Source organism: Cavia porcellus, unplaced genomic scaffold, assembly GCF_034190915.1.
Source record: "Cavia porcellus strain 051 isolate PalLab524CR breed Dunkin Hartley unplaced genomic scaffold, mCavPor4.1 scaffold_5, whole genome shotgun sequence".
Classification (NCBI taxonomy): Eukaryota; Metazoa; Chordata; class Mammalia; order Rodentia; family Caviidae; genus Cavia; species Cavia porcellus.
This window is the reverse complement of record NW_026947488.1, coordinates 27,807,036-27,937,085: the sequence shown is the minus strand read 5'-3', so window position 1 is coordinate 27,937,085 and position 130,050 is coordinate 27,807,036. Positions and strand designations below refer to the sequence as shown.

Below are 130,050 nucleotides of genomic sequence, written 5' to 3'. Positions count from 1 at the left end.
CCCAGGCCTGTGCCACATACTGGCTTCCAGAGCTCCAGGCAGGACAGAGCAGGTGCCCACAGTAGCACTAGGTGGATGCCTCACCCGCCTGGCTGTCCCCTTCTCTGCTCACTCCCACCCTGGGGTGCTGTACCAGCTTCCCCATCACAATGGACTCAAATCCCAGCCTCAGAGTGTTTCTGGGAATCTAGCCAAGACATGCATTTGCTCCGCACAAGTACGGCTGAAGGCATCTCTCATCGCTCGGCCACTTCCCTGTGACCTATGGCAAGTCTCTGCCTCCACCTCACATGGCAAACCAAGGAACTGAAGCTCCTCGGCAACTCCCCTCCACACTAAGCAGGCCCGCCCCATTGCCCGTTGCCACCTGCTTTCCCCTCTCTCATCATCCCTCCTCGGGTCCCCCCACACAAAGAGAAGAAGAGGGGCTGCTCCTCTAGGAAGAGGAGAAATCCTGCACCCATCCCAGTGACCCAGTTGAGGCTGTTTACCCCAAAGCCCCTCTAACCCAGGCAGAAGAACAGCACCTCATGGTAGAGCTGAAGCTGAATCCACAGAAATGAGGGGACCCGATAACTCTTAAACCATCTTCCAACCCAAAAGATCCATGAATTTATGATGCTGAGATTTTTTTCTTTTTTAAAACAGGGTCTCACTATGTAGCCCAGGCTGGAATTGAACTCGTAGCAAGTCTCCTGCCTCAGCCTCCTGAGTGCTGGGATTATAGGCATGTACCAGCACACCCTGAAACTCTGAGAGTTTTGAATAAGAATATCTCTTATTGCACTCATGCCTAGAATCCTAGCCACTCAAGAGGCTAAGGCAGGAGTATGTAAATTCTAGATTAGCAGGGAAAATTTAGCAAGACCTTGTCTCAAATTTTAAAAAAACAAAAAGTTTAAATGGGATAGGGATGTAGTATAGCGCTCCCTACATTCAGTCCTGAGTACCAAAAATTATAATAATATCTTGGCCAGTGCGTGCTACAGAATCCCATTGACATAGCCATTTGCTTCTGACCTTAAAGTGAGAACTTTAGAACCAGCAACACTAACCCTACATTTCCTGTGCACCTGCTGTCTTCCAGAACCCGACCTCACACCATTACCCCTGTCTCAGGTATCTCCAGGTAAAAAACAACTGGGAATGGTGGTATGTTATCTGTAATCCCAGCACTCAGAAAACTGAGGCAGGAGGATTGCCATGAGACTGAGACCAACCTGGACTACATAGCAAGATCCTGGCTCATAAAACATAAACACAAATACATGTGAAGAAGAGAGCTTAACCCTGCCCTGACTATGTCCCCGAGCTATGCAAAAAAAGAGAATGAACCATGAGGAAACCCTGTGAGAAATCAACAAGCCAGCTAGGCAAGAGTCACAGCCAGCCACAGGCTGACTGCAATGGACAGCCATTACGAAGCGGTGGGTGCTGACACAGCCCGCTGTGTGTACTCACAGTGCGCCAGGACCACTCCGAGGACCTCTGCCCAGCAGAGTGGCCAGGCGTGCAGGCTGGGTCCTGGAGCCACATGGCACAGTAACACCAAACACCCTTTTGTTGGAGGCCACTCCCTCCCTGGGCCTCATTTCAAATCCCAGCATTGCTGTGGGTGTGTTGTGAGACCACATGCAGGGCCCTTGACCGCTCTGAGTCAACTTCCTCATCTACTGGCTTCTCTCCCAGCCAGGTAGAGTTCATCAGCCTTCCCCCAGGCTGAGCTTGATCCTGCCCTCCTCTGATGCTCACTGTGCTCCCCAGTGCCCTCAAGAGCACCTCCTCACCCTGCCATTCACCCTGACATTCAAAGTCCTGCTTTCCCCCTAGCACCACCCCGTGGCCCCCTCCTTGGCTCACCAGAAGGCTTTTCCTGTCTTCAGCGTGGCGAACTTAACTCATCCTGGAAAGCAGAGTTCACACACAGCTCCTCTGGAAATTCCTTTCCATTTCCCGGGGAATCCCTCCTTCCTCTGAGCTCCCACAATGCTTCTAAAGTCTCTACTATAGCCTTGTAGCAGTGCACTTACTGTCCTGTGTGTCTGTCTGTCTGTCTGCCTGCTCCTCTCCCTAAGCTCTACCCATGGACTGCTTGTTGTCCGCCATGCCCCAGCCTCACTGTCCTTTCTGTTTCACAAATTCGGCAGGCTTAGAACTGCAAGGCCTTTGCGTGTGTTGCTGCCCCTGTGGACCTCGCTGTCCCAGACTGATTGGTCAGTAACTTGTTTCCTTCACTTTCTTTAGGTCTCAGTTCAAAGGCCTCTCAGCGAGGCCTTCCCTGGTGAGCCTGCCTGAAACAGACCCTGGCAACAGTCATGTGCCCCCTTTGCACCAAATTTCTACATTTTGTAGCACTTTCCTGCTGCTCAGTGCTGTCGCTGACGGCCTCCCTACGAGAATGCAAAGGCATGAGGGCAGGAACCGCACTGCTCATGTGCCCTGACCCAGCAGACTAAATGCCTGGTAAATACTCGTCAGCTGCCTGTACTCAAAGGAAAGGCTGCAAGGATCATAGAGCTCAGGAAAGGCCAGGCGTGGGGCACTTGCCTTTAATCCCAGCACCTAGGAGGCTGAGGCAGGAGGATCACCATGAGTTTGAGGGAGACTCTGTCTCAAAAAAAAAAAAAAAAAAGAAAGAAAAATGAAAAGACCTAGAGCTCAGGAGTTCAAGACCATCCAGGGCAGCATAGTGAGACTCCAATCTTTAATAAAGAAAAAAATACTAAAGCTGGTGTGGTGGTGCATACCTGTCATCTCAGTGCTCTGGGAAGCTGAAGCAAGAGGATCACAAGTTCGAACCCAGCCTAGGCAGCTTAGCAACTTAGCAAGACCTTGTCTCGAAATAAAAAATAAAAAGGGTTGGGCATGCAGCTCAGCATGAAGGCCCTGGGTTCAATCCCCAGTACCATTGTGATGATGATGATGAAGTACTGTGGCTGAATGACTGTCTAAACTGCTGGCTGGAAGCAGGTGCCAGCGGCATTTGTTGGCATTTGTTGAAAGACTGAACAATGGGGTGAAGCCCTGCCCTAAGGAGGGGCCTGTGTCCTCAGACATTTCAGACCTGCTATTGAGAATCAGATCTTAAAGTGTGTGGTCAGAATGCCTGTGCTGGGATCCTGGGGAAGGTGTGGACATCCTGCACAACCTGTCCTCTCTCAACAGAAATCTCTCCAAGGAACACAGTGGGCTGGACTATCACTAGGCAGGACTGGCAGCTGGTGCACGCCTGTGTACTCAGGCTGCCTCTACTTACCTCCCTGGCCTGGCATAGCTTGGAAGGCCCAAAGGAAAGCTCCACAGAACCCAAGACATTCCTAAAACCCTCCAGAATTTTCCACACCAGAGGCCTGATTCTCCTTGGCATTAGAATTTGCTGTTTAGTGGGCACCAGATGGGGCACTAGCCTGCATCCAGGGCTCACAAAGCACGTTAGCTATGAGGCTCCTCTAAGTTCATGGGCTGCTGGGCCTCTGGCCTCAGAAGGGAGCAGACGCTTCTGGACACTCCGCAGAGCCCACCACTCTGGTAGGGAGCAGAGAGATCACTACCTCACGTTCCCAGACTCCGCCTCTGAACTTTACCTTTCTATTGAATTCAGGTGGGTTCAATGTGCGCCGAAAGCTCTTGCAGGGTATTCTCCCCATTTGAGAGAGATCCACACTGGGCCCAGAAAAGAGAAGGCCTTGGCCAGGTCTGCAGGCTTCCAGAGTAGAACTAGGTCTCAGTGGTCTGCATTTGAGCTTCTCCATCTGTCCAACTCCCATTCCAGCCAATCCAGATTCGAACAGAGCCACAAAGCCTTACCAGCCAAGCCACCCGCCACTGCTCCTCTCCCAGGTTGTTCACAGATGATGCCAAGTGTCCCCTGCACATCCTGAGTGACGGCTTCTTACTAGTCCTGATGCACCCCAAACTCTACCTTCCACTCCAGGAGTAAGTGCCCATCCTCACCATGCACTTGAGGGGTGGCAGCCCCATCTCTCATTGCCACAACACGGGAGACCACCAAGCTGGGCTAGCAAAAGCCATGTGTCACCTGTCACCTCAAGGATTACAATAATCCTTTTCACTTGGGCACATTTCAAAGCCACTTTACTGAGGAGAAAACGGAGGCATAGAATGGCAGAGGAACCTTCCCAGGATCACACAATGAATGAGCCTGCAGCAAAGGGCTATATTAACCCCATGCCCTAAGGAGAGGTGGCAATGAGCTCACCCACAGTCCAGCACACCTGGGTCAGGCAGCTTGACAAAGGTGTGCATTCCCTGGGCCTCAGTTCCTTCATCTGTAAAATAGGTCTGATTAGGGTTCCCTGCGGCACTGGGAGAATTCACCTGCACAGTTCCAAACTGTGATTGTACACACCCAAGTAGTGCATGCTGCCATCACCAGAGGCAGTGGCAGAGACCAATGTTTGTGTGAAACAGAAACATTCATAGACCTCTTCAGGAATAAGTCCACTCCTGGTTTTCCTGTGAAGTATAGCGGTTTTGGTCCAGCTTCCTCACTCAAGAGAGATACGATCCCAGAGACTTGACCCAGAGAATTCTGTCTCCTCTCTGGGAAATTCATCATTGTCCTTGTGCAGATGGCTCATGGACTTGCAGGAAACTGAAGAGCATGGGGCTCATCTGAGGGTCACCTCAGCCCAGGGGCCTTTACCCCAACAGGACACTGGCCTGGAGCAATCAGATCCTCTGGTTTTCCACATTTTTATAAGCTCCCCTAATTCTTAGTCTGAGCACTTTAGGCAAAGAACACCAGCTTGTGGCTTTTGGCCCCAGCTTTGGGCCCTGGCTCGGAGTTTTCACAGAGCTGGCATCCCTGCAGGGCTCCATGACTCAGAGTCATCAACAACATTCCCACTAGGATATGGCTGGAATGCCAGGGAAAAAGACCCACGCGGCCCTCAAGGACTGCCACACCCCACTTGGACACCTGAGCATCAAGATCTTGCAGCCTTGAGTTCCTGCCCCTCCTGTGTTAACCCCCCTTTGAAACTCAGCCTGGAGCTGCTTCTCTGTGGCCTAGTTGTCTGCAGAGACCAGTACCTGCAAGACCATCATCAGCACAGGCCACTGTCAGCCTCTCCCACATCTGCACTAAAGCTCATAGCTAAGGGCGCTTCTCTACCTCTGCTTGGCCACTTCCTAACACAGGGCCCTGGCCCAGGGACATCTAAGAGCCTCTATTGCCTCATCAATGACATGAGATTACTCATAGCACCTAGCCAGCACAGGGTGGCCTTGGGGGAAATAGGAGCTAAGTAAGCCATGACTCGCGGAACACAGGACCTGCCGCACAAAGTGGCCACTGTCTGTTGTTCTGATATTTAGCCAACACAAACCTTCATCACGACAGTCTGTCATGACCTCTTCTGCCAGCTGCAACCTCTCCCTGCTCAAAAATTCCAAAGGCCTTATCAGAGAGAGAAGGAAGGAGACAGAGGCAGGGAGAAAGGCTCAGGGAAGAATAGAAAACAGCAGGGAGCGAACAAAGCAAGTGGGAGAACAACAGGATGGAAAGAGAAAGGGACAGGTGGAGGGGGAGAGGCGGGAGGAGGCAGCAGGCAGGGAAGGGAGCAGCCACTCTGAGCCTTCGGGCTCCCAGCCCGGAGGGGTCTTCCTCGGCCCCACCTGGGACCACCCCCTTTTCTGGCTCCATCTCTGCACAACGTGTCAGTCCTACCAGTGGTCCCCATCCCTGGGACGAGCCCCCATGGTAAACAAGCTTCTGAGGTCAGTGGCCAGCATCCCAGACAAGGCATTGATTGCCCTTCCTCCTGTGGAAGATGAGATGCCGGACCCTCCTGACTCCCTGGGGGAGAATAGTGACCCAGGAAGAGCTGCTCCAGCTGGGCATGATGCCAGCAAGGAGCCTGCTGCCCTTCCTGTGTCCCCTGGCCACAACTCTGCTCAACCTGTTGCTGGAAGACCTACTATACATCATGCTACCTACGTCATCACTACTGGTCAGGCTGGGGACTTGCCTGCTGTTCTCTGCCATGCACCAAGTTCTGTTCTAGATTCTAGAATATGTCAGGGAACAAGACAGACCTGCTCATTTACTCTGTAGCTGTAGCTGTATCTGTAAACTTGCAATGTTGTTTCTTTTCTCAGTCCCTTCCAGCCTCAGTTTCCCAGTCTGTAAAATGGGTTTAATCACAAGCCCACAGAGTAGGACAACATAGACAACCTAGCACAAAGTTACGCCTCTTTGGTGCTCCCTTCTGGAACCTAACACCAAGTAGAGAGAAGATAGATCCCCGCCCCACGCCCTGCCAGCCTTCCGCTGGTGCAAGCTGAAGCCCACCTCATTTCTTCACTGTAGCCCCGACCATCGTGGGCCCAGATGGCACTATGTCGCCACCATGGAGTTCACAGAGGGCCCATCCTGATGAGGGCCCAGGTGAGCCGCCCTGGGCAGACCCTAGAGGCAACGGTGGATCCTGAGGGAGCAGGCAAAAAGAGCAGGAGACGGACTGCTCCAGAGAGGGTGGGAGAGGAGAAAGGGAGAGGAGGGAGAAGGGCCGAGTGAGCCCCAGAAGCGGGAAGGGGCGAGGCCAGCAGTGTCTGTCGCTCCTGCCCAGGGGTCCTCCCGTCCTCAGGAAATGACAGCGGTGGGGAGGGGCACCCACGTGGATCAGGAGGTGCAGCTCATAGGCATGCACAGTGGAACTGGTCACATGAGGGGGAGCGAGGAAACCGGGCTCTGGGTTCAAGCTCAGCACTGCCTCTTACCAGTGGGAGACCTTGAGTGAGTGGCATCATCACTCCGGGCCTCAGTTTTCCCATCAACCACCCGAGAATCTTCTCTTAGAATGCTGTTGTGAGGCTCAGAGGAAACTGAGGGTGATGCTGGCGCCACCCTGGCACGTGCTGGACATTAGCCATGGCCAGGTGTCAGCCAGGACAGTCATTCACTCTGAATTTCTTCTTTCATTTCTCTGGAGCTCGTGACCCCATGTGGCCCAGACCAGAGGCCCCCAAGTCCTTGACCACAGGACCATGCCCTCCCAAGATGCCCAGGGTAGCAGGGCCGACCTGGTCTTTGGCCTGTAAAGCTACAGTGACATCCTGTCCTGCTTCTGCATCAACGAGGACACCCACATGGACCCCAGAATGCCACAGTGAGTGCTTGAGAAAGGACAGTGGGCATGGACAGATTATTGCTCTGTTTTTCATACAAAAAAAAAATCAATTCCCAGGGAACAAAAGCACTTTTTTGGGTAGCCTCAGATAAGTCACTTCCCCTGGAAAATACCTATTTAACCTTCAAAGCCCAGCATAAAACCCTCTCGTGTAAGACTTCTTAACACTTATTCACTCAGTATGCTTCCAGCATTTATCACATGGCTTTGTGCGAGGGGCCCCACTACACACGGTCCCTGCGCTGCACGGCTCAGAGTGCAATGTGGGAACAGGAACCCAAAAGATAAATAATGGATAAACAATTTAGCTTACTTAAAAAAATCAGGGCATTGGCAAGGTGAGAGAGTAGTCTTCGATGCTGTAGTCAGTGAAAATGTCCCTGAGAAGTGACATTCAAGTCACTGCCTGAACAGTGGGAGGAGGCACAATCACAGGAGTCTGCAGGTCCCAGGGTCACTGAGGGGTTAAATTAGCAGGAAAGTCAGACACATCACTGCTCAGAACCCCAGAAACTTCCCATTGTACTCTGAATGAAAGCCAGTCTCCTCTCTGCAGCTTGGCCTCTCTCCCCTCAGCTCTGTTCCCTCACACACTGCATTCCAGACACAAGCCGAAATGGACCCTACATCAGGTGCTTTGCACATGCTGGTCTCTGCCTGGAGAATTTCCATCTCAGCACAAATATCATCTCCTCAGACAGTCTTTCTTGACCACTGCATGTAAAATTAAAGCAAACAATCTCTCTCTCTCTCTCTCTCTCTCTCTCTCTCTCTCTCTCTCTCTCTCACCCTCCTGCAAAACACTGATCTCATTCTAAACTTGTATGTATCTGTATGCACATACATGTGCAGGTTGGGAATCAATAACCCAAAAATCTGAAACTTTCATGATGTCCTACTTGGAAAATATACCATGAAATTTGTTTCATGTAAAAATATTGTTGAAAACATTATATATAGGACTTCCGGGAGAACGTGGCAGACAGATAACAGCAGCTACGGAGGCTCTCTGAAAGACCCGGCTCAGAAGTCAGGAATGGTGCGGAGTAAAGAGACATAAGCCGGTAGAGATATGCTCTGCTGACCCAGGAACGAACTGGGCTGAGAGAAACCAACTTGGAATGCAGTCCTTGTGCTAGAACAGGAACAGAAAAGCCTCAGTGTGGAGACTGGAGCCCGCGCCATTGGAAGCCGTGATCTGGGTTTCCCGCCACACGGCGGCTGCCTCTACATCGGCTTGGCAAGAAGAGAGACACGCGGAAGCTCTAAGAATGGGAATCTGCGAACGGAGTCGAAAACAGAACGGGCAGGGAGGCGCGCACTGACTTGTGGTGAGGTGAGTGAGAGAAACTGACTTTCTACCACAGTTCGACTCCAGCAGAGGACTTTCTGGGCCCGAGCAGTCCTGCGGGAGCGGTGCGCTGCGGCGACTTCAGCCACACATCCCCCTCTCAGGCGGGATTGGTGAGATGTGACGCTGCTGGCAGACCCAGTAGGCTGGCCCAACCCAGATCCCAGAGCCTGAGGGTGACCTGGAGGGGCAGGCCCCGCATAGGCTGCCTGGTCTGGAACTTCCTGGTGGGCTGCGGTGGGCGGGAACACCTAACTGGCACAATTCAATCAGACTGTGGCTGACAGGGAAGGAAGCTGGGCCTCCTATATACGCTTGCTTATACAAGGAAAAAAGAATATGGGGAGAGGCAGCAACAAGAAAGTCTCCTCGGCCCCCAATCCTGAGAAACAGGGAATAGCGGACACCGCACCAATAGACATAAAGCACCATCTAGAGAGCCTCATAGATCAGTTCAGGAATGAGGTTATCAATGACCTGAAGCTAGAAGTAAGCAGAATAGTTAGAGAAATGCTAAGCACCACCCAAGAAAAAACAGATGGTGGAATGGAAGAACAGAAAAAGAGGGGAGAATTGTTTGATGGAGAAAACAGAGAAAGCATAGAATACGTGAAGCAGGTTCAAAGGGACTACCAGGAAACTAAAAAATCTATCAAAAACTGGCATAACAGCTTGAAAGAAACTAAGGACAGACTATCTGAACTGGAGGGCAGATTTGTAATATGGAAGAATGAAATGAAAAACTTCTTAAAAATAACAAAGAGACAAACAGCAATAATACAAAGACAAGAAGATGATAAGAGGATCCATAACCTAAGAATTAAGAACATAAAAGAAGAAGTAGGGACACAATCAAATGAACTAAAAAAGCTACTCACAGAAATAATCCAGGAGAATTTTCCTAATTTAGCAAAAGGTAAAGATACTCAGATGTATGAGGCATACAGGACCCCAGCCACCTACAACCCAAACAGAGCAACACCCAGGCATATAATAATAAAAATTCCAGAAATTCAATACAAGAACAGAATATTAAAAGCTGTCAGAGACAAGAAACAGACCACTTACAAGGGAACACCCATCAGAATTACAGCAGATTTCTCTGCACAAACCATCAAATCACGAAGAGCATGGGGAGAAATAATTCAAGCTTTGAAAGATAATAATCTCCAGCCAAGATTGAGATATCCTGCACCACTGTCCCTGGAAATTGATGGAAAAACAAGGTGCTTCCAGGATAAAGAGGAACTGGGGGAATTTGCAACCACCAATTCAACTCTACAGAGAGTATTGCAGGATATTCTAAAAAAAGAAAAATACAAAGAATCCAGAAATAGTGGCGGGGAGGCCACAACGAATGGAGCAGAGAACAAAATGTAGAAGACAAACTGACAGCTCATGACAGAAAAAGAGCTCAACAGAAATGAGGCAGAGAAGATTGGATGATAGGAACAGCTACTTTGGAGAAAATGATGTCTTAATAGGTAATACTGATTTAGTATCATCTTGTTTTGAAGTCTCATCAAGCTTTCGTTCTTCTGTCTCCATTGGTCTAAACAGGTTGTATCTTACTGGATTTTATTATGTACGATAGTATAAGCAAAAGCTTTTAAAGACAAGCAGATTATACAGAAACCATTGTTCATTTTCTGTTAGTCGATTCTAAATACCCTGTAATGCTGTCATTCTTTTAAATGGTTTTACATTGTTTTGATATACTTAATGCTACAGTATATGAAGTTGTACTCAAGGATTTCAAGGAAAGAGACAATATGGTAACTACTTTTATGTCAGGATTATCTTGTGGTGAAACACTATTCTGCTTAACTGGTTATGTTTTGATCTACGCTGTTTGGCTGTTATGCCCTCTTTTATCTCAATCTCCACTCCATTATTTACTTTTTTATTTTTATCCTTTTAATTAAGGGAAAAATAAATAAAAATAGCAGGATATATTATAATAACCCACTTTGACTTTCCATTATCTTGATTTAAAGCCCTGTGCTACTCTCACCATCTTGTTTTTGACTGATGTCCCTCTATTCTGTTTTGCTGGATAGTACCAGGTTTGAAAGTTTAGGCAACAGCTGTGAAGATAATGAGATTCATTATGATGCCCATTCTCGTTGACTTTTATCTACTCTTGAAGACCTGCAATGTCTCCAATGTTTTGGTTTTGTCGGTTTTGTTCTTTACTGTTTTGTTCAATTTTATTATAACTGATGATATAGGCAATTCTCTTAGAGATAGCAGGAGGCATTATGGTAACCATTGTTGATCACCTTGTATTATGTTTTTACATTATCTGTTATGTCCACCCTTTTGATTTGACTGACTCTGTTCTGTTATGTCACATTTGGTTTTACTCTCTTCCAAAAAAGTAATAAGAATTGAGGGAGCAATAAAACCCAAAATGTGTAATAGTCATGGTACAAAAGAGAGGAAAAGAAAGTGCTCTAAATGATATAACTGCATGTATATGTAAGTGTATAAGATAGAAAATGATATCACTGAGTTTTATTGGATCATTGAACAGAACTGTTTGCAGTGTCACTGTTGGAATGTCCACTTTACAAGCTTTAATTTTGTGACTTGAACAATTATTTCTAAGATGACAATATGTAATCCATTAACTATTGATTTCCTACTGTTTATTTTTTTCTGTAAATCTGTATAACTTGTATCCTTTCTCTGTTTTTTTCTCCTTAAATAAAATTTAAAAACAAAAAAAAACATTATATATAGCAAGCAGCCCAGATAGGAAAAGTGATTTGCCCAATGTCACTCCTGCTTCCTCCTGTCATCCCCTCCATCCCACACAGGTGTGGCAGGTCTGACATGATTAGAAGCAGACCCTATAATTCCATTCTGCAAAAATTCTCACACCAGCAGTCAAGGGTATGTATGCAAGGGTGTTCTTTACAACTTCAGTTATTGCGTGGTATAATACAGCATTAACTTAGTGTCTATTCGTCAAAACTGGCAAAATGAGCCAGGTTATGTTCATGCAATATGAAATAATATGCAGCTGCAAGTTTAAGAATGGAGTTGTTCTCTTGTACTGGCATTGAGTGGAGCAAACAAGGTGCAGGATCATGTGATTAGAATGTGCTCATCTGTTCAAGTTTGTATGTGTGTAGGAAAAAAAGTCTGTCTCCAAAATGTCAGCAATGGTTACTCCTGAGAATAGGACTCAGGGGAAGAGAGATATCCGGGTGGACTTTTACATTTTACTCACATATTTCTCTAGTTTTCTATAGTGATTAGAGGTAAAAAAGGCTCTATGATAAAGGATATACTTAGCATGTGCAAGGCCCTGGATTCAATCCCTAGCACCACAGAAAGAAAGTGAGAGACAGACACAGACACAAAGAGACAGACACAGAAAGACACTGAGAGAGGTTCAATAGAGCACAGACAGATGGATAGAAATGTAATAAAGCAAGCATAGGAAACTGTTAATAGAATGATCTCCTTGTATACAAATGTTCTCTATAAATTTTGTTCTATTTGCTATATGTATAGAAATTTTCACAATAAAACATTAGGAGAGAAAAATCACTGAAACTATAAAAAGTTAACCTTTCCAGATAAAACACACTGAGATTGACCAGTGGTGCATTCAACGGGGATAATGATATCTGAATCCCATTGAGGCCCCAGCCTGCTCAGAACAGACCCAAGAGGTTCTCAAGTCAAGCACATCTTGCCCTTTTTCAGGCTGCTGATGACTTCCAGCTGTTGTCTCAGAGAGAACTGCAGCCCAGGCTTGAGTGAGCCTGTGCAGCTCCTCCTCCAGCACCCTGGCCAGGGGCTCAGACAGGTTCTGAATCTGGCTGGGCACAGCCAAACCAGCTGAGTCTCAAGAAGGTAATGTCAAATTGCCCCCCCCCCACCTTGCTAAAACCATAGCAGAGCTAGGAACCTAACCCAGACCCTGACTCCAAAATCTAAGCTCAGTGGCCTCCCCAAAGGCTTTTAGTCTGTGGCACCAGGTGGACAGACAATAGTAGTAATAATAAAAGCTGACAAACGCATAGTGTTAGTAAGTGCTAGGCTCTTTCCTAAGCATTTTATACATATTAACTCGTTTAATGCTCATATGATGGGACAGATACAGTTATTATCTGTATTTACATGTGTGGAAATTAAGGCACAGCAAAACAAAAAATTGTCTCAGGCTACACAGTTGCACAGTGGTGGAGCTTCCAAAATTCTATGCTCTTTCTTTCTGTATGTGCCCAGAAGGAGGCAATCTCACATCAAAGAAGTTTACGCAGGCTAAGTGTTATGGTTTGTGTCTGGATGTTCCCCAAAGCTTCATGTGGTAATGGGTGGGGATGGGCTTTTTGGAGGTGGCTGAATCTAAAGCTTATGATTGGTTCATTGTCTAGTGCTGGGATTGGTGGTGTGAGTGCTACACCAGCATACAATATAAGGAAGGAAAAAAGGTTTGCCTCTCCTCTCTTGTTACTTTTGCTGTCTACTACCCCCAAGAACAGTTGCCCCTCTGCCATGTGCCACCCTGCCTTGGGGTCAGCCAATTATGTACTGAAACCTTTACAAACTATGAGCTAAATAAACCTTTTCCCTATTATCTTTGGATGTTGGGTATTTTGCCGCAGCAAGGAGAAAAGTAACTAAAACACTAAGTGTTCTCCCCAAGATCACACAGCAAATGCTGTACAGCTAGAAGGAAATCCAGACAGCCTGCCTGAAATGGTCTTCTTGCCCTCCTCCAGTTGGGGGTAGGAGAAGGCGATCTACTCTGCGTCAATCTCATTCAAGCCCCTAATCAGTTCAGAGGGGGCTTGGCACTGACCATCTGCACCCAAGATCCTCCCAGTTTTCTGCCTTGACAATGCCACAGTTGTTCAGCTGGGCTGGCTGGTACTGTGGAGGCCCAATAGAACCTCCTCAGTTTCCTGGAGGAGTGAGATTTGAAGGTATGCTTCCCCAGGTGTCCTGGACCCACTTTAGGCCCTCTCAGGCCCACTGGCTGGGTCACAGGAGGCAGTAAGAAGTGTCACCCTGTGTTATCTGATAACATCAGTCAACCTGCATTTGTGCCCACTGCTCACACATTAAAATACTCCAACACCTGTTCCCCAAGTTCACCCCAAGGACCTTCTCAGCTCCTAACCTGACCTCTGGATTCTCGGTTGGGTGACTGTCCTCAGCACAGCTGCAGAGAAGGCCCAGCAAAAGACCCAGAAACGAGGGCTGTAGGCCTCCCCTCAGGTTCCCATATCCAGGAAAAGTGGCGGAGCAGCCCTGGACACATGGACCCTCAGAGCAGTTCTTGGGAAATGTAGTCCCACAAAAGTTTTGGCTTCCCTTTTGTGTCTCCTTGGAATTTGCAGACCTTGACATTTGGAAGGTGTCTCAGGTAAGGGAGCAAGAGGCAAGCTGGGTGGCATCCAGTGGGTAAAACCCGGTTATTGGATTTTGGATGGCACAATATCGTGGCCAAGATATCAGTCATCCCTGGCTGCATGAATTATAGATGCCTGTCAATACCTCCTCAAAACCAAAAGGCATTAGTATCTGCCTGTATGCCCCACTACCAGGGAAGTTGAGACAGGAAGATCACTTAGCTCTGTTCAACACAGCACAGGAAGACCCCTTCTCAAAAATAAACATAAGGGCTGGGGATTTAGCTCAGCAGGCATAGGTGCCTACCTTGCAAACATGCAGTAGTGAGTTCAATCCCCAGTACCAATTTTTAAAAAATCTATATTCATCTCAAGTGCCCATTTTTGGATTGGGTCTTTAAATTTGGAGGTGTCTGGTTTTTTTTTTTAATTCTTTTTATATTCTAGGTATTAGTCCTTCATCTTGGGGATAGCCGGTTAAAATTTTTTCCCACTCTGTAAGTTTTCTTTTCACTCTATTGGTAATTTATTTTGCTGTGAAAAAGCTTTTTAATAGAGTGAGATCCCAGTTGTTGATTCTTTGTAGTAGTTCCTGGCAATCAGGGCTTTGTTGATGAAATCTTTGCCTACACTTATGTCTTCAAGAGTTCTACCTGTTCTTTCTTCCAAAAAATTTAGTGTTTCTTTTTTAATATTTAAATCTTCAATCCTTTATTTTAGTTTAGTGCATGGTGAGAAACATGGGTCTAGTTTTAGTCCTGGGCATGAGGAAAGTCAGTTTTTCCAGCACCATTTATTGAAGAGGCTGTCATTCTTCCAGTGAATGTGTTTGGCCCTTTTGTCAAAGATAAGGTGGATGAGTGTGTATGGTGTTGTCTCACATCTTCTAATCTGTTCCATTGATCCTTAAGTATTGTTTTTTGTTGTTGTTGTTGATGATGATGATGATCTGGTTCTTGTTTGCCAGTATGATGCTGTTTTTATCACAGTAGCTTTATAGTATAATTTAAAATAGGGATTGTGATGTCTCCTGCCTTGTCTTTATTGCTTAAGATTATTTTTTGTTATTCTAGGACTCTTCTGATTTCAAATAAATTTTAGGAATATTTTATCTAGTTCTGTGAGATATACTAATGCTATTTTGATTGGAATTGCATTAAATCTATATAACAATTTTGGTAATATGGCCATTTTCACTATGTTGGTTCTTCCTACCCATGATCAAGGGATATCTTTTCACTTTCTGATATCCTCTTTGATCTCCTTTTTCAGAGTACTGTCAATTTCAATGCAGAGATCTTTTACTTCCTTTGTTAGATTGGTTCCCAAGTGTTTCATTTTTTATGGTATTGTAAAAGGTGTTATTTCCCTAATTTATCTCTCAGTGCATTTGTTGCTAGTGTACAGGAAAGCTATTGATTTTCAAGTGCTGACTGTATCCTGCTATGCTACTGAATTCAGTTATTAAATCCACAAGTCTTTTGGTGGAGTTTTTGGGGACTTCTATGTAGAGTATCATATCATTTGCAAATAATGATAGTTTAACTTCTTCTTTTCTTATCCTTACTCCTTTTATTTCTCTCTTGTCTAATTGTTCTAGCTAATGTTTCCAGAACTATATTGAATAGGAGTGGAGACAGTGGACATCCTTGTCTTGCTTCTGATTTTGGAATGAAAATGTGAACTGAAGTTTTGGGCCATTTGGCTGTTGGCTTGTGATAGATGATCTTTATCTCACTGAGACAAAGACTTCTATTCCAATTTTCTATAGGGTTTTTTGTTTTGTTTTCTGTAGTGTTTTTATCATGAATGGGTGCTGGACTTTGTCAAATGCTTTTTCTGCATCTATTTAGATGATCATATGATTTCTGTTTTTGGCTCTGTTAATATGGTGTATTACATTTATTGATTTGCATATGTTGAACCATTCCCACATCCCTGGGATGAATCCTACTTGGTCATAGTGTACAATCTTCTTGATGACTCACTGTATTCTGTTTACTAGTATCTTGTTGAGGATTTTTGCCTCTATATGCATTAGGGAGATTAGCCTTTAGTTCTCTTTCTTGGTTGGGTCCCTCTTTGGTTTTGATATTGAGATAATACTTGCTTCCAAAAATTACTTTGGGAGCACCGTTTCCCCCTTTCAATTACATTGGAGAGTTTCACCAGTAATGGCATTAGGTCATCTGTAAATTTCTTGTAGAATTCAGCAGTGAATCCATCAATACCTGAACTTTTCTTTGTTGGTAAGTTTTTAATTACATTTTCAGTTTCATCGACTGATATTGGGCTATTTAGAATTTTTATATCTTCTTGATTAAGTTTTGGAAATTCATATATATCTAGGAATCTGTCCATTTCTTCTGTGTTTTCCATCTTATTAGAATACAGTTTCTCAAAGTAGGTATTGATGATCTTCTAGATTTCTTTTTTTTTTTTTTTTTTTTTTTTTTTTTTTGTACTGAGGATTGAACTCATGACCTCATGCTTGCCAGGCAGGTGTTTATGTCACTGAGTTAAATCCCCAGCCCTGATCTCCTAGATTTCAACAGAAATCCAATATGATTTTACCTTTTGCATCTCTGGTTGCATGAATTTAAGTCTTTTCTTTCATCTTTTTGATAAAGTTGATGCGGTGGATAAACTTGTAACAGCCAGCTAAACTGAATCAGCATGGTTCTGGGTGTGGAAGGCCCACCTGAGGCCTGCTGTTAACAGCATAAAAAGAGAACTGGAGGGGAAGATGGTGTGCTATTGAGTCTCCTGGAGAAGCTTGTTGTGCCAAATTTCCTGATATGAACTCAGTTATTCTCATTGCCAGAGGAGCTCAGGACCTCACTGTTACTGAGGATGGCTGTGGTCCTTTTCAGGGAAGCTCCAGTCTTTACCATGAGCATCACTTCCTTGCTCCAGTGCAAATCCCTCAGCCTACTGGCACAGATCCTTAATCCCACTGGTGCAGACTTTCTAGCTTCCACCGCTGACCTTTGGGCCTTCCTTCTCAGTGCAGATCCTAGATACATACTTGCATGAGACATTGTCATGCTCTAGGTCTCCAGTTGGATTTGAGAAAGACACTGCCATGAGCTCTAGGTCTTCAGCTGAAGTTGTGCAGGGACCCAAGCCCTCAGCTAGATTCTTTGCTCAGCTAGATTCTATACACTAGGTTCTCTAGTGTATAGACATATCTCTTTCACTCTTTTGCATATAATCTTTTTTTTTTGTCTTTTTCATTTTTATCAGTACCAGGGATCGAACTCACAACCGCAGACTTGCAAGGCAGGTGCTTATGCCGCTGAGCTAAATCCCCAGCCCCCTTTTGCATATAATCTTACAAATTATGTGTCCTATATTGCTTCCATTGTAAATCCTGACTGCAACAATTGGCTTATTTGAGGAGAGATCAAGTTAGTGGAGTGATAATCATCAGAGAAAACAGCCTCTCTGAGAGCTGCCATTCAGTCACTGGATTATAGCATTGTGAGGAAGAGAAGAAGGAGGGATGTGGGTCCAATGGACTCAAGAATTCAATTCAATTCTGTGCAAATTGAAACCCACAGAGAAGGTGAAGAAAGAAACTTCAACAAAAAAGAAGGAGGTTCCTATCTAGGTAAGATAGGACTCACTGCACAAGAGGACCAGTTTGAACTACAGACACACAGTCACAGTGATGGTGAACTGATGGTGATGACTGGCAACCTTGGGGGCCTCTGCAGAGAGATGCAGCAGTGGAGGGGAGCAGTGATGTGAAGGTCTGCACTAGCTGGTAGTGAGTGCAAGTAACTTAGTCCTCCCATGCGAGACAGAAATTGGCTGGAAGCCATCTTGGAGATGGGCCAGCTGAGCTCAGAACCCAGAACTGCTGCCTGCTCTTACCTAGCAGCACCCAGGTGGGCTCAGACTTACGGAAATTTCTCAGGCAGCAATGAACCCAATGTGTCTGGTATTGGGACAGGCATGCTGAGATTATCCACTACCCTGCCAAAAAGCTACTACTGGCTTGATGGGATAGGTAGGCATGATTCAGGCTGCTGTCTCCACAGGTTGTCTACTAGTGAAAGCTGAGAGAATCCTAGAAGTGGATTTTTTCTTTTTGTTCTTCTCTCTCTCTCTCTCTCTCTCTCTCTCTCTCTCTCTCTTTCTCTTTCTCCATTTCTTTTATGAGTGTGAATGTGGTTCCTAGTCTCTCTGTGCATATGGTTCTGTTATGGTTCTTTCATCTTTCTTTTCCTTCAGTCTTCTGTACCAGTTTCCCAAATTGGTGTGATCCTCCTTTGTCCTCCAAACTTACGTCTAATATCTTCCTATTCTTCCACTTCTCTATTTTCTCTCCAATCCATTTTAAATTTTAATCCCTGAGGGGAAAATTGGCATATTAAGGACTTATATACTGCATACAATTTTCTGGTTTAGATTTTGTATATAATCACAAATCTAGTTCATATGATTAATAGTGGCAAATTAAGGGTTAGCTCATGCTGTGTTTGATGCTAGTGGTACCCCTATAGCTATAATTGACATAATTATTCAAACAGCTATCGGTCCTAGTATCCCATGACTGAGATTGACTAAGGGTCATGGAAGATATAGTGGCACAATGCCAAAGAACCCGGGACAAGGCCAAACAAGCAACAACTTCTCGTTCCTAAGAAACTAAAGAGGTAAGATCTTCCAATAGATTCAAAGCCCAAAAATCAGCTAACCTTCAAGACATCTTAGAGAAGTAGTTATCACCTTGGGATCTTAAATACTAGCAATATAGCAACTTACCATAGGCAATACACAAGCATCACCCCCAGAAATTAAAATTTAAAAAGAAAGAAAAAATGGGAATACACTTAAGCAAAATATAACCCCAGGCATCCCGTGTGCCACAAGCAAATCCAGAGGGCACTGAGGTAGAACCATCCAAAAGCTCCCCCCACCAAGCCACTCTGAAGTGGTAACAACAAAACAATTGAATGAGACTCTGGGAAAAAAATGAAATCAGAAATAATCTCTCAGATACTACAGAGATGATGTCCAAAATACAGACCATGCTCAGGGATGTTAAAGCAGAAACAAACAAACAAACAAAAAAAAAACCACAGATGAGCTTAAGAAAATTATGGAAGCTCAGTATAGGAAAGAAATGTAATCCACAAAACAGATTCAAGCAGATATCGAGGAGAATAAAAATTCTACTGAAAGTATTTGAAGCACATTAGGCCAATATGAGGACAGTATCTCAGATATTCAAAACAGGCTTGCAGTTAGCACCAGGAAAAGAAAGATTTCTCAAAAATAGCAAGGGATCATGAGAAATCAATCCAGCAACTGCTAGATGACACAAAGAAGGATAATTTAAGATTTATTGGCGTCAATAAAAAAGCAGAAAAAAAATAAAATAAAAAATAAAAAAGCAGAATATACCACAAATGACACTAAAAAATGTTCACCACCATCATGGCAGAAAACTTTCCTGGTAGAGAAAAATAATTTGACATACAGATAAATGAGGCACATGAAATTCCAATTAGTCATGATCAAAAAATATATGACCAGGCATATCATAGTCAAGATTTCAGAAATTCAGCACAAGAATAGAATCTTAAAAGCTGTTAGAAACAAATCACCTAAAAAGGAAAGCCCATCAGAATCACAGCTGACACCAAACCAGCACTCCAAAATGTCCTGAAGGACATTCTAGAAAGAGATAATAAGGGCTACAGCTCCATGAACCCCAACAGAAGGAATCCACCAGGAAAGAATTAAAGGGATGGAAAAACAAGGGAAGCCAACAACAGGACAATAACATGACAAGGATAAGTCAATACATATCAGTTATAACATCAGTGTTAATGGTCTCGACTCACCAATCAAAAGACACAGACTGACAGAGTAAATCAAGAAGCAAGATCCAACTATATGTTACATACAAGGAACACATTTAATTCAAAAAATTCATAGACTGAAAGTCAGAGGATGGAAAACAATACTTCAAGTGACAGGAACCCAGGAAAAAACAGAGGTAGCTATTCTATTTAGAGACAAAATGAGTTTTAAGCCAAAACTGATTATATCTTTGTATAGGAAATAATCCAAGAGTAAGAGATAACATAATAAATATATATGCAATAAATACTAGTGCAACCAGCTATATAAAACAATAACTAACAGACATAAAATCAAATAAGGTCTAATATGACTGTATTGGAAGACCTTAATACCCCCCAACTGTCACAAAAAGACAGATTAACTAGACAAAAAAAAACAATAGTGAAATATTAGAATTAGCTTTTGAACAACTGAGTTTAGTAGATGTCTATAGAGTGCCCCACTTCACATCAGAATACACATTCTTCTCAGCTACACATGGGACATCCTCCAATATAGACCATATACTGGCTCACAGAACATACTGAAGTAAATACAAAGCAGTTGAAACTATCCCATGCATATTATCAGACCACAGCACAATGAAGCTGGAAGCCTATGGCAAAAGAAATCACAAGAACTTCATAAACATATGGAAGCATCACAGAGGAAATTAGACATGATAACAACAATACAACATACCAGAACTTACCGAACACAATGAAAGCAGTCTTAAGAGGGCAATTTATAGCAACAAATACCCACATCAGGAAAATACAGTAAATGCATATAAACAAATTAATGGTGAATCACAAACATCTAGAAAAAGAAGATGAGGCTAGGCCAGAAACTTGTATGAGGGAGGAAATTATAAAGATCAGAACAGACATTAACTCATCAGACACTAAAAACCAATACAAAGAATCAATGAATCAAAAAGTTGGTTCTTTGAAAGAGTATATAAAATTGACAAAACCTTAGCCAACCTTATCAAAATAAAAGGAAAGAAAAGACTCAAATCCACATAGTTAGGAATGAAAAGGGTGAAATCACAACACACCCTGCAAAAATCCAGGAGATCATTGAAAGTACAAAAGAAATGGATAGATTCTGTTATGGTTTATGTCTAGGTGGCCACCCAAGTCTCATGTACTCATGGAAGCTGCTGAATCTAGGGTTTGTAATTGGTTCATTGTCTAGCGCTCAGATTGGCGGTATGAGTGCTATATCCACTCAGGAGTGGAGGCAACAAACAGTGTGGAAGAAGACATGGCTTCTCTCTCTTGCCAGTTCACACCCTGCTGTTTGTGGTGGCCATGGATGGCTGACCCCAAGCTATGCCACCCTGCCTTGCAGCCAGCTGAGTATGGACTAAAATCTCTAAGAAACCTCTAAGAACCTCTAAGAAATAAAACTTTCCTTTCCTAATTTGTCTCAGCAATGAGGGAAAAGTAACTAAGATGAAATTATCTTTCCTTCCCTAATTTTGGGCTTCAGGCATATTGTCTCAGCAACAAGAGAAATTAACTAAGACAGATCTCTAGATACATATGAATTACCAGAGCTGAATCAAGAAGATATAAAAATCCTAAATAAACAATATCAATCAAAGAAATGAAAGATTTAATTAAAAATCTATCAACAAAGCAAAGTCCAGGCCCTAATAGACTCACTGCTAAATTCTACAAGAAATTTAGAGAAGACTTAACACCACTACTTCTCAAACTCTTTAATGAAATTGAAAGGGAAGCAATACTCCCAAATTCATTCCTAGAAGCAAACAATACCCTGATACCAAAACCAGAGAATGACTGAACTAAGAAGAATTATAGGCCAATTTCCCTAGTGAGCATAAATGCAAAAATCTTTAATAAGATACTGGTAGACAGAATGCAGCAAATAATCAAGAAGGCTATACAACATGATCAACTAGGATTCATCTTAGGGATGCAGGGATGGTTCAACATACATACATAAATATAATACATCCACAAATATAATACACCATATTAACAGAACTAAAGACAAAAATCATACAATCATGTCAGTGGAAAATGCTTTTGACAAAGCCAGCACCCATTAATGATAAACATCCTATAGAAAATTAGAATAGATAGTCTTTATCTCAATCTGATACAAGCCATCTACGACAAAACAATAAACAACATCATAATAAATGGACAAAAATTGAAAGTTCTCACTCTAAAATCAGGAACAAGACAAGGATATCCACTGTCTCCACTCCTATTCAACATATTCCTAGAAACTTTAGCCAATGCAATTAGATGAGAGAAAGAAATAAAAGGAATAAAGACAGGAAAGGAAGAAGTTAAATTATCATTATTTGCAGATGACACGATACTATACGTAGAAGAACCCAAAGAGTCCACCAAAAGACTTCTAGACTTAATAAGGAAATTTAGTAATATAGCTGGTTATAAAGTCAATACTCAAAAATCAATAACCTTCTTATATACGGATAACAAACTCACCAAGAGAAAAATCAGGAAAACAATATCTTTTACAATAGCATCCAAAAAATGAATTACCTAGGAATCAATCTAATGAAAGAGGTAACATTGGAAACTATAATACTCTGAAAAAGGAGATTGATGAGGATACTAGAAAATAGAGAGATATCCCATGCTCTGGGGTTGCAAGAACCAGTATACTGAAAATGGCCATACTTCCAAAACTGTTATACAGGTTCAATGCAATTCCAATCAAAATTCCAATAGCATATATCACAGAATTCGAGAAAACAATTCTAAAATTTATCTGGAACCAGAAGAGACCTACAACAGCAAAGGCAATCCTGAGCAGCAAAGACAAGACAAGGAGCATCACAGTCCCTGACTTGAAAATATACTATAAAGCTACTGTGATAAAAAAAAAAAAAGTGAGGTATTGGCAAAAAAAAAAAACCAGACCGACTTCCGGGAGAACATGGCGGACAGATAGCAGCAGCTACAGAGGCTCTCTGAAAGACTCGGCTTAGTAATCAGGAATGGTGCGGAGTAAGGAGTCATAAGCAGGTGGAGATATGCTCTGCTGACCCAGGAACGAACTGGGCTGAGAGCAACCAACTTGGAATGCAGTCCTGGTGCTAGAACAGGAACAGAGGGGCCTCAGTGTGGAGGATGGAGCCCGCGCCATTGGAAACCGTGATTTGGGTTTCCCGCCGCGCAGCGGCTGCGTCTATATCGGCTCGTCAGGGAGAAAGACCTGAGAACGGGAATCGGCGAACGGAGTTGAAAACAGGATGGGGCGGGGGGGGGGGGGGAGCCGTGCATTGACATGTGGTGAGGTGAGTGAGAGAAACTGACACTCTTCCACAGTTTGACTCCAGCGGAGGACATTCTGGGACTGGGCAGACTTGCGGGAGCGGGGCGCTGCAGCAACTTCAGCCACGTATCCCCCTCTCAAGCAGGATTGGTGAGAAGTGCCTAGCCTATGTGATACTGCTGGCGGAGACCCAGTAGGCTAGCACAACCCAGATCCCAGAGCCTGAGGGTGGCCTGGAGAGGCGGGCCCTGCGTAGGCTGCCTGGTCTACAATTTCCTGGTGTGCTGCGGTGGGCAGGAACACCTAGCCGGCGCAATTCAATCAGGCTGTGGCTGACAGGGAGGGAAGCTGGGCCTCCTATATAAGCTTGCATATATAAGGAACAAAGAATACGGGAAGAGGCAGCAACAAGAAAGGCTCCTCGGCCCCCAATCCTGAGAAACAGGCAATAGCAGACACCGCACCAATAGACATAAAGCGCCATCTAGAGAGCCTCATAGATCAGTTCAGGAATGAAGTTATTAATGACCTGAAGCTAGAAGTAAGCAGAATAGTTAGAGAAATGCTAAGCACCACCCAAGAAAAAACAGATGGTGGAATGGAAGAACAGAAAAAGAGGGGAGAATTGTTTGATGGAGAAAACAGAGAAAGCATAGAATATGTGAAGCAGGTTCAAAGGGACTACCAGGAAACTAAAAACTCTATCGAAAACTGGCATAACAGCTTGAAAGAAACTAAGGACAGACTATCTGAACTGGAGGGCAGATTTGTAATATGGGAGAATGAAATGAAAAACTTCTTAAAAGTAACAAAGAAACAAACAGCAATAATACAAAGACTAGAAGATGATAAGAGGATCCATAACTTAAGAATTAAGAACATAAAAGAAGAAGTAGGGACACAAACAAATGAACTACAAAAGCTACTCACAGAAATAATCCAGGAGAATTTTCCTAATTTAGCAAAAGGTAAAGATACTCAGATGTATGAGGCATACAGGACCCCAGCCACCTACCACCCAAACAAAGCAACACCCAGGCATATAATAATTAAAATTCCAGAAATTCAATACAAGAACAGAATATTAAAAGCTGTCAGAGACAAGAAACAGACCACTTACAAGGGAACACCCATAAGAATTACAGCAGATTTCTCTGCACAAACCATCAAATCACGAAGAGCGTGGGGGGAAATAATTCAAGCTTAAAAGATAATAATCTCCAGCCAAGATTGAGATATCCTGCACAACTGTCCCTGGAAATTGATGGAAAAACAAGGTGCTTCCAGGATAAAGAGGAACTGGGGGAATTTGCAACCACCAATTCAACTCTACAGAGAGTATTGCAGGATATTCTAAAAAAGAAAAACACAAAGAATCCAGAAATAGTGGCGGGGAGGCCACAATTAATGGAGCAGAGAACAAAATGAAGAAGACAAACTGACAACTAATGACAGAAAAAGAGTTCAACAGAAATGAGGCAGAGAAGATTGGATGATAGGAACAGCTATTTTGGAGAAAATGATGTCTTAATAGGTAATACTGATTTAGTATCATCTTGTTTTGAAGTCTCATCAAGCTTTTGTTCTTCTGTCTCCATTGGTCTAAACAGGTTGTATCTTATTGGATTTTATTATGTATGATAGTATAAGCAAAAACTTTTAAAGACAAGGAGATTATACAGAAACCATTGTTCATTTTCTGTTAGTCGATTCTAAATACCCTGTAATGCTGTCATTCTCTTAAATGGTTTTACATTGTTTTGATATATTTGATGCTACAGTATACGAAGTTGTACTCAAGGATTTCAAGGAAAGAGACAATATGGTAACTACTTTTATGTCAGGATTATCTTGTGGTGAAACACTATTCTGCTTAAATGGTTATGTTTTGATCTGCGCTGTTTTGCTGTTATGCCCTCTTTTATCTCAATCTCCACTCCATTATTTACTTTTTTATTTTCATCCTTTTAATTAAGGGAAAAATAAATAAAAATAGCAGGATATATTATAGTAACCCACTTTGGCTTTCCATTACCTTGATTTAAAGCCCTGTATTACTCTCACCATCTTGTTTTTTCTTTTTTTTTTTTTTTTTTTTTTTTTTTTTTTTTTTTTTTGTCTTTTTTCCTTTTTATCGGTACCGGGGATCGAACTCACGACTGCCTGCTTTACAAGGCAGGTACTTATGCCACTGAGCTAAATCCCCAGCTCACCATTTTGTTTTTGACTGATGTCCCCCTATTCTGTTTTGCTTGATAGTACCAGGTTCGAAAGTTTAGGCAACAGCTGTGAAGATAGTGAGATTCATTATGACGCCCATTCTCGATGACTTTTATCTACTTTTGGAGACCTATAATGTCTCCAATGTTTTGGTTTTGTCGGTTTTGTTCTTTACTGTTTTGTTCAATTTTATTATAACTGATGATATAGGCAATTCTATTAGAGATAGCGGGAGGCATTATGGTAACCATTATTGATCACCTTGTATTATGCTTTTACATTATCTATTATGTCCACCCTTTTGATTTGATGACTCTGTTCTGTTATGTCACATTTGGTTCTACTCCCTTCCAAAAAAGTAATAAGAACTGTGGGAGCAACAAAATCCAAAATGTGTAATTGTCATTGTACAAAAGAGAGGAAAAGAAAGTGCTCTAAATGATATAACTGCATGTATATTTAAGTGTATAAGATAGAAAATGATATCACTGAGTTTTATTGGATCATTGAACAGAACTGTTTGCAGTCTCACTGTTGGAATGTCCACTTTACATGCTATAATTTTGTGACTTGAACAATTATTTTTAAGATGACAATATGTAATCCATTAACTAGTGATTTCCTACTGTTTATTTTTTTCCGTAAATCTGTATAACTTGTACCCTTTCTCTGTTTTTTTTTCCTCCTTAAATAAAATTTTAAAAAAAAAACCAGACCTAAAGATCAATGGAATAGATTAAAAGATGCAGAAATAACTGCAGACACACTAAACTATCTTATCTTTGGCAAAGGTACCAAACACATTCATTGAAGAGAGAGTGTCTTTAATAAATGGTATTGGAAAAACTGGCTTTCCACATGCCAAAAATTAAAACTTGATCCCTATCTTTCACCATGTACTAAGCTAAAATCAGAATAAAGATCTAAATATTAAAACAGAAACATTAAATCTGCTGGAAGATACAGCAGGTGAAACTCTTGAAGACATTGGTGTAGGCAAACTTTATGAATAAAATCCAGAATGTACTTTATCACAAAGAATCCAAAAATGGGATCTCATTCTACTGAAAAGCTTTTGCACAGCAAGAGAAACTACCAACAGAGTGAAGAAGCAACCCACTACATGGGAGAAAATGTTTCCCAGCTGTTCCTTCAATAAAGGATTATTATCAAGATCATCCCTGGTACCGATAAAAACGAAAAAGACAAAAAAAAAAAAGATCATACAAAGAATTCAAAAAAGTCAGTCCTCCCAGGTTTAAAGACTCAATACAAATACAGGCATCTGAGATGAACACACATTTCTCAGATGAAGAATTACAAACAGAAAATAAATATGTGAAAAATGTTTCAGTATCATTGGTCATTCAAGAAATGCAAATTAAAACAACACTGAAATTCTACCTCACCTCAGAAAGAATGGCTAGTATTAAGAAATCAACCAATAACAAATGCTGGAAGGGCTGTGGGGACAAAAGGAACCCTTTTCCATTGTTGGTGGGAGTGCAGACTGGTGCAACTACTCTGGAAATCAGTCCTCAAAAAACTAAGATTGGGGGCTGGGGATTTAGCTCAGCAGCATAAGCACCTGCCTTGCAAGCAGGCAGTCGTGAGTTTGATCCCTGGTATCGACAAAAAAAAAAAAAAAAAAAAAAAAAAAAAAAAAAAAACTAAGATTGGAGATCTCATTTGACCCAGCTCCCCTTCTGGGTATCTTCCCAAGAGAATTAAAAACATCATATCACAGCAATATATGTGCATCCATGTTTATAGCAGCACAGTTTATAATAGCTAGATCTTAGAAATAACCTAAATTCCCATCAACTGAGAAATGGATAAAATGGTACTTCTATATATGGAATACTATTTGGCCATGATAAAATGGACATGTTTATAAGTAAATGGATGTGCCTTGAGAACATAATTATCAGTGAAATAAATACATCACATATGTATAAATATCATATTGTTTCATTAGTATGATAAAGAAAAAATATGTATTTTGTCCCAGAGAGAATGACTTCAGTCAAGCAACAACTCAGGCCACACCTGCCTTTACTTTAACTAAACCCACCATGAGCCATTTTGAGTTGACAAGAAATTTTTGATGTGCTGTAAGGTTTGGGTTTTTTTGCATGTGGATATCCAGTTGCTCTGGTATAGTTATTGAGGGTACAATCCTTTTCCCATTTAACTGCTTTTGCATCTTTGCCAGAAATCAATCATCTGTTATGTGGCTTTCTATTTTGGGACCTTATATTGGTACTTTGTGGTTTGTCTATCTTGGTATCAGTGCCACTTTGTCATGGCTGGTGTACCTTTGTGATAAATCATGGGATTGGGGAGGGTTGGAGCCCTAATTTTGTTCCTTCTTCAAAGCTATCTAGACTATGCTGAGTCTTTTCTATTTTTACAGAAATGTAAGAATCATTATGTTAATCTATATGAAAAATGATGTTGGCAGTTTGATAAGGGATTGTGTTTTCTGATCTCTAGTATTTTCTTCTTTTCAGTTTTGGTTTTATTCCATCTTTTATTTTTAATTTCTCAAGGAAAGGTATGAGACTATTTCATCACTTCTTCTTTTCTAATAAATGTACTTGGTGTTAAAAAAAAAAAGTAAATAAGAAAACACTGGTTACACCAGTCAATCGCTGATGCTAAGACTAATAATGAAATGTTCTTGCTTAATATCCCCAGAGTTGAGGGTGGCAGACTGCAGCCCTTCCAGGGGGAGAACCAGCAGTGTCTCCTGAGATCCACACCATGTTGGAACTGAGGACGCTGTGAAAACAAATGACCATCCTGCCTCCCTGCTTAGCAATAGTGAACCTACTGCTACATGACCTAGAGGCAAATATCCCACTTCCCTGATCCTCCTTCTCCCCCCTCTCCCCCGCCCATTAGCAAATGGGAATCAGAAATCTGAGCATCTCCTGGGAGGTTGACCATAGCAAATAAGGGGGACTTCCTTCTACCATTTCTTTGAAGGCAAATATTTTTATTACTGTTTTGCTCTTTTCTGATTAGTGGTACTGCTCTATTCAATATTCTGTTTTGATAAGTTCTATAGTGTTCTATATTCCATCTCATTTTGATATACGTGATTGAAAGAACAACTATTATAAAGATAATAAAATATACTATGATACCTATTACTGTTATCCCGGTAACTTGCTGTGAAATTCTGTACCAATTTCACTGTACAATCTTAGTTGGCTTTATTCTGACTTGTTCTGTTGTATACTTTCAAAATTAAAAAAAAAATCTCCAGAGTTACACATTCCTTACAAATATTTAAGTACCTTGAGCATATGCCCTGCATAGAAGGCCTGCATAGAAGGCCTCATGCCCCTCATGATCCCATTTCATCACCAAAGCCACAGTGGAAAATAAGAAAAGAGAGGCTAAAAGCAAGTACCTTTTTCATCGTTACATAGTTGCTATACGATGGGGATAGTATTTAAATGTAGAAGTTTCTGTAAACTGTCATACCTGTGACAGCACTGGTCACCCTGCTGTGTTGTGACTGGCTTACTTATCTGCCTATGCTTCTGGAGACTAGAAGAAAGCTGGGAAGACAAAAAGGAAAGTGTGGGGTGAATGTGTATGGAAGAAACCAGTTTTGCAGAGCAAACTTCCGCCAAATAAAGAGAACATCTGGGAAATGCAGCATGTGCTACCATGCAAACTCATACACAATAGCAGCTTCCCGTGATGGGTCCTTTTCTTCTATGCCCTCCACATTTTATGAGAGCTCACAAGAAATCCTATATACGGGGTGCTCGAGTTGCCCTGGGATCCTGTAACTGACAGGTCCTGCTCCTTTTCCCAGCCAGCTTTGCCTCTCCCTGTCTCCTGTAACTGTTCTGAGTTCACAAAGAAGTCTAGGAGCCAGGGAGATGCATGGAAATACTTACATAAAAGATTCCCCAGTGCATTTCCGGGGACCCTCACACAGCTCTGCATTCAGAGCCTCAGGAAAGGAAGTTTCTGGGAACCGGGAAAAAGGCTTTTTAAGACTCAAAAGTCCAGGCCTCAAGAGAATGATGAAAAGACACAGAGGGACCCATACCTACAGGAAATCTTCCCGTCATGGGGAAGAAAAAAAGAAGCTGGAATGAGGGGAGGCTTAGGGGATACCTGAGGGAACCCCAGGAGCCCAGAGGTAATGGGAGACCCTGGATACAGTAAGGGGCCAAGAGAGGCAGCAAGACCTCCAGTCTGGGAGCTGGGCCTACCACGTGGTTGTGGAGCAGCTCCTCAGAGCTCCCAGCTCTCCAGGAGTGGTGGGCTGCACAGTGATGAGCACAGGCCCAAGAGCTGCACCATCCTGGAGAGGGGTTGCAAACTGAGCCTCCCCCAGTAGGACAGGGCGGCAAGCAGGAAAAGGCAGAGTACTCAAGGGCCCACAGTCAGACACGTGACAACACAGTTGCCAAGGCAGCGAGATGGTGAAGAACAGAGGCCCTCCTGGTACCTGGCACCCTGTTGCAGCCCACAGGAATTAGGGCTGGTCCCAGGAAAACTTTAGACTGACTTTAATAAAATCCCCACCAGAGGCAGGATGGAGGCTCATGGTAGTCTCAGTCTGGGAAGTAAAGGCTGAGTACCCCACTAGGCCAGCTAGCCCCAGCTGGAGGAGGTGGAGGAGACCTTCCATCAGCCCCAGGCACACAAGTACCCTGGTGGGTTTCAGTGGGGCTGGTTCAGGGCCTCTGTTCTGGTAAGAGGCTGGGGTCCAGAACAAACTCTGCTGTATGTCCTTTACTTGTCTCCCTGATTCCCCGACCCATTTACAAATATGGACCACAATCCATCCTTGAAAGCAAAAAGTCCCCAACTGGGGAGATCTTTGGCTTGATCTGGATCTTGCACTTGATCTTGCAGGAAAGGCAAACTTGATGGTGCATGGGAGAGTTCAATCCTTTCCTGGAGCCCAGATCTTCCTACCTGTGGGCAAGCACAGTGCTCACCTGACACCTGGTAGATACTGAGTATGAAACAAAGGGAAAACCTGAATGAGTGCTCTAGCTCATTTTAGTTACTGGCTTTTATCACTAATTGATTGGGTGGGGGGTGTTTGTATTTTGAGACAGCCTCCCTATGTAATTCAGGTTGTCCTTAAACTCACTAAGTAATCCAGGCTGGCTTAGAACTCTCAGTGATCCTCCTGCGTCAACCTCCCAAGAGCTGGGGTTACAGGGACATGCCACCACAGCTGGCTTTATCATTAATTTGAAAGGTCACCTAGCTAAGCAGTACACTCCCACCAGCTTTGCTGTAGATAATATCACTGAGGCTGGGATGGAACCATTGCCTAAGTGGTTTTTCAGGAACTTGGAGGGAGCTCAAATCTGTTGAAACCTCCAGCTCTTCACTTGTGCATGTGCAAGCGTCAGATGAGTGACCTTTGTGGTCAGGAGACACAAACTCCAACTTCAGAGCACTTAATGCTGCCATTTCCTGACCATTCTTCCTTGAAGAGCCACGAGGCTTGACTACATGCGCAGGGCACCTATCACCTCACTTTTCCTTACCTTCAATCAGCTTTCACCCCTGATTCTTTATCCCACAGATACCCCTAAATCCTATGGTAGAGAGGTAGATTTGAGACCTTACTGTCCTGTCTCCTCACATTTGGCTGCTAGTGAATAATGCTTTTTCTCTTTTGCAAAATGTATCATTCCAATGATCTAGCAGACTGCCCAGTGAGCAAATTCAGCCTGGTTCAGTAAGTACAAAAAGGTTAGATGGAGACATCTTCAGGGCCTCGAAGAAGCCTGGCCTTCTTCTCAGTTTAAGTGGCCATCAAGGCCACTCCCACCAGACAGAGACCCCTCCTTCCTCTCCCATGACTTTGGCAGACACATCCCCATGACAGTTTGAGGACAGCCACCTCTGTTCCCCTCTAGACCAGCAGAGTGGCACTGGGTTGCCAGACAGCAGGACTGTCCCAACTCATCAGGCAGGGAGGCTGTCACAGGTCCCACACTCCAAAGACCATCCTCCTCATCCTCTTCTCCCCATCCTGTGGCTTCTCTAGGCCCACCCTCACTCCCAGGCCCCTACCAGCTGAGAAGGAAACTGCCCCTTAGTATTCCCATATTCAAAGCTCCTCCCTACCCACCCTGTGCCTATTGCCCCGCTGGCCCCAAAGTAGGGCCCTCTAAGGATCTCTGCTCCCAGGGTTCAGGCTCTGAGCTCCCTAAGCAGGGTCAAGGCAAGCAGTCAGGACGGAGGAGCAGAGTACATTCTCCTGAATCTCTGCACTCAGGCTGTCCTCAGTCTAGAGGATTCAAATGTGAATTTTCAAATGTGAACACAGCCCTCCCATGACTTCCTGTCCCACTCAGGAGACAGCCCGTGGGCTTCCCTGTGGCTACCCCAGCCCAACCCTGCATGTCCTCTCCTGTTGTCTCTCCTCACTCCACTCAGCCACTCTGGTCTTCAAGATGCTCAAACCCCCAAGCTCTTTCCTGTGCAGGCCACTGCCTCTTCCTCCGGACCCTGTGCATGAAGTTCTTGCTCATCATTTATGTCAACTTCAAAATCACCTCTGTGGATGCCGAGTGTTCCCAGCACAAAACAATGATAAATGTCTGAGGTGAGGATATGCCAGTCGTTCTGATCTGGCCATTACACATAAATTGAAATACCACATTCTACCTCATAAATATGCACAATCATATGTCACTTAAAAATACTTTAAAGGCTATTTTTTTATTTTGTGTTATTTTATAATGACAGGAAGTCATGGGAGGGCTGTGTTCTATAGCCTGATATACATGATTACATGCATATTAATACTTCTCATGTTAAACATTGTAATTCATCTTTACCAAATGATACAAACAAAAATGACATATTATAAGTCTTTTTTTCTGTCCTTCAGGTAGAAAGTTTTTTTAAATTTGGTATTCAGTTGTTTTATATAGGGTGTGTTTGTTGTTTGTTTTAAGACAGTGTCTCACTATGTAGCTGAGGCTGGCCTCAAACTCACAAAATAATAATCCTCCTGCTTCAAGCCCCCTGAGTGTTGAGATTTCAGGTGTGTACCACCATGCCTGGTCTTTGTTTTATATGTCAGTATGCTGACATTCTGCTATTTTACTAAATGTATTTTCATAATATATTTTGGGGGGAAAAAAACAGCAAACACTTCCTTTCTGAAGTCCTCCACTATGCCTCTCTTAGTTACTTTTCTCGTTGCTGAGACAGAATACCTGCTTTCAAAGTTAAAGGGGGAAAGGTTTATTTAGCTCATAGTCTGTAGAAGTTTCAGTCCATAACTGTCTGGCTCCAAGGCAGAGTGGCCCTTGACAGCATCACAAAGGAGAAAGAGTTCATGCCTGGCAGAAGCCAGAAAATCCTTAGGGCAACTAGCACTGACACTCAGGGTGGGGCACCAACAAGAAACAATTCTATTAGAGTTAAGAGCCTTCCAAGTGATACTTCAGGCGTGGGGGTACCAGGGATCAAACTCGGATCCTGTGCTTGCCAGGCAGACGCTTGTGCCACTGAGCTATATCCCCAGCCCAAGTGATACTTTAAAGCAATTTGTCTCTTTTGAAATGCTACACTGAACTGCTTTTCTTTCCAAAGGAAATTTATAATTCATACATTTCACTAATTGATAAGTTTTCCAAAAGAAACTCAAATATCTGAGGTTGGCAAGACTAAACCAAACCTCACATGGATTAAGAATCTTGAAATTATTCATATTATTTGAAATGTATATGATAAATTCCCACTTCTAGGAACTTCTTAGAGAAATAATTGAATATGTAGACAAAAATTTAAGCGCAAGATTAGTTGGCATTATGGTGAAAATTTGGCCAACATAAATATCCAGTTATATAGGACTTATTTTCTATGATAAATTCTTAATAAGAAGGCCAGGCATGGTGGCATATCTCTGTAATGCCAGCACTCAGGAGGCTGAGGCAGGACGATTGCTGTGAGTTCAAGGCCAGCAAGAACTACAGTGAGAACCATCTCACTGATAGGATAACGAAGTCCTATTTCAAAAAAAAAAAAAATGCTTACTTTTTTTTTTTATCAGTACTCATGACCGACCGCCTGCTTACAAGGCAGGTGCTTATGCCACTGAGCTAAATCCCCAGCCCAACATGCTTACTTTTCACAAGTTTCCCACAAGAGCACAGGTGTAATGAAAAACAACCACTAAATAAAAGCCAACATGGAAAAGGAAAAAGACTCACATTAATATCATCACTGGCTACATGGATTCAACATGTCCGCCACTACCAGCTATCTGATCTATAAATGTGGTGGTATCAACAAAAGAACTATTGGAAAATGGGAGCGAAGGCTGCTGAGATGGGGAAAGGTTCCTTCAAGAATGCCTGGGTCTCAGAGCGTGAGCAAGGCCATTGCTATCTCCCTGTGGAAATCTGAGACCAGAAAATGTTAGGTGACTATCACTGATGCCTCTGGACTCAGAAAACTTTATCAAAAATATGACTACAGGCACATCTCAGGCTGCCTGTGCTGTCCTGATTGCTGCTGCTGGTGTTGGTGAATTCAAAGCTGGTATCTCCAAGAATGGGCAGACCTGTGAGCATGCCCCTCTGGCTTACACGCTGGGTGTTGGTGTTGACAAAATGGGTTCCACTGAGCCACCCTACAGCTGGAAGAGATACAAGAAAGTTGTTAAGGAAGTCAGCACCTACATTAAGAAAATCAGCTACAACCCTGACATGGTAGCTTTTGTGTCAATTTCTGGTTGGAATGGTGACATGCTGGAACCAAGTGCTAATGTGGCTTGATTCAAGGGATGGAAGGTCACTCATAAGGATGGCAATGCCAGTGGAACCACACTGCTTGAAGCTTTAGATTGTATTCTTCCACCCACTCGCCCTACTGACATGCCTTTGCGGCTGCCCCTCCAGGATGTCTGCAAAGTTAGTGGCATTGGTACTGTTCCCATGGGCCAAATGAAGACCAGTATTCTCAAACCTGGCATGGTGGTCACCTTTGAAGCTGGAAAATAGGCTCAAATTTTTGAAACCTGGTGATGCTGCCATTGTTGGCATGGTTCCAGGCAAGCCCACACATGTTGAGAGTTTCTCTGACTCTGTCTCAGAGTCATTTCACTGTTCCCAATAGGAGATAGACAGTTGCTGTGGTTGTCATCAAAGCAGTAGACAAGAAGGCTGCTGCAGCTGGCAAGGTCACCAAGTCTGCCAGAAAGCTTGGATGGCTAAAAGAATGTTATCCCTAACACATGCCATCCCGATCTTGATCAGTGGTGGAAGACAGGGCTCAGAGCTGTTTCTCCCAATCTGTCATTTAAGTTTAACAGTGAAAGACTGATTAATGATAATAACATGGGCCAGGGATATAGCTCAGCAGCACAAGCATCTGCCTGGCAAACGCAAGGTCCTGAGTTTGATTCCCAATACAAAAAAAAAATGATAACAATGCATTATAAAACCAGAAGGAAAAGAAAATGTTTTGTGGGCCATTTTGTGTGTGTATGTGTGGTAATTTTTAAGTTATTGGTTGTTTTTTCAAATCTGTTTTATTTCAAGGAGAAAAAGAAGACGAAGAAAACTATAAGTTTTTAAAATGAACACTTTTTTTTTCCGAACCAGGGACTGAACTCACAACCTGGCACTTACCAGGCAAGTGCTTATGCCACTGAGCTAAATCTCCAGCCCAAAATGAACATTTTTTTAATGAAAACAACTTGACCAAAAATCTTTCACAGAATTTTGAGTTCCATTAAAACAAAGTTTAATGAGAAAAATAAAATGCTTAATAAAAGCATTTTAAAAGTCATCAAAGCATGCTTTTCAAAAGCACTGGTAGGTTGCTGTGCTGGTCTATACTGTAATCCACTTACTTGAGAGGTTGAGGGAAGAGGACTGCAAGTTTGAGACCAGCCTAAACCACTTATCAAGACCCTATCTCACAATAAAAAATATTAAGTACTGGGGATATAGCTCAGTGCAAGGCCCTGGGTTCAATCCCTAGCATATCCCCTGACCAAAATCACATGGTATCATAAGAATGTGCTTACAAGATCAGGATACAAATGGTTTGGTTTGGTTTTTCTAGACAGGATCTCACTATATAGCCCAGGCTGGCCTCAAACTCAAAACAATTCTCCTGCTTCAGCCTCCCAAGTGCTAGAATTATAGGCATGCACCACTATTCCCAGCTAGCATACAAATGTATTTAGAATATCGTTCCAGATTTGAATATATGTAAAATACATTAACTCAAAATGTTGGCTGCATTTGTCAGACAGCTGAGTGGTAGGACTGCAGGTGATTTTTTTTTTTTTTATTTAAGAGGAAAAAGAGAAAAACACAAAACAAAACAAAGCAGTGTAAGGTTACACATAATACAGAACTACAAAAAAAAAAAAACATTACAGTAAGAAATCACCTGTTAATAGATTACATAATATCATCTTGGAAATAGTTGCTCAAATCACAGTATCAAAGAATACAAAGTAGACATTCAAACGGAGAGACTGCAAACAGCTGTGTTCAATGATCCAAAAACATTAATATAGTCAGCTATTTAACATCCCTAAACACACTTGTTGTTATATCCGTTAGAGCTCTTTTTTTTTCCCCTCCCTCTCTTTTTTATAACAAAATTTACACATTTTGGATTTTATTACTCCTTAGTTCTTATTACTTTTTTGGGGGGGAGAGAATAAAGTCAAATATGGCAAAACAAAGCTGTAAGTCAAAACCAAGGATAGACATAGCACATGATGTAGAACAGAGTACAAGGTCATCAACAATGGTTATCAACATTGTCTCTTGTTTCCTTAAAAGGAATTGTCCATCTCATTAGATATTATAAAGCCGGATAAAACAGTGGAGAACAAGACCAATAAAACTTAGGCATTGTGAACATTACAGGACTTCCAAAGGAGACAATAGTCAAACCAGAATGGGCATCTTTGTGAATCTTATTGCCTTCAAATTAGTTGCCTATACCTTCAAACTTGCTACTATCGCACAGAATGGAACAGAGTCTAATCAGTCAAAACAAGATCTTGGGAGTATTACAGGACTTCAAAACAAGTTAATAGGAGATCAAAAAGAGTTACTACTATATATCCTAATTTTTTAAGTTTTTCCCTTAATTAAAATAAACATAAGAAATAGCTAAATAATTTTTTTAAAGAATAGTAGTTACCATAGTGTCTGTCTTTTTCCTTAAAATATTTGGATAAAACTTCATATACTATAGCTTCAAATATTTCCATATCAAAAAGCCCAGAGTAAAGCCTTTCTAATTAATAAGTGAAAATTTTATAAGGCTTCAAGGCCACATAATGGGGAATCATGATTATCACATATTTTTATATATTTGAATCATTACTTACATTAGGGAAACTATTCGGTATTCATACATGCGAGATTGATTTATTTCACTTATGAGTATGGTCTCAAGCTGCGCCCATTTATTGATAAATATCTCAATGCGATCCTTCTTTATAGCTGAATAATACTCCATTGTATAGAAATACCACAACTTTTTTATCCATTCCTCAGTTGATGGACACTTGGGTTGTTTCCAAGATCTGGCGATTACAAATTGTGCTGCTATAAACATAGGTGCACATATATCCCTGTGGTATGATGCTTTCAGTTCTTCTGGGAATATGCCTAGAAGTGGAATAGCTGGAATAAATGGGATTTCCAATCCCAACTTTTTGAGAAACCTCCAGACAGACCTCCACAAAGGCTGTACCAGTCTACACTCCCACCAACAGTGCAGGAGAGTTCCTTTTTCCCCACAGCCTCTCCAGCATTTGTTGTTGTTGGTTTTCTTGATCCTGGCCATTCTTTCAGGAGTGAGATGGTATCTCAGTGTGGTTTTAATTTGCATTTCTCTAATGACCAATGATGATGAGCATTTTTTCATGTATTTATTTGCCATTTGCATTTCTTCATCTGAGAATTGCGTATTCATCTCAGATGCCCATTTTTGGATTGGATCTTTGAATTTTGAAGGTCTGAGTTTTTTTAATTCTTTATATGTTTTAGACAAGAGTCCCTATTTCTTAAAATATTCTCCAAACTTTTTGTGTTAAACATGGTGGATCTTTAACAGTAGAGAAAAAGCAGTTCTTATTCATTCAATAAATACACATCAAGCATTTACTCTGTGCCACATGAAGAGACAAAGCAAAAATGGCATCTACCCTCACGAAGCATGAGAGGGAGATGACATGAAACAATTCAACCAAAAAGAAGACACGTGACTACAAATTCCAGTAAGAGCTGAGAAAGAAAACTCCAGGGTACCTGGAGGAGAACACAGTAGGAAAGCACAGCTTGATTTGGAGGAAGTGGCCAGAGAAGGCTTCCATAAGAAAATATAGATGAGCTGAGACCTGCAGGATAATGTGAGAAAAATATGCATGAAAGGGTTTCAAACAGTGAAAATAGAATGTGCAAAGGTCCTGAGATATGAACAAATTGAGTACAGCTGAGAAACAAAAATGAAAGCCAGTGCAGTTATAGATTAGCAAATGGAGCTAGAGAGCCAGGCTGGGCTCAAACCACACCAGGCTCATAAGCTATGGCCAAAAAATATGCATGTTATTGTCTGTGCAGTGGTGAGCCATTGTCTTAAGGACAATGACATCAGGTGGATTATGTCATATGTTCTACAAGAAAAAAGATGGAGCCCAGCTGCAGAGCCAGACAACCCAAGCTTGGAGAGGGGAGAATGAGGGCCATCTGTTTTATTGTGAGATGTCAGGGATTCCCTCTGAGCTGTCTCCACTAATCACCAGGGGAACTTGAATTGCTACCCAGTACCATTGAAGAGGAGAGGAAAGGAGGGCTGACGGCAAAAGGAACCCTTGTGTCACACAGGCCGTCACCTTACATCCTCGGAGCTGCTGTTTTGTGTGATTCCCTCAAGGAGAAGCAGATGAGGAACGTGAGCCTATTTGTCAGACAGAAACTGAGACTTGGGGAGGTTGGTGCATTCATTCACTTATAACTGGCACTGCCAAATGGAACTTTTGAAATCTAAGGCCAGGCGTGGAGGCATAGGAGGGGGGGATCCTTGCAAGTTTGAGATCAGCTGGGCTACAAAGTGAGCTCAAGCCCAGCCTGCATAGTGAGACCCTGTCTCTTTTTTTAAAAAGCTTGACTTTTTCTTTTAAAGGTAAACCACATCTCCAAACTTTGTCCTGCTAAACACATAACTGACACCTCTTCCTTTCCTCAGTTCGAAAGAAGTAACAGAAGCTGCAGTTGTCAGCCCGAGGAGGCCAGGAGCCTGGTTTCTTTTCCACAAGAAAGAAGATGAGCTAGAGATGGCTAGAAATGATCTAACGAGTGTAAAGATTTGCACTGTCTCTCTGTGCTCTCCTTCCCCTCCATTCCTTACCATAAGAGACCTTCACCCATCTGTAATTGGGGAGGTGGTAATTTTAGGCAAATAGACCCCTCCATCTCCTTGGAGCTAGCTTTCCATAAATCCTTTTCCCTTTCACCCAAATGTATGACTTCTTTTGATTTGGTCAGCAGTGAGCAGACATAGCTGAGCACTGATCCTCAGTGGCTGGTAAAACATTCATTTGTTCTTTTGCTGAACCATGAAAATGGATGGATGAGAAGAACGGGCCATGCCTGGCTCTCAGGAATCTCAGAGACCAGTGGGACAAGAAGATGCAAGGGGGTACCTCAGGTTCACGCACATCTGGGCATCATTCCTTCTCAGGAAAAGAATTAAAAGTTCCATTTGATGGAGACATGTCCAACTTTGACTTACAAAGTAGAAATCACTGGCCTAACACTGGATATCAACATCTGTGTGTACCTGGATGGAAAAGAAGCAGAGTCAAACCAGAAACATCTGCAAGTCTTAGAACAGATACTTGGGCTTTGGAAACCTCTTCTGCTTTTCCAGCAAGGTTGGTTCATGCAGAGTTTTGGTACATGTCAAGAAAATTGTCTTTGCTGGGCATGGTGGCATGTAATCCCAGCACTCAGGAGGTTGAGGCAGGAGAATTACTGCAAGTTTGAAGCCACCCTGGGCTAGAAAGTGAGTTCAAGGCCAGCTGACCTGCATTGTGAAACCCTGACTCAAAAGGACAAAAAAAAGAAAAGAAACTTGTGTCCTTCCATGAAGTGAAACTTGAGAATGAGATGAAGACTATTCTCCATTTGCTTGACTTCTGATCAAAGAATGATAAAGGATCCATTTTGCTTTGTGTAAGAAAAGTAGCCCTCAGATCATACTTAATTGATGCAAAAAAGAAATGAATAGTTGTAAAAATCTAGATATGCTAAATTGATAGGTAAATCTGAGAGGGAAAAGTGGGAGGGAAAAAACCCTGAAAATATCTAATGGAATGGTAAATGAGGATGAAATGATAGTAAACTAAGAATACTCACCTATGCTGGCATGGGACTTAATTACTTGACATATTTCAACTTGTCTAATCCCCATGGAAACCTTATGATAGGTACCATATTATCCCCACTCTGTAGATGAAGAAACCAAGGCAGAAAATTTGGATAACATTACAAGGCCATACAGCAGTATAGAGTTAAATCAAAATTCATATCCAGGTCTGTCTGGCTCCAAAGTCTGTGAACAGAAAATCTGCTTTCGCCTAAACCGTTGGTTTCCACCTTTTATAAATCATAAGGTCAATCAAGAATTTCAGTAATCTGATTAAAGGGGTCAGATGATTGTGGTGACAAATGATTGTAAACCCAGCATTCCAGGCAGGTGAGGCAGGAAAATCACAAGTTCAAGCCCAGCCTGGTCAATTTAGCAAGACCCCCATTTCAAAGCTAAAAGTTAAAAAAGAGCTGGGATATAGCTCATGGCAAAGGCTCAGAGTTCCATTCCTAGTACTGCAAGAAAGAGACAGAGAAACAGAGACAGAGACAGAGACAGGGAGAAAAAATATTTCATTAAAGGTATTTCTGTAGAAGTGAATGTTAACACCAAATTTTACATGCAACTCCAGCGGGTCTAGGAAAATAAAGTCCCTATAAGAGACCCTGTGACCTGTGACAGCCAAAGATCTGACATTAATTGCACCACAGAAAAATGAATGCTGAATGCAACCTTTGTGTTCCAGGTGACCAAACATAGACAAGTACATAAAAAGACAAGAGGATGAACATGTCCCCAAGTGTGTGCATTGCGTTTGAGTGACTAAAGAAATACCGAGAAGAGGTCAAAATCTTGATATGTCTGACAACAGGACAAGTTGGGCTCAACCCAGTCTATTATGATCTCGCCACAAAGAGGCCATTAAGAATTGGCACCTACCTTATCACTGACAATTGTGATCCCAGCCAACCCCGGGCCAGCCTTGAGTGAGCAGGCCAAATCACTTAATGCTCAAGTTATAAGCGGGTCTTTGTTAGGCCTTTGCTCCAGCCTGATAAGCCAACTGGCATGACACACTCCACATACATCTTGGATTAGTGGGATGCAGTGACTGCACCACCTCCAAAAGTTGAAGAAGAGAAACACAATGAACCAGGAGGCCCAGTGGCTATCAGAGACTGCCTCCCGGATGTGCCCCTTCCCCACCCCTGGAGTTGAGTTCTTCCTTTGGGCACATCAAAGGATATATCCACCCTTGATGGCACATATTTCATCTCAAAGATGACTCAGGTTCCCTCAAATGTCCAAGAAAAATAAAACCTTGGACAGTTGGGTTTTGTCTTCTGTTGATCATCCTGTGTGAAACTCTAAGTTCTGCCCTCTGAAAAAAGGTCAGCTATCATTTGTTCCTCATATCTGACATTTCAGTAATGCCCAAATGGGCTCTTTGGCAAAGAGAACTTCAGTTGACATCAGAGTTTGAGACCCCCAGTGGAGCTGGAGAGCTCCCTGCACCCAACATGGGGAGCCTGCCCAAAGGCACAGCCCCAACAGGGCCGAAGCAGGCACTGGCCACCGCTTAGCAGAATCAGCACAAGCCGCAGACAGCGTGCACAGGAAAATGTCACAAAGCTCCTAGCTGTAGGAACCTAGTGGGCTTCTCTGGAAATAGAAGGAAACCTGAGGCCCTTCCTAGCACTTGGAAGCCATTAAATGAAATAGCAGGTGAGAGTGAGATAGCAGGTGGACATGAGATTGGAATTTCTTTTCTTTTTCTTCCTTTTTTGCTTCCTTCTTTCTTTCCCCTCACTGACAATGGGGTTTGATTTAGAGCCCCATAATGCCAGGCAAATGCTCTACCACTATACTATTCCTACAAATGAGGACCACAGCAGGCCACTGACACCATTCATGTTTCTTCCAAAGGCACTAGGGAAGAGAACTGGGGCTCAGTCAGTGATCTAACTCCCAGGGTGAACACCCCGAGGCCTCCATCCTTGGTCTGCTTCCTCACTCAGCTGTCTGTACATTCCAGGCCCCCTAGATCTGCTAGCACTGCTACATGCTTCATATCACTCATACTAGAGACACCTTACCACCCGGTCCTCAGGGACCCACACTTCTATCATGGATCCTCACCTGGGGTTGAGTGTCACTATGCCCTGGGTACCAGGCAAGCACCTAAAGGGCTTCCAGTCTTCCTCCTGCTATATTCACTCAGCACCTTCATAGTTCTAAGATACCAGGCATGTGAAGGTATAAAATAAGTATGGTAATGCACAACTGTGATCCCAGCTACTCGGAAGGCTAAGGCAGGAGAATCACAATTTCAAGGCCAGTGTGGGCAGCATAGATGCTGTCTCAAGATTTTAAAAATAATAAGGACTGGGAATATTTCTCAGCACTGCCTGGATTTGATCCTCAATACTATACACACACACACACACACACACACACACACACACACACACACACACACAAAGGTGTAAACTGAGAAGGGGATAAATGCGAAGCCTGCCTGCCCCTTCCAAGAAGCTCCAAATACTCCGAACACCTCTTGAGGTGACACCGTGTCACAACAATGAACAGGTGCTGACTTTGGAAGGCATCCTGCACTACGCCCCTCTTATCAGTATACCTGGATCATGTCACATTTCCTCTGATGACTTTCCCAAGAGACTCTGGTCTATAAAATGGATGCGACTCTGTCATCAGTACTTCAGAGACAACAGCAGGAAGAGCAGCAGCTCCTGAGAACTTTGACCATCAACACTGGGCAAGGTAAGAACTTACTGCAGCATATGTGTGAGGAAAAGGTGGAAGCTCTGAGGTGGGCACAGGCATAGGGCAGTTCAAGTAAGGACTTACAACCGGGGTTCCTGAGTTTACAGTCTCGTGATGCCCCTTGGCCAATGCCATGTATAGCATTCTACCCAGCTTTTATTTATTTGGAAGGGTAGTTTTGTCTGGGACAGAGTCACAGACATATAGTGTCACTATATAGTCCAGGCTGGCTTGAACTCATTTATGTAGCCCAGGCTGACTTCAAACTTGTGGTAATCCTCCTGCTTCAGCTTCCCACAGGTATGTGCAGCATACTTGGCTGAGGAGCTGTTTGCAAAAGCAAACAGAAGAAGATTACATAAAATGCTTTGAAGTAGCAATCAATAATGAAGTGACTACAGTCCAGGGTTGGACAACTGCTAGACATATATCCTTGCAGATTTTTCTTTTTTTGAAGGAGAGGTTAGTGGGGATTAAACCTAGGGTCTTTACATTGAGCTATATCCCTAGCCTGTTTTTATTTTCGGTTTTGAGTCACAAAGCTGCCCAAGCTGGGCTTGAACTCACAATCCTCCCACCTCAGCCCCCCAGAGTATGGATTTGCAGATGTGTGCCACCATGGCACACTTTGAAGTATCTTTATTGTAAAGTTGTAGCAGCCGTTGTAAGATTATGACAATTTCTTGTAAGATTATGACAATTTCTTGTTATCAGACATACATTTATGAGATTCCCTCTTTGATAACCTCTCACAGCTTTATGCACTTGAGTTTACAGCCTGACCAAAATGACGTCATGTTGATTCCGACAACTTTCACAAAGGCAAAAGCAAAGATCCCACAACCCCAATTTCATAAAACTTGATTGATTAGGAAAGCAAACAGGGCCCAGAATTTAGTTCAGTGGCACAGCACCTGCCTGGTAAACATGAGGTACTGAGTTTGATTCCCAGTACCCACTCTATCCCTTCCCAAAAAAGAAAAAAAGGCAAACAGGAACCAAGCATAGTGGTGTATGCCTTTAATCTCAGCACTTAGGTAGCTGAGGCAGGAGGATCACTGTAAGTTTGAGGCCAGCCTGGGCTATATAAGCAAGTTCAATGCCAGCCTGAACTACATGGTGAGATTCAGTCACAAAAAAAGAAAAGAAAAAACCAGTGAAGAACTCCAGAGAGAATTCCTTTCTTTCAAGAAAACATTACATACTCAAGCCTTCTCACTATTCTAACTGTAGAGGAGAACTAGGAGATTGTGATGAGAGGTGGGACACGATCTCCACGAGTCACCAGCACATCTCACAAACCAAGGGGTTTATTGAGCTTTTACCCCCCGCCCCACTAAGACCCGAGGTGGAAATAGAATAATATAAGTTAATGCCTCGAGTGTCTTGCAGAATCACATAGGGCTTAGAGCACTTGACCAATACCTAGTAAACTGGCTCACTAGACAGATATTAGTGGGATGCAGTGACTGCACCACCTCCAAAAGTTGAAGAAGAGAAACACAATGAACCAGGAGGCCCAGTGGCTATCAGAGACTGCCTCCCGGATGTGCCCCTTCCCCACCCCTGGAGTTGAGTCTCCCCTAGACTGACTCACACCAGTAAAAAAGTACACCTGAGATTGTTGCTGTAGAACTGTAAGCTTTCCAGATTCCCAGGTAGTGACTAAGACAGTGCAGAGGATACTTGATGAGGGAGATGGCAGGGGGATGTGGGACCAAAGAGATCAGGCCACTGGGCAGGTCATGGCCCGTATCTCAATGCTGCAACCAGTGCTTAGAGGACTTTCCTGCAAAGTCAGAATGAAAGTAGGAAAGAGCTCTTCCCTTATGACAATAGTTTCTATGTGGTGAAACATGGTTCTGTGAACACAGTATTGGGACTCGAGTGTCTGCCTGTAAATGGCGACCTCCTTTAACAGCTGGGAAGCTATTCCACCCAAGCATACATGCTGGCCCTTCAGCATGTATTCATGGTGAACGTGATCTGATGAAGACTTCCTTTCAGGTGTCAGCCATCACCATGTGGACATTCTGGGCCCTGGCCACCATGCTGGTCACACAAGCTGGAGCACTTGAACAGTTACCTTTGTCCCTAGTAAAGAGTCTTCCTGCACCGCTCTCTGTAGAACCTCCTCCTTTACCCGTGCAACTCAAACGGTTTTTCAGAAGTTCCCCAACCCAGAACAGCTCTCCACCCAGCAAACAGCCACCTGAGGCCCCAGGAGGCCAGTGTGCACCTGCCTCCCAGTACTTCCTGTCTGCTGAGAAACTCAACAAATGTAAGTAGAATGGCTTTGCCTGCACACCTGTGGTCCTGATACCCTCTGCACAGGGTTTTTATTCCTAAGCTCAATGGGCTGGTCCCATCTTTAGAACGAGTGGTTACCAGACACAAGGAGGCCCCAGCATGCCTCGGGAGCTTGAAGAGAGAAGGGATGCCTGGGCCCCAATCCTGGACTGAGAGTACAGGAACTTGGGAACTGAACATTTGACCAAAAAAAGTGACTCTGTTTGGGAAACTGGAAAAGGGAAGGATTCACTGACAATTAAAAACCAGCAGAAAAACCCTCACAGCTCACTCAGCAACAGATGTAGCCACAGCCTAGGACAGGCTGACAGAAAGGAACATAGAGCCTATTATGTGACCAGGGACAAGACCAACATGTCCCTTAGCCACTCCTCTGCCTCTTGAGGCACATGTGCTCGGCTCTTGGCACCATCCTTCCTTGTTACAAAATACTTCCAGTGTAGGAAAGGGATAAAAGAACACCTGGGTATATATCATGCAGTGATTTGGTGATGGTGGCTGTTAATTGCTCTTTCAGATGTTTAGAAAAATGTTAAAGGATAGAGAGAAACACTCACAACCCAACACAGATTAAGGAATAAACCTAACCATGGAGGCCCTGTCCACTCCCAGGCTGCATCATCCTTTTTCTTTGCCCCTTTGACCCACCCAGAGGAGAGAGAGACAGAGACAGAGACAGACAGACAGACAGAGGGAGAAGGAGAGACACAGAAAGAGACAGAGATATACAGATGTACCTATACACAAATACATAGATATATAAATACATAGATATACATATATAGTGGTGGTGGTGGTGTCATTGTTGTTTGGCAATACTGGAGATCAAATCTAGGGCTTGGGGCATATGAGGTGCATACTAGGCCCCTGAGCTATGCTCCCATTTCCAATATATAAATATTCCCCATTAATATAAAAGATTGTACTACATATTCTAAAGTTTCCAGAACAGGTGGCCTGATGTCCCTCAAGGGTATGTTTGCGAGGTAATTCATCCATGTTTTAGTAAGAAAGCTCTGCCCATCCATTTTTAAAACTCTGTTCTGCTGATGAATCCGCTATGGTTTATATGTCTATTTAATTGTGGATTCTTTCTAATTTTTTCCTACTGTAAGCAATGCTGCTCTGAATCCAATACATAGGCCAGTGAAGGTTTCCTGATGTGTGGGCAACACCTTGCCTCTGGTATAAGCCTGGGATTAAGATATAACCACCCCACCCCACACAAGCAGACTCTTTTGAATGTAGAGTTCCCAGCAAGAGAAGCAGCATTAAGGCTGCTGTACCCAGGACCCACTGAGCTGCTGTTAGGGAACCTCCTCCAACGGCTCTTCAGCTGGGCAATAAATGTAGTCCCTCTCTCTCCAATGCACTTCAGCCCAAGGCCAGCAAGGCTGACTATCATCCAGATTTCATACTTCTTTTCCTTCAATTTCTACTAAGGCCACCAAAAACAGCACAGTAAGATAGAACCCCGGTGCCTCAGCAGCTCTCTTAAACTGAGGACTGTCCTCGTCTGTTCTCACAAGCATCTGGGACTCTACCTCTCCCAGCTAGACATGGCCCATGGGGAAGGAAACACATGATTAGCACCCTTTCTGGCCTAAAGAGATCAATGAGTGGGAGAATGTGAGCTCATGGGGGTGGAGGACAGGACTCCTGGCAGTTTGTCCAGGTGACAGCGCTTACCAATGACCCACAAGGAGAAAATGAGGCCCAGCAAGGGAAAAGACTTGGGTAATGGGGGCTAGAGATTTAGCTTAGCGGCATAAGCGCCTGCCTTGCAAGCAGGCAATCGTGAGTTCGATCCCTGGTACCGATAAAAATGAGAAAGACAAAAAAAAGAAAAAAAAAAAGACTTGGGTAATATCACAAGGAAGGAGAAGGAAAGGGTCCAGAAGTATTAGATCTATGATCATCTCCCCAGCTGCCTCCTTCCATACAATCCTCCTCCCATTTACAATCCACCATCTCATTCGTCCTCCACCTGCAGTCCATGCAGCAGTTCCTGCTATTAGCTCCTGGACTGGTGCAAAGACTGGGCTCCAAGACCACAAAGACCCTGGCCTATGCCACTCAGCTGCTGAAGGATACAGGTTGACATTGTGTCCTGGACTGCAAAGCTTAAAACCCAATCTAGGTTCCTTCACATCATGCTCAAATCACTTTAGATGTTACATACTCCATACCCAGCTGGCCTCATGTAGGGGCAAAAGTGAGCACTTAACAATGGGACACAAGGCAGCCCTGGAAGTGGGCAATAGCGAGGATGGATCTTTCCAGAAGGCACAATACACAGTTCCTATGTGCCTCACAATTCAAAAGTACCAGCTCCCCAGCTGGCTGAGCTGAGTAGGCAGCAAACAGCAGGAACTTGTCTCTTGATCTTTTTCAGATCTGAATGTCACCATACCCCAGGAGATTGAGAAGCTGGTGAAGTGTGAGGAGGTTAACATAATCGGAGTGCTTGGGGCAATGTTAGACATGGTGGAAAACGCTGGCCTGATGGACCTGATAGACATCCCTTCACTTCTAGACATGGGAAAAGGCGGCATTGGTGGTATCCTAGGTTCAGACAGCAAGGATGCTGAATCTCCAAAGCTCCCATCCCTCCCCAGTGTTGGTAAAGCTGCTGATAAGTTGGGTCTGGGTGGCCTACTGTCCTCTGATACAAAAGAGCTCCTTGATAGCACTAATCCCCTTGATGGCTCATCCTTGAATGATGTGGCTGAAGGCGTTAAGAGCTTTAAAGATTCTACTGTGGACAAAATGAAGGATCTCCTGCCAGCAGAAGCCACTGACACACTCAAAAGTGTACTTGGAAACCTTGATCTAAAAGAATTATTGTTGGGGTAAGTGCTTTCCACATCAAAAAAAAAATCTGCTTATTGAAAGCAAACTCCAACAATCCCAATGAAACCATTAATCACCCTTTCACAAAGCAATATACTTGAGCCCTCTCAGGGGGAAATACCTGTTTGTTTGTTTCTTCAGTGTTGAAGATTGAACTCAGAACCTTCAAACAGAGCTACATCCCAAGTGCATTTGTTTGTTTGTTTGTTTGTTTGTTTGTTTTAGAGACAGGATCCCACTAAGTCACAAAGTTGACTAAGTTAGGTTCAAATTTTAGGTCCTCCTGCCTCCCAGAGTGCTAGGATTACATGTACCACCACACCCAGCAACCCAATAAGACTTCTTGAATTTAAACTGAGTATGGTGGTACATGCCTGTCATCCCAGCACTTAGGAGGCTGAGGCAGGAAGATGGCCATGGGTTTGAAGCCAGCCTGGGCAATTAGTGAGTTCAAGGCCAGCCTGAACTACTAAGTAAGACCCTGCCTAAAAGCAAAATTTAAAAAGATTTTTTTGTGTGCTTAAAGAGCTCAGTGGGTAAGGGAAATAAGGGATCAAAGGAATGGATGATGGGATGGCTTGGTAGATTTAACTAGCTGTTTCAAAGGTATTTCTCCCAGAGTCCAGGTGATTTCTTGAGCCAGAACTGACTCTTAATGTGCCACTTTGCAGATTAATTGTTGAAACTGTGGAAACAAAGGATATGACTTCAAATGTGACAGATGATGGGATTGATATCAAAGCCACATCTATTGCCACCATAGGTGGAGAAGGGTAAGTAAGCCTGTTTCCACAACAGTTCTCTGGATCACCCAGGACCAGAGCTATAAAATCCAGTGTCCAGGGCTGTGAATTTAGCTCAGCTGCATAAAGTGCCTGTCTGGCAAGCACAAAGTCATGAGTTCAATGCCCAGCACAAAAAAAAAAAAAAAAAATCAGTGTCCAAGGCCAGGGATATAGCTCAGCAGCACAGCATCTGGTTGGCAAGTACAAGGTCCTAAGTTCCAGTCCCAGTACCGAAAAAGAAAAAAAGAGCAGTGTCCAAGAGCTAGGTTAAGAGGATACAGAGCACAGCTGTATGGGGGAGGAGTAGGCTAACATACACAGCTGACCCTGATCCCCAGCCCAAACTTGAAGAAAGGCCCCAGACAGCGTAAGCAAAGACACTAATGAGAAATCTGCACAAGCTTACACTTAGGTAATGATGGCAGAAAACACACTCCATGACATCTACATGGCCTTATGTGAAATGTATACTCTGGCTCCATGGAGAATCAAGCCATTCTGTATTCTAGTGGGTTGGAGAAAGAGATGACTGAAATGACCTCAGAAAACTACAAATTTAAGCATCCCTGCATGCATTCATTCATCTGATGTGTAATTAAGAAGCTACTCTGGGACAGACACCACAGTGGGCCCAAAAGAAAGACTAAAGGTAGTCTCTGTCAAGAAGCATAAACATGTGAGGGAAGAACATGTTAACAATGTAACCCGTGGATACATAGGAAGACATCAGAAGGATGGAGCCTCTCCACTGGGGAGAGCTGGTTCTACAGACTAAGACATGCAGCACTGATACCTGTCACTGTCCTGGCACATACCAGGTACCACACTAGCTAGGATCTCATGAAAGCCTCTCCACAAACACACCCGAAAAGCAGTGCTGCTTCCAGACTGAAAATCACTGCAGACAGGCAAAGACAGTTACCTTTGCTCATAGTCACACAGCTAAAACACAGAAGTGACAGGGAGAGTTTGCATCCAGACAGGCTGCCTTCGGACTCAGTATCTGTGGCACTGCTTTATGCAGTGTCAGGAAGAGTCATCGGTCTTCTCTAAAACCTCCCACTTTAAGACAGGCCCTGCTTCCTGGTGGACTTTTTATTCTGTCACTCAAACAGAAAGCAACCGAAAAGTGAACCTGTTACAAATGGCCTTGTACTATCAATAGATGACCTCCTAAAGCTATCTAGGATAGTGATTTCTGTCAAATGTTTATTGACTGACAACCCTGAACCCAGCTCTGGGCTCTTATGGCCAAAAACTGGCCAGCCTCAGGGCATGAGGCCTAAAAGAGATAGGCTATTGTTTCTCTCTCCTGTTAACAAATATGTTCATTAACAAATATGTGAGGCTGATCCCCAAAATGTTTAATGTTTGACCTGTGCCTCACCTTGAAGCCAACTCCTTTCACCTGTATCTTGCTCTCCACAGTGTGGCTGGACCCATCATCACCCTAGTGGGATTTCAAGTACACTTGACGGTATCTCTAAAAATTGTTATTTCTACAAACAACAGCCAATGCATCAGCCTTGTTACTGAGGAAACAAAGACTGATGTCAACAAAGTGAGCCTTCGGATGTTAGAGACGTAAGACCATTTTTCTCATTTCCTGAATCAAGTGGTCTCTGTGCCAGAATGTCCCACATTACCACTCTCAGAGATAAGTAGGTCTAATGCAGTAGTTTCAGCACAGACCCAGAGAAGTGTCTCTGCTAGAAATGACCCACTGTAGCTCAGAATAGCCTTTTCTCATACACCCTGCATTCCGACTGCCAACTGTACTTCAGGTTTTTATTTTTATTTTGTGCATAAGCAGCACATTCGTCTGGGGTTTTTTTTTTAAGGCTGTAGAATAAACTCTTTCCCAGCCATACCTGCCAACTGGCTTACTATTCTCCTTGGAAGCAACTAGTGGATCCGGGCTCTTTCTGAACTCTAATTTTTCTACATAAAAAAGAAAAATAGCCACATGTTGGCTGGAGATATAGCTTGGTAATAGAGCACATGCCTGGTGTGTGCTAGCTCCACCACTAGAAAAAAAAAACTAGGAGTATATTTCATCAAGTATATGAATAACTTCATTCTTTCTGACTCCTCAGTGTTCCCTCATGAATATGCACTATATTTTTGTCAATCAATCCTTTGTTGATTATTAACTAACCACAATGAACAAACTGCAGACAAGTCTGTCCAATAGCATGCACAGTTATCCGAAGAATGAGCTCCTCCAGAGGGGTTGCTAGACAGACACCTGTGCTTTGGTCATTTTGTTAGGCATGTTGTATCACCCTTAAGGGGTAATAATGCAGATGAAAAGACTCAGGTATGCACATAGATTAAGCAGCAGAACATCATTGGGGCTGTTTCAGCAAGGGGTCAGTTTTGCCCAATGTTTAAAGAAATCTAGAAACACGAGAATCACGCTGCTCTGTACACGCATCTATCCTAGAATCACAAACACTGTGCCTCTTCCTATGGATCTGCCTTTGAAGGACATCGTCCCTAAAGTGTTGTCAGTAGAGCTACAGAAGAAGGTAAGTCTTGGGAAATAGGAGAGTGCTCTCTTGGAGGCCCCCATCCCCAGGGAAGCCCTTGCCTTAGAAGGACCTCGTGCTAGGAGAGGCTCAGGAATGTAGTAGCATCAGCCCTTCTGGAGTCCCCATGCTAAGGGACTAGCAGCCTCTCTGGCCCAACTTGCCCACAAGCAGGTCTGGTAATGTCTTAGGTCGGGGGAGAGACAGATAACCTTTGCCAAAAAGGAGGCCAAGAAAATAGGATAGAGAAGAGGGAAAAGACGGGGAGAAAAAGAAGATGGGCTAAGAAGAGGCAAACTGGATTTCCCTGGCAAAGCTAACAGCTAATAACTTCATAGGTCAACGACTCAAAGTCCTGTGAGATTGTTCTCAGTGATTTCAATGAGTGCAAAAACTGTGAGTACAAACAACCTCCTTGCCCTGCTCTGATCAGTAGAGAGACAGCTATCATTGTTTGAGACAGGCCAGTGGGTGGTGGCAGTGGAGAGGCAGGGTCCCGGCTCATCATTTTTCTCTAGATTTTATAACTTACTCCCCAAGAAAGGAAAAGGAAAAAGATTTCAGGAGTCCATGGAGCTCCCCAGCCCTAGTCCTAAATCCCCAGCCCACAAAGTGTATACCTGGCTAGTCTGAAAGGCAGTCCCAGCCTTCTCCACTGGGAGTCTAAGGGTCAAGAAATCCCTCAAAATTCCCATACAGATGCTGAGAGATGGGGGTGACAGGACATGGTGGGTTAGCAAATGTAAGACAGTTGAAGCAGGAAATCATTTGCCAAGTCCTAGAGCAGCAAATCTTTTTCTCTCCATGGATTTACTGGTACATGAGAAATGTGTCAAATCCTGTGGGCTTCCTTCCCACAGCACCCTTCCAGATCAGAAGCCAGCAAGGGTGGCTTTCCGCTTGGAACCCAGAGAATGGGAGCTATCCACACTGGTACCAGTTGAGAGGGAAGTGCCAGGCACAGAGTTAGGGCACAATGGCTATTAGAAATGGCTCTGCTCTCTCTATTTCTCTCTCTCCTCTCCCCTGCAGCCACTGGCTTATTCCAGTTCCAAATAAGTTCTTCAAGGACCTCCCCAGAAGGCCTTTCAATCCTCTACTGCGTAAGTGTCCTTTGTCCTTATGATAGTTTCTAAGCAAAGGGTGGTGGCATACCTGACCCCATAAAACCTATCAGAACAGGACAAATCAGCTATCACCCCTCTCACATCCCCACCCTGTAACCAGGGCACAATCTCCAAAGCTTTCACAGCAACATCTGAGGACCAACCCCCAGCCTCAGCTGTGTGTTTTGTTCCCTTCATGTCCAGTGTCCTGAGAGGCATTCCAACAAAGACAGCTATGACTTGACCCTTAGGATCTGTCCAGCCTAGGTCTAGACACTCAGCAGAAAACACACAACAAAATAGAAAGTGCCAACTCTTCCCAGCCACCCTCAGCACCTCCACGGAGAGCAAAATTGGAAAAAAGTACAGATAAGGGGCAACATTTTAGACAGCCAGCTTCACTTCTCTAAGTCTATCTGAAACAACTTAAGTACAGATACTGAAGCACACAAACACAAAAAAAATACATGATTTGTGATGAGGTTCAAAAAAACTAAAAGGAAGTAGCAAAGCTAAGGATAAAATCCATCCAAACCAGGCATGGTGATGCATACCTGTAATCTCAGGAATAAGATCCTGAGACAGGAGGATTACTGCAAGTTCGAGGCCAGCATGGGCTACAAAGTGAGCTCAAGCCCAACCTGAACTGCATAGGAAACCCTGCCTCCAAAAGACAAAAACTAAATAAAGATCAATCCAAATGTTTAAAGTTTGTAGGTATAGTATAAAAATGCTGGCTGGGGATTAGCTCAGCAGTTCAAGTGCTTGCCTGGTAAGCGTGAAGTCATGAGTTCAATCCTTGGTACCAAAAAAAAAAAAAAAAAAAAAAAGAAAAGTAAAGAAATGCTATGCAGGTATTGTTAACTTTACAAAGTATAATAAAAATGAACCATGCAAGAAAGACACATGGGAATATCAGTGATGTTAGGTAGTAATTGCTTCTGTTTCTTTGCACTTACCTAAATTTTCCAACTTTCCCACCATAAGATGTTTGCATTTTAAAAGCAGAGGAGAGAATGCATACAAAAAAAGAGACTGACTGATGGAAGCTAAACTATCTGGGAAATGATTTCTTGGCAAGTCGGGCTTTTAAGGGTGGGAAGGAAAGGAGTCAGGGCCTCTTAGGTTGGCAAAATGTGTAGGGAAAAAGAAGGACTGTGAAGGCAGACATGTCTTCCTGGAATCCACAAGTGGGGGAAGTTGCCTGGAAAATAAGTATCTTTGGTTTCTCTTAGAAAATGAGAGATCTGGCTGCTCCAAACTGCACTGCACCAGGACCATTATCAAGTCACCACAAACCTACCACTCCCCGCAGGGTGACCCAACACAGCCAGGAAGTCAACTATCACTCCCTGCCACGCTCACTCCAACCCAACACCCATCAGGCCAGCTCGCCGTTCACCTTTGCAGCCAGTCTTCCAAAGGCCCTGACTTTGTCTTTGTTCCCAAACTGACTAACTTTTCTGTTTCTCTCTCTCCAGGTTGAGGCCCTCCTTGACAAAGGACCAGTCCCTGTGCCTGGAGGTCATCTCCCTCCACATCCTAAAAGTGCCAATGTTTCCATAATTATGTCCAGCACGATGGTTAAGACAGTTGTCAAGCACAGTGCCAAGCTGAGCTCTGTCAAAGTAAGTGTTATCTATGCAGCCTCTGGCACAGCTCTGCTCATGTCAGCCAAGTCTGCCAGCTTCTGGGAGTGAGAAGGTGGGGATGCAAATGGATTCTGAATGTTCTTCCAGAGATCAATCTAATCAGTGCCCTAGACACACATTTTCCCTTAATAATCAGACGATTCCATCAATGGAAAAAGGAAAAAAAAATTCTTTAGTACATGGCAATTAAGCCAGGGTCTCATAGTCTCATAGTTACACTGAGCTATGCCCCCAGCCCTTTTAAAATTTTTGAGATAGGGTTTTGCTAAGTTACCCAGGATAGCCTCAAACTTGCTCCTGCATCAGCCCCCCCTTTCAGTCTTGTTCCTTTACTCCTGGCAACACTTTTTGAGTGCGATCTGTGTATCAGGTATATAGATGGGCATCATAATATAATTAATAACATTTTAACCTCACAACAGCCCTTGAATAGAGGTATTCTTATCCCCATTTTACAGACTGCCTAAAGGAGAGAATTCATTTATCAATGGACTCAGAAGGAACAATAGTACTGGGCTCATCTACACATTAAGTGTTCACTCACTCTTAGTCCTAAAAGGGGTGGAAGGAAGTAACAACATCAAGTGTAGTTGACTGGGCTGGGGATATAGTTCAGTGGAAGAGCACTTGCCTAGCACACATGGGCCCAGCATCACAAAAATAATAACAAGAACAACAAAGAATGCTTTCTATGTGCCAGGCCCAGTTTGGACCAATATGTAATATGTTATTAGAGTAACAAGGCCACAGAGAAAAATAGCCTTCACATTTGACAAGGCATACAGGAACAGAAAAGCAACATTTCACACTACATGCCCCTCATCCCTCCAAGGAAGTAAATGAGATAAAAGACATCAGGAAGTTGGCCTCATCTGTGTGCCTGTCACAGCATTGCCAGACCCAGCTAAGTAATCAACACATACTAGGGGATCAATCTGTCCTCTGCTGTGAATGACATGCAAGTTGCTCATGAGAGTGTAGCTGTAGTCCTTCTTCCTCTTCACACTCTGACAATTTCTATCCCACAGTCAAATAACATGGAAGCAATCATCACCATGGCAGTCTTCAACTTCCAGCAAGACAGTAGTAGCATTCAGATTGTTTACTGGACTACCATAAAAAGGAATGGTGAGAACATTGCTAATGGAGAATCGGTAAGTGCTGAGAAATGAATAGGAACTGAGCTGTGAGAAGGAACTTCAAGGAATAGGGTGGAATGGGATGAGCTGCTACCAAACTCTGAGTGCTTGGTTGTCACCAGAAGTGAGCAGCCACTCCAGGCACTCAGCCCCTGAGGGGAAAATGAAGCAAGCACTCTGGCCTAGAAGGATGAGGCCAAGCAGGCCTCACTCTGGCCCTGAACTGGGAGCCTGCTGGCCATCTCATGATTATGATGTTGCATGTTTGCTGAGTAGCCAGATCAAGGTATTATATTTAATGCATACTCACTTTATTCCAGGTCTTAGTCATCAAACTCAGTGGCAAGATTTCAAGTGGCAAAATGACAGTGAACGTTGAAGCTTCAAGGTACTGCCTATGACTATGTAATTTCATTGTCAATGTAATACAATATAAAAAAGCATTCCAACACACAAATACAATAACGCAGAAGACTTGGGAAATACTTGGCTAATTACAAGAAAATCAGCATCAAAATCATACTCAAAAAAATTATACTTAAGTTCTTTAAACTTCATCTCGTTTGCCCTTTTAGATAAGAAGTTCCTAATTTATAACCTACCTTCACTCAGAAGCACCTGGAATGATAAACTAACTCTACAATTGAGTTGTATTTTTAATATGGGTCTAATAGTCTCTGCACTTTGTTTCCTGACAGATCTGAGCACCGTGTGACGCCTCCTGAGTTAGTAAGTTGATGTGGTTTTCAACATATTTTCCTATAGTATATAAAACAGATCTCAGTGACACAGGGACTCTGAGAACTCAGGATGAAGATTAGATCACAGACAATCTCAAACACAGCTCTCCAAGCCCACTATAAATTGACACGCTTGGTCAGTGAATGGCCTGGAATCTGTACTTCTACAGCCTCCTGGATGTTCTGATATGGCAGCAGCCCTGGGGACCCAGTGGAAACGTGAGATGACCTAGATCTAATCTGACTCTGCCCACAGGGCTGCTCATAAACAGCCAGCATCCTATGGCCTCAGCTTCCTGTGAGGGGTTCCCACCCAGGCTCTACAGAGTGAGCACATTCTATGAGGCAAGCAAACAGATGATCAGGGAAGAGCCTGGGAGAAAGAGGAGAATGAGGGTAGATTCCAGAGTCCCGGGCCCAGAGCCACAGAGGTAAAACTGACAGAAGGTTCACCAATCAGCCCCCTCTTTCACACATCTGATCTTGACCTGTTATTCTTTAATCCAACAAATGTTTACTAAGCACTACTATGTGCTTGGCTCTATAAATGTCACCTAAAGTAGAGACAGGGTAACTAACTCCAATAATTAATGTACCAGTGTGTGGGCTCAAAGGATACATATAAACACACAGAAAGTAGGTAAAAGTTATTAAGAGACTGGGGGTTTCAATGGATATCCAGAGGCAGACAATCTTATGATTCTGGGTTTAGAACCTGGGTCCCCTATGTCAGCCCTGAGATAATGCATTAGCCAAGAAGTACACTATGGAGATCATCACAGTCCTGGTGTTCCCTTTGGCTCCACTTCACCAGGCAGCTATAGGATATATCAAGTCCTGCGCTCAGGGGTAGCAACTTAGAAGGGCTGATCCCTGACTTCATGTAACTATACACCTGGTAGGAGACATAGACATTTATGCAAAATGTTTCTTTCTAACTCATTATGAAGACAAAATGGAAAGAGCACTAACTGGAAGGCATAGAGTAGGTTTAATCAAAATTACGCCCAAATTCAGTTGTGAAAACAGGAGGACTTGACCACACACAGCAAGTGTAGGACTAGATGCACCAATAGGCAGCTCAGACTCCTGGACAAGCAGCAGAGGGTGATGCAGAGAGAAGGGAGGGAAAGCACCAGCAGGGAGGATCAGATCTGAGAAGGTGTCACATTCAGTGCAAAAGAGGCAGGAGCCCAATCCACCACTAAACATGGTGTCTGTGCTGATGGCACAGAGCTGCCTGCTATTCCTGCAGGCCTGTCTGGCACATACCAGGAACCAAGAAACCTCTGTTTAAGAAGCCACCTAAGGCAACAAGTTACTAAGGTCCTTGAAAACTCCTAACAGTTTAGTGGGCTGAGGGGTGGATTGAGATCCCCCCTAACATTGTCCAGAACAAAAGCTTTTATTAGGAAAAAACCTATAGGTACACAGGCTGTAAGACTGCTTTCCATGGCTACGATGCCTTACTGGGAGCTTTGATGAAAATGTCTCTCCCATCTCTTTGCAGAATGACTTAGTGAAAGAAGTGCTGCTTGAAGTTCAGAAGAAGTTCTCATCTCACTTAAATGGTATGTGGAGTTCATAACCCTAACACCCGGGAGAGCCAGGGTCACAGGAGAGGGCCCCAGGTGTGAACCATGCTGCACAGTGCACGCACAAGATCATCCATCAGCAGCTGGATCACAGCACTTCTTTTTAGATAGGGAGACAGCATCTTGAGATGGTAAAAATGACTTAAACCAACTTAAAATGACTTCTCTATGACTCTTAAAGAAATCTAGTCCACCAAAGTATCACACCTGTATCTTACACTCTGAATTACTACAAAGACAACAATATGCAATGTATTATTTATTATAACTGTCCTACTAACCTGTTTTGAAAATCTGTCACATTGTTACTTTTATCTTGTTTTCTCTTTAAAAGAAAAAAAATCTAGTCCACAGGATGTCTTTAGGACCAATACCACCATAGCATTTAAAAGAAACATAGGCTCAGGTCACCTCGTCACACAGATATTAGGGGTCTGACAACCCAGGAAGCTGAAGTCATAACTCTGGTGAACAGCAATGGTGATGGCACAGCCTGCTAGCTGGACCTATTTCTGGTTAATTCTAAAGGACATCAAAATAATCAGAAAGATCAGACAATGCAGGATCGACACTAGCATCAACATTAGGACATACCCGCCAGGTCTCCACATGGTTCTGGAGTCTCTTACTTTTGCTTCGCCCTTCTCACTCTCTCCCACCCAATAGATTGGGAGACACCATGTAGATCTTTACCCAAGTGACCCTCTTCTGAATGGGCCAACGAGAGATTTTCTCCTAGAACCACATACTGCCCAGAGTTCTCTCCAGCTGATTGTGACTAAAATAGACCGCCCAAGTTATTTATTGTTCTTTCAACTCCTGTCATAATATGGCCTTTGTTTCAGAATTGGCTAAAAACTGGAATATACCATCAGGAGTGTCCATATTTCCTGTAAATAACAACGTCACAGTAACGTCATCGGTAAGAAACTTTTATCTCACAATGCTAGGGATAGAATTCAGGACCTCACACATGCTAGACGACCACTCAACAAATATTTGCCTTTTGGGCCAAGGATTTAGCTCAGTAGCACAGCGCCTGCCTGGCAAGCATGAGGTCATGAGTTTGATCCCTGGTACCAAAAAAAAAAAAAAAAAAATTTTCTTTTTGCACTAAAATGTATTCTGCACTTTGATCCTCAAGGAGGCTTAATGCAGGGTCCAAACAATGATGCCATAATCAATCTTTTGGCGCCACTATTTCTGAATCCATTCTGTTCTGGATCTGCACGGAAGCCTCTACCTATCAGACTTTGCTATTTCCAGCCCACACTTGTTATGGTATCCCCATTCATGAAGCAAGTGCTGTGATCAGGGGACAGAGCATACTGGCTCCCTCAGACTGTGCCTGTGCTCAGCTTATGTGTCTCAGTGTGTAACTGGCTGTCTTCTATCTCCCCACAGAATGATCTTCTTGTAACAAACTGAACCCAGTAAAACTGAAGCCAGGCAATATTCCGAATGAAAGCAAAAATATTCTGTTAAACTTTCCTGTGAAATATTGAGCCAAGGACATTCTTATGATTAAGGAACCAAGTAGAATTAGTCTTCTTAAAATGTCAAGCATCCCTTTGAAATTTTCACCAACCACCTTGAACTAACAAGTGCCAGAAAGGCAAAAATTCGGGGATTTTTGGCATTGTTCTAATCAACTCCTTAATAAACCTGTTGCATGCAAAAAATGACTCTCTTGTCTTCAATTTTGACAGACAGAAATCTCTTTGTATGTTTATGATCAGTCAAAGAACTTACTTAGGAAAATAAAAACTAATAATATGAAGGATAAGGTAACAAAACCCCCTTATTAAGTGTACTAAAGGGTAATTCTAACAATGGTGAAGACTGCTCTTCCAGTGTTTCTGCCCCTTACCACTCTGTGGATAGTTTAGCTCTGGAATATCCCCCAAAGGCCCACGTGTTAAAGGCTTTCAATGTTAGCATGATGCTATTTAAGGGACTGTGGAGATTTTGAGAGATGGGGCCAAGTGGGTGGCTTTAGGTTCCTGGGGCACACCTGTAAACAGGAGGTTAAGATCCGAGGCTAAAGAGTGGACTTGCTTCACAGCAGGGGCAGCACCCCCAGAAAACGAAGGCCAAATCATACTGTTACCTTCAGTTCTCTTCCTACACCTAAAGTCTTGGTTTCTCCAAGGCCACGACCTCCCACCTTCTATCCCACTGTGGTTGAAAGCAATATAGTACATGCCGTTTTCCAGACTCCTGAAAATCATTCTCAATTCCCCCCTCTCACCAACACAACGAATCTTGTTGATTCAGCCTCTAAAGCATCTTTCCCAGCTGTGGTGGTGTACGCCAGTGAACCTAGTACTTGGGAGGCTAAGGCAGGAGAAGCACCATGGGTTTGAGGCCAACTTGGGCTACATAGTCCTTTGAGACAAGACCTTGTGTCAAAAAGTTTAAAAAAAAAAAAAAAAAGAGCATCTCTCCCATTAGTATTTCTCTCCTTCACCACCCTGGTCCAAGTCACCATCATCAACCACTATAGTAACCAGACTCCCCGCTTCTGCTCTTGCCACTTACAATTTATTCCCTATCTGTCTTGGTAAAACACATATTTTTCCTCCCTAAAAACCTCAAACCATTGGTGAGAACATGGACAAATCAGAACTGGTATATAACTTCTGGTCAAAATATAAAAATGGTCCAGTACTTACAGAAAACAGGTCAGCTATTCCTTATAACATGAACACAGAATAACATACGGTCAAGCGACTCCACTATTAAGTATACACCCAATTGGTCACTCTCCTTGTCAGTGGGACAAATAACTAATACCACAATGTAAAGGAAGAGGGGATTTTTGGCTCAGGGTTACAGTCCATGCCCTTGGCTCCAGGCAGAAATGGCATGGTAGGAGGGCCTGTGGTAAAGGAGGCCAGTGTGGGCTAAATAGTCAGTTCAAGGTCAGCCTGAACTATATAGTGAGACTCCTGTCTCAAAAAAAAAAAAAAATGAGCAGCAAATTCACAACTCAATAGTTTACTTACAGAGGAATAAATAAACAAATATGGTATATAAATGCAGAAATTTACAGCCATAAAAAAAAAAAAACGAATTACTGGCAAATGCCACATTGTAGATGAATCTTGAAATAGGTTAAGTGAAAAAGGTTAAACACAAAAGTCACATATTATGACTTATTTACATAAAATGGTTAGAATAAGCAACTTACATAAATACAAAGTATACTCAGTACTAGTATTTTCTGGGTATTGTCGGGGAGAAGAAAATAGGGAATGATTAACAGGTCAGGGTTCCTTTCTGGAGTGATGAAGATGTTCTACAAGAAGACATTGATGTCTGTTGCAATCCCTTGTAAATATCCTAAAAAAAAAAAAAAAAATCACTGAATTGTACACTTCAAAACAGTGTACAAGACTAGCTCTGCAGGTGTGATGGTGCATACCTGTAATCCCAGCACTTAGTAGGCTGAAGCAGGAGAATTATTGTGAGTTCAAAGCTATCTGGAGCTACATAGTGAAACTCAGTCTCAAAAAAAAAAAAAAAAGACTTGCTCTATAAAACTCTATTAGAGTTTCCCAGTATAAAAGGAAAGTAGGGACTAGCAAAAAAGAGAAAGAGAACTGAGTGATAGATAAATACTGTACTATTTGGATTATTTACCACATGTATGCTTTAAATTTTTAAATTAAAAACGATTTTTTGAAACAAGGTCTTTTATGCAGTTCACGCTGGCTTTGAACTCACTATGTAACCCAAACTGGCCTCCAACTCCAGCAATCCTCCTGCCTCCCAAGTGCTGGGATTACAGGTATATACTAGCATGCCCAGCTATAAATAAAAGTTTAAGTAATAGAGGTGATTTAAAATAAAGCCAAGTTTTTTTTTTTCTTTTTCTTCTTCTTCTTCCTGTCTTTGAAATAAAATGGATTTGCAAAATAAATAAATAAAGCCAGCCCAGGATATAGCTCAGCTGCACAGTGCCTGTATGGCAAACATGAAATTCCCGAATTTGACTTCCAGTACCAAAAAAATAAAATAAAATAAAATTTCAAGAGAGCTGATGTAGCTCAGTGATAGAAGCATGCACTTTGCATTTGCAAGGCCATGGATTCAATCCCTAGTACCATCAAATAATAATGATATGAGACAGAAATGGCAGATGTAAAAAAAATAATAATAATAATGATGATGATGATGATGATGATAAAACTTCAAGCTTATTATAAATGCCTTTTGAATAAAATAATGAAAAGCGGTAACAAGTGTCCTCAGTAGAAGATAAACCCTGAGAGTAGAAGCTAACCGTCCCAGGCCAAACTAGCACTAGAAGGAAAGGTTCCAGCTGAGGCTCCCAAGAGGTGTCATGCTCGCCAACTGAGAAGGTCTAAGGATATCCTTGATCAGACACACAACGACCACCTCAGCATATCTTAACACATGCAGTCTGCTTTAGAAGGACAATGAGTCAAGGATCACTTCCCTTAGGAACTTAAAATGTTCTGTGGGAAATATCATATTTATTTGGTGCTTAGAATTAAACCCAAGGCCTTGACATGAGCATGCTAAGCACTCTACCGAGTGCTCCACCAAAGGCCCAACACTGGAAACTCTTTACAATCATACTCTCATTAAACTCCATATGAGATAAAAATTTTATAATTATCCCCACATCATACATGTCAAAACCAAAGTATATAAAAATAAAGTTAACTACTCAATTTTACACAACACTTAAGCAATGCAGTGGAAACTTGAACCACAGTCCTTCTGGGGGCTATCTCAACTTGAGTTTTTTCTCATGACACCCACAGAACAAAATAACTGCAGTAGTGAATACACAGAGAACCACTGCTACAGCCTATTAATGAGTAATGACATTTTGTAAAACCCAGGTGCTCTTACAACTGAAGGCAAACACAACTGACAGACTAAGAGAAGTCCATGAGGAAATCCTGAGGCAAACACATGGGAAAAATTAAAGGACAAACAGCTGAATCAATAGCATCAATTAAATCATCAGAAGCTGGTTATAGTGGTACATGCCAGTAATTTCAGCTACCAGGAGGCTGAAACAAGATGATCCCAAGTTCAAGCCTCAATCTCAGCAAACTAACAGGACTTTGCCTCAAAATAAAAATTTTTAAAAGGATAGGGGATGTAGCTCAACATTAAAGCTCTTTCCTAGCATGCACAAGGCCCTGGAATTAATTTCTAGTACCTGGTAAAAGAGAGAGAATATCCCAGAAACACTAACCAAAGTAAAAGTGGACAAAGAGGCCATTAGGTTTAGGTAAATTTATTGACTGTAAAGGGATACAATTTTTCATTTAACATAAAGTTGCTTCGCCACTTCTATCTTGTCTCCAAAGTGTCATTACCTCTTTCACTAATGGCCAGCCCATGTCTCCTTCCTGTAGAGAAGGATTTCCCACATCCTATAGAGAAGTGACTACTTCCTATAGAGAAGAACCACTTAAGTCACTCAGGTCAGCAATGTGTTAAGGAGCCCTTCAGAGTGGTCTTGCACAGGGCATGTCCTTTGAGTGTCTGAGAGCTGGCAGAGGTGATCTGAAAGAAAACCAGTTAGAAAACAAAGTAACCAGGATTGCACAAGTACTTAATGCGCAGCATCTGGAAGAAAGGCCACCAAAAGGAATCTGATGGAGATACCATGGTGACAAACACTACATGGCTGACAAAAGAGATATCTGTAATTTCAGATATCAAATACAGGTCCATCCCAATGGCCACTTCTCCCTTTACATTAGGAAATGGTTTCCCTCCAACATCAGCTGTAAGATCAGGTACAGCCAGGCTCAGTGGCATACACTGAGGAGGCTGAGGCAAAAGGATCAAGAGTTCGAGGCCAACCTGAGCTACATGGTGAGCTCATCAGCCTGGACTACATAGCAAGATCCTATCTCAAAAACAAAACAAACAAGAAAATTTAAAAAAATAAATTCATAGCCATTGATTTCCTAATCCCAGAAGTGAGCCAGGATTCAAACTACACTACTGAAATCCTTTCTTAAGATATTTTATGACCAAAACATAATAAAGCTTTTGTTCTTACAGCGATACTCAACATGAAAGATCTCACTATAGCAGAATTGTTGGGCCGGAGATTTAGTCCAGTGGCCTAAGCACCTGCCTTGCAAGTGCCCAATTGTTTGATCCCGGGTACAAGAAAAAAAAAACAAAAAACTACTACTGTTAATGGATATAGGCAACATGAGATGATTTTACATCTCTTGCTGAAGAATTGAAGAATTTGTAGCCCTCATTGGAGATTATGAATGTTAGATATGTGGGAGATCCTCTGACTATGCCAGTTTATTTTTAAAGGATGACTGAGTGGAAAAGAACTCTATAATCATAAAAAATAAGGGAAAGTATTTCTGTCTTAGGAATTAAAACAACCATGGCAATACAGACTGGCAATAAATTATATGTATGTCAGTTATATGAGACAGACTTTCCTAGTTCCAGTTCAGCTGTCAGGCATAAAAAGGTCTAACAAGAGAAATATGAAAGAAAGTAGTATGGTAAAGGCTTCTACAGTTTTACTTTCAAAACTTCTGTAGTTTTACTATATAAAAAATAACTCATACTGGACAGAAGCCATATGAAAAGAAGAAATTATGAGATCCAAGGTTGTCAGAGAAAAAAAAAAAGAAAAGGAATTTGAAAAAGTCTTAAAACTTCTCAATTCCTCTTAGAGTCACATCTAGATGTGAGCAGCTGGTGGAAATGAAGAATAAGATAATTTCTTCTTTTGTACTGCATATGAAACATGAGGCAAAGCCATCAGAAAAATTAGGCATGGTGACATATACCTGTAGTTCCAGTGCTGTGGAGGCAGAGGCAGAAGGACTGCCACAAGTTCAAGGCCAGCCTGAGCTACATAGTAAGTTCAAGGCCAGCCTAAATTACAGAGCAATACCATGCCTCAAAAAAAAAAAAAAAAAAAAAACCAGCATCAGAAAAGGGATTGCATAAGTCAGTAGAGACTTAGGAGAGATGGGAAAAATCAATCTACTAGGAAACTATATTAGGTCCAGGACTTCAGTATCACGCTGAGTTCATTTGAGCTATTATGGTCATGAATCTGAAGTAAGTACAGTCAATTCATGTAGTAAGGGGCATCCATTTATCCCTTAACATGTCTTTCTCCTCTTCTTCCTCAGTAACAGAACTCACACTTTTTAGCTGAACACATGGTCATTCAGAATGAAGAACACAGTTCTCAGCTGCATTGCAGCCTGTTGTACATGTGACTAGAGCAGAAATGGCGTACAGAACTTCAGCAAAGCATCCTGAAAAGAAACCTGTTCTCCTCTCTTTTCCCCTTCCTTCTAGGTAAGACATAGACATGGTGGCTAAAACTTGAGCAGCCATTCAGGAAAAGTGACACTAAGAATGAAGGCCCAAAGCAAAGCAAAAGGAAGGGGGAGCCTGGGCCTCTGAGGGCACACCAGCCATCACAACCTCCAGTCCCGGGCATCCATATCCAGATTTTATGAGGACTCCTTCCTGATAAAACCACTGTATTTGTAACCTAACCTACTATCTTTTTCTTCAGTGATGTTCAGCTGCTTGGATGTAGGTGCAGAGTAAGCAGATTGTCAGTTTCCCCTGGGTTAGAGCTTAGGCAAATGTGGAAAGGGAAATAAAAAAGTGAAGTTCATGAAGGAGTGGTTCTAGTGCTGACCAGAGACTTAGTCAGAAAGGACATGTGAAGAGCAGAGATGAATGAAAGAGAAACAAGAAACAGACCCCTGGCTGGATCCAGAGTTCCTTCTTTACTTTGGTCCTTTCATTAAATCTTACTGGTTGGATTTATGTTACTTGGGAACAAAAAAGGATCGTGTGTAACTCAGAATTGTGCAAATTAACACTCCCAGTATACACTCAAAGGAACCAGGCATTGTGGTACACACCTATAATCCCAGCACTCAGGAGGCTAAAACAAGATGATCACTGTTAGAGGTCAGCTGGAGATTGTCAAAAAAAACCCTAAAAGGATACATTACCTTTACCAGCACATAATCCCCAGGCTGGGCTCGGACCTTAAGCCCAGGGTTAATGTCATCCTCCATCTCTGCATCAGGGAAGATCACTTTAAGATTTCCATCATTCCGGCCACATAAGTCAGTGACAGAGCGTTTACTGAGCTACAGAAACAAAAGAGAAAACTGTCATAGTCATAAATTCTAGGAGGGTGGAAACTGCCTTCTCTGTTTCAAGAACCTCAAGGATCCATACCCAGGGAGCACTTCTTAACCAAAGAATGACTGGAAGCTTAGTGTCTACTGCTGCTTCACAAACAAGGGCAGTGCATGGCACACAACAGAAACTCTAGAAGTCTGCTGGCCATATTTGAAGCAGTCAATTCATCGATGAGTCTTTGCAGAACTGCCTTCCTCAACAGTTAGCTCCAGGTATCTGTGGGTAATGTGCCTGCACGTGGCAAGTCGTCTTGCACATTTACCCTCTCTCACAGTAATCCCTCACAAACATCCTGAGGTTGAGTGGCCTGTGTTTCTTGCCCTGTTGAACACATTTGAAGCCAGAATCTCCACAATATGATAAGCAAACCACTAGAATGGGATTAACTTTTATAACTTAAGTCTTTCACTTACAGCCATATTGAAGTAACAGGGACTAAATTTACATTCCAGCCTTAAATTAGGAAATTGAAAAAAAATATAAGAAACAGTTTTCCGGGCTGGGGATTTAGCTTAGCGGCATAAGCGCCTGTCTGGCAAGTGTGAGGTCGTGAGTTCAATCCCCAATACCGCCAAAAAAAAAAGAAAAGAAACAGTTTTCCCATATTGAACAACAGATCACAAGGTTGTGATGTACAAGAGAAGGAAAACAAATTAAATGATACCTGACTCTCCTTTCAACCAGGCCATGTCACAAAAAGTAGAGAAGATCTCAACCAGAGCATAGAGATTCTCTCTCCACTGAGAATAGAAAGAATCAGCCAGACATGGTGGCCAATGCCTATAATCCCAGCACTAGAAGGCTGAAGCAGGAGGATCAAGAGTTTTAGGCCAGCCTAGGTTACACAAGGAGTTCAAGGTCAGCCAGCTATATAATGATACCCTGCCTTAAAAACAACAAAGTAGAAAGCAAAATAAAAAGAAGGGCACTAGATTTAATAAGCAAATTCAGTAACCTAGCTGGATACAAAGTTATAAAGTCAACACTCAAAAAGCCTTCCTTCTTATACAGGAAGAACAAATTCACTGAGAGAGAAATCAGGGAAATAACACTTTTCACAATAACATCCAAAAAATGAAGTATTTATGAATCAATCTAACAAAGAACATAAAAATTCTCTATATTGAAAACTATAGTACTCTGAAAAAGGAGATTGAAGAGGATATTAGGAAATGAAGAGATACCCTGTGCTCTTGGGTAGGAAAACCCAATACAGTGAAAATGGTCATACTTCCAAAACTGTTATACAGATTCAGTGCAATCCCAATCAAAATTCCAATAGCATATCTCACAGAATTAGAGAAAAATGTCCTAAAATTCATCTAGAACTAGAAGAGCAAAGGCGATCCTGGCAACAACGACAAGACAGAGGGCATCATAACCCTTGACTTGAAATTATTTTACTGTGATAAAAACAGCATGAGGGGTGAGGGGATTGCTCAGTGGCACAAGTGCCTGCTTGGCAAGCACAAGGTCATGAGTTCAAGCCTCAGTACCAAAATATAATTTATTTTATAAATTATAGACAGCATGATACTGGCAAAAAAAAAAAAAAACAGACCCAAAGATCGAAGGAATAGATTATAAGATGCAGAAACAACTCCAGACACTCTAAGCAATACTTTATCTTTCCCCACTCCCTGTACCAGGGATCAAACTCATGACCCTGTGTTTGCAACACAGGCACTTACACTGCTGAGCTAAATCCCCAACCCTAAGCATCACCATATCTTGGACAAAACTGCCAAACACATTCACTGCAAGAAAGATAGCCTCCATGTACTAAGCTAGCATCAGAATGGATCAAAGATCTTAATACTAAAACAGAAACATTAAATCTGCTGCAAGGTGCAAGCCCAGTCAGACAGACCAGGAGAAAACCAGGAAGCAGCAGCACTCTACCATGTATGAGCGGGCATGCAAGCAAGGAGAAAAGATATCCCCACCACTCCTGCATTAGCAAAAGGCTGATTAAGAAAAATGCAGGCTAAGATGATAGCAATTGAAGTAAAGAACGAACTGAATGACTGTAATGTTTGACTTTACAGACATAGAGCCAGTAGTCTGAGCATCTATTTAAAGGCTAACAATATGCAATATAGTAACTATTGTGGATTTCCTACTTTTTGTTTTTGCCAATGTTGTTCTTTTTTTTTTTTTTATTTAAGGAGAAAAAGAAAAAAACAGAAAGAGGGTACAAGTTATACAGAATTTCAAAAAAAATAATAGTAGAAAATCACTAGTTAATAGATTACATATTGTCATCTTAGAAATATTTGTTCAAGTTACAAAATTAAAGCATATGAAGTGGACATTCAAACAGTGAGATTGCAAACAGTTCTGTTCAGTGATCCAACAAAACTCAGTAATATGGTTATCTATCTTATACACTTAAATATACATGCAGTTATATCCTTTAGAGCACTTTCTTTTCCTCTCTTTTTTACAATAATTACACATTTTGGGTTTTATTACTCCCACAGTTCTTATTACTTTTTTTTTGAAGAAAATAAAACCAAATGTGACATAACAAAACAGAGTCAGTCAAATCAAAAGAATGGACATAATACATAACATAAAAACAGAATACAAGGTGATCTAAAATGGTTACCATAATGCCTCTTGCTATCTTAAAAAGAACTGCCTATATCATCAGTTATAATAAAATTGAACAAAAGAGTAAAGAACAAAACCAATAAAACCAAACACTGGAGACATTACAGGACTTCAAAAGAAGATAATAGTCAAACCAGAATGGACATCATAGTGAATCTTATTGTCTTTGAAGTTGTTGCCTATACTCTCAAACTTGGTACTATCGAGCAAAACAGAATAGATTAAATCAGTCAAAACAAGATGGTGAGAGCAATACAGGCTTTCAAATCAAGTTAATAGGAAATAAAAGTGGATTACTATAATATATCCTGCTATTTTTTATTTATTTTTCCCTTAATTAAAAAGATAAAAATAAATAATAAAAAAGGAGATTAAGATAAAAGAGGAAAAAACAGCACAGGTCAAAACATAACCATTTAAGCAAAATAGTGTTTCACCACAAGATATCCTGACATAAAAGTAGTTACCATAGTGTCTCTTTCCTTGAAAGGAGCTGGGGATTAATGGTTCAGCAGTGTGAGATAGCTATAAACTGTAAAACCAATTGGAGGAAGTTCAGCAGAAAAAGAGCTCTAGAAATACACATAGGGTCCCTTGGACTCTACTGAATACTAACATACATATGTATAGAGTAAAACACCATTGAAGGCAGGCAATAGAGCAACCAGGAAACTGTCGGCCAGAATCAAAGTTGACACCCTCAGTTATAAAGTATTTAACAAGGCAAACATCTTTCAGGGTTTTTCACCCACTCAGTATCAATGTCCAGCAGCTGCTGTTGCACTTCTTCCTGCCACCCAGCTGAGGCTGGCTGGACCACAAGGGGGACCCCAACCTATGCTGAGTTGATCAGGTTCTCTGACGCTGAGCTGAGAAACACAACTGCTAGAAACAGTATGTATGAAGAAGGACTACAGGGCTGCTATACTCTACTACCCAAATGATGAAGAAGAGAAAGCTGGCCTGAGTGAAGACAGACGTCTGTCTCATGCACTTCCCAGCTGGGTACAGTCTCTTCCAAACGCAGACTGTACTCTGCACATGCCTGGAGTCTTATGTAAAAATATTTTGCTTTCTTGTGCAAATTTCTGTTACTACCAGGGAGTCTCAACAAATACACTAGACAAGTGCTTGCTTTGATGCTGACATACCCTAAAGTAAGCAGCAGAACTGTCCTCCACCAGGATCTTTCTAACACAGACCAAAAAATAACTAAAAGCAACAAAATTGATTCTAAAAATATACATGATTCTGCTTCCACAAAGATGAAATAAATGTATTTTTCCCTAATGTTCCCACTAAGTACAACTAACAGCCACAAACATATTAAAAAAGGACTCTGAAAAATATCAGAGAACAACAGAAATTATTTAGTCTGAACATAAGGGGAAAAATATACTGGAGTACCTCTAGGATAAAATAAAAATCTGTATTTGTGTTGATATCTGTCATTACAATCATGGAAGAAGAGAAAGAAAGCAAGGCTGAAAAGCAATCAAGAATTAACATTTAAACACTTCTCAAATTTGGCAAAAGATAAAACTCCTAACCAAGTAAACCTAAACAAATCTATACCAACATATCAGTCAAACCTCTGAGCAGTAAACACCATGGAGATGTCTAGAAGACTGAGAGAAAGAACATTTCTCTAAACTGGGTGTGGTACCCCAGACTATGATCTCAGCACTCTGGGAAGCTGAGACAAGTCCAAGTCCAACCTAGGCAACTGAATGACTTAGTGAAACTCTGTCCCAGAATAAAAAATTAAAAAAATGGATGAGGATATAGCTCACGGTGGAGAGGGCTTGCCAAGCACACATGCGACCCTGGGTTCTATACCCATAGAATGAAAAAGAGAAGAGGACACAGGAGGAGAGGGGAGGAAGTGTAAATGGGCCAACGAGTATATTAAACGAGTATTTAAAAGACTTCACCACTGAAAACTACAAAAGCTTTAATTAAAAATCAAAGAAGAGGGGTTGGGGATTTAGCTCAGCGGCGTAAGCGCCTGCCTTGCAAGCAGGCAGTCGTGAGTTCGATACCTGGTACCAATAAAAAGGAAAAAGACAAAAAAAAAAATCAAAGAAGACATTAATAAAAGAGATGTATTCTAAAAAAAATAAAATAAAATATATACATAGTTAAACAGACTCACCCCCTCTACCAGTACCAGCTGGGTACAATCCACAGAGGTTTTATTAGCTTTCAAAGCTTCTTCTCGAAAGACAGTGATAAGTTCCTCCAAACGCCTTAATTTTACTTCTTCTGGAACATCATCCTTCAGCCTATGATATGCACGTGTCTTCTATTTAAAAACAAGGAAAAAAGGTCACCAAGGACTTGAAGAATCCATTCTTAGGACATAGATGGTAAGAAGGTTCATTCCACCTGTAAGTTATAGGCACACGTATAAAAACTCAAACCTAAACCAGGAGGGTTCTCTGGTTCTGGAACCAATTACATTTTTCAAGGATCAATTTCTAATTTCTTTTCTTTTTATTGTTGTTGCTTTGAGACAGGGTCTTGCTATGTAACCTTACTGGCCTCTAACGTGTGGTAATCCTCCTGCCTCAGCCTCCTAGATGTTGGGATTACAGGCATGTGCCACCATGCCCAGCTCATTCACAGTTTAATACATAAAAATCATAGACAAAATTACTTCTGATATTTGTCCTAAGGTCCCACTTTGGACGTACACTAAATGATTCAGGTACTAGGCAACTCATCAGCATGGTTTATGAAACATAAGACATACTAAATGTCTCAAAGACAAAACAAAAGAAAATGGGCTAGGGGTATAACTTAGTGGCAGAGCATGCGCCTAGCATGTGCAAGGCCTTAGATTCAACCCCCAGAACCAGGCAAAAACCCAAGTTCTGTATGTACTAATATGGACTATTCTCCGAAACACACTGTTAGGCTGCCTGAGTACATCTTTGAGATAGGGAAAAAACATACAAATTATAAATACATGAAATATAAATAAATGAAATTTTGCTGAAAATGACACAAAAAACCACTAAGTATTGCTACCTTCAAGAAAGGAACAGAAACACTACTGGGAAGAAGAAGAAACTATTTCTCATTTTATACCATTTTAAACTTTTGAATTTTATAGCATAAGCACATATTACCTAGTCAAAAAAAATTATCCTTGGAGTCATATAAATCAATCAAAACCACTGGATATGGATATATATATATATATATATATACCTTTATGTATGTGAACTCATGCTCAAAACAGCTAAAGAGAAGCACTGAGACAGACAAAATGATGGGATTTAAAACAAAGTCTTTAGCAGCCAGGCATGATGGTGAAAGTCTGTAACCCCACCACTCAAGAGGCTGAGGCAGGAGGATTGCTATCAGTTCAAGGCCAGCCTGGGCTACTTAGTAAGTTCAAGGCCAGCCTTCACCCCACAGTAAGAAAAATCTTTAAAGCACAGTGTAAGTATTTAAGCTATCCTGGCCTTTAATATCCACAGAGGAGAACAGGAAATTGGTAGAGAATCCTATAGGTTTTACTCTATTCTGCCTTGCTATTAACAGTAGCACTTACTATGTACAAAGCTCTAGTCTATGTTTTATACATACTTTCTTAATCTTCAAAACAAGCCTATAAAGCTGGTACTAATATCACCTGCATTTCACAGATGAGAAAATCAAAGATTTTGTTCAAGGTCACACAGTTATTAAGTGGCAGACACACAATCTGAATGCCTGTTCTCATACACTAGGATACTTAAGTTTGTATAAACTCCATCACTAACCTACAGATTAGGTCCCAAAATGAATATGCATATTCAATGTCTATAGAACATGCACCTACCATACAGTGATAACCAATTTCATTCCCACCCCTAGCATTACAAAGAATTTCTGAAGTTTGTTACAACCATGAAAATGAAGCAAAATGGATTCTAAAAACTCTTCTGAAGCATCATCTCTCAATTTTGCAAAAGACATGAATATACACATTGGCCCACTTATACTACCTACAAAATACTGAACCATGAGCTTTAGAACAAATAAATTAGCTGGATTGATGGCAGCACAGGGGTGAACCTGAAGTCACAGATTGGGTCATTCACCAGTCAGCCTTCCTGAGCCCTATGTCACAAGGGCCCTCAGCTTCCATTCCAAACACAAGGCACGCTGGCTCCAAAGTGACTAAGGGATGAGCAACCATGCAAACCCATCTCTACCACCAAGAAAAAGGCAGACCGGGATCATCTCTCTATAGGAAACACGCATTCTCCTTTTCCTGTCTCATTTTCTGTTTTCCTGGAAATTTATGTCATAGGGAAAGCTAAAACTAAACACTAGTGGGCCAACTTGGCCCTAGAAAAACAGAAATCAAAAACAGCTACAGGTGCCTCAAAAGACCACAGGTATAGACACAAATTCCACATGTTGAGAAATTATTTTAGATTCCTTATAAAGAGAGTAAGTTTCTCCCTCTCCACATTAAAATTTTAAACCTAAGCATAACATCAAGTATTTTAATAAACAAGAACAATGGTACAGTAACCCTTTTTCATCTCTAAATGCTGTATTATGTCAAACATTAGAAAAGATTTAAATAGAAAAGTGAAAAAGAAGTGGATGACGAAATCCTGAGGCTCTGTAATGAATGCCTTGCCACCCCTCTTTTCTGCCCAGTTGTCGATGACCAACCCCAAGCTGGTCAGGAATGAGGACAGGCCTCCCCCGCCCTGTACTCACTTCTCTCATGCTGTAAGCAAACAGGAAACCTGTGTTGTACTGAACTTCCCGGAGCAAAGACACTGTTTGCAGGTGATCTTCCTCTGTCTCTCCACAGAAGCCAGCAATGAAGTCGCTGCTGAGGCACACCCCTGTGATACACAACAAGGATAACAGGATGCTGTTGCTGACCTTCAAGAGGAGCTTTGGCATTGGTGGGCTACAGAAGCATGGAGAACAATTCAAAGGCCTTCCCTGGGCCAATCCATGTACAAGTAAAACCATTATTACAGACAGCGGCACTCGAGCCTGCTTCTCCACCACAATCCATGCCGGAGCTGGCTTCTCAGTCTATGTTCCCCACAGCACCCGAAAAGGTATCTTCACTTCAAATGCCACATTCTGAGACACACTAGGCATCCATGTTTTCAGAGTGGTCCTGCTTTTTACTAGTGAAAATCTTGCAGTGCCCTGCACAAACATATATTTCTATCTATACATCTAAGCACAGAGGGCAGGAGGGAGGGAAAGAGAAAAAGGGGGAGAGGGAGAGAACACAATGAAGAAAGCAAAAGAAGTATAGATGGTTTCACAAGGAACCATCAAGGAGACTGGCATTGCCTATATCTGACCAAGGTGCCTATGCAGTGTGACATAGTAATACACTCATATTCAGCGTTCTTAAATGTACCTGGAATAGACTCTCTGATATGGTGAACTAACTCCACATAAGCTTCTCTTGAATACCTGTGACAAACAACAAAAAGAAAAGGCCTAGGTGAACCATTCTTCTTTAAATAAATCTTATTTTTATAACAATAACACATGAACTCTCAAATGTAATCACTTCTCATTAACACAATACAGTTCAGAATTATGTCAAAATATCTCAAAGAGAGAGGGGCCAGGGATTTAGCTCAACAGCATAAGTGCCTGCCTTGCAAGCATGAGGTCATGACTTGGATACCCGGTACCAAAAAAAAAAAATCTCAAAGAGTCCCTTTCATCAAACCCTATCTGATCTAAAGACTATAATATATTTTTCCAGTGCTGTGTAACTGAACCCTGGGTTTTACACATGCTAGGCATACACTCTATCATAGATTATAACCCTAGCCCTGAATTTTTTTAAATCCCTAGCCCTTTTACTTAATAAATTAGAACAGATTAAACACTTAAGAGGATATCTATAACTCTTTGCACCTGTAAAGAGAAAAAGCAAGGAGCTGGGGATTTAGCTCAGCAGCATAAGTGCCTGCCTTGCAAGCAGGCAGTCGGGAGTTTAATCCCTGGTACCGATAAAAACGAAAAAGACAAAAAAAAAAAAAGCAAAGCACTAGTTCTATACAATTTGCCTTGGGTCACATTTTTTGCAGTCTTATTTCTACAATACTAAATACTTCCAAAGTCAGGGCTGGGGATACAGCTCAGCTATGCAGGGCCTGCCTGACAAATGCAAAGTTATGAGTTTTACTCTCAGTACCACTAAATAAGTAACTAAGTCAGTAAGTATTACCAGTGAACAGAACAACATTTAAATTTCAAAACCTAAAACACTATTTTTATTCTGAAAAGTTAAAGGGTTGCCAAGAGTGGTGGCACTGCCTATAATCCCAGCACTCAGGACACTGAGACAGGATCACTGTAAGTTCAAGGCCAGCACAAGCTGCATAAGCAAGTTCAAGGCCAACCTGTACTACATAACAAGACCATGTCTCAAAAAAGAAAAAAAGAAAGAAAGTTAAAGGGTTAAAATCTCCAACCATGCCTATCAAGAAAGAGGTTGTGAGTTCAATCCAAAAAAAAAAAAAAAAAAATCTCCAACCATGCTACATAGTAGACAATTTTAAAATGTTAAACAAGGCTGGAGATGTAGCCCAGTAGTGGACCACTCAGCAGGCACAAGGCTGTAGGATCAATTTCCAATACCACAAAAATAGATAATTTAGCAATTTTAAATATGCTAAAAAATATTAAAATGGGTGACCCAGTCCTTAACCTATGATTATGGAGTGAACAAAAGCAAGTTCCATGACTACAGGTTTATTCATATGATAAACATTCACTGAGCAGCTATGTGCAAGAGAAGAGAGCAAGCCCAAGCTAGATTCCAGTTGCAGGGGTGTTCACTGGTAGTACTGACATAAGGATCAACAGTCAAGGAAGGAAAGGATGACACGTCTTTCACCTAGCTCATAAACCATGCTCAGTTCTTAGCAATACAGACAATGCTTGGTCATTAAAAAAAACAAGGACAGGCTGGGCATGGTGGTGCAAGCCTGTAATCCCAGCACGAAGGAGGCTGAGGCAGGAGGATCACTTCAACTTTGAGGCCAGCTGGACGTGGTGGTTCACACCTGTAATCCCAGCACTCGGGAGGCTGAGGTGGGAGGATCATTGCGAGTTCGAGATCAGCCTGGGCTACAAAGTGAGCTCAAGGCCAGCCTGAACTGCATAGCAAGACCCCGTCTCAAAAAAAAGACAAATTTGAGGCCAGCTGAACTATGAAGTGAGCTCAAGGCCATCTGAACTGCATAGTGAGATGCTGTCTCAGAAAGACAACAATCAAATAAATAATAAATAAAAAAGCAAGGACAGGTATAAGATACTGTATGCCCTCTCCAAATAAGACCAACCCCCTTCGCATGGCCTCCAATACACGGCTGCTTCCACTCTGGGCTGGTAGGTGGATCTGCTTACAGATGTTGTCTCTCTCGTGAATCAGCTGCAGAACCTAATTAAACAAAACACATTAAGGGTCAGTCAAATCTTACCGCTGAATCTTGCAGAAAGGAATATCACTCTCACCATTTCTCCTCAAGGTCAACTCTCATCAAATACATAAATTAGCAAAATTCTTAACTCCCACTCAAGCTACCTTCTGTGTGCCCCAGTCATTTCCCCTGATGCCATCTTTCTTTTCAAAAAGTAGGAGAAAAAGAGCAAACACAAGTCATATTCAAGCCACAGGGTTGCTCTTTGGTAGTCCCGACATGAAGGATCAATAGTCAAGGAAGCAAAAGATGATAATACTTTTACCTAGCTCACAAACTACTTAACCACTTTAAAAAACACTATCAGGAAATTAAAATTATGCTAGGTGTGATGGTGCATGCCAAAAATTTCAGCACTCAGGAGGCTGAGGCAAGAGAATCACCAGGAGTTCAAGGCTAGCCAGACTACACAGTGAGTTCAAGACTTGCCTGAGCTATACAGCAAGACTCTGTTCTCAAAAAAGGGAGGTGAGGGAAAAATAACACTAGAGAAAATATCTAAAAACATACTAACAAAGGATTTATATCAAGAATATGTAAAGAAGAATGTAAGTATCTGCCTGGCAAGTGAATACATAAAGAAACTTTACAAATCAAAAAAACAATAATAATAATCCAAGAGAGAAAAGGTAACATCTGAGACAAACATTTCACCAAGACAAAAAAACATCAAAATAAAGATTTTTATGGGGCTGGGATATAACTCAGCAGCACAGTGCCTGCCTGGCAAGCAGGAGGCTATAAATTCGATTCCTGGTATCCCCACACACACCAAAAAAAGTTTTTACATGTGGGCTAACTATTCAAAGTCTGGCTCTGTGTGAAGTTTGACACATTATATTATTTCACAATGACATAAAATAGGGGTCATTATCAACCCTACAGGAGAATGACAAGTTGAAAATCGCCTTTACCACCCCACTGGTAAAGAAGGGAAACAGCTGAGATTTGAACCCAGACCTGTATGAAGCTAAAGTCTGGGCTGTTTCCCACCACATCGCGTTGCCTTTTTCCTGCCTGCACACCACCACCAAACCACAATCACTACCACGCAGCTGCCCACCTTGCAATGAAATCTCCCTACCCAGCCCTCATGATCCCACAGGCAGTTTTAGCTGGTGTGGAAAATACCAGTCCTACCTCCACCCTAACATTGGAGGACTTTGAATCTTTTCAGAGGGAGATGCAGCAACACAGCATAGGATTCCTCAAGCAGTGCTCAGGGTTCCCGCTGTACCCCTGCTAGACCCAGTCCGTGGAGTCATTCAGGATATGGATACTAATTTGTCACAGCTAAATGACTACACTCACCTCATCAGGAAAATCCTTGGGATGGGGAGAGGTAAACCGGATCCTCATTTCAGGATCTATTCGAGAAACCTGATCTAGAAGGTGAGAAAAACGAAGCCCTCCTTGTTTGGTTTTATAGTTGGTGGTGAAACCACGACTGAGCTTAGTAGATACAGCATTGTTGAATTGAACCTCTGAATTGTCTCGAAAACTATTAACATTCTGACCAAGAAGTGTCACCTCTTTTAGCCCCTAAAAAAGAGAAAATGCATTGGAAGCAAGTTAAAAACTTGTTTAACAGCTTTCTGAAAAACACTAATTAAAATTTAGCTGAACCGGGCAAGAGATATAGCTAAGCGGCCTAAGTGCCTGCCTTGTAAGCACAAGGTTGTGAGTTCGATCCCCAGTACCAAAAAAAAAAAAAAAAAAAAAAAAAAATTAGCAGAACTTATCAAGAGCCACCTATATAATTTCATTATTGGGTATCTTATTTAAAGAACTGAGTTTCAGAATAAAATCTTCAGTAAGTTAATCTTCAAAACACTATTTAGGGGCCAGGGGTTTAGCTCAGTGATGTAAGTATCTGCCTGGCAAGTGCAAGGTCATGAGTTTGAACCCCAGCACCAAAAACAAAAAACAAAGCAAAACAAAAAACCACTATTTAGGAGATCAGGAACATGATTCAGTGGCAGAACAGTTGTCTAACATGCACAAGGACCTCAGTTCAATCCCCCGTACCACCAAAAAAAAAATTGTTCCATTAAAAAAAAAACAACTCAGAGCCAGGTATGATGGTGCATGTCTGTACTCCTGTACTGAGAAGGCTGAGGCAGAAAGATCATTTGCAGTTCAAGGCCAACGTGAACTGTATAGTGAGACTTAGTCTCAAAAAGACAAAAAATTAAAAATTAAAAAAAAACACTGAAGCCAGGTGTGGTAGCACATGCCTATGTTCAATCCCTGGTACCAAAAAAAAAAAAAAAAAGAAAGAGAGAGAGAGAGAGAAATACTTGAAAATAAGAGGAATGCTGGGGATTTAGCTCAGCAGCATAAGCGCCTGCCTGGTAAGCATGGGGTCATTAGTTCGATCCCTAGTACCAAAAAAAAAAATGAAAATAGAGGAATAAAGAAAATATGACAAAATTTAAACAACCATATTCATTACACTAGTCTTTCCATTTATATGATTGAATTGAATTATAAAATTTTATAAAGGAAAAATCATGGTAGCCACAAAAACTATTTTTATGACTTTATTTTGTGAGTTTTTTTTGTTTTTTGGTGTTTTCATTTTGTTTGAGACAAGATCTTGTTATATAGTTCAGGCTGGCCTTGAACTTGTATTGATTCTCTTGCCTCAGCTTCTCCAGTGCCAGGATTACTGGGATGGGCCTACACTCCTGGCCTTGTAGCTTTATTCTGACATAATTTCAAACACATAAAAAAGTGCAACAGTAAAAGAATTCTCATATACCCTTTGCACAGATTCAGTTTTTAACACTTTGCCCATTTGTTTACCATTTACATACACATATTTTGGGGGGGGTTTTTTTGGTATTTTTTTGTTTCTGAAATAGGTTCTCACTGCATAGTACAGGCTGGCCCTGAACTGACTATGTAGTGCAGGCTGACCTTGAACTTGCAGTAATCCTCCTGCCTTATTCTGCTGAGTGCTGGAATTATAGGCAAGCACTACCATGTCCAGCTTTATACTTTCTTTTTTTAAGCCTTCTAAGAATATTTTGCAGGCATCATACTTTTAAATGCATTTGTATGTGTTTCCTGTTGGGCATGGTGGTGTACAACTGTAATCCTGGTGCTCAGGAAGCTGAGGAAGGAGGACTGCTGCAAGTTCAAGGCAATCTGGGCTACATAGTGAGTGAGACCCTGTCTCAAAAAAAACCAAAATAATAACAATAATATAACAAAATAAATTATTCAAAAAGTTTATTTTTTATTCAAAAAGTAGAATATAAAACTAAATAAAATGCACATATAAAAAGAGATATAAAAACAAATCACTAAGCATACTCAAGACAATCTTCAGAACTGAAGAAAAAAAAAATGCTGTCATATAAAAGGATAAAAAAGATACCTGGGGGGAAAAAACTGCTTTACTAGGGCACAAGGATATATGCCTATAATCTCAGGTACTCAAAAGTCTGAGGCAGAAGGATCAGGAGTTGCAGGGCCTGTGCTACATAGCAGGACCCCATCACACACAAAAAAAAGCTATTTAGAAGATTGTCAATCAATAACACTGAACCAATGTCTGACTGAAAAAGGACATTCTGTTGTTCTGTTAAAGGTACAATAATATAGGGCCAGGGATTTAGCTCAGTGGCAAAAGCGCCTGCCTGGCAAGCGCAAGGTCATGAGTTTGATCCTTGGTACCAAAAAAAAAAAAAAAACACAATATTATAGAATTCTATTTTTTTTTTGCAACTTTAATCTAAAAATTTAATACCTAAGTTACTTTACCACCAAATTTAGTGATTAACAAGTCCTTTAAAACACAAGCAGAGAGCTAGGGGTTTAGCCCAGTGGCACAAGTGCCTGCCTGGCTGGGGATTTAGCTCAGTGGAATAAGCGCCTTGTTTGCAAGCGCATGGTCCTGAGTTCAATCCCCAGTACCAATTTAAAAAAAAAAAAAAAGTTTAAAAAAAATAAGTGCCTGCCTGGCAAGCACAAGGTCATAAGTTCGATCCACAGTACCAAAAAAAAAAAAAAAAAAAAAACACAAGCAGAATCTTAATTTTCCACAACTCTACGGCATTGAATTTACTAAGATTCACTTCAATGTTATTAAAAGTCTCCCTTTATAAACAAGTAATCTAGAAATGTTAGGAAGATTTCATCCCCATCTCAATGTATTTACCCCAAAATAGTTTTGTACTGTGGGGACGTGGTAAGGAAAAGGAAGGAGTCAGTGTTGGGCCAGGAAGCACCTACATAGGTGAGGTATAGAGACTATGTAAGCAGTGAGAAACCAGGGATCAAGTCAGGGACACGACTGTCTGGGGATAAGAGGGAAACGAGAAAAGAGTGGGCAGAACACGTACACAAGGCCAACAGCTGACTGAGAACTGGCAGGGGCCAGTTTACCTGTTCCCACGACTTCTGAGTCAGACAGGGAGGGAGACAGGAAAAGCCCACTGGAAGAGAAGTGCCATATCCCCACCTAAGTTCCTCTTCTACGGGATTAGATGATTCAGGCCTGGGGCTAGGGATGGAAGGCTGAGAGAGAGGGTCCCCACAGGAGGCACACAAGCAGAAGTCTCACCTCAGGTCTCTGATCCAACTCACTCCCCTATCTGTTCTCTGCCCGCAACTACTGAGCTGATTCCGTGATAAAATGAACAGAAGACACAGGAAGGTCCCCCAGAATAGACAGACAAATACGTCATCCCCTGAAAACCTCCCATGTTCCAGCTAGCTTAAAAACGTTTCTTCAGGCTTTCCAAATACTCAACAAGAAAGGTATTATTTTATCTTCTTTTCCCAGATAGAGAAACTGTGTTTCAAAGATGGTTAAATAGCAGTGCGCCACGGCAAAGAAGGGTGGATCCAGAATTCATACTTAGTTACCTGATTCTAAACTCACCTTTGTCCTGTGCTCCCTACGAGGCAATGCCATACTGGATCAGCCTATAATTTATGATCAGCAAATTAAAGATTTATATGCAAGCATTTCTTTCTAGGCAGGGATGTTCCTAAACTTGTGCAACTTAGAGACAGCACAGCTTGTAAAACTAAAGAGCTGTCCTCATCCTTCCAAAACATGCTTATTAGTAAAAGAGAGCCTGGAGAGCTTTTTACCTGGTCAGAAAGCTTCCTCACTTCCTCTAGAATGGAGGCAACAGGCCGACTCCTCTCCCGGCCACGTGTGAAAGGAACAATACAGTAGCTGCACATGTTGTTGCATCCCCTCATGATTGACCTGGGAAGGAAAGTACCAGAATTTGGGTAATAGAAGCATGGAACACTAGCACCTGCAAAGGAACAGGTCACAGCTCCCACCTTATTCTTTGGCTCTGAATCTTTTTGTCTGTATGATCAAACTGTACCAAACTGACATTTATAAACCACTAAAGCAGGTGCTTTTTATCTAAAAATTCCTATATAGATGGACATGTTGGCATACACCTGTAACTCTAAATAGTTGGGAGACTAAAGCAAAAGGATTACAAATTCAAAGCTAACCTGGGCAACTTCACGAGACCTTCTCTCAAAATCATAATTTTAAAAGAGGTTAGGGATTAGCTCAGTGGTAGAGCACTTACTAACCATGCAAAAGCCTCTGGGTTCAATCTCCAGTACTGACAAAGGAACAACAACAACAAAAAAGGACACTAGCATCTAATCTCAGAACACAAATCAAACCATAACTAGGGCACATAGTTATGCACACTAGAAAGAGGGGGAAGAGGAGTCAGTCAAATGGACTTTCTACTGTCTTTATGGGTATTTTTAAATTTTTCATATCTAATCCAGATTATAAATAAATGCTTCTAGACCAGAAAAAAATAGGCCAGGCATAGTGGTACACACCTATAATCCCAGCAGAGGGAAGCAGGAGAATCAGCATGAGTTCAAGGTCAGCCTGGGCTATATAGTGAATTCAAGACAGTCTGACTCATAGCAAGACCCTGCCTCAAAAAAACAGAAAACAAAAAAGCTTACACAGTGTTTGTGTGTGTTTAAGAGAGGGAAACCTTGAATTTCAAACTTAGGGTTCAGCATTTTTCATATACTATTGATCCAACTGCTATGTAACTAAATTAAATTCCTCTTTTTGGGGACGAGTTAGTTTTGGAGACAGGGTCTTGCTATGTAGTTCAGTGTGGCCTTAAACTCACTATGTAGCCAGGTTGGCCTCAAACTCACAGTGATCCTCCTGCCTCAGACTCCTGAATACTGGAACTACAGGTATGTACTACCACACCTGACTAAATCCCTCTTTTATTTGTATCCTATATATAAGAACCTCAATTTATCTTAAGGAACTAATTACAGCTACATATCAAAAATGTAAACTGAAGAATTGTTAAAACAAATGTCAGCTATGATTTTTACTAAACAGTCCAAAACCAGAATGACATTGTATTAAAATGAACAACTGCTTCAGTTTTTAAAAAAAAAAAAAAAAAAACCTGTAAATACTAGAAGTACTATGTCATGATTACTCAACTCTGCTGTTGCAGTTGCAAAAGCAGCCATAGAAAACATGTAGAAGAATGGGCAGGGCTGTGTTACATAAAACTTTATTCAAAAATGATGGTAGAACATTTGCCAATTTGTTATAAAAAATGTCACGCTGCAAGAAATATTCACATTGGGGGCTGGGGATTTAGCTCAGCGGCATAAGCACCTGCCTTGCAAGCAGGCGGTTGTGAGTTTGATCCCTGGAATCGATAAAAAAGAAAAAGATAAAAAAAAATTTTTTTAAAAAGAAATATTCACATTAAATAAGAAAAGACTGTAAAACCAAGTACAGTAAAAGCCAATTTTCAAAACACATACAAAGCACACATGAATAAACACAAAGGAAAAGGACAGGAATGCTATACACCAAATGGTAATAGTATTTATCACTAGGTGGTGGGGTACAGGGAATTCATCCTTTGCTCTTCTCTCTTTTTTTTTTTTTTTTTAAATTCTGTACTAAGAATTGAACCAAGGGCCTCTGCACCAAGCTACTTCCCAGTCAATTTTTTTTTTGGACAGGGTCTCATTAAATCTTCCTTGTGTCTCCCAGAATAGTGGGATTACACACATGTACCATTATGCCCAGTTCTCTTATCTTTATGGTTTCTTTATGGTTTATGGTTTTCTATCTTTTCCACATTCTTCATTAAGTATGAATAACTTATTTTCCTTTAAATTTAAAAGATCAGAGGTGAGGATACAGCTCAGCAGCACAGCGCCTGCCTGGCAAGCATGAGGCCAAGTTCAATTCCCAGTAGCAAAAAAGAAAATAGTTTAAAAAAAAAAAACAAAGGATCCTCAGGTTCATAAGTGTGATGATTGGGTGCTTATGCTCCATGCATGACATGTGCCTCCTTTGAACCTTGTTACAACCTCGGCACATTACCCATCTGACGTGAAAAAAAAAAAAAAAAGGCCCAACCCCCCCCCAAAAAAATAATATATAATAGACAATAAAAGATCAGGAGAAAAAAGCTTTATCAGGAAAGCCCAAGATGGATGTGAGGGCAATCTAGCTACAACATTTGTCACCCCACTGATCGTGGGGTTGATATTGCTGATTTGGCTGGCTAGGCCAGCCTTCAATGCTCCCTCAATGCTCCGTCAATGCTCCATATACCTCCCTTTTGAAGCTGCACACTTGGTCGAAGAGGAAAAGCACCCCTGATAGAGGAGGACCATTACTCAGTCCAGAATATACAAGCAGCTGCACTTCCTTGCAGATTCTCCAAACAAACTCTCAGAGAAAGTCCAAGACATTTTCTGAAGTCAAAAATGAATATAAAACAAAAGACTAGTATTTATGAAAAATAGCACGGTAAGCACCAATATGGATACACGAAGTGCATATGCAAGGAATACTTCTGAAAGGATTATGCAAGAGATGATGGACATAATTGCCTTTGAGAAGCAGCTTAAGGGACTAAGGATGATGAATATGAGGGACTAATACTATATCACTTTTTATATTCTGTATTTTGTAACATACCATGTGCGCATGTTCCTTTTTACTGGTTTTTTGTTTGTTTGTTTTTGTTTTTTTTTCTTTCTTTCTTGGTGTTTTTGAGGCAGGTTTTCACTATATGGTTCAGGCTGGCCTTGAACTCACTTTGTAGCCCAGGCTGGCCTCAAACTCATAGTGATCCTCTTGTTTCAGCCTCCCAAGTGTTGGGAGTACAGATATGTGCCACCGCATCCAGTTTAGTTTTTTTGTTTGTTTTTTTGTTTGTTTGAGACAGAGTCTCACTATGTAGTGCAGGCTGGCCTTAAACTGGCTTATGTAGCCCAGGGTGACCTCAAACTCAAGGCAATCTTTCTGCCTTAGCCTCTTGAGTTCTGGGACTACAGACATTATCCACCATGCCCGGCATCCTGCGTTTTAAATGCAAAAAAATAATATACTAATTTAGCCGGGTATATGACTCACACCTGCAATCCTAGCAATGTGAGAGGCTAAAGTAGAAGGATCAAATTTCAAGCTGAGCCTGGGCAATTTAAAGGCCCTAGCAAGACCCTGTCTCAAAATTAACAAATGTTTTAAAGGGCTGGTGATGTAGCTCAGTGTGAAGGCCCTTGGTCAAATGCCTAGTGCAACACGCATACACATACACACTAATGCCAAAAACAAAAAATTTTACATGTTATTTTTAAAGTGAGAAGGAAAGCAGAGGCTCACTCCCAAGTTTTGAGCAGAGACTCACACGAAGGCAGAAGTGGCACTGGGGCTCGTCTGGACTGGCAAGACATCAGCATAGGTCTCATCAAGGGAGAGCAGCACATTGGCAGCTTGTTGTCCTGACTCAGCAATAGCCAGCAACCGAGGAAGATCCCGATAGGCATCCGGACCAGCCAAGAGGTCCACCAGTTTCTCCCTGTTCAGAATCTCCTCCTTCAGTCTCTCAGCCATGCAGCCTATGAGGGAAAGGAACAGGCGCCAGTTTCCAAAGTCATTTGGTTTCAGGGCTACTTCTCAGCATACATTAGTTCTACCTTGGATTAAAGATCAATGCACAGGGGCTGGGGGTTTAACTCAGCGGCATAAGCATGAGTTCGATCCCTGGTACCGATAAAAACGAAAAAGATCAAAAAAAAAAAAAAAAAAGATCAATGCACAGAAACATCCCTAAGAGTTTAACGTTTGCAGCTCGCACACCACACCAAATGTCTCAAATGCCTTTCAAGATATCAACCACATTTTTCTCTCAATTGAAAATCATTAGCCAGGCATGATGGCAGACACCTATAATCTCTGCAGTCAAGAAACTGAGGCACAAGGATTTCATGTTCAAGGCATCCTAGGCTATAAAGCAAGGTCAAGTCTAGCCTGGACTATTAAGTGAGACCTTATATAAAAAAAAAATTTTTTTAAAGAATTGTTGTTGGGGTCAGTGTATGGCACTAGCTACTTGAGAGGCAAAAATATAAGGATCCTTTGAACCCAAAATTTCAAAACAACATAACAAAAGCACATTTCAAAAAATATAAATACATATTCTTGGATGTACACCCATGTTCATTGTACAGCCATGTTTATACCAAGCAACATTATTCACAGTAATCAAATAATCCGAAATAATCTGAATTCATCAATAAATGAATGAATAGGCAAAATGTAGTATATACATCAAATGGAGTATTAGCCTTCCAAAGGAAGAAACTGGTTTTTTGGTTTGGGTTTTTTGGGTTTTTTTTGTCTTTTTGAGACAGTTTCACTATACAGTTCAGACTGGCCTTGGACTCACTTTCCTAGCCTCAAACTCACAGTGATCCTCCTGTATATCCTCCCAAGTACTAGGATTACAAGCCTGTGCTACTACATCAGCCAGGAAGAAAATTCTTGCACATGATCTAACATGCTGCATGTAAACCTTAGAACATTATGCAAAGTAACATAAACCAGTCACAAAAACATAAATATTATATAGCCAGGTGTGGTGCACCACCATGCCCAGCTCTTGGCTTATCCTTGAAATTTTTGAAATTTCTAATAGGATAGTATAAGCAAAAACTTTTAAAGACAAGGAGATTATACAGAAACCATTGTTCATTTTCTGTTGGTCGATTCTGAATACCCTGTAATGCTGTCATTCTCTTAAATGGTTTTACACTGTTTTGAACTATTTAATGCTACAGTATACGAAGTTGTACTCAAGGATTTCAAGGAAAGAGACAATATGGTAACTACTTTTATGTCAGGATTATCTTGTGATGAAACACTATTCTGCTTAAATGGTTATGTTTTGATCTGTGCTGTTTTGCTGTTATGCCCTCTTTTATCTCAATCTCTACTCCATTATTTACTTTTTTATTTTTATCCTTTTAATTAAGGGAAAAACAAATAAAAAATAGCAGGATATATTATAGTAACCCACTTTGACTTTCCATTATCTTGATTTAAAGCCCTGTATTACTCTCACCATCTTGTTTTTGACTGATGTTCCCCTATTCTGTTTTGCTGGATAGTACCAGGTTCGAAAGTTTAGGCAACAGCTGTGAAGATAGTGAGATTCATTATGACGCCCATTCTCGTTGACTTTTATCTACTTTTGAAGACCTACAATGTCTCCAATGTTTTGGTTTTGTCGGTTTTGTTCTTTACTGTTTTGTTCAATTTTATTATAACTGATGATATAGGCAATTCTATCAGAAATAGCGGGAGGCATTATGGTAACCATTGTTGATCACCTTGTATTATGTTTTTACATCTATTATGTCCACCCTTTTGATTTGACCAACTCTGTTCTGTTATGTCACATTTGGTTTTACTCTCTTCCAAAAAAGTAATAAGAACCGTGGGAGCAATGAAACCCAAAATGTGTAATAGTCATTGTACAAAAGAGAGGAAAAGAAAGTGCTCTAAATGATATAACTGCATGTATATTTAAGTGTATAAGATAGAAAATAATATCACTGAGTTTTATTGGATCATTGAACAGAACTGTTTGCAGTATCATTGTTGGAATGTCCACTTTACAAGCTTTAATTTTGTGACTTGAACAATTATTTCTAAGATGACAATATGTAATCCATTAACTAGTGATTTCCTACTGCTTATTTTTTTCTGTAAATCTGTATAACTTGTACCCTTTCTTTGCTTTTTTTTTCTCCTTAAATAAAATTTAAAAAAAAAATTTCTAATAGATACGAGGTGTAATCAAAAAATACAGTAGATGTTTAAAAGCCTTGGAAAAATTATTGTAATAAAAGACTTATTGCTATTAATCCTCTTTAAAATATTCCTTCTATATTTAGGGAACCAGGGATATAGGTCAGTGGCACAGCGCTTGTCTGGCAAGCGCAAGGTCAACAGTTTGATTGCCAGTACCACAAAAAACAAAGCCAGGGATACAGTGCAGCAGCATAGTACCTGTCTGGCAAGCACAAGGTCATGAGTTCAATTCCTGGCACAAAAATAAATATATTCCTCCTATCTTCGAACAAGCCTTAGCCTATTGTCCTTACCACAGTTTGGGTTTTGGTTTTTGTTTTTGAGATAGGGTCTTGCTATGTGACCTTGAACTCACTATGCAGAGACTATAACACCCCACCCTATTCATCACTTTGCGCCACCACTCTGAGCTTCATCAGGCTCTAGGAAGGACATACTACTTTCTCACCACCTGCTACTTCCAGGACTACATAAAGCCTTGTATGACCTTTAGCCCATTTAATCTCACAGCCTCTGATATTAAGTATAGGATTGTATGGAGTAGGTGGGCGTAGTAGTGCACACCACCCCAGGAGCCGCAGGCAGGAAGATCACTGTGTGTTTGAGGTCAGCCCGAGTAAGCCCAAGGCCAGCCTCCACTACATAAAGAGACTCTGACTCAGAAAAAAAAAATATTGCATGAGTTGTATCAAGGCTCTCCACATCCTAGAATCCTACCTCTAAAGGAAACTAGCACAGAAAGCCACATGGAGCCCAAGTCACAAAATAGACAAAACCTGCAAATTACCGGATACCTAGAATCCCAATCCTCAAAGGCGTCCGAGAGCGAAGCCTCTTTGTCTTTAGGGTTTTCAGCTGATGTAAACGATTCCAGATGGTCTGCTCAGCCTTCTCCCTGCAAAGATCAACAGAGGCAAAACTGAGCCAAAAATAAACTACAGAGCAATTTAAGAAAATGTGACAATGAAAAGGCAATAAAAACCGCCTTTAATCCTTTAAATGACATTTACCTTTAGATGGGGAAAGTAGGCAGGGGCCAATGAAAAACCACTTGCTACAATTCATTTTTCCTACAACAACAGATACCCTTCCTGCACATTTCCATATCCTGTCAACTCTATCAAAACTCAAAAAGAATCTGCTTCAGAAGCCAAGTGTGGTGGGACACATCTGTAATCCTAGCACTCAGGAGGTTGAGGTAGGAAGATGGCCACAAGTTCGAGGGCAACTTGGGCCCCATAGTGAACTCAAGGCCAGTCTGAACTACAACCAAGACTGTATCTCAAAAAATAAAACAGAACAAAACAAATCTACTTCAGAGGATTGAAAGTTCAAACCTAGCCTAAGGAACCTAAGCAACTTTATGAGACTGTCTCAAAGATCAAAAAAAAATTTTTAAATCTTTGTAAAGCCTTGCACAACTGTCTGTCAGTTTTTCCTTCCCAACACATGTCCTTGTATTTTAACTACATTTTCCCTTTACTGAGCTATTTGGCTTTTACTGGCTTTTTTTGTTGTTGTTGGGGGTGGGAGGTGGGTTTGGTGTGCCTGGTTTGCTTTGCTTTGCTTTGGTTTTTTTGTATCAGGGATCAAACTCCAGACCTTGCACTTATCAGACAAGTGCTAGAGCCACTGAGCTAAATCCCCTGCTACTGTTTATTTTTTAACCTAGTATTTTTTGCCAATGTTAGACCTATTTCCATATATTTCCTATATCATATCAAACTCCTTAAAGCCAGGCTCCATGGAGGGAGGATTCACTGCCAAATCACCCAAACTTAGGGTCACGCACAAAGGTCCTCAAAACAAAAAACTGCATTAATTAATTAGTCGATGGAATAGCCAGCTATGGAAACACTAACAATGATATGCTTTGTACGCAGAAAAAAAGATGGTGTTATGGTTTGTGTCTAGATATCCCCCAAAGCCTCATGTGGTCATAGGTGGAGCTTTTCAAAGGTGGCAGGATCTAGGGGATGTGATGCTGGGATTAAGGGTGTGTGACTACTCAATTAGTCTGGTTGGTATAGTTCTGGGTAGAATTAAGGGTGTCTCTCCCAGGGTGTGACTGCTAACAGCCCTAAGGCAAATAAACTGGAAACAAGATAATGGGACGGAAAGAATCTGTCACTTCACTTGCTGCTTCCTCACTTGCTGCTTGTTGTTTTCTGCCTATCCTGCTTTGCCAAGAACTATCTCTCTTCTATAATGCCCCCTTGCCATGCTACCCTGCCTTGGTGCCAGTTGACCTCTATAATCTGTGAGCCAAAATAAATTTTTCCTCCTATAACTTTGGGTGTGAGGTATTTTCTCTCAGCATCAAGAAAAGTAACCAAGACAGAGGGTAAATATTCACTTCTGATAAACTTCTGACTGGGCTGGGCTCAGCGGCGTAAGCGCCTGCCTTGCAAGCAGACAGTCATGAGTTCGATCCCTGGTACCGATAAAACAGAAAAAGACCAAAAAAAAAAAAAAAACCTCTGACTGATGCCACCCATCTCTGTTCAGAACATTCTACCCCAGGCACTGACTACACTCTCACTACATTATCCATTATCACTATAGTATAAAGGTACGCCATCAGTAGTGAGAAAAAACTCAGGAAAACTTGGTTGACTGAGCATACTTCTGATTTCCTCATCTATACAATGGATTTTGTAAAAGCACCAAATGCATAAGGTTGCTGTGAGAGTTAAACTTGTTAATGCATGTTCAGTGTTCACATGGAACCTCATGCACAGTACCTGCTTAGCAAATGTCAACAGGATAAATCAAAACTATCACCACTGTGGAAAAATTACAAGTGCTACTGATGTTGCATTACTGACTATCTATTACCAAGCCAGCTAGGAGCTTTAGCTCCAAAGTGATTACATAAGAAAGGTTCACTCCATGCTGGGATGTTAGATGCAGTGGTGTCAGCTGAAATACCAGCACTCTGAGAAACTGAGGCAGGAAGATGGCCAAATTCAAGCCCAGCCTGAGCAATTTTTTTTTTTTTTTTTTTTTTTTTTTTTTTTGTCTTTTTTCCTTTTTATCGGTACCGGAGATCGAACTCACGACTGCCTGCTTACAAGGCAGGTGCTTATGCCGCTGAGCTAAATCCCCAGCCCCCAGCCTGAGCAATTTAGTTTCATAGGAATATCCTATCTCAAAATTTAAAAAAATTAAAATGGCTTGAGATGTAGCGCAGTGTGAAGGCCCTGGGTTCAATCCCAAGTGGGGGGAAAGTAAAATATATTCACTCCCTAGGGAAAAAATAAATTCATACCTGATAGAACATGTAACAAGAAGAATCACATCTGCCTGAAGGGACAGAAAGAAAAAAGAAAAATTATCATCTTTGAAGTCACAGAATCAGCACCCTCAGCAATGCCCTTTTCATAATGATTGTGGTAAAATACATGTAAAACTTATCATCCTAATTCTTTTTAAGTATACAGTTCTGTGGCACTAAAAAGATTCACTGTCATGAACAGCTACCTCCAAATTCTCTCATCTGCCCCACGTTATACACCAACTCCCCATTTCCTCTCCTGACACCAACTTTTATCTTAGGTTCTTCCCTAAAGGTAAGTCTTACAGTAAGTCTCAATGACAGCTGAAAGGAAAGTACACCCAGTCAGTCCCATGATACACCCGTCACTCGAGGGAACGCTCTGAGCAGCCTGTTCCTGTCCCAAATCTAGGACCTGGCACAAATGTAGAGTCTAACCCAGGCCCAGACGCACGGAGAAACTGGAAACAAGTACAATGTACCTCTTGGACGTTGTTGGTCCGAAGGTAGCCACTCTTCTGCAAGATGGACCAGGCTATCTCTGTGTCATTCACATTCATCTGGCAGCCGTAGGTCTCGAGGTAGACTGCAGTGAAAGACAGATTTCAGGGTAAGAACACCATGCCACAGGTCTCAAAAGCTCTCCTATTCCAAAGTCCCAAAAACAGTTGAGGCAACCAGTTATACAGTAAGTGCCTTGTTATTTCAATCCTAAAACACCATCAATATCAAGTGTACCCCAAATTAATGGCAGTCTTTCAGAACAAAAGACAGACTGCATTATATAAATATGCTAATTATAAGCCATGTGATTTACAATATGAGAGAAAACATGTCCTAAGAATCAAGGGAATACAGTTCTAAAAACAAAAAAGGAGCTACATACGGTGGACGCCTATAATTTCAGCACTCTGGGAGACAAAGGGAAAAAGATTGCAAGTTTGAGCCCAGCCTGGGCAACTGAGAGACTGAACAGTGAGAACTTGTTTCAAAATAAAAAATAAAACAGAGCTTAGAATGTATATCTTGGTGTGAAGGCCTTGAGTTCAGTCTCTAGTAATAAAGAGAAAATAAAAAGAAAGGACTACGGATACTATTTATCTACCTGAGGGAAAAATAAATTTAAATTCATATGTTTAAATCCTGCCTTTCAACCAGCCATGGAGGTGGATGCAAGTTCAAGGTCAGCCTGGACTACAAAGTGAGTTCAAGGCCACCTTGCCTCGAAAAAACAAAAAGGAAATTGTTTTTTAAAAAGGAAACTGTATATATATATATATATGTAACCTTCTTTGGCCCACTTTCAAAAAGGAAATTGTTTTTTAAAAAGGAAACTGTATATATATATATATATATATATATATATATATATATGTAACCTTCTTTGGCCCACTTTGCTTGTCTAAAACAATGAAAACATCATAACATCATGGTGGTGGTGGTGGTACACACCTATTATCTCAACATTCTAAGGGGCTGAGGCAGGAAGACTACAACTTTGAGCCCAGCAACTTAGTGAGACCCCATCTCAAAAATAAAAAGTAATGCCAGGCATGATATAGCATACCTGTAATCCCAACACTTGGGAAGCTGAGGCAAGAGGATCACCACAAGTTCAAGGCCAGCCTGAACGTGTCTCTGCATAGTGAGACCCTATATTAAAAACCAAAAAAAAATCTAATATCCAACCATAGGGAAATAGTTGAAAAAGCATTATGGAATATATGGTATACTTATAGTACAGTGTAATATTCTGCACTGATATTTTTTTTTGGCACCAATGTTTAAAAATTCAGTCAGGCACAGAACTCTAATCTTAGCACTTAGAAGGCTGAAGCAGGAAGACTGCCCAGAATTCAGTGTCAGCCTGAGCTACATAGTGAGTTATAGGTCAGCCTTGACTATGCGGTGAGATTTGGTCTCAAAAAAACTGTAAGTACCAAGACTAGTATTAAATGAAAATAACAGCATAAAAATAATTTGTACCATATGATCACAACGAAATCTTTTTCTGTTTTTTTCCTTTGGTGACACTCATGATTGAACCCAGGGCCTTGTGCATAGGCAAGTACTCTCCTAACACACAAAAAAAACCTTTAAGAATTATAAAGGGGGTGGGGCTAGAGCATATAGCTCAGTGGCACAGTACCTGCCTGGCAAAGGTAAAGTCCTGAGTTGGGTTCCCAGTACTCACAAAAAATAAAAATAAAAAACAGAATTTTAAAAGGAAATTTTTCTTAGAAATAGGGAAGAAGAAAAGTCTTTAATGATTCCTCAAAGTTTCTTAAGTTATTTGAACTGATCATATTGTGTTCCTTAGAAAGCTTTTCTCAAGAATAAATAATAAATTTCTGCAGCAACAATTATGAAGGCAGCTTTAAGTCTTAAGACAATCTAAAAATTAGAAAAAAGTTATGTTTTAGCCAGACATGATGGTGCTCACCTGTGATTCCAGCACTTGGGAGGTCAAGGCAGGAGGACTGCTATAAGTTCAAGGCAAGCCTGGACTACACAGCAAATTAGAGGCCAGCCTGGACCACACAGTTAGACCCTGTCTCAAAAAGCTTTTAAAAAATTTTTTTTAAATAATTACAAGGTTTTACATTTGAGGTTTTTGTTTTTGTTTGTTTGGGGTTATCTTGGTTACTTTTCTCTCATTGCAGAGACAAAATACTTGATGCCCTAAATGAAAGAAGGAAAGGTTTATTTAGCTCACAGTTTGTGGAAGTGTCAGTCCATAATTAGCTGGCTCCAACACAGGGTGGCATGGCACAGGGGCGGCCATTCATGGCAGTGGCAGGTATCAAAGGAGACAGGAGGAAAAAGAGCAACAGGGAGAAGCACACCTCCTTCCCTCCCTTGTATTGTATGTTGACTACCAGCCCCTGGGTGGGTGCAGCTCTCACTGCCAATCCAAGCACTAGACAATGAACCAGTCAAAACACTAGACTCAGCTGCCTTCGAAAGCCCGCCTCCCCCCACCCCCCTCATGACCACATGAGGCTTTGGGGGATTTTTTTGGCTTTTTTGAGACAGGGTCTCAATATGTAGTGCAGGCTGGCTTTGAACTCCCTAGGTAGCTCAGGTTGGCCTCAAACTCAGTGATCCTCATTACTTAGCCTCCTAAGTGCTGGGATTACAGGTGTGCACTGCCAAACTCAGCCAAGTTTTTGAGAGTAAAATAACCAAAGAGAAAACTCCCAGAAATACTACCCCCAACTCCTGTGTACTAACACTATGAAGTTTATTTTTTTTTCTGCAGTGCTAGAGATTGAACCTAGGATGCCATACATGCTAAGCAAGCATTCTATCACTGAGCTACACCCTAAGCCCAGCCCTGTGGGTTTCTTTCCACTAATGTTAATCGTAGAAATTGATGATTCCATAACTAAGAAACTTTCCCACACTGTTGAATTTCTAAAATCGGGTCCATAATAAAAGCACAATTAAATAATCAGTCCATGGATGCTGGAAAGGAGCAAGGCAGGAAGCCTAAAAGCATAAGAAAACTAAAACTAACCTTTTCTCTGTCTTCCTAGAAGTTCTTCCTCTGTCAGATAGGGAGGCGGATCCTCTGCTTCTGGAGAAGATGGCTTTTCTTGAGGAGCTGAAGCACTTCTTAAAAAATGCTGAAAAGTTGGTCCAGTGGCTAGCCTGGAGCTGAAATCCTGAATTCCATTCTCCTGCCTCTCTCTACTGGGATTTGCAGTGCTGGGAAGGCTGCTATGTGCCCTGCAGGTCCTCAGCAGCAACGAGGACACAGTGACCAACGGCCCCCATTTTAGAGACCTTTGCACTTGGAGGACACATTGTAAAGAATGCATGGCACTGAACAGCCCAAAGTCTGCAAAAGAATGACAGACATCAAGGATATTTATGAACACTATGTGCAGTTATTGCTCGGAGCACGTTAAGTGCATTATCTCATTTACGCTTCACAAAAGTCCATGAAGAAGGTATTCTTCCCCATCCTCCACCCCTGCACTGGGGACTGAACCCAGGGCCTTTACAATGAGCTACACTACCAGTCTCTACCCCACCCCATTTTTGGTTTGAGACAGGGTCTCACTAAATTGTTAAGTTTCCCACACTGGGCTCAAATTTGTGATCCTCCAGCCTCAATTCCCCAGAGTGCCAGAATTATAGACAGGCATAAAAAAGTAATCTTCATATTATCTTTTGTTCTATTGTTGTTGTTGTTTTGAAGCAGGGCTGGCCTATCTGGCCTGCATAGTCTAGGCTGAACCTGAACTCACTAATGGAGCTCAGGCTGATCTCGAACTTGCTGTGATATGCCTGTCTCAGCCTCCTCAGTGCTAGAAAGACAGCCATGCACACCATGCCTGGCATCCTTAGCACTACCTGAAGCAAGGCACAATAGTATGCACAGTTGTACTATTACTCACGAGATAAAGTAGGAAGATCACTTCAGGAGTTCGAGGCCAGTCTGGGCAACACAGTAAGGCCCAGCTTCATTTAAAAAAAAAAGCTGAGGCTGGAGTTCGAGATCAGCCTGGGCTACAAAGTGAGCTCAAGTGAGTCCGAATTGCTTAGCGAGACCCTATCTCAAAAAGACCAAAAAAAAAAAAAAAAAAAAAAAAAAAAAACAGGTGTGGTATATGTCTGTAATCCCGGCAACTCAGGAGGTTTAGGCAGGAGGATCGCTGCAAATTCAAGACCAACCTGAATTACACAAGGTGACCTTGCCTCAGGAAAAAGAAAGCATAAAACACTTTTGCATAGCACTGTGTAAGAATCCCTATACATCTCCAATTAATTTGGGCAGTTGCCAATGACCATGGAACAGACTGTAGATTTTATTGAGTGGTTACAATGACTTAGGTGTGACGCAAAGCCTTTCCATGATTACTGCATTTAATCTTCACAGCCGTTCCGTGAAGCCAACTCAACTTCTACTATCATCCCCACTTCACAGATGACGAAGCCAGAACTCAGAGAGAGATGACTTGCTCCAGGTTACACAGGAGTAAACTGCGAGGTTAAGCTACAGACCCCAACAGTCTGACAGACACCAGGTCTTGAGCTGGAGCCATAGTGACATCTTCCCGCTTGAGCCTGGCGCATTTTCGGGGCCCGGTGTGTTCTTCTGCTCCCGGCCGGGTCACAGACAGCTGCGCAGGCCAACCCCGCCCCCAGTGCCACTCACCACAAGGGAGGGCTGCAGAGTCCCACAGCAAAAGTTCGGTACCCTGACCCCCGATCTTGTTCAGCCGTCAACCGCAGCGTACTCACGACTTCCGTCCGAGACGTCCCACCGGAAGTGCTTCATCTATATGGTCCGGGTGAACCCGGCCTCCTGGCTTTGAGAAGGCCGGATAGCAGTGCTGGTGCCTACTGGCCAGCAGGAGGCAGCTGAGCGCTTGGAAAGTGGTAGGTGCGAAATGAATGTGCTCTAAATGTAAACTACACACAGGCTGTCGATGAAAAAATGTAAAATAGCTTATAAATAATCTTCATGTTAATTACATGTCAAATAATAGTTGAGATTTATTGGTTCAAATAAATGTATTATTTGAATTAATGTGTCTCTTTTCTAATAAAGCCTCTACGGCTTTTTAAATCACATACGTAGCTTGACGGTTTTGTCTTGTTTTGCACTGCTGGAGGTTGAACCCTAGACTGGTGTCTCTCTCTTTTTTTTTTTTTTTTTTTCCCTCCTCCTGAGACATGCTCTTGCTTAGTACTTTAGACTGCCCTTGAGCTCACTATGTAGCCCAGGCTGGCCTCGAACTCACGTAATTCTCCTGCCACAAGCCTCCCAAGTGTTGGAATTACAGGCCTGGCCATGAGGCCCAGCTCCTAATTTTCTTTTGAGACAGGGTCTCAGTAAATTGCCCTGGCTGGCTTCTAATTTTGATCCCTCCTGCATCAACCATCCTAAATGCTTGGATTAGAGGCCTGGGCCACTGTGCCCTGCTTTCTTTTTTTTTTTTTTTTTTTTTTTGGTCTTTTTGAGACAGGGTCTTGCTATACAGTTCAGGCTGGCCTTGAGCTCACTCTCTAGCCCAAAGTGGTCTTGAACTTGCAATGATCCTCCTGCCTCAGATTCCCAAGTGCTGGGATTACAGGTGTGCGCCACCATGCCCGGATGGCCTTCTTTATTAAACAGTGCTGCTCAGCAGGTTAGTAGCTTCCAGAAGCACCTCTGAACTTTAGACCTTCCCTGGAGTTTCAGTTCTTTGTTTGCCACCTCTCCTTAGGTGAAATGGTCTACTGACCATCTCTAATTTGACACAGTACTCTTCATTTTCCACAAATATCTTGACTGAAAACTTGTTTCTGCCATTCTGGCCCATGTCAGCAAATAACCCACCCATCCTTTCAGCTACCCAAAGAATTTAAAGAGTTGCTTTTTTAAACTGGATATGATGGTACACATCTGTAACCCCAGAACTTGGGATACTGAGGCAGGAAGATTGTTGTAAGTTTAATACCAGCCCAAGCTACAAGCTCAAGGCCATCCTGAATTGCATAGTGAGATCCTGTCTCAAAAGACCAAAAGAAAATCATTTTTGTTTTCCTTCCCTCAGTCTCCACAATCAGTCTACCAGTCCTAACTCCAAAATATCTCACATCTATCCACTTTTGGTTTTCTGAATCTGGATCTTAATCCTGCTGAGGAACGTCTGGAACATACTGTAAAACACTACAATTTAATTTTTTGTGCATCAACTTGACTAGGCCACTGGGTGCCAAGATTTCAGGTGAAACATTTTTTCTGGTTGTGTCTCTAAATATTGGATTGGTGGACTCAGTTAAGCAGATCAACCTCTCCAATGTGCATGGACATCATCCATCCCCTTGAGGCCCCAAATAGAATAAAATTCTCAAGAAAGGTTGAACTCCATGACATGCATCTTCTCGTGCTCTCAGACTGGTACACCACTGGTGTTCCTGGTTCTCAGTCCTTCAGATCTGGACTGGAATTCATACCACCATCTTTCCTGAGTATCCAATCTGCAGATGGAAACCATGGAACTTAGCTCCTACAATCATGTGGCCAACTACTTATAATAGGTAACAGTTTAGAGTTCATTATATAGATATTGTTATGGTCTAAATATTTGGGTCCCTCTCAAATCCATATGTTGAAATCCTAACCTCCAAGTAATGGTATAAGGAGGTGATTGGGAGGCGATTGAGTCATGAGGGTAGAAATCTCAGAAATGAAATTAGGACCCCAATACAAGAGACCTCAGCTGGACATAGTGACACACCTATAATCCCAGTGAGGCTGAGGCAGGAGAATGACTGTGAGTTCAAGGCCAGGCTAAACTACATAGCAAGACCCTGTCTCAAAAAAAATGAAAACAGAATAAAAATGGCACCATCTGTGAAACATAAAGTGGACCTCACTAGACTCTAAATCTAATGCCTTTGGGTCAGGGATATAGCTCAGCAGTGCAGTGCCTGCCTAGCAACCTCGAGGCCTTGATTTCAATTCCCGGTACAAAAAACAAAAAAAAGAAGAAGAAGAAATCTAACAGTTTCATGATTTTAGACTTCCCAGTCTCTAAAACTGTGAGAAACAAATTATTGTTGTTTGTATGCCTCTCCATTTATTTTTCTGCATCTGTTTTTTTTTGAGATAAGGTCTTACTGTGTTTCCCAGGCTGATCCTAGGCTCAAGTGATCCTCCTGCCTTGGCCTACTGGGTAGCTGAGACTATAGGTATGCACTTCCATGCCCAGAAAGTTTATAGCATTTTTGTTATAAAATCTAAACAGGCAAATAGATACAGATACAAATATGCAATTTCCTATTGTTTGTTTCTCTGGAGACTCCTAGTACATGTACACACACACACACACACACACACACACACCCTCATAATTATTTCTCAAGGGAGGAAGGAACTGGGATGGTTCTACACCAACAGCCATTGGCTGAAGGACGCTCCTGTGTGAATTTCTCAGCAACCCACACCACCTGTGTGGGGAGACTGGAAGTTGGTAGAAGCCCTCTGACAATACGATGCAAAGCTGATCCAGCACTCTGAACTAGTGTGGCACTGACTGAGAGCCCTGACGGCCTTTTTTCCAAGCAATCTCTTTAAAACTTCATAAGATGACTAGCTCATTTTACAGGTAAGAAAACAACACAAGCCAGACATGGGGCACATACCTGTAATTCTAGCACTCAGGAGGCTAAGACAGGAGGATCACCATGAGTTCAAGGCCAGCCTGGGTTACATAGTGAGTTCAATTCCAGCCTTAACTACATAGTGAGACCCTGTCTCAAAGAAAAAAAAAATATATATATATATGTAGTATATATATGGCCGGAGATTTAGGTCAGCAGCACAAATGTCTGCATGGCAAGTACAAGGTGTTGTGAGTTCAATCCCTGGTACAAAAAAGAAAAAGTGTGTGTGTGTATACACACACACACACACACACACACACACAGTAGTCACATGCTGAGGCTCACCCAACTAGTGCATGGCAGAACAGGGATCCACCCACACACCAGTCTTGCCATTGACTGTTTCAACATTAGGTTGCTGGGCTCCCATGGAGGCTCTGTTCCTTACAGGGGATAACCATGGACAACCAGTTGTGTCTTTGCCTAACTATCAAGCAGCTGTGCATTGCATGGAGGTGAGAAGAGGTCATGGAAACAAATGAGGAAAGGATTTGGGGGCTGTGCAGTTGTCTAAAAGATTGTGAATTCTTGGACCAGTACGATTTCTTACACAGTAAAGATGATGAAAACAAACCCCTTGGTGGGAGCTGAAGCAAGAAGATTGCAAATTTAAATCCATCTGGGGCTAGGCATGGTGACACATGCTTATAATTTCAGCACTCGGGAGCCTGAGGCAAGATCATCATAAGCTGGGGACCAGCCTGGGCAAAGGGCCTGGGTTTGATCCCCAGTACCACAATAAACAAAAAGAAAGGAAAAACAAACCTCTTGGATTCCAGCAGCCCCATAGAATATCCTACCTGAGGACCTTTCACCTGGCCTCTCCACCTGGAGTGCTCTTCCCTTCCACCTGACTCCTGTTAGTCAGCGAGAGATCAAATTGGTATTGAACGGGTATTCACACCTCCCACTCCCACCTCCATGGAGCAGTGTTCCTTTACTCAGGCTAATGATACGTATGACCTGTGTGACTGACTCTCCTTTGTGCTCCAGTGACCTGCGTCATTGTAAGACCAAGTCAGTGCCCTTCTTCCTGGATTCAGAATGGAGCACAGAGTGGACCTAAGCCTGAAGCAAAACACACAGGCTGGCCCACCTTACGCTTACTCATCAAACTACAGACAGATGGAGCCCAGGGGTATGAAAATAAGTGCTAACTTGCTGTAGCTACTGAGATTAGAGCTGTTTTCTTTCACAGCATTGTTGCAAGAGCAGCTGAGTAAAGTCTGCTCCTTCAGGTGGACATCTGCACATCCTCCTAAGACGCCTCCCTCCCCCACATTACCCCACCCACCACGCCTCCCTACACCACCCACTTTGGTCCCACACCGGTCTCTGCACTCTCCACATCTTCCCTACAGTAATCACACACTGGATTGTGGTAGCTTCTGAGGGGCTTCTTTCCTGAGGATAGGGATCTGCCAGTTTTGCTCTCAGCTACATTACTTCCTGGCCCCAAGGATTAGCAGAAAATAGGTGTATGTTAGAGGACAGCGAATTGACAGATGGATGCTTAGACAAATTGAGAGGTGAGCAAGGCTGAAATGTTGCTGGGTCCTAGAAACAGCTCTGGTTCTAGCTTGTCACATATGCGCTGGTTTCCTCATGTGAAGCTCAATTAGAACTACTTAATGCTGGGTGTAGTAACACAGGCCTGTAATCTCAGCACTCAGGAGGCTGAGGCAAGAGGATTGCTGCAAGTGTTTGAGGACATAGCAAGACACCATTTAAAAAAAGGGAGAGAACTACATAGTATACTTCAAGAGGTAAGAGCTTCATGTGGCTATTGACATTTGATACGCAGCTGGTGTGAATAAGCTATTTCAATTTTAATTTAAAACACAATAGACAGGGCCGGGGATTTAGCTCAGTGGCCTAAGCACCTGCCTGGCAAGCTCAAGGTTGTAAGTTCAATCCCCAGTACACACACAAAAAACTTACACTATATTGTAAAAAAAAAATGATAGACAAGTCAATTACTGGAACTTTAGCATATTCAGAACAACATAATATGTGAATCTACTTGTTCAACTGTAAATTTTATAAGATACAAATGCAAATCAAGTTATTCCATTGAAATTTTGGCATCTGAATAGAGTTATGCTGCAGATTTAAAATACACACTGGAGGGGCTGGGGATTTAGCTCAGCGGCATAAAGCAGGCAGTCATGAGTTCAATCCCTGGTACCAATAAAAATGAAAAAGACCAAAAAAAATACACACTGGAGACCAGGGATATAGCTCAGTGGTTTAGCAGCTCCCTGGCAAGTACAAGGGCCTGAGTACCAAAATTTAATTCCTGGTACCAATAAATAAATAAATAAATAGTACACTGCATTTCAAACAGTATGGTACAAAAGATTTAACATTTTATTAATTTTTTGTTGTTGTTGTTGAGACAGGATATGTGTAGTTCAGGCTGGTCTTGAACTCACTGTGTAGTAGCCCAAACTGGCTACACAGAGAGTTCAGATAGCCAGACAATGGAACACCTTTATGGCTGCCCTCCCAGAACATGTGACTATGAAGAAAGGAACATCCCAGCCCCTCGGTGGACACTGTTCCCATCTAGCCCTCCAGTGTGAGCATTCTTGAAGACCCTGGGGGAAAGCCCAGCACTGCAAGTACTGAGATCCACACAAACTACAAAACCCATGACATGGGGCCAACTAAAGAAGACAACAAGCCAGGCATGGTGGCTCACGCCTGTAATCCCAGCACTCGGGAGGCTGAGGCAGGAGGATCTTTGCGAGTTCAAGACCAGCCTGGGCTACAAAGTGAGCTGGAGGTCAGCCTGAACTGCATAGTGAGACCCCATCTCAAAAAGACGAAAAAAAAAAAAAAAAAAAGAAGAAGACAGCATAGGAGACTTGTATTCTGGTGGCACGACAGGACCGTCCACAAACTCCTAAGAGTATGTTTGCTGCTATGATGGCCATCATAGTCTGTACACTGTTTCCAATGGTGCAACTACAAAAAGGGGATATGTTAGAGACCATAAATTCACAATGGCTAGTTTTACATTCTTCCCTCGGGCAGGAACAGAGGCTTGGAATTTTTCTTTTTCAGATTTGCCATTATCCCATTAGGGATGGCCCATCCTCTCCCACGGACTAAAACTAAGACTAAAATGACTAAGACTAAAGACAATCTAGGGCAAGATCCTTCTTAGCATAAGACAACTTCCTCTAAATTACTGATAATTCCCTCCTCAGTCAATAAATGCCAAGGTTTTGGCAAAAACAAAAAACAAAAATTTCTTTGACATTTCTTCTTCTAAGAATTAGGGTCTAATTCCCCTTTCCTGGATTTATGACTCACTTCTAAGGAACAGAACGAAGCAGAAATGACAGTTTATGACTGTGATGGTGAACCTTTTAGAGCTTTCAGTGCTAACAAAACAAACACCCACTACAGCATGCACACTGTAGAATCACCATGGCTGGTTTATGACATACAAAGAAAGAGGCTCATTAGAGGCTTTCTGGCTTTCTTTTGGCTCTTTCTCTTTACTCATGAGCTCTGGGGCAGCCAGCCATGTCCTAAGGACACTCAAGTAGTACTCTGGCGTGGCCCATAGTGAGAAAGTAAGACATCTGCCAACAGACACCACAGCCTGGCTTAGCTTGGCTTTTCTTTCTTTCTTTCTTTTTTTTTTTTTTTTTTTTTTTTTTTTTGGTTTGAGACAGGTCTTGCTATGTAGTTCAGGCTGGTCTCAAACTCAGTGATCCTCCTGCCTCAGCCTCCTGAATGCTGGGATTACAGGCATGTGCTACCATGCCCAGTAGACACTTTGACTCTAACTTCATGAAAGACCCTGAGATAAAAATGGCCCAGTTTAGTCCTGCATCCTTCTCAAATGTCTGGCCCACAGAACCTAAGAAGTAACAGTTTATAGTTGTAAACTGCTAAATTTTAGGGTGATTTACACTAGAATAGATACACAATATGCTGCCTTGTGTGTGTGTGTGTGTGTGTGTGTGTGTGAGAGAGAGAGAGAGAGAGAGAGAGAGAGAAAGAGGAGAGAGAGAGGGGAGAGAGAGAGAGAGAGAGAGAGAGAGAGAGAGAGACAGGGTCTTATATGTAGTTCAGGCTTGCCTGGTACTCACTATGTAGCCCAGGCTAGCCTCGAATTCATGGCAATCCTCTTGCCTCAGCTTCCCAAGTTCTGGGATCACAGGTGTCTTTTGAGCCCAGTTAAAAGTCTGTTCTCTAGGGAGAGAGCCCTAATCCTTCATCTGGTTCATCTTGATACTATAGGAGCAGGGGTCCCAAGACCAAGACACAAACCACAGACACTGGCCAATCTGCCTGTGTGCTCGCAGGCTGTTTATTACCCAAGAGCAAGGTGGAGAGAGAGGGATGAAGAGAAGAACCGTGCCCCAAGGCAGTGGGTGGAGGGGAAAGTGAACAGAAAGGCTCCTCTTGTTTCTCTTGCTGCTGACCCAGGAGACTCCAGCTTCAGACAGGGCCTCTGGAGGACATAGCTTTGGGGCCTCCAGGAGGCCTGGAAGCTCAGCAGTAGACTGGGGTCAGAACCCCTACACAGGCAGATCCCAGGCTTGGAATGGCTTCTGTGTACACAAAATATCTCTCTGCAAAAGGCACTGGTGGAGGAGGGTGGCAAGAAGGCCGCCCCTCACAGGCAGGGTCCACTATGTCCTAGTCCTGGGTCCTGGCTCCCAAGACCAACTCAGCCTCCCTCAGAGGCTAGGTCTCTGAGGCCCTTGCTGCTCTTCTCTCCTTTCTCTCAGCCCAGCGGTGAACAGGAGGTCCGCAGAGGGCCAGGTCAGGCCATGTGGTGGACATCCCCTCTTTCTGGCTAGTACATCTGGTAACTTCTAGGCCAAGAGCCCCAGGCGAGTGACTTTGGCCGAGAGGAAGGAGTGGATGATGAAGACCATGGTTTTGGGACACGAGTGCAGGTCCAGCTGCTGCAGGGTGGATGGAGAGAAAAGTCACAGTCCTTCTCCCCAGCCTGGCCTCCAGGACAGCACACATACACCACACCCAGGCTACAAAGGTGACCCTCCACTTACAATCTCGCCTTCAGCACCTCCAAAGTCCAGGAAAAGGAGACTGGCACCATCATCTGAGGACATCTGCAGCTTCTCAAAGGGCTGTCGAAGCAACACAGCTCGAGCTGCACCTGGCTCAGCTGCCCACAGTGTGAAGCCCTTGTCAATGTGCACCGAGAGGCTGCAGGGACGGCCGTTCCATGTGCAGGCTGCAGGGAGGGATGTGGGGCCCTCAGAGACCGTGAGTCCCATCTCCAGACCCCACCAGCAGCTCTCCTGTTGGTCTGGAATACCTCCACAAGTAGGAAGCCAGCTGTCTGCCATGACACCTGGGCACTCACCCTACAACTGCCCCTACACCCAAAAATTCAGAAAGACAGGCCCTCAGAGAACCTGCATCTTATTTCTAGTACACTTCCAGAAGCACCATAACTAGAAAGGGTAAGTAAAAACTCTGCCACGGACAGCAGGCCCATACCCCACAAAGGTGTCAGCAAACATACTAAGCACGGCCCTTGAAGACCTTACAGGCCTACAGCTATTGCTGCTTAAAATTTAAGTTTCATGTGAACAGTGAATAATTTAGCCATACTTATACAAAAAAAGTATTCATTGTTTATGAGATTCAGATTTATCTGGGTGTCCCGTGTTTCTGGAGCCCAATCCCACTTCTCACATTGTCACCAGCAGAATCGCAATGACAAGGCAAGAAAGACCCCAGGGGAAAGTCTTAGGACCTGCAGTGCCACTGGAATCTAAAACAGAATGCCCTGGAGAGCCCAAACCCACTCTCTGGTCCCCTCCAAAGCACCCTATGGAAGGAAGTTTGCACACCTCTATAGACAAAAGGCTCATTACCAGAGAGGCAGCCTCAGATCCACCCAGCGTACCTGTGGACACCTCTTGCACGCCCTCAGCAGCCCGGTGACAGCCATCCACCAGCTGCCGGGTCCAAGCAGCCAGCTCCTGTGGTGACTCCACACTGAACAGGTGAGTGTCCACACCATGGCGCGTGCCCGTGCGCAGGGCAAAGGAGAGCTCTGCATCATAGGGCACAGAGCCCTTGGAGGGGCCTGAGTGTACCAGCCTGGGTGGGGCGGAGGCTAGGCATGAGGTCTTGCTCAGTGGGGGAGCAATCCTGGGCAAGGGGGCAGTGACTGAAGAATCCTTTACCATCTAATGGGGGGGGGCAGCACTTGCAGGTGAGCACAAACTGACACAACTGGAGACACCTCCCACCACCCTCCCCCAGCCCCGCTGAGGCAGTGTCTACACCACCACATACACATCCCTTTGCATAGGCTGTTCCTTCTGCTTAGACCCTCTTCCTGATTATCTATTCAGTTCACTCCCTTCCTTCCCTCTGAACTTAATCAAATGTCACCTCCTCTTTTCTTCCTTTATCTTCCATTTCAAATAGCACCTTTGGGGCCAGAGATTTAACTCAGCAGCATAAACACTTGCCAGGCAGGTATAAGATCATGAGTTCGATCCCCAGTACCAAAAATAAATAAATAAAATAGCATCTTTGTCACTTACTAGCCTTAATTTTCATTATGGTACCAGAAATTATCCTTTTTGTTGGTTTCTGGCTGTCTTTTTCACTAGAACATCTACAAAGGCAGATATTTTTGTATATTTAGTTCACTACTATATCCTCAGTAACTCAAACCATATCTGACACATAGTAGATTCTCAAAAAACATGTTATGTTAATTAATTGAGTCACTTGATTAAACATTTGTTACGTTAATTAGATGAGTCACTTGATTAGACAGGCAATCCATAACCTATAACTCCATTAGCCAGCAGGTCCCTGACCATGGGCCAGAGCCCAGTATAGGCGGAGGAATCAGGAATGACAAGGGTCCCAGACCCTGCAGCTTGACTGTTACCTGCTGTGAGACCTTCAAGAGCCTGCTACCTGTCTCTGGGCATCAGACCTCTGCGTTCTTAGCCCTCTCTGCTCTTCACTTCATCCTCTCTGTTGCCCTCAGATGACATCCAATCTCCCACTAGAAAGCTGCTGACCCACAAGAGCCCAGGCTCCCTATTCAAGTTCCCTGTCCATTCCACACATGCTTTGGAGTTGACACAGCATCTTGCTCCAGCCTCCTCCCCACTCCCATTCCCACTCCTCCCAGACACAAGTTCCAAACCTCCTGTTCACGCAGGACACCTCCTTTACCCTCCTCATCTGGCAAATACTAAGCCTGTGAATTTTCCTCGGCAAAGGCTGCCTTTCCTCTCCATCTGCTGCCTCCTCCACTGCACCTCCCCCAGCCCCACCATCTCTCCTGCATAACTGCAGCAGCCTTCCAGCTTCTACCTTGCCCTTCCCCAATGCATTCTCCTGGCTACAGGAGTTCTTTAAAACACAACTCAAGAGCCTGCAGGTATAGCTGAGCGATAGAGCACTTGCTTGTCATGAATGAGGCCATGGGCTCAATCCTCAGTAGCACAACAGTTAAATAACATACAACCTGAGTAACATGCCTCCTGAGCTAAACTCCTAGCACTGCCACAAGCCTAAAGAGGATGCTAGCATTCCTTAGCCAAAAGCAGGGGATCTACAAGACCCAGCCCTGCCAACTCCCTGTCTCATTATCTCCAATTCCTTTTTTTTTTTTTATCGGTACTGGGGATTGAACTCACGACTGCCTGCTTGGCAAGGAAGGTGCTTGTGCCGCTGAGCTAAATCCCCAGCCCCATATCTCCAATTCCTGCATGGATTCTCCATCTGTTTATAGCCACTCATCCCCATGACATGCCTCTGGACTTCTGACCTGATGCCCTTTCTATGTGAGCTCCTCTCTTCCTCATTCCTTAATAGCCAACTTCTCATCAAAGTCCCGTTAGAATGTCACCTCCTCAAGGCCTTTCCCACCCACCAAGCATAGCAGAGTTAAGTGGCTTCTACAGGTATAATGGCTGTTCCTGGGCCCATCTTCCCCACCAGGCTAGGTTCTCCCTGAGGGCTATGACTGCTAGGGTCAGCTGCATCCTCTCAGACCATATGTCGATGGATAAGTGACTGATGTGACCTCACAGCCTTCTGTTTGAGCCCCCATTTTACATGGGGAGGACTTCAGACCAACCTAAAGTCAGAATAGGGCAGGATCTCGTAGCATCAGGGGCCCATCTGGGGCATCTCCCCCTAAGCTCTGGATGAGATATGGGGTCTGGCCATGGGTACCTGGTGGCGATGAGTGGGGCAGTGTGGGCCGGCCGGCTCAGGGCCTCCCGGGTCTGGGGGAGGCCACTGTAGAGAAGCAGCTCCTTTTCAGTCAGCAGGGCCATGGTGGGGGCTGTGGCCCCACTGGGAAGCTACAGGAGGCAAAGCAGCAGTGAGAAGAGTGGGCAAGGGAGAGGTCAGAGGGCCAGGGGGAATGAGGCATTGAGAGGCACTGGGGGCAGGCCAGTTCCAAGTGAGGAAAGGCAGGGGACCCAGGAGGCACCTGTTCAGTCAGCCAGCCAATCTGCTTGATGTCCTGGTTCCCAGCTGTGCCTGCAGCTGCCAGCAGCGCCTGCAGCTCGTCCTTGACCCAAGGCATCAGAGCGTTGACCTGGGCATGAATGGCACCTGCCCATGACCTTGCACTAGCTTCATCCTTGGCCCTCAAGAAGAGGGGGTCTTGGCCATCTGCTGCACAGATCTCCAGGTATCTGCAGGTACAAACAAGGCGGGTGGAGCCCGTCACTGAGCTGCAGCTGCCCAACCACCTGCTGCTACACTAGGAGAAGCCATGGGGGATGGCCCTGAGGAAAGGAGGAGCACTGCTGGCTGCTGGGGCTCCAGCCAGTTTGGAGTCCTCATGTGATCTAGAGACAAGGGACAAGGACAAATACATATATATGCTATGCACATAAACACACATATACTCAACCCATGTGCACCAGAAGCCAAAATGACCACTGTGCGAGATTTCATCATGCCCTTTGCTCCTGATTTCTAAGGAAAATGTGTTTGCACAGAATCAGACCAATTCATCTTTAATAAGAGAGAAAAAGCCAGCCATGACAGTGTACCAATGTAACCCTCGCACTGGGAGGCTAAGGCAAGAAAACTGCTGTGAATTCAAGGCCAGTTTGAACTACATAGTGGGACCCCGTCTTAAAAACCTCCCCAAACCAGGCACTCCAGAGGCTGAAGCAGGAGGACTGTTGTAATTTGAGACCAGCCTGGGCTACAAAGTAAGCCCAAGGCCAGCCTGAACTGCATAGTGAGACCCTGTCTCAAAAAGACAAAAAAACAAAAAAACCTCCCCAAAGGGAAGTTTATAATATAATAAAAGCTGAAGAAACATAGTACAGAGAAAGGTGGAGATAAAAGACCCCACAGGCAAGTGTGGATGAGAGTCTCAAGGAGATACCAAAAGAAGCAATGTTTGAGAAGGTTTGAAAAATGTTTTGTTGGGGATTAATAAGACATTCCCCTTTGGCATTTCTTTTGTTTTTGTTTACTCTTTTCCCCAGTTCTGGGGATTGAACCCAGAGCCTTTATACTACACTACATATATCCCCAACTGTTTATCATTTTTTATTTTGACACAGGGTCTGACTAAGTCACATATTGCTCAGCCTGGGCTTCAACTTGCAATCTTCCTGCCTCAGCCTCCCAGGGCTGCAGCACCACACCTGACACTTTGGCATTTCGGTAGTAGATAAAATGGGCAGAAACTGAAGGATGTCACATTCACAAAACCTTTTTTGTTTGTTTAAGACAGCCTCCCTGGCCAGTTTAGGCTGGTCTCACTCACAATGATCCTCCTGCTTCAGCCTCCCGAGAGCTAGGATTACAGACCTGCACCACTGTGTCCTGAACAAAACCCATTTCACACTCCTTTACCTCTTCCTTCTTTTGTTACAGAACTAGGAAGCAAAATCCTTGAATTTCCAGCTTCCCTTAGCAGTTAGGGCTGGGTGGGTGACCTTTTTTGTTTTTATTTTTTTGCAGTGCAAGAGATGAAACTTAAGAGACTCATACACACTCAGCAAGTGCTCTGTCACTGAGCTACATCTCTACATGACCCAGTTCTGACCCATGACACACAGAAGTCTCTGGAAGGGTGACCCTCCCACATGAAAGCAAACCTTTCCTACATGTGGTAGTTAGTACCCAAAGATGGGCTCCTTCAAATGTGTCCAGCCCTACACACACAGTCCACTTCTCCCACCAAAAGGTGAAGTTCATTTCTCCTCTCTTTGACCTTATATAATATAAATAAAATGTGGCAGGAGGGATGTATCGTCTACACATGTACACACACAGAGAAACACATGTACACACATGCCTTGAGTGATGCCTTGGATCAGGTGGAAACCTTAAGGTTCTGTGAGTCTCTGGAAGAACCAACACCCACCTCATTTTCCCTCAGTACAAAGACCCTTTCGGTGGAATACCTGTAAATGACCTGTGAGCCACAAATTCTATTTTTTTTTCAGTACTGGACTGAAAAGCACACCCATGAGCACGCTAACACTGAGAGCCACATCCCTCGCCCTTTTTTATTTTGAGATAGGGTCTCACTAAGTTGCCCAAGCTGGACTCAAAATTGGTATCCTCCAGCCTTAGTCTAAGTGCTGAGATTACACCACTACAACTGACCCTTTTTTTGAGACAAGATATTGCTATATAGTTCAGGGTGGCCTAGAACTCACGACCCTCTGGCATCAGCCTCTGAAGTGCAAATCACCAGCTCTTTCCTCATGAGACAGGCAGGGGTATGGCATCAAGCGTGGAGGGGTTCAGATGCTAGACATTCACTAGTCCTCCCAGCCAGTGCTGACCGCTGGTCTGGCACTGAACCTAGGCTGCAACTAGGACCCACAACACAAGCTTCTTAGGCATATGCCACATATACAACACCCCCAGCCCTGCATACCCTACTTGATCAACTTACATTCCACTCAACCAACACCATCACTCAGCCACCTGTAGCTTTTCAAGCAGAGAAGCAACTGGAATGAGGCAAGTGCCACCCTCTCTGTGTGATTCCTCTCTCTGTAATTATTAAATGGGAGTGAAACATGGGACTTTGCTCTTAGGGCCACCATGAGAATCAGATGAAATTGGGCCTGGCAACCACATGAGCTGGGCTGGATATACACTTAGCACTCACTGAATATTAGCTGGTACTGACTTTATTATTAATGAACTGGGTTTTTTCTTTCAATTTTTTATTTTCATTAGTACTTGTTTACAATACATAACGATTCATTCATTATGGCCATCAATGAACTGTTAAAGGCTGCTCAAATGTGAAGGATAGTAACCTTTTGTGTCCCTGATCCAAATGTTACCAGATATCTCAAAACCTCCACCAAGTCAGCTTACGAGGACAACTGAATTCAGCAACCTTAAAAGTGATGAGATCAACAGGCGTGGTGGCTCACGCCTGCAATCCCAGCACTTGGGAGGCTGAGGCAAGAGGATTGTTGCACGTTTGAGAGCAGCCTAAACTACAAAGTGAGCTCAAGGCCAGCCTGAACTGCATAGCAAGACCCTGTCTCAAAAAGACAAAAAAAAAAAAAAAAAAAAAAAAAAAAAAAAAAGAGAAAATGAGAAGTAAAGCACATCATCAACCCGCAACTTCACTCATGCATCCATGTAGCATTTCTTAAGCACCTTCTGTGCTGGCATTGTGCCTGTCAATTATACAACAGAGGCAACTTTCCTTTGGTCCCACTGCCTAACACCAGGGCATGCAAGTGTCTGAGCAGTCTCCCACCCCAGCCTCACCTGGGTTCCGGGTCAGAGGGGGTGCACCTCCTCGAGACATATGCCATCTTCAAGGGCACGTGCTTGGCCTCACTGAAGTGGCGGGGTTGGGAGCCAGGGGAGGAAGGCTGCCGCTGAAGGGGTGAGGTAGGAGGTGAGTCCCAGCCGACCGAGTTCCCGCCAGCAGAGTTCTTGAAATATGGTGAGACCTCTTTCATATACTTGACTAGTCAAAAGAGAGGTCAACAGTTACCACTGTGTAATGTGATTGTCACTAGTTAGTTAAGTTTAATTTAGATCTAGTATCACGATGGTATCCTAAAATAAAGCCTTGCGCATGGCAATGTGGTAGGAAATACTTGATGCCTACCAATATCCATTCACCCTCCCCCTGGCTCATCATCAACACGTAACTACTCAGAAGACAGACTACACTTCCCAACTTCCTCTGCAGCAAGGTGTGGCCAAGTGACTAAATGCTAGACAAGTAGGTAGAAGAGTCTGGAGTTCATGATGGCTGCTTAAAGGGAACAGACAATAGCTACAAGGCAGAGAAAGAGCACTGAGACAGGAACCAGGACATGTGACAGGTCTGTCACTGTTCTTTCTCTTCATTCTCATCTGCAAAGAGCAGTTGAATGAGATAGTCCTATGGTAGAAGTTGCTCATTGTCCTCTAATGAAGTGATAGCCTCTCAGCTAGAGGCCTGTTTCCAGGCTCCCTTGCAGCTCTATGCGTTCATGTGACCAAGTCTGACCAACAGGATGAGACCAGAAAGCCAGAAAGCTTTGCTCACTGAAGAAAAGGGTGTGCCTTTCTCTTTCCCTTTCACTGTCTGTAAACCAGACCTGCAGTACACCATCCTGACCATGAGAACAAAACTCATACTCCAGGGAAGTCCAACCAACCAAATAGAAATGAACAGATGCTGAAATTTCGGAAGTGCCCTATCAGACTTGGACTGTTACCTAAGAGAGCAAAAGACTTTCATACTTAAGCCACAATCATTTATGGTTTCTTTATTTCAGCAGCAAGTTGGTACCCTAACCGATACAGATGCCCACAGGCCCTACAAGGCCTGACCAATTATCCTACGTATATTAAATGCCTTCTAGAGGAGTATTTTCCAACGGAATCTTCTGTGATCATGTAAAATTGCTATACATATTGTTCAATGTATGTAGTGCCACTGAGCACTTAAAATGAGGGTAGTGGGGCTAGGGATTTAGTTCAGTGGCATAAGTGCCTACCTGGCAAGCTCAAGGTCATGAGTTCAATCTGCGGTACCCCAAAAAATAAATATTTTTAAAATGAGGGTAGTATAAATAAACTGAATTTTACATTTTTGTTTAGTTTCAGCTAACTTAAAATTAATTTCAAATAGTCACATAGAGCTAATAGTCAAGCACACAGGTCAGAATACTTCTGGAACATCAGCCAGATCTGCTTTTCTACCCAGCTGACCCATAAAGTTCTGTTCTGACATGCCCTCTTGCCCTACTGGCCTGGACTGGACTCCTGAGCTACACGAGATTGTTCAGAATGAGGCTGGAAGGGATTCCAAAACTGGTGGCTTGATGCTATGGGGCCAACTGCCTTCCACTCTGAGGTCAGAAGAGAAAGTGTGCAGAAAGAGACACTGGGGACACATGCTGAGAGGCAGAGGAGAGGTCTGCCTGGTACCTGCTGATTTCCATTTCTGATTTCGTACTTCAGAAAGTCAGGCTGGGGGCTGGGGATTTAGCTCAGAGCAGACAGTCGTGAGTTCGATCCCCGGTACTGATAAAAAAGAAAAAGCCAAAATAACAGAAAGTCAGGCTGCAAACCCAACTGCAGTTCTAATATCTGTAGCCAAAATAATCTCAATTGTGGCCCCAGTGATGAGGGCCATGAGCCCATGCCTTTCTAGAAAAGGAGATCTCTGATCCCAGCACTCAGAAGGTTGAGGCAGGATTGAAAGATCAAGGCCATTCTAGGCTGCAACAAAACAAAATATCTCTAGAAAAGATCTCCCTAACAATGGGAACTGGACACAAAAGGCAACCTGATGGACAGGGCAGGTCTGGGAAGAGTTTGGCAGGGTAAAAAGATTTAGGGACAAACCAGTTTTCTTGAGTATCTATTATGTACCAGGTTTTGGGCTGGCCCTAGGACTGGGATGGTAAACACATGACACTTGTACCACTACCTCTTTATTCCTTTCTTATGGAAAACATAGCTGATTAATCATAAAGTTCTATATGGCTGCTATTACAAATCAATCAAAGATGATCGGTATTATAACACTCAGTGGCTTGTTTTGTTTTTTTGTTTGTTTGTTTGTTTTTGTCTTTTTCATTTTTATCGGTACCGGGGATCAAATTCACGACTGACTGCTTGCAAGGCAGGTGCTTACGCCGCTGAGCTAAATCCCCAGCCCTTTGTTTTGTTTTTTGAGACAGTCTTACTACATAGTTCAGGTGGTCTTGGACTCACTATAGAAGCCAGGCTGGTCTCAAACTCAAGGCGATCCTTCTGCCTCAGCCTCCCAAGTGCTGGGATTACAGGTGCATGCCACCATGCCCCAGCACTTTGGTGTTTCCTGCTAAGTCAATTAGGCTTAGCTGCAAATACAACATAAAATAACAATGCCTTAAACAATGAAGGTATTTATGATTTCACTTAAAAAGTCTGATGGAAAGCAATTTAGCAATGGGCCAGAGACTCAACAACACTGAAATCTGAGCAGGACCCTTTGCCTTTCCCTTGGCCTTCCCATCATGACCACAGGAATGGTGCCACAGCTCAAGGAATCATTCTTTACATAACAAAACCAAGGCAGGAAAGGAACAGGCAGACAGAAAAAGGGCAGTCTCCTCACACCTTGCTCCTATCAGAGAGGCAAACACTTCCATGAAGCTACCAGCAGATGCTTCCTTCTCTGCCCAAAACTGGGCCATGTATCCACTGTTAGCCCAATCATCAGTGTACCACCATGCCAGGCTAAAACAGCTTTTATTAACAAGAAGAGGAAATGCTTCTAATAATGCCTGCCCACTCTCTTGGCATCTGGGCTCTTCCCAACTCTGATATGCGGCAGTCTCCTCATCTCTAAAATGAGCTGCTAGGAAGAATATATAGAAGATGATGATTAAAAGACTAGCCTAAACACTGGTCTCTCTCCTGCCAGTGATACTGTCTGCTGCTCTACAGAGATATCTGAGACCTACTGGTGGGGGCAGCCTCCCCTCTCCTCCTGCCATGCCTGCTCCCATAGTTGTCTGGCTATCTGATGGTTGCAGTCAAAGCCCAGCTAGCATGCCCTGTCTGTCAGTGGACAGCCCAGCAAAGGGTTAGGTTAGGAGGCCATCCTTGGCACTCTCCCCTGGAAAAACTAGGTAAGAAGCTATTTTGGTCCCAAGAGACACCCCTAAAATTTAGACATGATTCCAGGCAAACAGGAGTAAAGGAGAAAAGGAGATATAAATCTTTTTGGGAATGGAAGAGAAGTATAGTGAAAGCAAGGGCAAGTTTTTTTTCTTTTTTTTAAATGAAGCCTATTCTAAAGTCAGGAGCCAGAATTAAAAATGATTATTAGATCACAGCAGAGACTTACCCAGTACTGACTACAGGATTATGTCTTAAAAGGGAATGGAGTTGATACTTGTTCAGTCTACCTGATAGAATAAACCATCTTTCTTTCTCCTTGCTAATATATCCCTGATCCCTAGAGGCTCAGTTTCTTCCCAGCCTAAGAGGAGAATCATGATTGGTCAAAGCTAATTATGATAATTCCAAACCTCTTGCTTGTGAATGGCTAAAATAGGGGCAGATCATACAATTCAGGCAAATCAGATGTAGCACGCTCCTTTCCTCTTCTCTCCTCTAACCTTTCCAAGTTTCTGGGAGAGAATTCTGTCTTAGAGCAATGGTAGCCACATATCAAGGATGGGGAAGCTGAAAGATGGATATACCTAGTCTCCAATGACACTGTGAGCCCCTAAATTAACATACCCTGAAACCATGCTGCCCCAAGATGTCCTAGAAGTAACAAATTTTGATCAATATTTAAACATCTTTGAGGGGAGTAGGTTGGTTACAAATACAAAATTACAATTAGGATTCAGTCTAGGGCCAGGGATTTAGCTCAGCAGCATTAAGTGCCTGCTTGGCAAAGTCGTGAGTTAGATCCCTGGTACAAAAAAAAAAGTATTCAGTTCCAGTGTTCCAGTGTTCCAGACTATAGCTAATAGTAACTCTTTTTTCAGTTCTGGGGATTGAACTTAGGGCCTTCACACTGAGCTACATCTCCAGCTCCTTTTTATTTTCTATTTTAGACAAGGTCTTGTCAAATTGTTGTTTTCCTATACTGCTATGACCCTGTCTCATTACATATTCTAGACTGGCTTTGAATGCACTATGTAGCTCAGGCTGTCCTTGAACTCACTTTATAACCCAGTCTGGTCTCAAACTCGCAATGATCCTCCTGCCTCAGCTTCCTAAGTATTGGGATTACAGGTGTGTGTCACCATGCCAGAACTATTTTGCTTTGGGTTTTGTTACTGAAGATTTTTTGCTTTTTGACACAGCATCTCAAACTCCTCCTTGCTCAAACTCCTGCTCTGGTTTCCTGGTACCCTTCACTCAACTTCAAGGTCTCTAAGGGCAGGGGCTACCTCTCTGGTCTACCACATCTCACCCTCTAGTCCAATTCTACTAACAAGAGTCAGCTATCAGAAGCTGTATGAGCTTCCAAACTGCCACATATTTGAAAATACATTCCTTTGTGTAGAGAATGCCCTTGGTACCTGGTCTGGAGTCAGGCACTGTTGGATTTGAACTCCAGGTTCAGTACTGTCTAGCTGTGTGACCATAAACCAGGTCATCCACCTCTCTGGGCCTCAATTTACTATTCCACAGACGAGTAGTAACATATCTACCTCAGATAGATGTCAGGATTAAGTGAGGGGGTGTATAAACATGTGGCACACATTAGGCACACAAAAAAGTAAAGTAGATGTTTCTTGCCAGGCATGGTAGTACAAGCCTATAATCCCAGCACTCAGGAGGCTGAGGCAAGAGGACACCTGTGAGTTCAAGGCCAACCTGGACTAGATAGCAAGACTCTGTCTCAAAAAAACATAATAAACAACATGTTTCTCTGTTGCTGTTGCTGTTATGGGCCTTTTGAGACTAGGTCTCGCTATGCAGTTCAGACTGGCCTTGAGCTAACTTTGTAGCCCAGGCTGGTCTCAAACTTGCAAAAATCCTCCTGCCTCAGCCTCTTGATTCCTGGGATTACAGGTGTGTGCCATCATGCCTGGCATGATGTTTCTTATGAAAGTAGAAAGAAACTATAAAGGAAGGAAACGGGGATGCAAAGGTGAAAGGCATGATAAAAATGATGTAAGTATGTTGTATGCATGCCTAGATCTGGAAAAATGAAATCCATTAATCTGTATATCTAATATGCAATAATTTTTAAAAGTAGATGTTTCTTTCCTATCAGCCTCCCTTGCTCCCACTTCCTAGAACCCTTTCCTGATTCTGTGTGTTGAGGTTGCCTCTCTCTGCAGACTGGGAACTCCTATGGGACAGAAACTAGACAAGTGAAACCCCAAGTCAGTATCATATGAATGGAGAAATCAATACCAGGACCGCACAGGATCACAGAGCAATAATTAAAAGGAGATGTCCCAGCTACACCAGGGACTAAGGCAAGAAGATTGCAAGCCAAGGGCAGCCTGAGTAACAGCAAGACTGTGTCTCAAAATGAAAAATAAAAGGATTGGGGCTGGGGATTTAGCTCAGCAGCATAAGTGCCTGCTTGGCAAGCTCAAGATTGTAAGTTCAATCCCTGGTACCAAAAAAAAAAAAAAAAAAAAAAAAAAAAAAAAAAAAAGAGCTAGTGACATACCTCAGTGTCAAGAAAGAGGCTCTGGGTTCAATCCCTAATGCCCAAAAATAACTTAAAAAGGAGGAGGAGTCACCACCACAGGTTAAAAGACGCAGGAAGCCTTCCCAGATGCCCAGGCTGGGTCTGTCCTACTAATCACCTCTGCAGTCCCCTAGACCCCACTACTCTCTACCCTGCAGTGACTACATGAGGTCAGTGCTCCCCACCAGGCAGGAATATTGTGAAGGTTTTCTCTTGTATCTGTGTTCCCAAAATCCAGCAGGAGTCTCATATGCTACATGTTCAGCAAATGAACATTTGTCATCTTTGAAGTCAGAGAAACTGCCAGAGTCCCTGTTCATCCAGAACCGGGTCCTCCTTCTCCTTTCCCACAGAAACATGCTATAAATGGACAACGTAGCATACAGCTGCTGCCAGACACAGGGTTTGGATTTCACAAGCCAAGTGGCCTCTCCCACAGAAGAGGTGGGGGCCCCAGAGTATGGCCTTAAATAGCCCAGTTCTGAGGCCTCCTCCCTGCTCTGATTTCTGCCTGAGTTGCTGGACCAGGCAGGGTGGGGCTGGGCTGTGACCTCAAGAGTTGCAGACCATGGCCTGTGGCCAAGACTCTTGATTGTACAAAGACAGGCGCAGCCAGAATCCACACTGACTAGCAGTCCAGGAGCCTGGTAAGGCTCACATAGACACACGGGCCCTTTCTCCTTAGGGAAGCTGGGGCAGACAGAAACACAGGCCCCAATGCCCAGGGACTCCAGCTCTGCCAAAGTGGGAAGCCAGAAGGAGACTGCACTAGAAACCAAGCACAGAGACAGGGGAACGTCACTCACCAGGTCCAGTCCAGTCAGGTGACACAGGAGTTTCACATGCATTACTGAGCGGAGGGGACACATCGGTCTTGGTGCAACACAGTCCCACCAGCATTTATCCCAACGCTCAATAAACACTGGTGACTAAATGTCCTGACTTTGAGTCTTGGGTGAAGGGAAGACTTTGTGCTAAGCTCAAGCTGTTCCTTGCATGTCTAGTGGATGGTCACTTACTTAAAGTGGTATGTTTGATCTATTCATTGCTAGTCTAGGGCCTCTCTCCTCCAAACCAAATGTCAGATCCCTAAGCATAGGGACCTGTACTCTGTTTGCCAATGTACACCCAGCCTCTACAGTAGGACCTGACATATACCAGGTAATCAGTGAATAACTAAGAAATTTGTTCAATGATTGAGCTGGGAGCGTTGCTCAGTGATGGAGTGCTTACTGGTTTGTTAAATGAATGGACACTGAAAGTCCTGACCTTTCAGTGGAGCTTTCAGCCTGGAGGAAGAACACTGACTCAGCTGATTCTGAAGTAAGGAAAACTTGGCTTAATGTCCTTGCTCCATGACCTGCAACAAGCAACTTGACCTCCGTGAGCCTCTATTTCCTTATTTTTAACATAGAAGTGAAATTCATCTGCCTCACAGGTAAAACACTTTTTCCTGCTTAGTAGATGATAAGCTGTCCATAGATAATAGTGTCTTGTTATTTCTGTTGTCCATAGCCTGACAGGTTAAGGGGGATGGGCACAGGATGTGAAGATAGATGACAAGGATTTGAATCTAGGCCCTGGCACTAGCTCTCTGGCCTTGGAAACACCCAAGGGCTCTCTGAGTGTCAGTTCCTCTGCCTACATAATGGGCACTGATGTGCTAACTCTAAGTGAGGTATTGTGAGGACTCAAAGTTGGGGTGTCCCCCACCAACCTGGACTGGAATGGATTTGGAATACCAACAGGCTCTAAAAGGGATGACCTTTAAGGGCTTACTGGTTTAGCAAGACTGGACTAAAAATAGTTTCTGGATACTGACAGGCCCAAGTAGCAGGACAGACCAGCAAAGCACAGGCTGCCACAACTTGGGGAATAAAAATCTGACTTTACCACACTAATGAGTAGTGTGGGGTAGGGTAACACCTATCAATATACTAAAGGCAGCCAGGCATGGTAATGCATGCCTGAAATCCCAGGTCTCTAGTGAACTGAAGCAGGAGGATAAGAGGATCTTGAAGACTAGCCTGGGAAAGTTTGGGAGCACACTTCTCAAAATAAAAAGGATTGGGGATGTAGCTCTCAGTGCAGGGACCCTAAGTTCAATCCCCAGTACCAAAAGAAAAAAAATAAAAAGATCTTAAAGGTAAATAAATCTTTTAATCTAACAATACCCCTTACAGGAACAATAATTCAGACCTATGTTCACAGATGCATAGAAAGGACATTATCGGGGCTGGAGAGTTAGCTCAGCGGCATAAGTACCTGCCTTGTAAGCAGGCGGTCGTGAGTTCAATCCCTGGTACCAGAAAAAAGAAAAAAAAAAAAAGAAAGAAAGAAAGAAAGGACATTATCTATGGTACAAGAATCCAGGGACAAATTGCATGTCCACGAGCAGGAACTGTGAAAAAAAATGCCTTTCTTAAATGGCACAGATCACACATTCTTTTGTTTTGGTTTTTGTTTTTTTTTTTTTTTTTTTTTTTTTGTCATTTTTGAAATAGGGCCTTGCTATGCAGTTCAGTCTAGTCTTGGGCTCACTTTGTAGCACAGGCTGGTCTCAAATTTGCAAAGATCCTCCTGCCTCAGCCTCTCCGGCCTCAGCCTTTCAAGTGCTGGGATCAGAGGTGTGCGCCACCACACCTGGCTTACGCTTTCTTTCCATTTTGGGGGTGTTTGTTTGTTTTTTGCAGAGGGAATCAAAGTCAGGACTTGTACTTGCCAGGCAGGTGCTTATGTCACTGAGCTGTATCTCCAGCCCCAGATCACACATTCTTAATGTTTATATGAAGTCCTGGCCCAGAGCAAGAGCTCACTAAATATTGGCTAAATATGAATGAATTCCAATAGGATATAATACAATCATTAAAAAGTACTAGCCAGGCACAGTTGCACATGCCTATAATACCAGCTACTCAGAAGGATAAGGCAGGAGGCTCATAAATTCAAGGGCAGCCTGGGTAATTTAATGAGATCCTGTCTCAAAAATTTCAAGGGCAGTGAGGGCTGTAGCTAAGTGGTAGAGTGCTTGTCTGGTATGTGTGAGATCCTGGGCTCATTCCTGAGTGCCACCAAAAAAACCAAAAAAGCTAGGCATAGTGCCACATGCCTGTAATCCTAGCACTCAGGAGACAGAAAGACGAGGATCACAAATTCAAGACCGGCTTGGTCTACATTGCCAGACCCTATGGACATGGTGACACAAGCCTGTAATCACAGCACTTGGAAGGTTGAGGTTAGAGGATCACTGTGTGTTCAACGCTAGTCTGGGCTACTAAGTGAGTTCAAGGCCAGTCTGGATGGAACAGTGAGAACCTGTCTCAAAAAGACCAAAAATAATCAAATAAATAAAAGACAAACAAGAAAAAAAGAACTAAACAACAACAACAACAAAGCAAAAAGAAAAAAATCATGAAAAGTTTTGAAAAGGAAGCATGCAAAAAGTATCAATAGTGTTTATTTCTTTTTTTTTTTTTAATTGGTACCAGGGATCGAACTCACGACTGCCTGCTTGAAAGGCAGGCGCTTATGCCGCTGAGCTAAATCCCCAATAGTGTTTATTTCTGTGAGATGATCGCTTTATACTCTTCTGGGTTTCTTAAATGAGCATGTGTTACTTTTTAATCTTTTATAAATCTAGTTGAATTTTCCAAAATATACTATCACAGGGCCAGGGATTTAGCTTAGCGGCACAAGCACCTGTCTGTCAAATGCAAGGTCATGAGTTCAATCCCCAGTACCAAAAAAATATATAGATAGATAGATAGAGATGTAGATTATCACATTACAAACTATCCAAACCCAGACTCAGAGATATGGAAGGCCCTTATCAAATCAGGAACCCTAAATTCAAACTTCTCGAATCTTAGTAATAGGAGAAAGAAGCATTTAATGAATGCTTGCTGTACACTAAGTACCAAGTTCAATACTCTCAAACACACCTTCACTTAATTTCAACAATTCAATCGAATGAATTGAAATCCTTGTTTAATGGATGGACATTAAAATGAGCCTCAGAGGAGGCTCATGAATTGCAGTAACTATAAATATTTAAGAACTTAAAAAAAAAAAAAAAGACCTTGTGCTTGACTCTTCAAAGATCTGTGCTAATATTCTACCTCTACCACTATGTAACCATAGGCAGGTATCCGCTCCTCTCTCTTGTAATATTGTAATATTACATGGATGAAAAGCATACCTAACTCACAAGAGTAGCACTGAGGATTCAGTGGAATCTGAGACACGTAGCCCGATGCCTCGCACACTGTGGGTGCTCAATAAAGAGCAGCTACCATCATGATTACTGTCATTTCCTCTACCTCCACCAGCAGCCAGGGGCACACAGCTAATCAGGGACAGAGCTTGCCTCCTGAGGCCACAGGCATTTTAATCAGGGACTGGGATCAGGCCAGGGCTGGAATAGCCCAAGTTTGAACTGCGGAGAGTCACATGGTCCAAAGTCACATGGTCCAAAGTTATGTGTGAATGCAGCCAAATAAATGTTCCCTTGTGAACAATAGTCAGAATGACAGGTCTGAGTCATGGGAGACCTGACTACAGACCCCACTCCTGCCTGTTCCTGCAATAGGAACCCGTTTGTGCATCACAGGACACAATATACTCAGCCCAACTGAACAAGGTGACCCCCAAACTCGCTGCATCCCACTTTTCAAACTGGTAATGCAAGGAGCCAAGGCATCTGGCAGTGTCTGTCTCCCAGGGGAAGGCCTGGCAGGGGCTGCTCTCAGAGTTCCAAGGACTCATAACACAAAAGCTCAGGAACCAGTCAAGCCCAGAAGGAACTCTGAGCCCCTTCTACAACATATAGGAAAGTGAACTGCAAGTGTAAAGATAAAGGAAAAGAAAGGGGCAAAGAATGTACCCTGCTGACACCCAAACATTCACTAAGACCTATGATGAGTCTCAGCCCCAGAGGCTCAGAGACAAATTACTCGCGCTTCCTGCTAGAGAAGAGTTTCTAGAATGGGGATACAACTCTGGGGCAGAGAACTTGCCTAGCGTATGTGAGGATCTGGGGTCCACAGTGGGAGTGAGGAGATGGTCTCTGCCTGAGATGTACCTTTCCTATTTGTACAATGCACTAAAAATTTACTTTATTGGTTTTCATTGCCCTTTAGTATTATTTTTTAATGTGTACTAGACTTTTTATTGCCACTGTCAGTCAAACCACACTAGTCAAGGGAAGAGAGAAGGACATTTTGCTCATGGCAATCCCTCCCTCTCCTCCCAGACCCGGTCACCAAGGACCCAGGCTGGCCCTAGCATGAGATGTACATACACAATGGGTGTCCCAGGCTGGCCCTGGCATGAGATGTACACACACAATGGGTGTCTCTAAGCAGCAGGCAGAAACGTGTTGGCTGCCAGCTTGCACCCAGACTCTGGTCACAAACACATCCCTGCAGCTAAGAATAGGCTGAGGATATTTGTGCAAATCCTTAACCTAGCAGGGGAAAAGTTCTAGGAAGCAGACTGGGGTTGATGAGATCCAGTTGAGCCCCTAACGTGGGCCAGGAAGGAGGACTCTGGAAGGCTCCTGGAGTTTTCTGGTGACACCTGTTCTTCCAGGACATCACCAGGGGATTCCGTACCATGTCCCAGGAAAGAGGCCCAGTTGCCTTGCCAAATTCACATCCAGAGGAAAGGCCATTCTTCTGTGGCTCTCAGAGGTGGCTTGAAGAGTAGGTTCAGGGTAGGAAGTTCTGAACAATGGGGCCAGTGATTGGGCTCCAGGAGAAACCTAAACCCAGAGAGGCTCGTAGGAACCATGGCTGCAGACTGGCGAAACTGCTAGATTCTGATATTTTGTACAAACCCCCCAAAATCTCAAGGATCAGGCACAAGCCAGCACCCACTTTCTCAGATCACTCTAGCAATCTATAGATTCTTGAGCCCAGTTCCTCATCCTGCCCCCATCTCAAACCTTTGTGTTCCCTTGGGTGGAACTGCCTCTTTCCAGAAGATTAATGGGCCTGGAAAAGTGAGTTCAAAGGGCTGTTCAAAGCATAGTGGTGCATGTCTGTAATCACAGCTATTCAGAAGACTTGTAGGAGGATCACAAGTTCAAGTCCAGCCTGAGACACTAACTCAAATTTTTTTTTTCTTTTTGAGACAGGGTTTCATTAGGAAATTCAGGCTGGCCTCGAACTCACAGCAATCCTCCTGCCTCAGCCTCCTGAATGCTGGAATTACAGACATGTGCCACTACATCTGTATCAAAAATAAATTTTAAAAGCACTGGAGAACAGAGTACAATGGCATATGCCTATAATCCCGGCTACTTGATAAGCTGAGGCAGGAAGATTGAAAGTTAGAGGCCAGCCTCGGCACTTTGCAAAACTCTATCTCAAAAAAAGGAGGGGAGTGATGTGCAAAGGCTCTGGGTTCAATGCCCAGTACTGGAAGAAAGGCAAAGGCAAAGAGAGAGAAAGACAGACTTCAACTAAGAAAAAGCTCCAGAAAAACAAGAAGGTCACAACCTCTTTCCTCATAATCATGCCTGGGAAAGGATTTACCAAAGGAATTATCTTAATATTGGAAAAGACCGAGAACATAAGAGCTGGAGACTCTCAGTCCTGAGATGGTACGTGTTACTTCTCTCCATGCTGCATCTGTGGCAGACATTGCTAATCAACTCGAGCTCCTTTCTTCCCAGCCAAGACCTTCCAATCCTCACAAATATGGAATAGGTAACAGTTCAAGTGAGACTGATATTCAGTGAGAGCAATTGGGTATCTCTGATCTATGACATGAAGTATGTACCTATGAATGTTCTTGGTTTAGTGAGGAAGTACAAATATTCATGAATTAGAGTGAAGCCCTGGGTATTAGTTCTCAAAGTCAGAAGATGGCTCAAATGTCAAACATTCAGAGTTATTTCCTCCTCAGAATGATGTACACGCCAACAACCTGGATACAAATCTTCTCAACCTAAAAATGATAAGGGTGAGAGGTCCCAGGGAGAATTGGAAATGTGGCCACAGTAGAAATTTTGCAATTTATAGACCAAAATTTCAAACAACAGAAACTAAAAACTCTCTCAAATCAGCTAAAATGTAACACTGCATGAATGTCAAGTGTTCTAACTGCACTGCCAGTTATAAATATCAAAATATTAAAGCATCTGGGAAGAAGACCCTTATACCATATCATACCATATAGGATCATGAGTGATCCTATTATTTGATTTTGCAGTTAAAGCATGATTGGTAACAACTGGAGGTATGACTCAGTGATAGCGCACTTGCCTAGTATGCATGAGGCCCTGGATTCAATTCCCAGCACCACAAAAAAAAATTATCTATGTGTACAAATATATACATGAATGACATTAGATATACTTGAGCTTTTAGGAACCAAAAAGTCAGTTCTTTCTAAGTACAAAAATGCTATAACTGTATTTATAAAACTGCCTAAAATGTAAAAATAAAACAAAATAGAGATTTGAGATCTGGAGTCACAGGCATGCCAAGGATCACCAGAGATCCATAGCCCATTTGCTTCTGTAGCCTCTTGGAGACCTCTTTGGCGAAACCAAAGCAACTCATAGGATTTGGGCTTGGGACACAGCTCAGAAGCTTTGCTGACCAGGGCTTCTCCATCAGCCCCCGCCACCTCCCCCAGAGCCTATTCTGGGCGATGAGCCAAAGGCACATTCCTCAGGCCCCCACAGACTTCCGGAGCTGCCAAAGTGAAGTTTGAGGAAAGAGCTGAGCAAAGCAGAAACCTTGCAAGAGAGGGGGCAAAAAGCAAATAAGGAGCAACCACAGCAGGAGGTCTATCACACCCAAGGGGAGACTGAAGCCCAAAGATGGCAAAGGTCTCATCCAAGCCCACACAGTGATAGTAAGGTGGAGAAATCCACTCTAGGATAGAACCTTAGCTGTCACTTCCCCAGTCTCTACTCCTTGCTTTCCTGAGTCATTCACTATATGTCACGTCCTGCCATGTCCCTTCAGTCCTGTTTACAACAAACTAGAAAGCAAGAATTATTTCCCTATTTTATCGATGAGGAAATTAAATTAAGATTCAGGAAAAGGAAGTGATCAGTTTAAGGCCCCAGTGGTAGAGAGTGAGAGAGGAAGGGAAACCAGATCCGCCCAGCTCCTCACAAGCTCTCCCTCCACCCTGACACACTGTCTCCAGGCAGGTTCCAAAGTCGTGCTTCCATTTTCAACCCAGCCTCCAGACTTGGCTGGGGACACCTGATGCCTGCGGAAATCAGGGAAGAAGTTAAACCCACACCTGACCCCCTGGCTCTCGGCCCCAGTGCTTACCCTCCAGCACTACCTCCTTGCCTGTCTTCTTGAGGGCTTGCACCGCCTCGTCGTGAGTGGCAGAGGACAGGTCTTCACCATTCACAGACAGGATAGCATCCCCCACAAAGAGGGCCTCTGTCTGGTCAGCTGCCAACCCCTTGAAGATCTTGGAAATGAGAATGGGCATCTTGTTCTCTCGGCCCCCTGCAAAGACAGAAGGCAGGCAAAACTGAGGCAGACACTTCAATGCATTGGAATTGTGTCATGGTCCCTCGGCACACAGCCCAGTACTGGGAAAAGGGAGAGAGGAAAGTAAAGAGAATCTCAGAATAGTGTTAGAAGTTTGGGATATCAATAATGCTGATAACACATGGTTTAAAATTCATAAGTGCCTTGGGTATAGTTTGGTTAAATGCTTTGGAAGTTCACCAGTGTTTGGGAAACTTACAAAGTGCTTTGATAGTTTTTTCTTAAATATTTTAGGTTTTAAGTAATTTTCCCACAATGTGGGAACCCACCAATGCCTCCTAATCTGAAATTAAGGTAGAATCTGAATTAAGATATTGTCCCCAAGGATCTTTTCAGCAATCACAAAGTTTTGCAATACAAGACCCAAGCTGGAAACCAAGGCTTTAAATTCTAAAGATTTCAGAAGTCCATCTCTCTGATGTAAACAAAGTTAATATATTTTACACACACACTCCACCTTTTTGCAGTGCTAGGGCCCAAACCCTAGGGCCTGGCACACTTTAGCCAAGGAAGGGCTCTACTAATGAGTCACACTGGTAGCCCATGATTTACATTTTACTGCTAAACTTTTATTGTTTCTGCTCCTCCTCTTCTTCTTTTTCCTCCTCCTCTTTTTACTTTGTGGTAGTGGTCCTGGGGATGGACCTAGGCGTGCTCTACCATTGAGTACTACATGTTCATTCCATTTTATATTTTGAGACAGAGTCTCTCTAAATTGCTCAGGTCATCTTCAAACTAATGATCCTCCGCCTGGGCCTTCTAAGTAGCTGGAATTACAGGCATGCACCACTGTGGCCAACTTGTTAGTACTATTTTTTATTTTTAAAAGCATGTAAGAGCCGGGCATGATAGTGCATGCCTGTAATATGAGCACACCAGAGGCTGAGGCAGGAGGTTCATTGCAAGTTCAAGGCCAGCCTGGGATACATAGTGAGTCTGCGACCAACATAGCCTACATAATGAAACCTTGACTCAAAAAAAAAAAAAAAAAAAAAAAAGAGAAAAGGACATTTAAGCTGGCAAAGACTCCAAGGTACCAGAAAAGAAAAACAAAAGGAATAGTGGTGTGCCTAGGATATAGCTCAGTGGCATGGCACCTGTCTGGCAAGCACAAGGTCCTGAGTTTGATTCTCAGTACCAAAAAAAAAAAAAAAAAGAAAGAAAGAAAAGGAATAGTAACAACAGTCCACAGTAGATCCACCTATTTCCATATATCACGTGCTATACTAAATGCTTTCAATGTCTCATTACATCTCACAATGTCCATTGCATTGTGGAGACAAGTCTCTTGCCCAAAGTTACTCAGCTTGTGAGTAGCAAAGCCAGTATTTGAACCTATGCTTTCTGGCTCCCAATCCAATACACCTATCCTATGTAGAATGCACAAGTCCTTAGATTTCACACTTCTGATTCATTTATGAGTACTAAAGGTGAGAGTATGGCTCAAAGCAGAGGTCACGGTTCCAAGGTCACAGACAGTAGTGGCAGAGCTGGACTGGAACACTTCTGACCCCACACAGGCCCAATAGTTTGCTCCCAGCACAGCACAAAGCTTGAAGTTCAGAAGAACAGGTTCCTATTTATATCTGCCCTCCTCCACCTAAAACTAGGGACTTCAGTTTAATTTGAAGCTATGATCATTCAGGGCTGCCTTGGACTCAGCTGGACCCTAATATAGGGAGGTTGCCATAGAAACAGGAGCCCAGTCTCCAAGCACAAGAAATTAGATGAAGCTGGTATTTTGCCTAAAACCTCCTAAAAGTATCCTCACACCCACCTGGAAATATGAAGCTAAGCAGCAGTAACTTTGTGTGACCTTGGCAAGACCATGCTTCTCTAGGAATCTGTTTGTCCATCAGCAAAATGGAATTCTCTGTAAACTCTAAGTGTTTCCCTGTTCAGACATACCAAGCATACAACTGTTTGATTGATCTACTGCTCTACCTATACTAGAGTATGTGGGTAAGACTGACAGTCACTCCCTGATTTTTCTACTTCTCCCTTTTAGACTCCGTAGATTAACTGTGTGGAGATTTATCTCCCCCTGGTAAGAACTACCTCCCCAAGCCAGGTGTGTTGGTGCACACTTGTAATCCCAGCACTCAGGAGGCCGAGGCGGGAGGATCACTGTTTGTTCAAGGCCAGCCTGGGCTACAAAGTCAGCTGAAGGCCAGTCTGAACTGCATAACAAGATCTTGTCTCAAAAAGACCAAAAACCAAAACAAAACAAAAAAAAAGAACCACCTCCCCTGGGGACCCAGAACATTGGCCTGATAATTAAGGTTCAAATCCCAGCTTTACCACTTACTGACCATGTGATCCTTGAAAAACTGTTTCACTTGTTTTGTCATTGTTGTTTTGAAAAAAGGTCTTGCCATGTAGTTCAGGCTGGCTTCCAACTCAAAGAAATTGTCCTGCCTCAGCCTCCAGAGTGCTTGGCACCACCACCACTGGTTAAAAAGCATTTAACTTAGTCTGAGTCATTTCTGCACCATAAAAATGGTGATTATACTCATTGCATTTCACCACTTGTTGCCCGGATGAATGGCTCATGAGCCAAGTGTAGTCAGTGCAAACACCTGGCACACAGTGGTGGCATTCACCACCATCTCCACTCCCTCACCCAGGCCAAAGGGTCTGGAGACCCCAGTGAACAGGGCCAGCACCAGGGAGGTCTGGGAAGGGACACTGCACAAGCCAGACGATAAAACGTTTGACATCCTTTCCCAAGGCATTCTACTGGAGCCTTTAACACTGATAGGCAGAGGAGGAGAAATGGTAGAAACAGCAGCTGGGGGCATAAAGGGATTTTAAGCACCATGATTAATTGCTTTGGGAGTCTCTCCTGGCCTCCATTTTCCTCTGATCTTACAGCAGTAAATAACCAAGCACCTACTATGTGGTGGCAAGCTAAGTCCTGTTCTCATAGAAACGTCACAACTCCATCATGTTCTCCATTACACAGGTGAGAAAACAGATTCAGTGACAGGAAATAACTCGACCAAGTTCATATGGGAATCCTAGACTCCAACAGTCTAAATCCTGTCAGCCTTGAAAGCTCTCAAGAAGGAAGAACTCCCAATTGTGGCTCCAGCCACTCCATTCATTGAGTGCAAGGTGGTCAGGAGACTCAAACCTAGGTGTCACAGCAACCTATCCATGTAGAGAATCTTCCTGGGGTCTTAGGTATCTAAGTCGTTGCTGGCCCCTGGCCATGACTTTACCTGTGCCTCCCACATCTCCTATCTACCCTTGTGATCCCATGCTTCTGCTCCACCCCTGCACCGTGGGCATGTCTCAGAGACTTATCCTCCTGCCCTGCTAAGGTCCCAGGCCTCAACCCTCTTCCTCCCTGGCCTGCTATTCTGGGCCCTCTCTTGTCCTTGATGCCCATGCCTGTTACCCCCTCAGATTCTTATGCCTCCACATAGAACTCACCACCTCGTGTCTTTTTGAGTCACCAAGCTCCTTAACACCTGCACCTTCCATGGCTCCCTGAGACCTCCAACTCCTGAAAGCCCCTCAGACCTTAGGGGTCCAAGAGTCCTCCTTTCCCTGTCTCCTTGGAACAAACCCCTTTTGACCCAGACAGAAGGCCTCCAACTCAGCTTGCTGCCAGATCCGCGACCCTGGTGCCCTCGGCGGCCCCACGGACACCAGAACCTGGTGCCCCGCGTGCCTCCGGTGGCCCGCGCCCACCTTTGATGCTGATGCCCAGCCCGCCAGCGTCTGCCTTGCGCACCGTCACGCGGCGCCGCTGGAGCAGCAGCGCCTCGGGCAGCTGCGGGGGCGCCGCGCCCGGCTCGGCGGCGCCGTTGAGCTGCGCGGACTCGGGATCCCGCGAAGCGCCGGGCTCAGGGCCGGGCTCGCCGTCGGCGGGGCTCACGGTCAGCGCGTCCTCTGCGAGACTGAGAAGCACTCGATGCCAGCGCTCGCCGCCGGCCCCCGAGCCTGCCCCTGCGCGCAGCTCCAGCAGCCCGTTGCGCGGGGCGCGTCTGCCTGATGCCATCTTCGCCCCGGAGCCCCGCGCCGCCGCGCTCGCCCCGTCCCGCTGCGCCCGGACCGCTCCGACAGAGCACCCAGGGTAGAGGGCAGCCGGGCCCGGCAGGGCCAGCCGCCACCCTACCCCGGGCCGCGGGGGGCGGAGCCTCGGGGCGGGGCTATCGCAGGGGTGTGGCCATGGCTAGGGGTGGGGCACTGTAGGGGGCGGAGAAGTGGCCTCAGTGCATGACCGCTGGAGGGGCGAGTCACAGGGCGTCAGGGCGGGCCCAATAAGTAAGCCGAGGTGCGAGTGACTGTGAGGGGTAGGGCTCCATTCAGATGTGGAACGCTGGGGATCTCTTGGCAGAGCACGCTTTCGGAACCGAGGGCTAGAACCTTAAAGAACCAAGAATCCAGCCCGGAGTAGTGGAGTAGTGGCGTAGGCCTGTAATCCAGGAGGCTGAGGCAGGAGGATCGTTGTGTGTTCGAGACCAGCCTGGACTACAAAGTGAGCTAAAGGCCATCCTGAACTACATAGTGAGACCTTATCTCAAAAAGAACAAAAAAGTCGAATGTGGTGTCACATACCTGTAATATCAGCATTCAGGCTGAGGATTGTTACAAGTTCGAGACCAGCCTGGTATACCAAGTGAGCTCAAGACCACCCTGAACTGCATAGTGAGTCTGTCTCAAAAAAATTTTTAAAAACAACAACAACAACAACCAAAAAAAAACTATGGAGAGGCCTTGGGCATCGGAACAAGACTATGCACAGTGGAGCACCGGGCTTCTGGGACTTTGCGGCCAGGGTAGCTAGTGAATGAGTTTTCTAAGGAATTGATTTCCCATTTGAGGATTCGGGCTTTGGTCTGTACACATCCTTAGTGCAGTTTCTAAAGGTGGCAGGCGCCAAATACGGAGAGGAAAGCCTATGCTGAGGGTGAAGAGAGGAGATGGACAGTTCCCACTTCAAAACTAGAGGGGAGAGGTAGGCCTGACAGACATAGGGCTTGTAATCCCAGCAACTCAACTCAGGAGGCTGAGACATCACAAATTTGAGGCTAGCCTGGGCCACTTATGGAGACTAAAAAATATGGAGATTAAAAAATAAATAAAAGGGGGACAGGAAGGTGGCACTGTGGTTCGGCACCTCTCAGTTCGACCCCAGTACAACACATAGACGCATGCACATGCACGCACGCACACACACATACACAGACTACAAGCTCTCACCATGAAGCCTGGTGAGAGAACCCAGAACTCCTGGTGTGCAAAAAAAGTGAGCTAGCCAGGTGTGGTGGTGCACTCCCAGGCTGACTTAGGATGATCACCTAAATTCAAAGCCAGTCTGAACTGCACAGTGGAGGAAAAAAAAAAGAAAGTTAGGTTACAGATTTGAATAGCTGGAGACCAGGCTTCTGATCCTGCTCATATATTCTATTGGCTAGGCCTCATCTCCCTATTTGTGAAAGAGGGGTCATCATAACCCCTATCTCACAGGGCTTTCATAGGGATTAAATTGATGTGGAGAACACACTCAACTGTGAATCTCTGGTATAGCCATATAATTTTTGCTATTTGAATGCTTGCTATTGGCCACCTATGGCACTCATCATTTTTCATGTGCTGTCTTTGTCTTGCTATACAGAAAGGAAAACCAGAAATTTACAAGAGCTAATTGATCAGAGACACACATTTATGAGTTGGCAGAACTGGGATTCAGGCTTACCTAGGCCTGTTTGACACCAGTACCTGGTTACTAAACCACTCAGCTAGACAGTTGTCAAATATGGAAATAAATCATGGTTTTTGTCAAGAAAATCATACCAGAGCACATACTTCAACCTGCCCTCCTATATAC

The 130,050-nt window shown here is 43.0% G+C and overlaps 3 protein-coding genes, 1 non-coding gene and 1 pseudogene across 6 annotated transcripts; 3 read left to right on the top strand and 2 right to left on the bottom strand.

Annotated features, from left to right (window-relative positions):
- The first annotated feature begins 33,460 nt into the window (after window positions 1-33,460).
- LOC134476171 (putative elongation factor 1-alpha-like 3) lies at window positions 33,461-34,261 on the top strand (annotated as a pseudogene).
- Window positions 34,262-42,301: 8,040 nt separating this feature from the next.
- On the top strand, window positions 42,302-58,785 carry LOC101789209 (vomeromodulin-like). Its single transcript, XM_063249464.1, has 15 exons — window positions 42,302-42,389; window positions 44,314-44,673; window positions 47,098-47,554; window positions 48,227-48,328; window positions 49,769-49,924; window positions 50,787-50,871; window positions 51,210-51,267; window positions 51,904-51,974; window positions 53,459-53,605; window positions 54,658-54,783; window positions 55,089-55,156; window positions 55,467-55,497; window positions 57,019-57,079; window positions 57,949-58,025; window positions 58,508-58,785. The coding sequence occupies exons 1-15, from the start codon at window positions 42,302-42,304 to the stop codon at window positions 58,529-58,531; spliced, it is 1,911 nt and encodes a 636-aa protein (XP_063105534.1). The 3' UTR covers window positions 58,532-58,785.
- A 1,302-nt stretch (window positions 58,786-60,087) lies between these two features.
- Window positions 60,088-95,285, bottom strand: Cdk5rap1 (CDK5 regulatory subunit associated protein 1). Of its 3 annotated transcripts, XR_010047409.1 has the most exons (15): window positions 94,872-95,018; window positions 93,379-93,702; window positions 90,341-90,444; window positions 89,853-89,887; window positions 87,376-87,476; window positions 84,114-84,324; window positions 80,524-80,644; window positions 76,726-76,956; window positions 75,277-75,374; window positions 73,332-73,387; window positions 72,662-72,792; window positions 70,089-70,238; window positions 65,122-65,262; window positions 62,467-62,656; window positions 60,088-60,448 (listed from the first exon to the last, which is right to left on the bottom strand). XR_010047409.1 is itself a non-coding variant. In XM_003467759.5 (14 exons), the coding sequence occupies exons 2-14, from the start codon at window positions 93,680-93,682 to the stop codon at window positions 62,576-62,578; spliced, it is 1,764 nt and encodes a 587-aa protein (XP_003467807.1). In that variant the 5' UTR covers window positions 93,683-93,702; window positions 95,026-95,285; the 3' UTR covers window positions 62,369-62,575. The 3 variants fall into 3 exon arrangements, 2 of the variants coding, with proteins under 2 accessions (XP_003467807.1, XP_023419957.1); XM_003467759.5 differs by lacking the exons at window positions 60,088-60,448; window positions 94,872-95,018 and adding an exon at window positions 95,026-95,285 and having other exon boundaries at window positions 62,369-62,656; XM_023564189.2 differs by lacking the exon at window positions 60,088-60,448 and having other exon boundaries at window positions 62,369-62,656.
- On the top strand, window positions 82,707-82,808 carry LOC111756221 (small nucleolar RNA U13). Its single transcript, XR_002790695.1, has one exon. It is a non-coding gene; the product is annotated as a small nucleolar RNA U13 (small nucleolar RNA).
- A 7,038-nt stretch (window positions 95,286-102,323) lies between the features above and the next one.
- Window positions 102,324-128,356, bottom strand: Snta1 (syntrophin alpha 1). Its single transcript, XM_003467806.5, has 8 exons — window positions 127,908-128,356; window positions 123,978-124,163; window positions 109,785-109,989; window positions 106,501-106,708; window positions 106,239-106,369; window positions 103,933-104,129; window positions 103,064-103,251; window positions 102,324-102,958 (listed from the first exon to the last, which is right to left on the bottom strand). Exons 1-8 carry the CDS (start codon window positions 128,215-128,217, stop codon window positions 102,866-102,868), a joined length of 1,518 nt encoding a protein of 505 aa, XP_003467854.1. The 5' UTR covers window positions 128,218-128,356; the 3' UTR covers window positions 102,324-102,865.
- Window positions 128,357-130,050: the final 1,694 nt, after the last annotated feature.

Excerpts from the sequence above, each read along its gene's own strand:
- LOC101789209 (XM_063249464.1), top strand. The coding sequence starts at position 42,302 with ATGGATGCGACTCTGTCATCAGTACTTCAGAGACAACAGCAGGAAGAG. Across the intron at positions 51,268-51,903 it reads TTTCAATGAGTGCAAAAACT|CCACTGGCTTATTCCAGTTC; the intron begins GTGAGTACAAAC and ends TCTCCCCTGCAG. Across the intron at positions 53,606-54,657 it reads CCAAGCTGAGCTCTGTCAAA|TCAAATAACATGGAAGCAAT; the intron begins GTAAGTGTTATC and ends TCTATCCCACAG.
- Cdk5rap1 (XM_023564189.2), bottom strand. The coding sequence starts at position 94,920 with ATGTCACTATGGCTCCAGCTCAAGACCTGGTGTCTGTCAGACTGTTGG. Across the intron at positions 72,793-73,331 it reads TATCAGAGAGTCTATTCCAG|GGGTGTGCCTCAGCAGCGAC; the intron begins GTACATTTAAGA and ends TGTGTATCACAG. Across the intron at positions 65,263-70,088 it reads AGCTGGTACTGGTAGAGGGG|CTCAGTAAACGCTCTGTCAC; the intron begins GTGAGTCTGTTT and ends TTGTTTCTGTAG.
- Snta1 (XM_003467806.5), bottom strand. The coding sequence starts at position 128,217 with ATGGCATCAGGCAGACGCGCCCCGCGCAACGGGCTGCTGGAGCTGCGC. Across the intron at positions 106,370-106,500 it reads TTGGCTGGCTGACTGAACAG|CTTCCCAGTGGGGCCACAGC; the intron begins GTGCCTCCTGGG and ends TGCCTCCTGTAG. Across the intron at positions 102,959-103,063 it reads GAGGTGCTGAAGGCGAGATT|CAGCTGGACCTGCACTCGTG; the intron begins GTAAGTGGAGGG and ends TCCACCCTGCAG.